Here is a 144,179-nt window from a genome sequence, read left to right as displayed (position 1 = left end):
TAGCTGTTATTTTGCCATCTTTGTACATGTTTGTCTGTGAATGTGCAAAAAATGTAAAGCTTTTTTTTAAAAATACAGTATATAAGCAGTCTTGTTTTAAAAATCATAAGAAGTGCTCTGTGAACTTGTTTTATCATTTATAAGTTTTTATCATTTATTATAGCTTGTATTCTCTGTATGAGTACTGTGCATTATAGGATTTTATTTAAAGCTTTAATGTTCAATATTTCTGTCTGCTGGAATTTCATTGTTTACTGTCATTATTGAAACTTATTACAAATAAAAAATATCAACATTATTGCAGTTAGTATTTCTCTCTATTGGATATTATGTTATTCTTCAAAATCTTTGTTTTAACTCCTCATCCTGTATTAAAAATTCAATTTTGTTGATTATGCATTGCAAATTGGTCAACAGTTTATCTAGTTTTGTCATTTATAACTCTCTTCCCAAGCATTAATGCAGTCTCTTAAATATACTCTGAATTTCCTCCAATATTTCTGCAAATACAAAAATGAAATATTATTTTCATCCTTACTGTAATGTGATAAGAGATAGGTGACTTTGGCAAGTAAAGATATGCTTCATCTTTGCTTTTTATACAATTTCACATAATAAAATTAGCTGTGGTTAAATTTATATTTCATTTTGTTAATTAGTTACTTAACACTTACTATGCTTTGTACTCTACATTTGGATAAATTATGACAGCATAACAACAAATTATGATAGTATTCAATATGTGTTTCTACTATTGTAGCAGAAATATAATCCAAAGGGGTGCAATATTGTTAAATATATTATTGCATCTTGTGCTACTTTGGCTTACTCTTAATTAGGAGAAGTATTCAGACTAAAAAAATAGAATAACTAGGTAAATTCATTATTAGTGAATAGCTGGCCATAACTACATAAATTCTTTATTACTGAGTAGTTAGCCCATAGCTGCACCAGGGACAGTGCTCAAGTAAGAAGGAGAGGTGGCGAAGACTTTTTTTTGCATTGGAGATTTAATTTTCAAAAAAGTTTAAAAATTAAATTTTGCTAATAGTATTAAGATTTATACATTTAAATCCTAGGAATTATTTATCTAAACTAGAATTAAAGTTAATTTCCAGTTAAATAAAAAGTTATATATGGGAGTCCATAGATGACTTATCGGAATACTAAACGTCAAATAGCTACGGATATCACATTCATTTTGACTTAGCAGAATTAAATAAAAAATAACATAAAAGCGCATCAATGAGACATTAATAAAAAAAAAGTATTCGATTGAAGGGTATAAAGCTACATAAATTATGAAAAAATTGAATTGACTTTAAATATATTATTAAATGTGTTATTACTCATTTTTTTTCGGAGGGAATTTTCAGAAAATTTCCTTCTGGGGAAAAAAAATTTCTATCTAAAAGTAACTGCTCTTAAAAATTGTGAAATTGTATCCAAAAATATAGAGACGTTTGAAAGAAAAATAACATGTTGAAAAAGATATAAAAAAATAAGAACTTTCAGTTTGTAAAACTCGTCTGTGCTTGAAGGGAGAAAAAAAATTTAATTTACAAGTACTTGTGTCCTTACCAGAATTGTGATCTGTTAGAAGAAAGTATAATTATATTGCTGCAGAAAATTTTTTAGGAAAATAGTAATACACCTATGTTACACAAAAAGTAGGATGGACCAAAATTTCTAGTCTTAGTCTAATTTAATTAATTCGAAGTCTGATTTTGCATATAAATACATAATTTTTAAATTAGATACGCGGGAAATAGCTGTTTGATACAAAAGTATATTATAAAGAGTGCAGTTTTCACACACATATCGATACAAATTAGAGAAATTTCGTTTTGTGTAATACTTTTATTTCACTGTCGATGTCATGTCCGATGAATTTTTCTGATGATTTAACTATAAATTAAAGGTTTTAATCTCTCGTATAGTTTCTTCATGACAAGCTACAACATATTTATTTCTTGTCTTGCTGCTGTAATGCATTTTCTATTTAAATCTGTTGTCACCAAATTTTTTCCTTTTCCAAGAGCACTGAGACTAGTCAAATTCGCAGTTATCATTTACTTTCCTGCTAGATCTGAATCTGTAGCATGAGCTTCTATTATAAAGATATGTACAAACGTGTGTAAACTCATCGATTGATAACTCATTGACATGCAAGTCTAATAGGTTATCAACTTCCAAATTCAATTGATCTGCCTTCAGTATGCTCCAATGACTGTTTAATTTGTAACAGTTTTTCGGAGTTACAGAATGTATGATATCTTTCACATGAGATTGCTAAATCTTATATATAATATTACCGATTCATTCAATAGGAACTGAGGTACGCCTGATTGATGTAGAACCTTCTTTGCCCGCCACCCGGGAACTATAAAAGACCTGTAGTCTCAGGCTGTTGTGAATCGTAGTTGAGAGAATAATGAAGCAACGTTGGAATAGTCCAGCGTTGTGTGGAGCTCAATCGATTGCTGAACTGAGCTGTGTGCGGAGTCCTGGTGTGTATTGTGAAAGCAGTATCAAGTCCTGTGAGGAGAAACCAGTCGTTTAGAAGTGTTTCGGCAGTTGAATACAGCTAAAGGAGACAGTGGAGAATTGCAGCCGTTAGCACAGACCGTAGGGTGAAGCTACTCTCTCCTCTTTTGCTGAATTCTGTCTGGCCGCTTCGTGTGCTGTGGTTTTTATTACTTCCGATTACTACTTGTAGGCTACTGTGTGTTGTAGTGTGGCGTGTGTCCGTCTCGGCTGTAAATATTTGTCGTCCTTGTGTTAGTGTCTTCGTGTTTAATAAACGTATCTTAATTTAACCACCCATATTAACTTAATTCTAAAATGTTCTCTTATTTCCCGATCCAGTTCAACCTTTTTTACTTAATTAATGCTATACGAGCTCTGTAAAACTACTGAAATCGGCAAGTTCCGGCACTCCGAGTGAAGGGATAAAAATCTGTCAAGGCACGCAAATTCTTTTTAAAAGATACCTATATTGGCACGCGTAAAGAAATCCATATCAGAATCTCATAGTATAAAACCACCGGGGAAAATATTTTGCTCTTGTATCGTGCTATAGATTGACGTATCTCGTCGCTTTTTGCAGTACTTAAATAATGCCTCCCGGGATGGATTAAAGCGAAGTTAAAAAAATTTTAAGTGTTTTCTCTCTTTTCTCGGTCACGAATCTGCTTAAAATTACATGTTTTACATTATATATATATATATATATATATATATATATATACTTAAGCTTATTTTTTCAAATTTATATATATTAATTTCTGAATATATTTTTTATTCGTTCTTTTTGGGGTAAAACGATCTTCAATAACTTGTTCTTAAAAATTTTGCGATTTTAATTCTCGTGCATTATTCCTTTATTTCCTATTAACCAATTCTTCATGAAAGTATTTTTCTTTATTCAAGGAAATTACTTTCGACTTGAAACTTCTGATTTATTCTGAATCATTCTTATGTATAATGTAGTATAAACTATTATATCAGTTCAGATAAGAAGATTTTGCTTTTTAGAATGGATGAATTTTCTGTTTTGCTTATTTGGAATAATACAGAATTTTCACTCCCAGGATATATTTAAGGTGCAATGCTTTGTCAATGGGAATCAGTACTGTTCCCATATAATATCACTAAATATCAGTACTGTTTGAAGGTATTTAAAGTAATTTAGGGTTTTTTAAAAAAAAATGTTATGATTTGAGAATATTTTGAAAGTATTGAATTTTTTTATATCTATTTCCGTAGCTTTCAATATTTATTTTAAGTAATTATTGAGTTTCAGTTAAAATCTTAACCAAACGATTAAACTGAGTAAAGTCGTTTCATTTGTAAACTTACAACTCTGATTATTATCATAAAAGCTTCTATAAGTTGAAGTTTAATCATTTTCGTTTCAAATTAAAGTTCAAATTTTAGGTGAGTGGACAGAAAATAAAGGAGATAAGACAGTGAACAGAGAATTTAAGGTTCCTAAAATAGTATGTATTACATAGCTATCGAAATTTGAAGTTTAAAAATATTTTGCTGATCAAAGCATTAAGAGTAAGTAACAAAAAAATCTTTAATTTGAAATTTCAGCAACCAGTAATCACAATGAACCAGCTGATTAGAAAAGACGGCTATTTAAACAATAAAAACGGTTTTAATTTCATAGTAATAATAAAATCCGTTATTGAAAATTGCGAAACAAATATTTTCAAAAATTCGCTTAAATTCAGAAAAAAATTGCATGAAAAATATATTGGTATTACAAAAAAGACAATTTTTTAAGTAATTAAAATGGTTAAAAAAAATCTGTTTTGTTCAAGATTATTTTCGAGTCTTATGGAAAAACGGCAATATTTTGGTTAATTTTGTATTAATCAAAATTCTAATTAAAATTAAAAAAATCGCTCCAGTGTGCATATTTCCATCCTCCAAAGTGTATTTGTGCCAAATTTAATAGTTCCAAATCGGATGGTATGTATTGTAAAAAGCCCACACATTCAGGTTTCTTTATTATTAATACAGATATAAAAGACGAGAAAATATTTTCTTCCCAAACATCATCGGATGTATCAGCTAGTAAGTAAAATGATAAATAAAAATTACTAAGGTGATATATTTTAGAAATATTCTAAAATTTTTTATGTGTATTATGTATATTACAGTATATACCTATTATACATATAATAGAAAGTAAGAAATGCCAATTACAATTTTTATAATCGAATCTTATATAAGTCTTTGATGGGTATATGGAATGCTGTCATTTCAAAATTTTTACCAAATTGAAAATAAAATAAATACTGTCTACGAATATCTTTATATTTTTTAAAGAATAGATCTTATTGTAAAAGAACAAAATTCAAAAGTGGAAAAGAGAATTACATGTAATCCTCTTCACATTGAAAACTAAAACTGAAAAGCATCAACTAACATAATTTGCAAATTACAAACGAACAACAACAAAATTACAATAAAAATGCAAATAACAATATTAGAAGAAAAATAATACGGAATTTAGGAGCTAAATCACCATACAACTACATAATAAAAATTTTTTAAGGAAAAATATAATTCAAATAACGATATCACTTTTCAAAAATAGATTTTCAAACTCTGAAAAAAAATATTATTATTTTTGTTTTCTCTATTAATAAAAGTCTTATTAAAATATGCCGAAACAGAAAAATAGAAATTTTGAGTAAAAGAACAAATGCAAGCATAATTGAATTATACAGAAATCGCCCCAAATATAATTAAGATTAATAATTAAATTAAATCTAATTAAATATGTAAGAATACAATATCATAGATAAAAAAATATTTGCGAATTATTAATCGGCTCTTTTATTCTTATTATTGTACAAATAATTCCTCACATGTTTGCCGGGAAAAGCATCATTCATTGAATTTCTGACGGATGCATTGCTTACAAATCCTTTCAATAAAAGAATAACAGATTGAAATTCTTAATACTTGATCACATTTGCTGACAATCTCATCGTAATAATTTATCAACTCATTCCCTAAGTTTTCAGAACGCACTTTGAATAAGTCGAAACTGACAAGATTTAGAACTTAAATATCGTATTTTTGACATCTGTATCCATTACAAATTTGGATTTGATTGTAACAATTTTTTAATATCCATATGGAAATCAAACTGTCTATGAAAAGGCTAATTTTGATCTCCATTCTCTAAGGTTCATTGTGCTGCAAAATTAATTTTTAATACTCTCACAGCATGGAGAACTTTTGAATCAAGACTCAAACCACTGCTTTGCTCTTTTTACAACGATGTAGACAGGATCAAATAAGCACTTCCACACACAAAAATCTACGAAGAGGCCTGGATATGCGAGTTATACTTTTCAAAGCCTTTGTTTTTGGTTTTCAAATAGCATGATTTTTGCCATCGGCTTATTATTTCCTTTATTTGAGAAAATGAGAGAGCTCACTTATTACGAGACTGGCTCTTAGTCATATGGCATCAAAATGTTGAGGCAAAAAGAAAATCAGTGGTCAGTTAAAAAGCCATCTTCCTGTGAAGAAGAATATCACACCTTATTCTGACTTGACGAAGCTTCTGAAAGCAATACAAAACCTGAGTGTTTGCACGAAAGAAATTGTATTTATAAAATAAAATCATTTGATATTTTGTTCATTTAGTTGTGAAAAGGTGCAAGAAAATTATTTAATTAGGTTCTTGCTTTTCTCTTTCTCATAAACAGATATCCTGGAACCTTCACATTATTTGTAAGGGGGCCATTTACCATCGGACAAGATGACAACCTGACCAATTCTTCCCTGTCAATGGAATTTTATACCCTTGCCTTTTTTCTAAATTTAATGAAAATAATATTTTTATTATTAGTAATTTCCTTAATAAGATTGCTCATAAAAGAAGAAGCATAAAAAAAGCCTTTTTCCTTAATTAAAAATTAAAATCATAACTATTCTTTAACTTCAAGTAATAATGTGATGGTATGCCGTGAATGTCCCGAAAAGAGTCTAAATATTGTTGGTCTTACATTGAATAAATATTCGTCAGAGTTTAACAAGGAAAACATTTGCGCTGTAATTTAGTATATTATTTGCATCTTAATCAAGACAAATCAGAAAAGTAATTATTTTTTCAGAAAAGAATTATCTTACTATTTAACGCATTCTTTAATGCTTTTACATATTAGAGGTTCGTAAACATCTACAAAAATATTTGTAATTATATATTTAACCTTTGAATTTTTAGGAGATAAATGTGCATGCAAGTACTCACTAGTTTTTGCGTTGGTATTCCTTTATATTTAGTTGTATTTCCATTTCAAAAAATTACGAAACACCTCTGTCAAATTCCTTTGTCATTAAAGCCAAAATTCCTATTTATGAATATAAAAAAAAATCCATGTCTTGCATTTTAACAATTGATTCAACATTTTGGCGGCGGGAAACGAATAAATTTATTCGTTTATCTGTTTGTGAGGCATGAGCGCTATACAATGCTGTGTTTAATGTGTTAAGCTATCTGCTAATGTGATTCCAGACGGTGTTCGATAGTAAACATCTTCAAAAGCTTTCTTCCTAAGCTCTGAGAAGTGAACACAGGCCTGATATTTTAAGCCTCATTCCAACGACCTATGCGTCTGCAGATATGGCACACTTTCCCCTGTTTCCCCTCTCTTGCGGTTTTCCGGGGTTCTTTGATGTCTGTCCAGTTTACCGACAATTTGCGGGAATCTGCGGATCACGCCCACAGACATCAAGAAGCCTCTGAAAACCGCAAGAAGAGGGGAAACAGGGGAAAGTGTGCCATATCCGCAGACGTACAGGTTGTTGGAACGCGGCTTTAAGCCTCGTTCCAACGACATGTGGCCTTTACGGATATGGTTGTAAAACTTCCTACTGACCCAATGTTGGACCAACCCCGCCTTTACACACGATCCGGAGTTTCCCCCAAATTGTCGGCAAACTGAACAGGCATAAAAGAACCCCAGATATCACAAGAGAAGGGAAAGAGGGAAAAGTGTGCTCTGCAGACAAGCACAATTCTTTGGAACGGGGCTTTACTCATATTACACTTCTTCTATCATGTCTAGCTTGGAGACTAGGACCAAATAAGTTTTCTTTAATTACCTCACTAGAGCCAAGCAGATAATTAACACCATTCATTCAAAGAAAAACCTCTTCCTAGCTTATCAATGTGAAAGCATTTAGCTAATCATGATATCCCGGATATAATGAACGAATCATCAAAGTAATATGGCCTTCTGTTTTTCTCGTTTTGCATAGAATACATACATATTTGCTGTTTGACCAACAGAATAGTTTATAAATAATGATGCACAAATATCACATAAGGGTTTATTTCGGACAATATTTATTTTGTCTCTTTCCTTCATTTGTATATATTTTTAAAGAAAAAGGTGGGGGGGGGATTTTCTACGAGGAGTGGATTACCTTGGAAGAAGGCTCCGATGTCTTAAATTCGATGTTGGCTTAGTATTGCAATGCACTTTGAATAGATTTTAATCCGCCTCACCCATCAGAGTCACTTGGCACGATGTGACCACCTCTAACGCCTGTGAGGGAAACCGGCACTGTGTCCAAATTTCATCACTGGTAATAATGCGTTTTAGAAGGGAATAATCTTGGGCAGACATATCTCGGGTTACTTGAGTGTGGTCTCTTTTTAGAACAAATAGAAAGTTCTTGGAATACTTTGAGAAGTCACGCGTCGGAACCCTAAATGATTTTTTAAAAATTGTTTGCTACGAATCAAATGTTCAGTTGATCTTATTGTCAAAATATGACCACAAAGCGCTAATTCTTTGACCGTATCAGTATCCTGATCATTAATTGAAGTAGATGGTCTACTAGATCGCTTATCATCTACGACGGATTCTCTACCATCTTTTAACTTCTTATACTAGTCAAGAACTATTATATCAATTAACGAGCGCTTATCAAATTGTTTTGATTCTTTCTTATTCTGCCATTTTTAATAATTTTTTTTAATCGATCTGATTGTGGCCTTCTTCAGTCCAGCAGTCCTAGGCAGCTGCATAGTCTGCTTAATAAGAAATTTGCCACTATTTGGGGTAGTTAATTATTGGTTTAATGAACATTTTGAGAAAAGGAAACACACAAGGGTATTTTGAATGTTTGAAATTCCATTTAGCAAGTTGAACTGTAAAGAAACTCTGTAAAGTAAATCTGTAAATCAAAATTTGTTTTAAAGAAAAAAAAAAAAAACTCCATAATAATTATTATTTTCTTTCATATGTTGCATCTTGATAGATAGAATTTTAATTTTTTTTATCATTCATTGATTAAATTTTTTATTTTTATTTTCACATTATTAATTTTACTGGATATTTTTCAAGCTTTTTATTACTTTCTAAGCTCTTTAATCATATATGATATAGCAATAGACTTTAAATGAAATATAATCTTTCAAATTTCAATTAAAAGTAAAGTCAATCGAAAACCTTATTACATCTCACAGTATGCCAGGACAGTTCTAAATTAGGCACTGAAAATATTTGTTTGTTTAGTCGGCATTTTTATTCTCTCAGAGTTTTTCAAAATATGATACTCGCTACTTCTCTGCTTATTCTAATAGGGGTAGGAAATGAACTGCAAAAATTTTTTAATCATCTGCTGTCTTCATTGTAGCATTTGACATCATATTTCAACAACTTCAAAATCTATATATAATGACTGCAACAAAATGTTGGTTTTAAGAGGAAGAGAACCCACGTATTTTTTTTTTTTTTTTTTTACATATAGTTTGGCTAACATTTAATATACGTATGAGCAATTATGCATATAAAAATAGCCAAAAAGTGCTTTTAATATAAATTATTGAATAAATCTTAAAAATTAGTAAAAGTTATTGTGTTTTATTTAATATTTTTATTTCCTTATTAATTATATTTTTTGATATTCTCATACAATATTGCTATAGAGAAAGATAAACCGTTGGAGCAGCTTTAATCGTGCAGCCATCTAGTGGCGGAAAACTCAATTATTATGCCTCAGGAGATCCCAAAGCCTTGGATTACACTGAACAAAGTTTTTTTTTTTTTTTTTAACCTTCCTTTTTTTTTTTTTTTTTGGCGATGATTTTGAAACAAAAAGAACAATAAATCAACGCTAGAAAAAAAAAAAAAAAGCTTCCAAAATATAATTATTAGCTAGATATTCAAACTGTAATCTTTCATGTAAGGGTAGACAATGATTTGCTATAACGTTCATGATGAAGCTTTTCTCTGGCAAGATATGAATGACCCTTGGCATTCGGGACCTCTTCCTGTGGTCACAAGTAGGCGCGACCCTGGAAATCCGGAATCTCTTCCCGTAGTCACAGATAGGGGCGGACTAAGACTTGCAGAAGCCCTGCTCACTTCAAATTTTGGAAGCCCTGCTTACTTTAAATTTTGGAAGCCCTGCTTACTTCAAATTTTGGAAGCCCCTTTCCAATTTCCAAACAGGCAATTTTTATCTACTTATACAGATATGAGTAAATAAATGATAATATTACATGATACGTTACGTATGATAAATATTATGATAAGTAAGGGGGAAAATAACGAAGGTTTTCTTTAAGACAGTTAGTTTTGTAATAAAAAGGGTTTGTTTCGGTATATCTCAAGTATAAAAAAATTCTTTCAAGTTAAAAAATTATTTTAAGTAATATAAATATTAAAAATTGCATCTTTTTTAACACAGTCTAAAGTTTTTTTAATAAAAGGTTTGCCCGATGAAAAGCTGATGTTTAAGATAATAGTATTGTTGACTGAAAAGTCAGTAAGCCAACTGCAAAAAATTTCGACTATACTGTTCCGCAAATGGATTTTAGAAAACGAAAAAAAAAAAAAAAAAAAAAAAAAAAAATCTTAAGAATAATGTTCTGCCATTTATACGATAGTTTATTATAAATTGAATTCAAATACATGACGTTTGAAGATCAAATAATAGATCACGATGTTTATTTATCTTGAAAATATTTGAAAAAAAAAATCGAGTCTTGGGAACTGTGGTATCCCTAAGCAGTTGCTTATGATACTCATTTGATAATCCGGCTCTGTTTTAGTGAACAAGAAAGGATATTCACTTATCGTTTGCTTAGAGCACGGAAATTGTCTGGAAATACGTTTGAAATTCTTGCTGCTTGATTTCAAATTTGTAAGCATAAAATTCTCACAAATTCGATGCATGGAACAAATATAGTGTCGGGCTATTGTGCTAAGAACATTTTTTACTGTGCAGCTATAATTCCGTCAATACCTCACTTTCTATATTGATGTAGAGGAAATAAATAACAGAGAGTTATGACCACAAAGGAGCAACCCCCGCTCTAGCTTAGTAATCGGGTTCCAAATGATAGGGTAGCTACGAAAATTAAAACGGGCACTGAGATGTTATCCGCCATCTAAAACGAATATAGCCTTCATTACAGCTCGGTGCAGGCATTCATTCCTCAAGCAGAAATATGACCCGCCATCGCAAGGAGGGTAATTCGACCCCACATCATTATCATACCTACAAGAGAACCAATTACCATACCGGATGTTTCTCACCTCTATAACTAAGGTGACTTCAGAAGTTTATATAATAAAGAAATGGCAGAGAAATAAGAACACACGGTTAAAGGAATTGCTTTCAAACGCCTTAGTTTCCTTAGCCTTTTAAGCCTCTTTATAAGCCTTTCAGTGCAATAACCGCATAGTTATGACACAAAGGAAGCATTTGGATGATATTTTACGTGGTAGAATTATCGGCCATCTGGAATGTGGGCGTACCCAGCTGGATGTATCCGAGGAACTTGGAATCGCCCAGAGTGTCATCTCCAGGCTTTGGCAACGATTCCAAGATGGTGGTAATGTTACAGCACAGGTCGCCCCCGAATTACAACGTCGAATAAGGACCGGTATTTGGCAGTTACTGCCAAAAGAAACAGACGGAACCCAACATCAGACCTGTCTCGTCAGCTATCTTCAGCCACTAGTACGGCAGTTTCAAGGCAGATCGTGTACAGACGCTAAGGGCAGATTGGTCTATATGTTCGTAGGCCTGTCAGATGTTCCAGGGAGCAAAAAATCGCAATTTTTATTAATGATATCAAACATATAGTAACTTTTTTTGCTCTTTACCTTTTGTTTTAAAAATAGGCTTTACAAATAAATCACATTTGTTTTGCTTCTGACTCTTTCTTTCCCTGAACTTGCATTATCCTTAATTTATGGACATGTGTATACAACCGTAGTTAAAGAGTTAATGTGATTTATTGTTTAATAAAATATCTTGTTTTGTATTTCCTTGTATTTTTTTTGTTTCTTTTACTACACTTAATCATTATATATCATAGTTAAATAATGAAAAGTTTTTCACATACTTTACTTCATTGATAAATTATCAAAATTAAATTAAACATCAAATTACATGATGTCTACAAATGATTTTCCGAAAAATACAAATGTAAACTGGTATTGCTCTGAACAATGTCACATGAATAAAAAGTAACTTTTAAAGTATTTAGCTATTTGTACAATTTTTGTTAGAGTTTTCATTTTGCAAAAAATATACAGCTGTAAAGCGATTAGCGTTTAAATTGTCATGCTTAGATGAAACATATTATATGTTCACAAATATCTAATTCTTTTGCTGTTGTCAGTAAACAGATTATTAAATGCAAACAAGATTCTAAAAAGCTTAACTGAACGGCAGATCAAGAAATGCTTTTTCAATTTTATATGATAAATTCTTATATAAAGGAAAAAAAAAAAGATTTATTTGCTGCTAATGCTTCCTTTGTAGAAAACTGATTATTATGAAATGATGCAGAATATAATTTTTGATTTGTTAATGGATATCTTTTTTATAATGTATTTTAATTCTATAAAATCTCTTATCATTATTGTCTCATGCTACGTTCATATTTGTTTTTAAGCAGCTGTATGCAGAGAAATATTATTAAATAGATAAAAATAGGCAACTAACAAGAGACCCCAGTAACTTTTTTTGCTGAATTTTCAAAGTAATTTAATTTGGTGCTTCTGTTTAAATTGCAAGGGCCGTGTATTCGAAATTATTCAAATTAAAATCGAGTTATCATTTGAAGTTTGGAATGCTCTTCCAACAACATTCCTAATTCATTATTCTTTACAGATTTCATATTATGTTGTTTTATTAATGTTACTTTAAAATTATATTAACGTCCCGTTTGAAGCAACACTAGGGCTATTTTGGGACGGACCTCGTAATTCTGAACCGCGGTCAGATGACGAGGACGACACCTGAGCTGGCACCCCCTCTCCACACCACACCACACCACACCAGCGGGAGGACATTTGGTCATGACGGATTTAACGTGCAACAGACTCCCTCACACGACGGTTCTTCGGTGGAATCGGGCCACGAACCTGAAACCCTCCGGTTCCGAAGCCGAGATCTTACCACCAGGCCACCGCGGCCCTTTAAAATTAAAAATGGGTAAGTCTAAATTAAAAATGTTATCATTAATTTTATTTTAATATTTTGTGCAAAATTTACTTAAAATCTACATGTTGAATTATTTTATTCGCAAGATGCTGAAACCAAATCTCCAGAAAGTAGCTCCTAATGAAAAGATTTATTACATTATATCAAAATTTGCTACTTGAAGCAACTTATATAGAGATTAAATTAAAATTAATAAAAATATCTAGTTTTTAAAATTAAAAGGGAAAAAGGAGCCCCCAAGATATGCATTGTTTAAAACATCCTAGAAAGCTTAATGATGCCTGGCTGTGAATGTGTAGAAAAAGAAGACAACTTAAACGTAGTAAGTTATTAACTATATGAATTAACACAGATGAATATTGCCAATTTTATTACATAAAAACACATTTCAGATAAAATTTAAGTAACATTTATGATGTAAATTTAATTTCGCAATATTTTTTCTCATATAAACCAGACAGATATTTGAGAATTCTTATATATTTATCCTTAGATGTTTATTGAGGATCTAAGTTCAGAATTTTTTTTAATGTAACATTTACACGAAGCCGTCTATTGCAATGTGTGCAACTGAAGGCTGTGTTTACTTCAGGAAGATGACGCGATTATGATGGGATAACCCTTTGTCATTGTCTCGACAATGCTGTCCCAAAGGTTTATATTAGCACATTAGAAAAGAGACAACCATTGCGCGCAAAAGTTGGTCTTCTGTAAACATCTCTTTTTCTCCGTTACTTCGTGCCAGTGTTAGCGTAATCCAACTCGCAAATGATTGGCCAGTTTTTGAGAAGCAAAATTATTGGCTAGTACTTTCTGACATACTTGAAAGTTCCCTCATCCATTTTGGAGGTCAAAAATCTGTTTTCGAAAAGCAAAACTTGAACTTGCCCTTGAGGCTCGAGGAAACTTCGCTAGTGTGCTACTTTAGTTAGCTACTTTAGTAATTTAGCAGTGCTAAATATTAAACTAATGTCTCGTTTTGAAGTTAGACGAGGACAATTTCGAAAAGGATCTCGTAATTTTGAATTTGGTCGATGATGAATACGATATCTGAGCTGTCTCCTTATTCTCCCAGTTCTGACTCCACATAAACGTGAGGACATTATTTCTATCATAAATAGATAATCGTTGTACTTTATATATTTGTAAATGTATTAATTTTGAAAATCAGAAAATTAAAAAAAAATGTTTTTGATCAGTCCAATTAAGGAAAGTTTAATTATTCGTTCTTACACTATTGTATTATGTTATATTAACTTCCCATTTTGAAGTCAGATGAGAATGATTTCGGGACGGACTTCCCAATTTTGAACGTTGATCAGATGACAAGGTCGATACGCGAGTCATAATTCTATTCCCTGAGTTTTCATTTCATACTAGAATGCAGGCTTCATTTATTGTCATAAATAGAAAACAAGACTGATAGTGTACATATTTACTAAATGTATGCTTGTGATATATTGTATATATTGTTTGATATTTATTAAGTTCTTTCTGGAACAGGTCCGAATTAAGACCTATAGGAACACTGAATCAATGCAAGCTTCGAGATTCCCTTTTCCCTATCCCGATCCCTATTTCCAAAACTAAATATTTTTCAAATAATATTAATTTAATCTCTAAATATGTTTTTAAATGACAAATTTTTTGAAATCTGAAGTAGCAAAACTTGTATTTGCAGACTGCCTACAAGAGGGTTGGTTTTAATGTCTCCCGTAAAAAAAAAGGAAAAAAAATCAGAATTTGAGTTCATAAACTATTTTAGTAGTTTAATTAGTTAAAAAATGCCAAGCTATTTTATTAAAATTTAAATATTTCAATTCAAAGTTACAGGAACTTTTGACTTATGAGTCAGTCAGCTATCTGCGAAAAAATCTTGAAAATTTGAGATTCTCCAAAGTTTAGAGGGCCCCTATGCAGTTTCCTACTTTGTATATTTGATAATATGGATCAATTCTGGTATTCTTCATAGTCTGGCTCGAAGTTATTCAGAAAGAATTTTCACCTTCACATTATTTCAGTCAGGACATGATGGCAGTTTCTAATTTTTTGAATCTCAAAAACGAGAATCCGGGTACCTTTTCCTTAAAAAATTTATTTTATGTTTGAACTTGTGTGTTTATTAGGACATCCTCAATAAAACAATCCATTTGGTATGATGGAAATGCTCGGTAAGAGCGGCATGGAATCAAGTCCCGTCCACATCATTTAATCATGATTCTAACATATAAGGTTATTTCCCTTAAGGTAGCTTTAATTTAATGAAATTTTGAATACAGTGATTTATCTTAATTTGAATCCTACAATTATGTGCACAGAAATTGTTTTTTTTTCTCTCGTTCCATGATCAAACTAGTGAGAGTGGATTCTTCGAAATTTTCTAGCATACTCTCTAATAAAGATGTCATTCCTCACTTGCATAAAATTGTGAGCCTTGGCCAAGATCGTGAATGAAGAATGCTCAGATTTTATTTCCAGAGTTCCACACATAAGACTTTTGTGCTCCATATATATATATTACTTTACTTTGGAGCACAAATCTCTCTCTTTCTCTCTCTCTCTCTCTTATATATATATATACATATTTGTGCTTCAAAGTACAGTAATATATATACACAATTTTTAAAACTTTTTTGACACAAAAAACAAAATTTGAACCAAAACCTCAATTTTAGAAGCAAGCATATATCGAACTTCATTCATTTAAATCATTACGTTTTTGAATTATCGCATTTATTGTGCGAGAGAATTAGTTCAAAATTTGATAAAGATTTACCCTTTAAATGCTAAGACTATGCATCGAATTTCACCCAACTAGCTCTTAACTTTTCGAAGTTACGATGCTCACTCGTACTCGGATAACCAGACAGATTTCCAGCGCAAAGATTTCGCTCAAAAATTTGAGAGAAATCCACACATTTGGTATAAAGATCGCATACGAAATTTCTCCCGTTTCTTCTTTTTAATTTCCTCCCACATGGGACAGTATTGCACTCGCCAAAAATACCGACCACTAGAATGCGAAACACGTGTTGTCCCGAGTAAAAAGATAGAGTTTATGGCTATATTTAGGAGCGTCTCATCGCATGTATACGAACCAAGTAACTCGACGGAGTGAGTTAGAAAGGTAAAATTTGTCATAGTGTTACTATACAAAAATTATATTCTTTATTAAATTGGGTTCAAAATATTTAAATTGTAAGAGATACTTTACGCTCACATATACTCAATTATTTTTTTCGACAGAATGAAGCTGAATGCAAATCGCACCCTCTTTACAAGCTTTCAAATATACGTATTGCATTGGCATGTCTAAGGAAAATATCAGACGGCCAACCCCTTGGCTGATTTGGTTCAAAATTTGATTAGGATTGATTTGATTGCTTGATTTAAGAATTTGATTGTGTATTACATTTTATCCATCTGCCCTTTAAGTTTTGTAGTTATCACATCAATATTTACTCTGATATCCAGACAGACAGACTTTTGTTGAGAGGATTTCATACAAAATTTGACAGAAATCTGCAAATCTGGTGTAAATACCACATGCCAAATTTCATCTGTCGAGATCAAAATGCTTTTGAGTTATCTTGTTCACAGACAGATAGATAAAATATCCGGACTCGGGGAAGTCTAAAATGTGAAGATTCGTTCAAATATCGTGTTCAATATATCGAATATCATTATCGAGTTTTTTGACGATTACATTATTTTTTCTATACTTCGTATTCGAGAATATAAAAAGTCGGCATCGAGGGGAAAAGCAAAGCTTTACATTCATAAATGAAACTTATGCGCAAGCACACCTTCGTTTTCAATACGAAATTCATATTTTTTTACAGCGTTTACAACAAACAGAAATTATTTCAGTCATTTATTTTTTAAAAATTGAAATTTCTCTTTAATATTTTTCGCTTCAAAACATTATTTTATGTCATTATAAGAACAATTGCGCAATTAATAAAATATTTAAGAACTGTACATCTCAGGTTCCATGCCAAATTTCTCTGCGTATTTTCTTTACGAAAACAATGTTCCCTATTAGCGAAGATACTGGAATGAGTATCCCTTAGACAACTACACTGGTATCCTTGGGGGGCCTTAGGAGGTGTGGGGTCCAGTTGGAAACAATTTTGGATAGCTTCTTTATATTTAAGTTTTAAGTAATAATAATAAATAAATGAAGAGAATGAAATTTTAATAAATTAAATAGTAATATTTAATATTAAGCTATTTAATAATTTTATTAAACTTACTTTGTATTTAAAACTTAATTTAAAAAATTCGACAAGTGAGATGTATTTGTTTTATCAGATACATTGTGCAGTGGTTACGCTTTCGAATGAATGAATGGCTTTAAAAGGTTATTACGCTGAGGACACAAAGTACGACTGCATTTATCCAAAGGAGACTGTTCATAAATAAATAAACAAATAAAACGAATTTTAGTCGTATTTCGAACTAAACAAAGTAATTTCGAATTACAAATGATATTTTAATAATGCATCAATAGAAAATTAAAAATAAAAGTAGGAAAATTCGAATTAAGGTCGAATTTGAGCTAAAAACGATCGAATTATCGTGCTAATAAATATTTACTCTTCTGCTTCAAAGTAGACTTAGTAAAGGAGCAACTAAATAGTCAAACCAGTTTTTATACGTTCCTTTTCAGCGAATTTTTTTTATTGTGTTATTTTTTTATGTGGTATTTAAAAAATGTTTTTCAAAATGCCTAACATGAATAAAAAGAATAAAAAAGTAATTTAAAAAGAAAGCAACAGGTAGTTTACCAGATATTACATTATCCCATTACAGTAAATATGCTCATATTGTATCATCAATTTTATTGCATACCAGCCGACTCTGACGAACAACTGGTTCACTGGGATTAATAGTCGTTAAAATTCTAAATTAAATATTTTATGTAGGTATTATTTTGGTCTTAATGGTTTCTAATCGCCTAAGATAGATGACAATTTGTATTGATCGATCTTTCATTGACTCATTTGATCACCCGTAGGTTAGCATCAGTATTAAACAAGGCTGGGGTATTACAACACAGAAAACGGATTTGCGTCTTTCAACTTGTTTTCTCTGGTTCATACTGTACTAAATACTTACGAAAATAAGCGACATTTAATTTATCTAATCGGTTTCTTTTCTGCAGTAAAACTTGCAAGATCAAAATTTTTTTTTTATATATATTCTAATTCACTATATAATTCCTTTACTGGTTAATAGCTAAAGACAATTTAGTAAAAACATAAGCAGCTGCTGTCACCTTGTTTTGCAATATAGTCTTGCTAAGAGTTGCTATATTGTAGCCAAATTGTATACTTTCAATAAAAACCAAAAGTGTTAATAAAATAAGTAAATGAAAATTATGTATTTTTTAATAAAATATCTGTTTTATTTGATTCATTAAGCTACAATTATTGAACTAATAAAATATTGTTGCCCGTAATTTAAAAACATGAAGTAAATTTATATGATATGGTATATTATTATCTAGATTTAAAGAATTCATCCAAGAACGCAGTAAGCTTTTTGAATGAGGTTAGATCTAAAGTATTCAGATTCCATATTCAATATTATAAGCAAGAAATCAAATGTGATTTTTTTTTCTGCCAATTACTTCATGAGTATAATTCCAAATGCTTCTTTTGATGGATTATGGATAAAGGTGTCTTCATGAAACGATGATTAATTAAAAAAAATATCAATAGATTATACATATTTACCATTTTGAAAAAAAAAACAAAAAAACAATTGAGTAAAAATGCTGATTTTTGAGTACGTTAAAGCTCTCAACAGTTCTAAAAAGAAAGTTTTTGAAAATAGGTTCGCATATTTAAATCAGGGAGAGTGATCTTTCCAAAACTTTCTCGCATATTCCCTAATAAAGGGATTATCCTCCCTATGAACTTTGGATTTGATCGCATGAATGTTTAGAGTTTTATTTTCGGATTCTCGCACATGAGCGCTTTATTCTTCTTAATATAATGAAGATAACCAACTGTAAATTCTGAATACATTTTTGCCAAACGATTGAAATTAAAATTTGATAATAAGCTGCAATTTAGCTACCATAATTTAAGCTGCAATTTAGCTACCATAATATCAAATTTCTTTTATCTAAGTCGTTGCATTCCATATTATCGCATTTACGTGCATGCGAATGTACATCCCAACAGATTATTAATCCACTGGTGGATTTGGTTCAAAATTCGATACACATCTGTCATTTAGAGGCTAAAATGTTTTTTCCATCTAACTTTTTATGTTTTGTATTATCGAGCTCACTCGCACTACAACAGACAGACAAACTTCCTGCGAACGAATTTCGCTCAATATTTGATAGAAATCTACAAATGTAATGTAAAAATATCATACCAAACTTCTTCTGTCTAGATGAAAGCATTTCTGAATTATCGTGTTCACAGACAGACATTATTCCAAAAATGTGTTTTTTTCGAATGCAAGGGTGTTCGAAACGAAGATATTCGTTAAAATTTCAAGATCAAATCTTTTAATGATTCCAACTTTGTATATTTAGTATACGAGAAAGTAAAAATGAAGAGCTGATTTCTTGTTTTTGATTAAATTGTACTCTTTTTTTTTCTTAATCCGAAATATGTTCATACAAGTAAAGTAATGTAAAAGTCTAATTTTTTAAATAGCTCATTTTCTTATGCGAATTTTTTCATGTTATTCTTTAGTAGGTGCCTTTAGCGGGAAATTTTCCAGCTAAAAAAATTATTTATAGATTTCTTTAACTTTTAAGTAAAATACTAAGACAAACACTTAGAAATTTTCCATTTTAGATTCGTTTAAAAAAGTAGAAGGTGTGTCAATTGGACAAGATATCAATAATTTTCTTTGTGCTTGGAGAGTTCTAGCTTTCTGATTTTTGTTACAACAAATGATAAAAAAAAAGTTATCATTGTGCAGTGCTTCAAACAAGTTCGAATGCTTCAGACACAAGTTACTCTTTTTATTTTCGGAGCGGAGACAAAACGAAGTGTGTGTCTCCCATTTGAAACCAAATTACAATTGATAGCATTATTCAATGCATTCCTTTTTTTCGAGATTATGGCATTCAGGGGGAATAACTTTTGTGGTGATCCACCGTTTCCATTGCCATCCTTTCTACAGGTTGAACTTGATCAATTCTGACAAACGAAAGAGGGCGACAGAAGAGCCCATAGGGATCATAAAACATTATAGCAACCCTGTCCCATCTCTAACCGTTTGCAAGATATGGCGAGTAAATTCAATTTGCTCAAAATCGTGAAAAAATTCAAATAAAAAAAAATGTGCACATCTTCTGGCAAAGTAAGCACATATTCTAAAATAATACTTAACATTCTTTAAGATGACACCCGTTTCATGAAAATACATGGATTTACAACCGAGTAATAAGCGCTGAAATGTTGACGAAATTCAAACTCGACATGTCACCAAAATGTTTGATTCTGAATTCCGAATAAACCGTACAAGCTACAATTTGTCAAATTCACCAAAAACTTGTCCATACCATCGGTTTCAAATTATACCGAAATTCAAAGATCCCTTTTTTCGTATGACGCAAAATATTCTTCGAATAATAAATTCGTATGCTGCCATCATGTCTGTGTGGAAATATAGAAAGGGTTGTGGATGGGAGACTATTATAATAAGATTTTTATAGGTAATTTTAAAGTTAGAGGACTAAGACTGTATAATTAAAGGTAATTCTTCTTTAACCTTCATATTTCAAAATTTTAACAGAAAATATTTTTGTATTTCATAATTTAACTTTAGCATTGTAATTTATGCTTTAAAGTTAAGAATGTTCTACTTTTACTTTTGACGCATGTCAAACTTATAAAAAAAACACCTAAGAAATTTTACAAAATAAGAATATGCATTCCATTAGAGGGATTATTGGTGTTCTATAGACAGTCTTGGAAAGCATTTTAATGAGAAATCCTTATTTAATGTGCTTAATATCATAAAGCAAAAATGTCTTCAAAAATATCTTTCTCATTTTCTTAAGAATAGCCGAGGTATTTTCAAATTACTATAAATTATTCTGTCATTTTATTTACAGCAATACTGAGCTAACTGGAAATTTTTTTTAATCAAATTGTCGACAATGCGATTTTTTTTCTCGGGTCGCATGAATTTCTAACAAAAATAAATATTAAAATATTTTTTATAAATTGAATGCATTTTGGTTAATTCAATATTTAAATTAAAATTTGCTCTAAATCCTTATTTGACTTCCGCGCCTTTCACAAATGTACTTATTGTTTTTAGTGAAATATTTGCTGTTTTTCCTTTTTTTTTGTTTACTTTATGTTAGCATGAGACGATTACGTTTCCGACGCTGCTTTGTTATATGAACGACTCTAAACCCACTCAGTATATATATTGAATATTAGACACTTCATTCATGCGTCAAGAATTTAAAGGAAAACAGGGAAGAAAAGGAAAGAAATATATTTTCTCGCAATTTAAATCATCATTTGAATCATTATCTTTAGAAAATTGTATCAAATTTTAAGAAAAAAAATTTTCATTTTATAAATTTAAAAAAATCATGGAATGCTTTAAAAGTTTTTGTTACAAAAATAACAAGGTACATAAAATAAATTTTGACTAGATTATCTTTGTAACACAAGGCATTTTGAACACACTTTTGATGTAAATGCGTATCTTATTTAAATTCATACCAATTTTCCAAAATAATAATAAAAGTAATTTTCAATATTTCTATTCGGTTTTTCACAGAGTGTTCGCTTTATCCATCTAATCGCTGCCTTATAACTAATTTCTATATGGAAGGAGATAGGTGTATATTTCAAATGGAAAAATATTTTAAATGATTTGAAGAATTATCTTTTATGTTGATTGGGTCAATAACTGTAGTTCTGAATTCAAGTAACTTTAAATTGCTCTTGCTTGAAGTTTCTTTTTCTGAGTTTATAGACAACGCCATATTTGAGCAAAAATAAAAAAGCAGCTAGAAATAAGACATGATACGCTGATTTTTAAAATGAGATTTCAAAGTAAGCTGAACAAATTCAGTTTGTACAGTAAGTAAAAGTCGCCCACCGAGGAAAATCTAATATGTGCAAGAAAGATTTTTTAAATTTGACATGATGTATAAAAGGATTATACATTTCTTGGCATTTCTATTCAGTTTCAAAATGTTTCATCCTATCGATTTCACAAAAGTTATTTCTTTATAAATAACATACAAATCAAAACTTTTTGGTATTTTAAAACATATTCGGTGTCTAAATGCTTTATAGATGACATTCAATGAATTTTGGCCCAATAACTAATTTATGAGCCGTCAGAGTTAGATATATCCACTTCCAATTGGAAATTTTTTTTCCAAATGACATAACAAATTATATTTTGTGTTTTAAATCAATAAACAAACTTTTGAAAAAAAAATGCGAAATTTAAATTTTTATCCTACCTATTAGTCATATCTAACAATGTATTTTCAAAGTTCTAGCATTCTGAAAAAAAAAGTAAAGATATAAAAAGTGAAGGCGCTCTTCTATGGATAAAACTGATCGAATTATAGGACGTTGAATCTCTTTACGTTAGGCCAATCAACAGCCGTATCCAGGAAGAGTCGTGAGTTGAACGATGAATCTTCCTTGAATGGCCATTGATACTGCCTAAAATCACCTCGATTAGAAATATCCAAAGCTTCATAACTTAGGCAGTTTTAGTTACAGAATTATGAAACTTTTTCTTTTTGTTTAATATGTAAATGTAAGAAAAATATTTTACTAGATATCACTATTAGTGCCAGCGGACTGTATAAAAATTCAGAACAGTAATTTTTTTAGAAATAAATTGATTGATTGATTAAAACATCGTGAAATCTAATTCGTATTTCGGATAAGCATTTTTCCAATTAGAAGAGATATGTCTATTTATAACGAGTCAAAAACTAGCTATTAGTACTCTAATTGTCTTATGCATAGTGGATACAATGAATAAGAGAATTTCACTCTCAATTTTTTTTGTTTTTTCAGATTTCTGTTTCAAATTATTTTATCCTATCAACTCCATAATGCTGCTTCCTTGTAAATAACAACTTAATTTAAACATCCCGATATCTTTAAATACCTTCGAAGTTTAAGTTCTTTAAATAAAATTTTTCTCTATATTATCAATCAAGGTACTATCATTCTACGTTTTTCATGTACGAATCTTAAAGTCTAAACATTATCTTTTTAAAGATTTTTCTGAATTTGTTGCAAAAATTTGTTATTTGATGTTTCTTGTAAAAGTTTCTGATTTATTTCGTCAGGAATTCCCATGATTCATTTTATTCAAGAGAAAACTTATTTCATGTGAACCAATAGCTATAAAATTATAAATCTTGGGAGAACGAAACAGAAAAAACACAAATATTTTTCGATAAAACAATAAACACTTTTTCAGCATTTCTAATGTTTGAATTTAGCTCTTGCACTTGGAGCTTCTCCAATTTAGAAATCTTCAATCTCCTCTTTTGGCAAGGTGATACTTTAAATGCGGAGAGTGTTAGAGAATGAAAAGCCACAAGTTACGGAATTTAAAATCTGAGTTGCCGAGTTGCTTTTATAGATAGGTGTTAAAATTTAGACAATTTTCACAACTTGTAGAATTTCTGAAATTTTTTTTTGCACATGTTAATGAAATTTACCATTGATAGTCGGTTATATGCATCTGAAAAAATTATACGACGGATTCTCTATTCTTTTATGATCATCTTATCAGCATAAGAATGCTAAAAATATCTGTTTAAAATTGAACATAAAATACTTTATCATGCATGGCAAATGCCTTCCATTCACTGTACAACTCGTAGCTTAATGTCATGCTGGGAAAAAGGCAGTTAATGATTTTCCCTGGCAGTATTTCATATTCCTACATTAATGCAGTTCTCATGAATTAGATAGAATATATTCAGTAGATTCAGGTCCGGTTATCAAGGTGTCCTAGCAATAAGGCGAATGTTCTTACTGTTCTTACAAATGTTAGAAGAATTCAACTTAAAAAACATTTTCGGTCATAAAATTGTTAAAATGGCCAAGAGCAACGAATATAAGACGAAAAAACAACGATAGAATTATGAGATGCAATTATTAACCTCTCTATAAACTGGGTGAATATAAAACAAACAAAATTATTCAAAATTGGGATCCCTAAACAAGAAAATTCTTTTAATTTCGTTGATGGCCTGAAAGAATATCAAGGGTCAAGTCTTTTAGCTACAGGTTGAGGAACGTTAGTCAAAAGCATGATTTTACTGAAACGCTACAGTGCATACGTATAAAAGTCAGGACAAAACTGTCATAGTGGACAGAAATAGTACCCGTTGGTGTGGAATGAAAGTTTGGAGAGGAATACTGGCTCAGGAATTACACTCGTTATTTGATCATATTTTAAAATTAAAGGTTAGTTCTCCATTACTTTTGAACATCTTCAAAAGAAAACAGTGCTCGGATAAATCGAATCAACATGGAATAAGTTTTAGTGTGTTTATGCTTTTCTGGATTTCTTTATATTTCGGGGTCAGTTTTTTAAATACGATTTTACTCTTAGGATCAAACGTAAGTAAACGTTAGTGAAATATTGGCAAATTACTGATAAATATTCATTCACAAAATAATTACTTTTAGTTATTATTATAATTACTTACAGCAACGTAATCACTGGTACAATATGTATCGTGTTTGGTAATTTTTTTTTTTATGAGGTTAGTATCAAAAAGTCGCGCTAATTCTGCTTCCATATAAAGGAATCATTTAATAGATTTGTACAACAATGTTACATGCTTTCAAAGATTCAACTTACTCAAACTGATTATATTGAGAAAAAAAAAAGATTTATTCAAGAAGATATAAAATATTGATCTTTCTGTAGTAATAGATTTATACTGTAAACTAAATGCTCCAAGAATGTTTAAAGCTTGGCTCTATTACAAATAAAAATATTACAAAAAATTTAAAATAACCATGCTATTATAAAATTTTCATGGAATAAATTATGAAGGAAATGGTTTTATGGAATAAATTTAGAGGAAGCTCGGTAAAAAAAAGAGGGGAAAAAATGTATAGATAAAGTGATTTTATAAAATCGAAAAAAAAACAGCACTCAATTCTACATTTTCGGATATTCTAAACCGATATTCAACAAGTGCTTTAGCTCATTCATATGATTCACTTGTTACTTACACTCTGAATCACTTATCTCTGTTAGCACTTATCAGGAATAGATTTCTTAAAACCATTTTTTTATTCTATAAGTTTATTTGTAGCAGCTGCAATAGGTTATTTTGTCCAGGTATTTATTTGTCATCAAGTATTTTCACACACTTCACTATTATTCGACATATTTTTAAAAAATGCTCTCGGAATCCCCATATTTTTAAGTCACTCTAAGCAAAGACTTTTAAAAAAATTAAAAAAGCAATCGATCCAAAATATTTGAAGAGATCGTAAACCTGGGGTTCTTCGATCTTTCCTGACCGTCTATTTCCTGGAACCACGCAACAGAATCCCGATCCTCCAGAATGGCACATGCGCAGTGCCCTACCTCAATCTCTTCCATCCTCTTTCCGAGTCAAACGACCCTCACATCTTCGCAACACATCCTTCCACCAAGAATTTACATGAATCCTCTGCTAAAAGCACTGGCAGTTCTAGCCAGTGCTTCGAGCCAGTTTTCTCCCTTGAGTGATTGAGCCAGACCACTCTCCGCCAGAGAGGTGAAGACAGCTCCCTCGAAATAGTTTCCCCTGATCTTTTCTATCGATTCGCTCGTCTCTGGAGCGGAGATGTCGATAAAAGCTTGTGAGGTATTTTAATCTTAAAATGGCGCCATAAGCAACGTGATTATTCATATTTACCTCTGCCGTCAAATGCTTTGCCAAAATTCCCGAATGGACGTTATTACACGATTCTTTCCGAGCAGAGATCACTTCTCACTCAATAAACAAGGCATAGTGGTAAGTGACATCTCTTCTCATGAATGAAATATTGTCTCTTAAATTTCCCCTAAAAAGGTGATCATTTTTTTAAACATTTTTACCATCATATATGTATTGCTTAGTGATTACTTTTATGCCCTGTCTAATGAAAAGACAGCTCTTAAATCCCATTAATTACCATTGACAACCTATTAATTTTTATAAAAAATGCCTTAATGAACTCTTATAGATGCATTTATCGTTTTATATCTTTTCCGCGCAAAACTTATTTCCAACTATCCAAGCTGGCTAATAAAGCTCACCTAATAAATTTCTTCACTGAAAAGTGAGTGTTTCAGGTGAATAGGCTTTTTGACAAGTAATCGAATTTTTGTTACTTGAAGAATAATTTACCTTTGTTGTTTTAAGTCTGACATACAATTAATGGTTATTAGTAAATACAATTTTAAGCTTATTAAATAAATATAAATATATATTTTTTGCTCAATAAAATATATATTTATATATTTTATTTTGATTATTTATATTATATAATAAATATTTATATATTTTGTATTTGCATCCATTAAACATTTAAAAATTTTTATACTTTTAGAAACATGTCCGATAAATTTTTCAAGATGCATGATTATTCTTCAATTTTATAATTTTAGGATAATAAATTGCATTTACTCATGCTAAAACCGTCAAATGATCTGTTAAAATAATTTTATAAGTTTACAGTTTCTTACAATTATATAAGAAAGACTTATATAAGTAAATAGACTTGGATTTCCTACTAATTGCACTTTTTTATAAATGTATTATTAGAATTTTGAAAATTTAATTTTTCGAATAAGAATTTTAAAAATTTAAAACGTTTTATTTAGAAAAAAAATATAAGTTTATTGTTCAGTTGTACAATACATGCTTAAGTATAAATTTGTTAGATATCTGTATATTTTAAACTTATTTTGTTGTCATTTTCACTCATTGCCATCCTATCGACATCATTTTAGAATAAATCCATAAGCATTCCAATAACTTAGTTTTTGAAAAGAAATGAGTCATGTATCGAAATGACATTTAACACTATTCATTTTGTTTCTGACTTTGATGTCATCCAGCAGTTTCAATATTTAATGAAAATATGAGAATGTAAACTAATACACATTAGGAAAATACGATAACTACATGGCATACACATCAACAGAAAGGTATCGAGAATAAATCCGGATACATCTTACAGTAATGAATCATTTCGGAATAAATTTTTAGAATTATTTCTTAGTAGTTCTCCTTTCCTTTTTTCTCTTATTTGTCATCATTTTTAAATGATTGTACGGTTTAAGGTGATTATTTGAAAGAATTCTTTCTTCATCATAACTGTTTACTCTTTGTTTTACAAATAATCCTTTATTTTTGTGAAACAACAGAGAGAGGAAAATAGTTTTCAAAACAGATTATTTAAAAAATACTTAATAAGGGATTGTTAATAATCATTCTAAGAAATTCCGGTCTGAAATTAGATACAATTATTAATAAATTCATTGGAAGACATTTCTAAATTTTACATGAATTAACTTTAAAAAAGCAAATCAAATTCTTAAAATGTGACAAAAAGTTTAATATTGATTACCAATGTTCACACATGCTGGTGCCAGGAGCAGGGTCAAAGGTGAGGGAAAGGCGCCAGTATTGATTACCAAATATAAATATTCACCAACCTCACGGAAAGAAATATGATTATTTTTTAAAACAGTAGCCATGTATCATTTTCTATTTGTTACACACAGTGTAATTTTGGATAAGTAGTAAATTATAGTAATTGTAATGTCCAACATTACAATTATTTCCATTGCACATAGTCCTGTATCAATAAGCCCATTCCTACAGTACACATAATCCTAACACACATACACATTTTTGCAGTACACATAATCCTAACACACATACACATTTTTGCAGTACACATAATCCTAACACACATACACATTTTTGCAGTACATATGATCCTAAACACATACATATTCCCCACAATACATACAATCTTAAACTCGTACATGTTTTCTACTTTATATACAATTGTTTTCTATATTAGTCTTTCTTTTACTGATTCATGTACTTTGAAATTCTAATGTTGCCTCCATACGCTTAATGTATAGAACCCGATAGTAGAAATACATTATAAAGACGTTTTTCATTTTCTAGATAGCACACAGTCCTCCATAAACTGAGACATTTTTTTCTACATTGCACACAATTCTAAATGCATGTACACGTTTCTAATATTACAAATAGTCATCATTCCATCATTCCTTTTTAAGTAGTTAGAAATATATTTAAGGAGCCGATAAAGGCTGAATGCTTTTAACTTAACAGTCATTTTACATTAAAATGACATTCTACATTTTCTGCATCACATAATAAAGATGTATTCTAACATTATACAAATTCCTAAACACATATACTTTTCTTACATCAAAAATAGGAAAATCTTTTCCAAAAATACCTTTTTGATTCTTTAGGTTTTCATGCAGTCAGATAGGTTAATATCCTACTTCAAACATGACGGTACATCTAGATTTCTTCTTCTATTCTCATTTTCCTGATGTTTTCAATCAGTTTCATTTCTGAAAAAAAAATTGTAAATGTTTGCGATTCATAAATAGTCAAAAGTCCTTGTAGGTAATATTTTTGATTTTTATTGATATGTTGGAATGAAAATGCTCTGAAGTTATAGTTGTGTTTCACCTTGACAGACGACAAAGAGAAATTATTATTTTAAAAACGATAAATTATTTTAAAACGATTCATAATATAAATTGTCAGAAAATTATCAATATCGTCTAAAAATACCTGTTTTGATTAAAAAGCATTATTCCTTTGATGCCTTTTTCTGCTCACAAAATTTTTTGTGACTCTAGTGCATACAGTGATAGGATTTATAAAATATGTCTTTAAGATATATTGGAAAATATATCTTAACAATAAAACCATTCATATTGTACATTATTTCTTGAATATGACACGTCATAAATAATAATAATAATAAAATAGGTTGGCCACAGATGTTTCTACCAAGAAAAACCCAAGTACTTTATTTAAATATTTTCTCACTTTTATATAACCCATATTATTGTATTTAAATATTTCTTTAAAAATTTCTTCAAAATTATTGATTTAAATGTATTTAAATAAGTGTTTTTTAGAGTTCTTTCTTCTTAATTTGATCAGAAGTTTGAAGCTTTAATTGAAAGAGTTGTTGATTATTTGTCTTTTTTCATGCGCACAAAAGGATCAATTATTCTTTATACTTTGCTTTTAGAGAAAAGATGTATAGATAATCATTTCTGTAAAGAACAACAGTCGTAACAACATTAATTATGTAATAAAAATAGTTGTAACAGTAAATAATAATTCTTAGAACGAGCTGAACAAACTAATTATTGTCGTTTATACTTTAAAGAAAAATGTTTGAATAATAATTTCTGTAATACATATCAATTGTGTGTCATTTTTTAATCGGCTAGCATGAAAAGTATATATATTCTGAAATATTAAATCCATTTATAAATATCTTCACATGTTAAAAATAAAATAATTTTTTTTTGAAAAAATTATTCAAAATTTTTTTATGAGAAATATTTATTTATTAAACAAATTTTTCCACGCTTCAATTACTTTAATTTAAATTTTAAATATTTAAAGAATTAGAAATATTTGTGGTGATTTCAGAACAGCAGAAAAAATAATTCATAAGCATTTGCAACTATTTAATTACGTCATACATAAAGTTTCCATTTACTGGAAAAAGCAAAATATTTGCACCTTACTAACTAAATAATGAAATATTTTCATGGCTCAAAACTTAGTTTAATTTTTAAACAAAATGTGTGAGGGAAACAATGTTTCAAAGATGATTCTTATGCGATTCCTTATATATTTGTTTACATTATTTCGGAAACTTGATAAAAAAAACAACAACTTATGTTTTCACTTTATTTTGAAAGCAACATTTCAGAAAGTTAAATTTCTCTTTAAGGAGTGATTATTTTGGTTAAGCATACATATATAGATGTGTAGGCATTTTATGAACGACCCTAAATTGCATGAAATTTTATTTTTCATCAACAATTTTCAAGCCTAAATGAATCAAAGAAAAATTGGAAAAATAGCTTTAAAAACTAATTTTGAATCTAACTTTGTGTTAAAAATAATTTAATAAATGTTTAATTACAATTTCTATATTAAATTTTGTTTCTGAAAATCAAACAATATAATAACTAAATTACTTTATTAACTTATCATTAACATATTTATAATTAATTCAGAAAAGGCTAAAATATTAATGATACACATATACACTACTACAGAATATATGGTTCTGTATAGAATGTATTTAAACAAAATATTAGTACTTAGAATTATTTTTAATATTAAAATTTGGGGAAATAATCCAAAAAATTATGTGATTTTCTTGATATTTCTTATTAAATTTTCAAGATCAAAGGCAACCAGTTTTCCAAAACTTGTGAAAAAATTATAATAAAAGTAAAAAAGGTATAACTCAAGGAAATAATAATAAAAAAAAACAGTGATTCATACAAAGAATACTGTAATTAAATACTATTCAGAATACACGCAGTAATTTCAGTTTCTTCAAAGTATGTAAACATGTTGCATTCATGGCATCTTCATATATTTTACTGTAACTTCAAAACATATTGCATTCTTAATTTTTTATCGTCGGTTACTCACCAAATAAAAATGTTTATTGAAAGAAAAAACTGTCAACAATCTTTATTAAATATCTTATTACAAACTATTTTCTTAAAATTTATCAAATCAATAATTCAAAGAGGGCTTCACACTAAAATTTACTAATTTCTAAGTCATTATTATTATGCCATTACTTGAAAAGATAAATGAGAAATACTTCTAAATTATTTTCATCAATTTTAAATCAAGAATTCTTACAATTTTTTTTTTTCATATTTAGTCTTATTATTTAGTTATATTTCGTATATTTTACTTTGCAAATGGAAAATGCACAAGACAGGGTAAAATGTATTTCACAGAAATTAGAAATTTTAAGATAGCTTAAATTTAGACTATTTCAGTTCGGTGAATTTTAAAATAAGTAAAAGGTTGAAAATAATTTTTTGACTTCATATTTTGGCAATTACATTCATTTCAACTTTTAAAATTATATAAAACAGTGAAATCATTACGAATTACAAATGAAACACACCTTTGAATCATATGAGAAATATTATTCTCTTCCTTTCATAATAAAATCAAGAATAGTACAACTAAACAAAATAAGATTTAAGTTTGAAGTACAAGTTAAACACTTGACCTTAGGGGAATAAAACAATAAATGCATCTAAATCATCCAAGCACGAATTAATAACATTAAATATGTGCCTACATATATTAATTCTGGTTTGAAAATGATACAGTGAAACTTGAATTTCTATTTTGTGTATAAAAAATATTTTCATATTCAGCTTTAAAGACACACATCTAACAAACTTGAAAGGTAAGTAATTACCACGTATTTATTTGTTTATTTCCATAATAAAGAAGACCAAACGGCTGGTATGTAGATATCGTATTGTCCAACATTTCATTGAAAAATGGAAATTCTATCAAGAGTGAAATCCAAAAAAGTCATTATAATATCTGTTCTCATTTCCACGTATTTGAGACACGAAGTTAATTAGAAAAGCTACAACGTTATAATACCAGTTATAATATAACATAAACCAGACACGCTTATAAATTAATATTAAAGTGAAGATTAAATATTATTAAAAGAGTTCAAGCATATTCTGTATATTCATAAGCTTTTGATTAAAACTGCAGTTTCAAGGTAAGAGCATTTAAATAGCGTAGCCAATCAGTCAGAACATTTCAGTAAACATTTAAATTAATGAACACTTAGCACGTGATCAGTTGCCCGCTTAGAATGACTTCTACTCCCATCATTTAAAATTTAATGAAAATTTATGTGTCTTTAGAATATTCAAATTCAGTGTATCGATTTCAGAGGCTTTAAATCCAATTACTGGCTCGTTCACTAAGCGACATATGAAGTTAAGAATAATGATGTCCATCATGTCTACGATTGGAAACTTATTAATGATCAATATTTCTTAGTGTTCTGCTTACAAACGGCATAATGAATTGAATTAAAGCAATAAACATACTCTAGAAAAGCATGTTTAAGTCTTGGGAAAATATTTAATATTAATGGAATACTGATGGATATAGGAATTATTAGTTTGATGTTTTATAGAACGTAAAAAAAAATTAAATGCAGATACACATCTGATTGAAAGGAAAAACGATTTATAATAAAACGTTATAACGATAAAGATTGAATGTGCTTACATGGAATATATATTAATATTTTCTTCATTAAATAAATTAAAATCTTATGATAAGTCATTTTATGAAAAGTGTTTTAATAAAGATTGGACTTAATGCAATTAGTTAGATCTTTTAAGCATGCTTATCTTTCATCTTTGGTTAAAAATTTCCTCTAAGTAAAATTAATAAGGACCGACAGGATGCCGACTCTGCACCACGATTTCATTATGTACAATTATGCTACATTGCTTCAAAACTGAATTCTTTAACATAAACGAAAAAAGTAATGTGCATTACCTAAAATTCAGTGATTAGTTTAGTTTAAAAGGTCGTTAAAAGTTTATTCTTATTCTTACGTAAAAAATATTTTGGAGAAAAGTCTTTTAACGTTAATAGTCTTTTCCTCTTAGATCATTTTGTGTTACTCTGTCACGCAAGAGAATAAATAGGATGTGCATGTAAGAAACCTCTTGCTGCTCGAAATAACATAAGGTATCTTCAATATCTTATCTAAGTATCTTATACTTAATTTTTCCTTTGTCCCTGAATTCTACTGAATTGCTTAAATGTCCTGTGATATATCTACGCAATATTTTCATGGTGTCATAATAATTATATTAATGCCTTAGCACTACTATTAATAATATTTTCGTATCATCAAGCTCAAAATTTTTCGTTCCCTCTTGATTTCCAACGTATCCCCTTCTTTCGTGATCAAACAATATTCAAATACTGGGGAAAATAAACAGTCGTATCGTTAAAAGAATTGGTACGATTTTACAAGAGCAATTCTTTCGACAATATATTTTAAAGATTGTAACAGTTCTACCATTAATTATCAAATATTTCATCGTACTAAATGTCCCTTATTCGAAAATTGAAAAAAAAATTCTTCAAGAGATTCCAAGGTTTAGATCACTGTGCGGGAAATTTTTAAACCTTTCTAAACAATCAATAGAGTTTCAGCTATATTTCATATTTCTGAATTTTTTGATACTGAATTATAAATTTTTTATTTCCACAAAATTTAACATTACTCAATTTTATTATTCAAAGATTCTTATAATTTTATATAATGCAGAACCATGATATAAAGTTGCAAAATCTTAGTTATTATCCTTTATATAATTAGTAATATTTATTATTTTGGCACTAGGAAACGAGATTTAAAAAAATATTAAGTAATTTATAATTCAGATTTTCTCATATTTTTGTAAAATTATGAAAACACACATCTAATTAAAAAAAAAAATCCAAATTAGTACTTTCTACTTTTCTAACACGTTTTTTTAGTTCTAATTCTATTTAAAAAGTTTTTTCTATAATGTCCTAATAATTCATTACAGTTGAGCCGAAAGCACACTATCACAATATCCAGTATCATGTATTTTACCCCATTCTTTTATAAGATATTTGCTTGCAGCTTGGCCAGTACTTACCCTCGTGCTATAAAAAGACAATTAATTAGATATTTGCAAGATCTCCCAATAAAAAAAATTAAATTATTATTAGTTAAATAAAACAAATGACAATCTAAAAATTATAGAATTTATATTATTTATTAACAACTAAATTTTTAAAAATGCTAAAATTCTTTGTATAATTTTGCTGCAAAAAAGAAATGCAAAACGATACATCTATACTACTAATAAATATATAATTAATAAGAAATGCATTGCTTTTTTATTTAAGAATTCTGTTAATAAACTGAAAGCTTGCACGATTACCATTAATTTTTGAGACTTTTCACCATTAAAAAAGCCGCAGTAACGTATTTATTCAATCCCTTAAAAAAGTCATCACATTTTTAGTAGTGTATAAAACACTGTCCACATTTTACAGTTAGGTAGTGAAAGATGTCCTTAGGAAAGCTATTGATATCGTTGACTTCTGTGAAATGTATCACTAATTTTATCAAACAAATTGAAAATAACCATGAGGTAAAACACCTCCCGCTTTCTGGGAGCGACGCCTTTTTCTATTTTATGTTTTTCTGTGATAATATTTTTTTTTTATTTTAGAGAAATTTGTTTAAAATGATAAAAACAATACTTTTTTTTTGAGATATCTTTTAATGCAGGGCACATATCAAGTATACTGATGAGTCTTTTTACTATTCTATTAAAAAAACAATGACAATGACTCCTTAACTCTGATCGTCAGTTAAATTTTAGCATTTAACTTTATCATCACTTTAGCATTTAAATTTATCATCACTTTTTGAGTAATATTTCATCTTAATTTAATGTTAGCCTCTTATATAAAGCCCATTTATGTTTAACACACTAAATAAATAACAATACAGCAGTTTCTGTAAATGTGGGGAATAAAAGCCTTATTTTATTTTAAAAAGATATTTATTGTGTAACATAATGTATTCTTTTAGTTATAGTAAGTTCTAAACTAATATTATCTAACATGTTTTCAAAGCATCAATAATGTTTTCATAGAATCGTCGTACTGCTTTTTTCAATCAGGACTTCTACAAATTCATTTTAGTTCTTCTTCAGCTTTGCGTTATAATAATGAATTTATCGCTTTAAAATATCCCAATTGCGTTTGATGTCTTTTTCATAAACAATTTTCAAGTTTTTGCCAAAAAATATTATTTAGAATGAATAATAAAGAAATGAATAGATTCCCTTCTTTGATTTGCCTTTAGTCACTAATATGTTTAGACATCGTTGATTATTCCATCAAATAACATAAAAATAAGTTAATATTTATATATGTATGCATTTTTTTTTTGTTTTGAATGTAATTGAAAATTGAATGGGGCTATGCAGATATTAAAAAACCTTCTGTATGTCCTCCATGTAAATATCCTCCATTTTAATATATCAATAAACAAAATACACAAGCTAATAAGAATCATATCGCTCATGACTATTTATAGATAGAGTTTGGAAACAACCGCAAAAAATGCTGCTCCAAAATACAACAAATAGATGAGTGTTCATCTTTTTTTCATAGAAATATTCCAATTGCCTAACAATATTTATTATTTTACAGTACATCAGCTCAGTTCTTGTTTCTACTTCGAAACATGCTAACATTTTGTATCAAATTAGAACATTTTAACAGATTGAAAAGAAAATAATGATACTTTAATTATTATATGTTTTATTAACAGTTCTCAAACTCTATGATTTTTTTTGTCTTTGACCTAATTCCAGAGTACTTTTATCTAAATTAATAAATACGCGCATGTGTTAATGTTCTCTTTAATACTATAAAAATCATCTACATGTTGCATTTTGATGTCTTCTGTGTTTTTGACACGGTTTTAGTGCTCGTATAATTATTCAAATTAGCCTACTTTCAACTTAATTTTCCTCTAGTATAACAGTTTCGGAAGTAGTAATTTTTCTTTCGTAAGGTATTTCCCAGTGGAATTAAGCATATTCAGGTTAAATTTTATCACGTCGTTACATCGTTTACTGTAAGAAATATAAATAGATCGTTCTTGGTTGGTTCACGTTTCATTATGAAGGTACGTTTGATTGTCTCTACATTGCTTACAAAATGTAATTATGTATTTGTTGCTATAATTAGTAAATATTTTTCAGTTAAAAAAATATTTACTTGCCAAAAAATTATAGGTTACTTTACCGATATAATCTAGTCTTCACTCTGATTTAATATCTTTTTTTTTAAATTTATTTTCCTCAGAGAATTCTTCCCAAAATGGTAAGATTTTGAAAAAATAAATAATTGGTTTTTAATATATTGAATTATTTTACTTAGTTTTTCTGTACTAATATTTTATGGCAGAAAAGTTGCATTAATATCATATAGAAGGAATTATTCAATCTTGGATCTGGGAGTCAACATTTTCAGCATAAGTGGGGTTGAAAACGGCGGGAATGTGCCGAAGTGTCTGATCGCGGCATAATCTAGCCTTTTTCAGCTCCCCCTTATACATATCAGCTAACAAGATTCGAGCTATTATTAAATGGATTGCATAATTTATGTAAAAGCTATATTGTCCTGTCTTTTATTGCATTATTTTATGATTCTACAGTGCTTGTCCTATGGGAGACGTTGATGTGAGCATTTTTAGTATAAGTGGTGCCGAAACAGGCATGAATTCTGGACGAAATCGCCAACAGTGTCCACCAGCGGTGGTCATCACCCACGATTCAGACAACTATTCACCATCCTCCATCAACCCATCTTCTGGTGAAGGTCTTCTCAATTATAAAACTGGAGGACTTGGAGCCAGCACATTGTCTCTTGCCACCGAAAGTCGGAACGGAGTTTTTACTGGAGGACCACCATCAAGAACAGGCTCTCCAAGACACAGCAAAATACATCCCAGTGAAGGCAGCAGTTTGCCCAAATCAGGATCTTCGATGGCCGTTTTCTCAACAGATGGGCAATTGCTTGGAAGTAAGTTGATATATTTTTTCATCTATCTTCAGCTTTGCAGTTTCATATAAATTTTCAAATGTTATGGAATGAATTTCCAATAAAGTCTTAATTCTACCAAGATAGTTGCTGCTCAAACATATCATGGAGTGGTGTTTCCAAAAGTTAAGGATTTCGAGATTTATATTTAATGACTTGGTTGCATGATAATAAGATAACTGCATGACTGATACGTTTTTCCAAAGGACTGGTTATACCTCAAGGGGATACTTGAAGCGGAAAATATAGCTATGTGCAAAGATTGTAAATAGAAATAAACTGTTACGTGAATAAAATTTTGAGTTTCGGTAAGTATCATTTTCAAGAAATATTTACTAGAAATTCAAACAAAGCGCATGGAATGTGGTGCTAGTAGAAAGTCGGAACCATAAAATCGCGGACTTGTTTAATTAATCGAACATTAATCCTTTAAAATACATGACAATTTTTTAACAAATTTTTTTGTATTAACTTAAAGGGGCATTTATTAAGTATCTACATCCCAGCAACGTTATAATATCAAATTCAACAGTTTGTGGAAGAAGTTCATTCAAGGCCGAAGATTTTAACGAATTTTATTGACATATTGGCTAAAATTTATTTCTTTGAACATCTTTATTACGATTCGAAAAAGAAAGCAAAAAATGTTTAAACAGTCTTAGAATTTCATTTTACATATTACCTTCCCATCGACTTTCTTTTCATTAATGAATTTTATAATATCATACAAAAATTCATGTTTTTTTCTTTCGGTCTCATTGTAGCTTTCTTTTGCCTTTTTTCAGTCACTCTTCATTATCAACATCACCACCAGAATTTTACTTTACATATTACCTTTCTACTGACTTTCTCTTCATTAATATATCAAATTTGTAATATTATACAAAAATTCATTTTTTTCCCTTTTGATCTCATGGTGGCCTTATTTTGAATTTTTTTGTCCATTTTTCATTATCAGCATCACAAATAGACATAATCATATCCCTTAAAATACTGAAGGAGTTCTTGTGAAAAGATTCAAAAATAGAAAGTAGAAAATAATAAAGAATAACCATTTCTTCCTGTTATTTAAATTCCTATTATTCAAAAAATAATTTACCTGTAACTTAATTATACATTCATACTGTACATGACATCAAATATTCATCTATGGCAGTAACAAGAATTTAAGGCAAAATATTTAATGCAAGGGACGCATACTTCATTTTGGAATTTATTACAAATCTCGCAGGATAAAAAGATTAAAACGAGCAGTTCAACTTAAGATAAATTGCGATTCGATTTTAGTTGACATACGAAATTACTTTTTGTGTGACTATGATGCCATGCGAATTTACAAAACTGGCTGAAAGAAGGATTTTATTTTACAGGGAGATATTGTATATAAGAAAAGCGAAAATCACTTCAAGCATTCTATTAAGCATCGTACTCCTAATGTATATAAAGCTGTCGTATGAATTTTTAAAATAATTGTCTGTATACTGATATTAGCATATTAAAAGTTAGCAAATTTAAATGCTTCTTTGTTAAATATTTGCTTAGGTTTGAAGAGCAAATGTAATACCAGTTCTTTAATATGTATTTAAGAATGAGTTTTAATCACGATATATTAGTCACGCATTGCTGGAAGTTAAATGAATTAAATATAAACATTTGACAGATCTAGGTCAATCAGAATAAAAAGCTCCAGCTTGTTCGCATGCAATCTCAGGAAATTGGGATTTTTGAATTTGAAGAAGAAAGTTTTTATTCAAAGAATACCGCAGTAAAGATTATTGTAAACTAGAAAGAAAATGTTTTTTAAACAGAGTGAAATTGGAAACTCTTTTTGTTCATGCCACCTATTGATATGGAAATAAGATTAAGTACACTGTATGGCATAAATGTTTTATATTCAGAAAGTTCTTATTTCTGTCATAAAAAGGCAAAATCTGATAAAGAAATCACATTATTCGTCTCTAGAGTCAGTACGCGCATTGATTACTGTTGTATACATATCAGTGGAATACTATTAACTGAGTTTTTATGAGAGAACACAAACTTTGTTCTGTTTTGCAAAAATGGAAAGAAAAGAAGCTACATTTCAATATTTGAATATGATTGCAATTTACACACGAATTTGTAATCAACTTCGAAATATTCATTGATCCATACAGTAGATAGAAATAAATACAATACAGCATGAGTAATTCAAAAATTCGAGTAAAGAAAACTAAAACTTATAAGCGTACACAGTAAGAGGAAACATCGAGTTTTAAATTAAAGATTGCAATAAAAATTATTTTTAATGTTTAACAGTTTTGATAAATAATACATGGTTACTAAAAAAAGAGTAAGTAAATAACTTTAAAAAATAAAATAATAACAGTAATTTAAAAAAATTGCATGATTTTACATTTTACATTACCTACAAAGCATGATTTTACATATTTTTTTACAAAAAATATATGTGTTTTGCATTACTGATGTAATTCAAGAAAGTTATGAAAAAAAATTTTAATTATTTTTTTCTGAAATTTAAAAAAAATTAAATTGCGGGGAATAGCTACATTATGAATTAAACAATATCTCAGTGACACAAATTATTTTATAACAATTCTGCAATAAAAATAAAAGCTTTTTTTTACCAATATATATAAATAAATATATTGCAAAGATAAGAATATATATTTTAATATTTTTAATGGTAAAATTATTCATGCAACAGCCGTCTTAGTATTCTTCTATGTTTCCAGATTAAATCTAGTTCTAGCACCGTTATTGTCATATGTAGGTCTTTGCTACAAATGTTTATCAAAAAACATTTAAAAAAGGATTTCCAAACACTCATTGTTGCCCTTTTGAACAGTCATGTGAAATTATAAATAATAATAATAATAATAAACTTATAGCCAAATGGCTGCATGCTGCACTGTAAGGTTAAACGATTTACAAAAATTACAGTTTCAATAAAAAAAAATGTAATTTTAAGAAAAAAGTAGTTTAAAGCACTTTCAAAGCAATATTTAAATAATAAAATTTCAAAATAAATTTTTTTAATTACAATTTCTCCAATTGCTGTTTTGCTTAAATTCATTGCAAAGCAGTAATTCTTCGAATGAATTAAGGGCCATGAAAGGACCATGAAAAATTCAAGTATAATATTTTTTTATAATCTTTAGTTTTTTTTATACATTTAATTAACCAAAATGAATTCGAATTCTGTACAGTATTATTAATAATTATAATTAATAGAAAATCCAAGAGGTCAAAAAAAATTTCCATTAGTTACGCAATCGAATTAGCTAAATTCTAACATACATAATAAGTATCAGGATAATGAAAAGAAATAAGTTTTATTAGTCTGATGAAAGAAAACTTTAGGTTTGTCACTTGAGAACAGATATTCTGCTTATAAAAAATATTTCTGAAAGCCATCATGGTAAGCATCTTGAAAATTGTTGAGATCTGTTGAAAATGTAACAAACAGATTCACAATAATAAAGTGACCCAACAAATCATATCTACGCTATTATCATATGTGAACTACGCAAGTTTCTTTTCCTGTCCATAAAAAACAAACGTAACTGAATTTGGGCAACGAGCTTCGTATTTTTGTAACTGGCAAGTTCGATAGTCCTATTTCAAGGCAATAGTATTGCAGCCAATTACAGTTGACTTTTTAAAATTTTATTAGGACTTGCTGGAGTTAAAACTACATTTTACAGCTGACACTCCCCGAGAAAACTAATTATGCGCCAGATTTTCTCGTTCTTTGTAAATATTTTCTCTGGAGTCTTTTCTATAGGCACTTAATAAGGATATGCATACTTAAAAAAGACTAATAAATTGTGTTCGTAATGGTTATAATAACTAGCAATACTTACATTGCTTGTACTGATGAGGTTCATGCGTCAATTAAATCAAGAGAATCTGCTCAATTCCTATCCGAAACCACACTCTATTTTTCGAATCGAATGAAAAAGAAAACAGAATGTATTAAACAAGCCAAACAACGGATTAACATTATTGTCATTTAAAAGCGTAAAAATAATTTAGTTTTTAAAAATTATTAATTAATAATTTACAAGCCATTCTGAACAAAGAACTAAATACAGATTTGCTATTACGTTAAAAGCCTTTAAATTAAACATTCAGTATAATATAGTCAATCTATGTTATAAAGCAATCACATTACAATCGTCACTGTGCAAGTAATCTTTAACTGCAATTTGTCTTACGCTGTGCAGTAACTTTGACGTCAGATATTTCTTCCTTCAAAATGCGCAAAACATATCAAAATTCAAGAATACTAAGTGAACATGAATCGATTCAATTGAATCCGAACTGCTTCCTCTCGATTTGAGTCGATAGTGAGTGTACTAAGAAGGAGCTCTGCACGTAATATTAAACAATGTAATTTAACTGATAAAATAATTGGTTTTCATCGATCATACATTGCGCTAATTTTTTCAAGTGGGTTCAAATGATCTAATATCAAAATATTTTAAAGTAATTATTTACAGACATTATAATGAATTTGGAGTTCATAAGATGAAATTACAATTGGATAGTTACCAAAATGTTCACTAATCCCACTCTTTCTTCTTTCTTTATTATAACTCTTAATATAAACACGCCAAATTCATTATAACGTCAATCTTTATGATGTTTTATACCAACTGTATTCAATAATCACAGAAAGTCATTAATTCGTCTTGGCTTAAAAATGGCTTTTTTTCTCAACGAATTATTAAATTTTTGGAAGTGTGGCAGAAATGCACTTTTGCTTGAAATTATAGCTCATCTACATACAGAAATTAGAAAATGCACTTGTAGTTTGTGTCAAGAAACCAAGCCCACGATCAATATTCTCCAGGCAGTTCCAGCCCTATAGGAGGTGAGAATAACTACTTCTGGCTTAAATCATTTGGTGGATACGGAAACACAACAGAGAAATTTCCGGCGTACATGGATAATTTGACATGATCTAAATTGTTATCTAGCGTGAGTTGTGTTTCAGGTTCACTTCGTTATTCCAAGACCTTGTGTGATGCCCTAGATATATCCATACCACTTTTCAAATTTCTAATCGCCTTATTGCATTCATTTGTTCATAGAATTCTGTTTGGATAGGAGTTTCGGAAATATGTGTTATATTTATTACAAATAGAAGTTATTTTAAACTTTTGTATGGGAAAGGAAATTAATTTTTTAAGAAACTAGTTTAAACTAGAAGTTCATAATTTTTAATTATTTTCTTTATTTCTTTCGGAAATTTGTTTAAAATTTCCCATTAAATTAAAACACTAAGGCTTTGAGAGGAACTAATACAGCATAGTGATTGGTTTAACCATTTAATTAATGTACGATTCGTTATTTTTAAAAAACAGTTGTGGGAATCTATATATAGGAATTTAAGGAATGCAAGAAAAACAGTTACAAATCTTTTTAATTAAGTTAAACAATTAAACAGACATTTCTCGTTTAGTTAAAATATCTTTGTTAAATTCAGAATTTTTTTTTCACCTTAAAAATGTTCTAAATAAATAATTTTATAAGTCAGTTGAGAAATTATTCAAAATTTATAGCAAAAAAGGTAATTTTGGCAGTAATACAAATATTAATCATCTTACAATGCAAGGTTAAAAATCTATAAAATAGAAAGCAGCCCTGACAGAAATCAGAAACCTCTAATACAGTTATTATAATTTTCGGTTTCACCAAGAAATTACATCAAAAGAAGTTTCATTAATAAATAAATAACATCACGAATTCAAAGGGACTTACAGTTCATGGACTAGTATCAGATGCATAATTGACATTTTGCTTGCAAAGAAGAAGAAAAAAAGTTAAGTTTCAATAACACGTTATTTAATATTCCGTATGTGTAAGAATTGAGATAAGATTTGGCGCTAACTAAAATCACTTTTGAAGAGAGAAAATGTGGAATCTATTAAAAAAAAGTTTCATTTTTTAAGTCTTGAAAATTTCAAATAAAGAGAATGAAATTGTATAAAAATGCTATATTGCCAAAATATAGTTCGTTATAATGTACTCTGAAAAATTTATGTTGGATTTTATTAAAACAATGAATGTTAGTACCATTTTAAAATAACACGAGGGCTATTTCTCAGTTAAGTCTTACTAAATCAAATTTCGATTTCATGTCCGTGGCACCACCTGGGGATGAATTTGAGAAGAAATGAACTCAAGATCAAACAATAGAAAATAAATGAACTAAAAAAATCCTCTGTTCAATACATTAATAAAACGGGCTTTAAAGAGTTTGGAAAATTAAATTTTATTTTAAATTAATTTCTGTTTTATTCTATCAGAACATTTCTAAGACTACTGTATATTTTTAAATGTCACATTCATACCGCTTAATTCGTTAAAGATGAATTACAAGGATTTCAATTAGCATGTTTGGAAGCATAATTGAAAGCTGAATCTACAAGAAACATTTAGAGCCTGAGATAATTTTTTAAGGTTTCTTCTGATGTCTAAGGTTTTTTTTTCCACTTACCCTTAATGGAAAAATATAATTACATTTCCTGTTGAATGACTGTTGAGAATTTTTTTTATAGAAATGGAAATATTTAGTTTAATACAAATTCCAAAATCTGCGATTGTAGGTCAAGTACAGTTTAGAAATTTCATTCCCATAAAAAAAAAAACATAGATCCATCCTGAAAGAAAGTGGAAAAATTATAGAAAAACATTTAAACTACACTTTATAACTCTGTATTCAATCTTTTAGTAAACATTCTACTCGTATTTTATTGCAAGAATGATTACAGGGATATTACGGAAATACAGATAAACTCTTTACCTCTACTTTATACCAAAAATGAATGTAATTTCAACAAAAAAACGACTTTGAAAGAAAAAAATATTTAATTTACATTAATTCAAAATATCAATATGATGTACATATTGACATACATATATATTTTCTAGCATTTTCTTTTGCGATTCAAAGTATATATTTTCTGAATTTATTAAAATGTAGTTAGCTTACTATTTTATTACTTTACAAAGCTAGTTCCTTTTTCCAATCTCTCGGCAATTTAAAAATTAATCTCTGACCATACTATGTTCAGTTGACTTGGGATTTATATTCTTTACTATAAGTGCAACATTATTGCATATTAGATAGATAATTAAATTAATAATAATTAGATACATAATTCTAAAAGTGCATATTAGATACATAATTAAAGAATTATTTTAACAGGAATTAGGAACGATGCATAAAGGTATGATATATAAGCACGCAGACAAAGAATTGGAAGAATATAAGCAATTTTGTAAAGCTGTTGAAATATTCAATAAATTTTCCCTAAAAATTTTACTAAACGGGTACCTAGAAAGAGTTTCTAATCTAATGCTTTACATGCATTATTTAGATGCGAATAAATGATATTCCACAATCTACACACTATATACTCTAAAGAATATTTGGCGTTCTCATACATCATTCACATAATTAATCTATGAATAATATGCTTGTTCTAATTGAAAAAGGTATTGAGACTACACATCACAAAGCAGGAAATTCGGGATCTGACCAAGAAAAAATTGGGAATTCTGACTATATTCAAACTACTCTCATCCCAATTTATTATTTTCCTTACCAAACCCACATTTTACCTTATTTTTCTAAAAGTCTTAAGTTCTTAAAAAGCAAATTCAAATGTAACGCAAAAATAATAAATTAATCTATTAAGTATTTCATTTTATCATTTACTTACATTAATGAACTACAATGCCTATAAATAATGCAACCTAGGACAATATATCATCGAGAAAGAAATAAGAACTGAGGTTTTCTTTTTTTTATTATTATTCTGTACATAAAAGGAATGCGCTCTCAGGGAAAACAATAAGGATTTATTAGGAGGATTCTGAAATGATGTTCTTGGTGAGGCAGTTTTATTAGCAGCAGAAATAAATAGATTTGAGCATAAAGTGAGATTCGGGCATTTTTTTTATCGATTCTTGATTGGATTGTATTATTGATGTCGTAAAATCCCTATCTGACCTTTCTACGCAACACATACAGTTCAAAAAGTGAAACGTTGATAAAACGTTGATCAATATTTAAACCAGGGGGAGTATTCTGACTCTCATATAACTTTCACAATATAGTTTGTTTTGTGTTTTGTTTCGTAACGTAGTGGAGAAAATTAGAGCATGCATTTCCAACATCTTTCAACCGGACCTAAAATTTGACACAAATCCACAATTGATGCCAGAATCATATGCTAAATTTCATTTATTTATTTTATAGTATCAGATTTATCGTTTTTATATATATGGTGTAAAATGCATATAAACCATTCCTTTCAGGTAAGATGTGCAGCATGTTAGAAGACTCAGTTCAAAATTTGAAATAGGTCTGTAGTTCTGGTGATAAAACCATATGCCTTATTTCATACATCTAGCTAGCACTGATTTAAGTGTACACATGCCCACGAACAGAAAGATATACAGATTTTGTCTAAAATGCTGTAAAAATCTATATTTGGATGCAAAAACCATTTGGTAAAATTCATTCATCCATTGTCTTTTTTCAATTAGAATGTTCGCAGAGAGACAGAATTCAAAAAATGGTTTATTCAAAGGCTTCGAGATCTAAAACAGGAAGATTTATCAAAATTTTGAGATCGACTTTTTTGATGATTAAAATATTTTCTCTTTGTATATTTCATATTCGAAAAGTAAAAAGTGAATAAATTAAAAAAAAAAATTAGTAACCTTCACATGGGATGAAGAGCTGAATCAATCAATAAGATTACACTGTCATTAAATAGTCGAAACAAAATCCTTATTTTTTTATAAAATAATTAAGAATATGAAAAATAATCGTGTTTAGTCGATTGGGTCTCCCATCAGGGCTCGTAAAGTTATTAAGAGTGGTTTAAATAAACGATGTTGATTTAAAGTGAGGGAATCTATAAAAACATGAGAAAAATTTATATAAGCATGTGAAGCAGGACAAATGAGAGTCATCTAAATAAAAAAAATCATACACAAAACGAAAACTTTTAATGAGGAAGCAGGTTTATCAGTTCTTAAAATTTGCAGGCTTATCGATTTTTGAAACTCCTAAAAAACTCATTGTTTTTATGAGCGCAGGAAAGCAAATCTTATATAATTTTCTCACTTCTTCTGCAAGTAAAATAATAACAAAAACATTAGCTTTTATTTCAAAAATCTTTACTTCCTTTTCTAAATGTCGTATGCCAAGTTTGACAAAACATTTTATTGATGTAAAATGCTTGTAGCTATATCTGCTGTCAAACTCTTACATGTGATACAGGGTCATCGTTTGTTGTCGCAAAATGTCATATGTCGTTAGTGGTTCCAGCTGTTGCATCAAAATTTCGCGTGTTTTGCTATATGTGATTTTTGAACTACGACATTTTAATACTACGCCGAAAGTAAAATTACCACTTGAAACAAGATGAGACGAAATATTTTTCAAAAACAGTGTTTGATGCATATCTCAAGGGAGTTTATATTTTTAAATTTATTTTAATACTATGATTGTTTGACAAGGAAGATTAATGAAAATTCTTTAGATTTTGAAGATCAAAGAAGATTTATAGAAGATTCATGTTCTTCCATGCATGATAAAAAAGCTGATTTAATATATTATTTATTACATTTGCAATTAACTGCAAACAGTAGAATTTTAATTTCCTTTAGCAAATTCATATATTGCATTTTTAAAGCTATCAGCATTGTAACTGCATTATGAATATAAGTTCTTTAAGAAAATTAAACAAAAAATTCTTATTTAAAATATATAAATATTTACTAAAGTGCATTTAAAATCAAACCGTTTTACTTACGATACTCACAAAGAACAATAAAACAGATATCTAAAGAAATACCGATGCATTTATTTTATAAAGGAAAAAAGTTCAGTAATAACTGATTTCTGACTTGAAATGGTGCCAACTAGTACTTTTTATGATCAACAATCCAATCAAGATTTGTCAAAATAACAATGCTTTAAAATTTATTAGTTAGAGTACGTTTTCTTATATATTTCTATAGAAACTAGACATTCAATAATTAAATAAATAAATATAAGTTAAAAATTGTAATGGCTTTTAATCATTACAGTTTTTTCTGTTGAATTTCAATTCTAAATTTTATGTACCCTAATTATTGACCAGTTTTATTGCATTTTTTATATCTTCGACAATAAATATAATATTTGAAATTTATTAGAATCGTTATATACACAGTTCCCTATATATCGATGTATATAAAATAATATTGAGAAAATGAAAGAGCAAATCAAAGGGGAAAATACAAATCAAATAGGATCGGGATTGTAAGACACTAAATATGCATTTCTGCAATATCTAAAGCATCGCCTTTATTTTGTTGACCTTATTTTAAATATGTAATTAGATTCATGAATTGATCTATCAAATAATTGAAAAGCATTTTCAAACAAAGATTTTTAAGATAAGACAATTACTTCAATAAGCAAACTTAATTCTCATATTTACGATATACTGCGATGAACTGACGGGATAGTTTTCCCTTCGGGATGGGCAGGTTTTCGTCGTAGATCCGAATACTGAAACGGCCTGTTTATATAAAATTTATTGAGGCGCAATATAAATTTGTATGTGATGGAGACCAATGTGTTAATTTAATTTATTTTCATACAGGTGATTATCTAGTAGTTACTCCGAGTAAGATTTATTTTAAATTTGCATAATATTTAGAATAGCGAATTACGAATTGAAGAGTAAAAATAAGGAAATAATTAAAATAAAAATAATTAATTTCAGTGCACTTATGAAGGTGTGTTTTCAAAAACTGTTTCTATAAATCTATTCCTGGTGCATCGAAAATTGTTGAAACTATACAAAGCTTTATGAGTAGGATCTTTTCTCTCTGACAAAGAAATCTGCTCCCTCCTTTACATAGAGCGGATATATATTGCTAATAAAATTTAATTTGTATAACGATTTTTGGTTCAATTACTTTTTAACATTTAGAAACATTCATTAAATAGCTTCAAAATTATTTTTAAAAGACCCCATAAATTTGTTTTCTTTTATTTTGTAGAATTGATAATTTATGAAAAAAATAGTTATTTACTAAGTTTTTGATTACTTATTTAAATATTCAAAATCATTTTAGACATAATAATAAATTTCTTCTACTACCCAGAATATTGATCAGATTTGAAAAGAATATTAATGTGAGTAATTAATTATCTTAATTTGAAGTTATTTTGTGGAAATAACTTATAGCGATGTATGCAGGGTCATCAAATGGCCCCGGGGCAACGTATTTGCAGGCGGCCATCTCCAACACTCCTCAATAATACTCCTTATCCGGCGTTCTTTTCTCGTTTTGATTGGTCTGGATATTTAAATTTTTTTATGTAAATAAATAAACGCAATCTGAATTCTAAACAAAATAATACTTCTAATATTTAATAAAAATTCCTGTTACATTAATATGAAATTTCAAACGGAAATTTTTCCCGATCTTTAGCACTTTTTATAAGAGGAAAAATTATTTCATCGATAATAATCGATTTTGAATTTAAAAAAGGGGTATAGTTAATCCAGAACAAATATTTCTGCAAAATTATAAGATAAAATATAAAGTAAAACTAAAACGCATACTTAAATTATTTTAGTTTGGTGGCATTCATTTTTAAAAATTTAATTACTGTATCAGCTTTTGAAATTAGAATAAATATCTCAGATTTTTCACTCATTCATAAATTTTCATCTATGCAGATCATCAGCATCAAAACAAAACAGAGAATACACTTATATTTTTACACAGCAAAACGAAGCTCGAACGAAAAAAAGAATTTGTTGAAGCAATATCTACTTACGGAAAAGAGGCCATACTTTTTAATCCGAGATTAAATGGTTATCGGTTGTGTGGAGGATTATTTTATGCTAAATCAGTGGATTATTTCTGGAACTAACTGCTTACAGTCAAAGTTTTAAAAGATGAAACATTCCATTTCCAAATACGATTTCAGCCATCAATATCTATAAAGCATATCGTTATGAAAAGCAATATCCTTCTTTTCCAAGTGAATGACTAGTAAAATGATTCTTTCTGATTATTTATATTTACTTTTCTTCAGTTGCCATCGGGCTCACTACACCGATCAATTAAATGTTCTAGTTAGCTATGATATATTAACACGTGTGCTGCCGGCTGATTCGCCTTTGATTCACGCCTATCTAATTAAATGAGTTCTCTGCTATAGTCAAGAAAGGAACTTCTAATTAGAATAGATAATCTGAGCCATAGATCTAAATCAGTTTGAAGAAACAAGAAACGTTTTAGAACGGACTTCATAATTTGAACTGTTCAGATGACGAGGATGGCATCTGACATTTTTTTTTCTGAATTTCTGAGCCACATCAGCTGGAGGACATTTGATTCTTATTGTCGTATTTAACATGCGTTTCTTACTCAGTGGATCTTCGATAGAATTACAATTTTAATCTGGAACCTTCTGGTGTCGTATCCGAGACTATACCATTAGGGTATCGAGGTTCATCAACCAGATAAATCTTCCTTGAGAAATAGAAGAATGATTTCATATGTTAGCCTTCCTCTTGGATGGTTCTGTTTATGAATGTAATGATATTTTTATGAAATTGATTGAAAAAAGAATATTAAAAAAAAAGAAAATTTGTATCAACAGTTTTTAAATACACATTTTTAATTAGTGTACTTAAAGGTAATTTTATAAAAAAATTAATTAGTTATTACATTTTAGTCTTTAATTAATTTCATTATTATAAATATTATTAAATCTTGAAATCAATTTTTCTCAAATTCCCTACCAGGTGGCAGCATTCATGTATAATCAAAATTTGATTAAATTAATAAATTAACTGTTAATTAATTTCTGAAAATAATAAAATAATGTAAAAACATAAAAATGTAGAAAATTTTAAAATTCTGGAAAATTAGGGAATAAATGAAAGAAAGTCGATAAGAAAATTCTCTGTTTACAAACATGACAATTCAAGTTAAATAAACGCGTGTAAAAACGGAATATGTACATACAAAAAAAAAAATTATTATGAACATGATACAAACATTATGACCTTTAGACACGAGGACAAGTCTGATTGTTATAAAAATGTATCATAAGATATTTTAATAACCTAAAAGTTTCTACCATAATGAAATTTTTTTTTCTTATGAAACTGACATCTCTCCTTTTAACATTTCAAAATACGTTTGGTTATATGACTTTAACCTAATACATCCTTCCATGTAAAAGAAAACAAACAAACAAACAAAAAAAAAAAACAGGAAATTAAATACAATTTTCCCAGAACGGTCATAAAATATTGTGAGTTAACAGCCTGTAAATAACTATAATATTAGTATTGTATTGCGTTTCCCTGAGTCTTAATGGAATTTTGCTGGCAGAGATCCAGTTTACTAACAGATAAATAGGAAATTCACAAAGTTTATTCTTCAAATAAATTGTCATTAGTTGAGAAATAACTCTTATCTCAAAATACTTGCTGTGAAAGAATGGGGACTTTTGTTTCTTACATTCAACAAAGCCATTTTTAGTTTATCTTTTAGTAAAAAACAAATGCCATGTGAATGAATGAAAATATGAAAGTAAAGATTTCGATAACAAAATTTGAAAGATGAAAAAAAAAAAAAAAGATTTAAATAACAAAATGAAATTAAAAACGGTATATAAGTAGAATTTCTTTAAATAAACTTTTGTTTAAAATGATGAATGATGATGAAAAGGAAGAATTTTTTCCATTCCTCCATTATCTATTTTCCTTATAAAAGAAATTAGACACAAAAGAGCATTAAATTTGAAACGAGTGTAAAAAAAGCATTTTTATTTCAGGTTTCTATTTTAGAGCTGTCGAATTCGGAGTTTTTTACTAAAATATTTCATTTTAATGAGAATTGTTATTACAACAAAAAAAAAAAAATGTTGAATTATGTAACTACCAGATCTTTTTTTTTCCTTCTTAAATAAAAAGTATTGAAGTGTAGTAAAAAAATATATATATAGTGGGTCTGAAAATTGAGTATACACAAATCACGCTCTTCCTTAAAGGTGTAAAAATGTAACACAAATTTACCATTTAGGTTTTATCTTCAAAGAAATGTTATAGTATATATTAAGTAGTGTATTGGGCTAAAAAATAAGTATGACGTCAGCAGATTATTTTAATTATATAATTTTCATGTGGTAAGCAAAAAATTTGAAGTCACAAAATCGAGTATACACTTAATGAATTTGTGAGTTAATAACCACTTTTATTTGGTGAAAACTTTCCTTAAAACATTCTACAGTTGCACTCAAAGCATATAAACATAGTAATAATTTTTTTTACAAATGCAATTGTTTTCTTCACCATGAAAAACTCTGTAATGAATTCTAAATGGGAAAGTTCTGAGAATAAACGTTTTTTATTCATCAACTGGGCGAAAGATGGGAAATCTCTTCGAAAAATTGTTTCATTGATTGGAAAAAGTCATGGTTGTATAAAAAAAATAACATACAGACCAATATTCCAATAAGAGGACTTAAAGAAATTTTGAGTATCACTGCAAAGAGGAAGACTATATGTTCAGTAAAGAAAAATTCAATTTTAGCGTCGCATAGCTTGTATCATCGATGTCCTCAGCAACTGGAAAAAAGCTGTCAGCTGAAACTATTAGACGTGATCTTCATAATTCAAGATTTCATGGCCGTACTTCAAAACGCCCCCCCCCCCCCCAATTAGTTGCGTCAACAGAAAAAAGAGACTATCTTTTTGCAAGAGAACATATTTCGAAGTCGGTGTCATTCTGGAACAATGTTATTTTCTCTGATAAAAGTAAATTCAATCTAAATGGGAATGATGGACAATATAAAATGTGGAGGGAAATTAGAAAAGAACTGGATCCTAAGAACGCAATAAAGACCTTTAAGTATGGGGATAAATTCATTGTTGTTTGGCGTTGTATGGCAGCAAATGGAGTAAGATAATTTCATTTCATTAACGACATTATGGACAGACTGGTATATCTTGACATTTTAAAGAATAACTTATACTTACAAAAAGTTCCAATAAATTAGGACAAGGTTAAACATAATCGTTCAGCAAGACAATGATATGAAATATATTGCGAGGATTGTTGTACCATTGTAAATAACAGCTACACATTCCACCCAAATCTCCAGACTTAAATGTTATAGATAAGTTATGGTCTCAGTTGAAGAAATCCGTCCATGAACATGACGTAATGAGTAAAGAAGATCACAAATAAGTCTTACGGAGAGAGTCATCCAAAATTTCAGTTGAAAAAAAACAAACTGATAGAATCAAAACTGTAGAACTGTAGCAAGTTCTTCTAATTGTGAAAGTTTAGTTTTAGATTGTTTTACAATATAATAATGACTATAATCCACAATGGAGATGATAAAAAAGAAAACTATTATAAAAATACTCAGTTTCTATAATTCACAACTATGCTATCTAACATGAAAATTCTGAAACCAATTTATCGTGACCTACAACAATCCTTTCTTTTTATTGCTGTTGTTTCTTATGGCACTTGCCATGGATAAGCCCGCTGTTCAAAGCCAGCCGATTTAAGCCTAAGGGGGAGCGCCTCTTGTTTTTAACGTAGAGCCAACTTGGGCCAAGAGTACGACTTGACTTTCATGCATCACTCATTCGCTTGCACAACCCCTTTTTACAGGAAGGAACATTCACACATCTCACAGATAGAACAGGAAGAACAACCATGCCCAAACCGGGACTCGAACCCGGGACGCCCCAGATCACGGGGAAGATGCGCTACCCCTATGCCAGGACGCCGGCTCTTTTTATTGCTTTTCAATTTGATTGAAAATTTTATTTCTTTAACCCTTCAATTTGACGAAAATATTTAATTCTTTAACCCTTTAATTTGACGAAATTATTTAATTCTTTAACAACAAACTATCTTTCTTTGCTGATTAACATCCCAAACTTTCAATAAAGAGATAAATGTCTAATTAGATAATATAACCCATATCGAACATTATTTATTATTTCAATTCATTTAAGATTGCGAAGAACATCGGTGATACTTAAATGCCCTAATTTGTGTCTTTTATATGAATTACAGTTTTGATTTCTTTGCTTCATCAAATATACTGTAATTTGTGTCCCTTCACCTTTATGCCCATCCCTCCACACCCTTTGTATTAATTACATAACTTTCCAGTCTGTATGATGTATAATTTTTGCATTTTTGATGGATTTCATAGTTAAAAAAGCTATTGAATGTCAAAGAGTACTAGATTAATTTTTAAGAATCACATTAATCATGATTTCTTTGCTTCATCAAATATACTGTAATTTGTGTCCCTTCACCTTATCACATCCCTCCACACCCTTTGTATTAATTACATAACTTTCCAGTCTGCATTTTTGATGGATTTCATAGTTAAAAAAGCCATTGAAGAGTACTAGATTCATTTTTAAGAATCACATTAATCAACAATTATATGAACATTAATTAGAATTCTGACTGTTATTTAATGGATTCAACAACTTATTTTATTTATTTGGAACTAAATTTTAGTTGTATTTTTTTAATTCTGAAATATCGTAAAAAGATCCATAATATATTTGAATGCAATTACTTCTTTCTCAAGAAATGAAATCCAAGTCCAATGTCAATTTTCATTATTCAATCTGATTAAAGGTCAATGAATAGATTCAATGAATAAAAATTATCAATGAATAAAGTTTTTGATTCAATGAATAAAAACTATCAATGAATAAAGTTTTTGATTCAATGAATAAAAATTGTCAATGAATAAAGGTTTTGATATTAGGGCAATACTTCGAATAATGTATAAATTTGAAATACCGTTTCTTTATACTGTTTAATGGATAATTTTTTTCAAAATGAAACAAAAAACTTTTGTCATAATAAAGGGAAAATGATAACAATAGGTTGTGTTACTACTGAAAACACAGTATCGTTTAAGTCAGATTCTGCGCATTGATTGCGACCTACGGTATTAGAGTGAATAAGTGATTTTATCAACACAGGATCAACGATATGATCTCCTAAATTAACAATTCATACAAATGTAACAGAACAGTGATCATTATAAACAATTTATATAGCGTGATACAAAAGTAATGCCTTGATTTCAAAACTTTAATGCATAACAGGATATATAAGAGATATCAAATTTCAAATCTAAGTATCACTGATGTTCAGACTGTGCTTCTGTTATATTATGTAATTTCTACCAAACCTTAGTAAATGCTAGCGATAAGTGGAGATGGAAGCTCTTACCAACAAATCCACCAATGTGGTTTTATATTATTGAGGTAGTGTCAACATGCTTAACAAACATCGATTTGACAGCCTGTATTTCAAATGCTATTGACAAAGGCATGCAACAAAAGGTTTGGTAAGAATTGCATCGCATACTTGATGTGTGCCATATAACAAAAGATGCTTGTATTTAAATGTTGAGTGCAAGTTCTTGAAGCAAAATCTTTTTAATAAATACAACCTGTTGCAGCTTCGAAATCAGGGCATTCATTCTGACACATTATGAACATCATAAAAGAAGAAAATGAGAATTTATTTTTATTAAAACCGTATATTAATGTCAAATTTTTTTCGAAATTTGTTTAAATTCAGATTTATGACGAAGATTGGATTATCTGTTAGACTGATCATGACCTACTTGCTAAAGAGAAGAAAGGCTCATCTTGAAATTCAATAATTCGTAAAAACGGTTTAAAATCTTTGGTAATTTCTTCCAACTGATATGAATTTGTATTGCTTGCATCATTTTAATATTTTTTTTACTGTTAAACGACTGACTTAGTTTCAAATATGACATAGTTGTGATAACTCATGATCAGTCTAACAGAAAGATTAAGAAAATTACAAAACAAAGATTCGTGTTTTGTCGAGATTCGAAATCGCTTCAATCTTTTGGAAATTGTTTCTGTAATTTGGTTATCATTGGTTAGGAATAACTTTCCAAGAAAAGAAAAGAATAGTATAGCAATATACATTTCCATTTTGAAAAAAAAATGGATTCTAAAGAAACTATTTATACTGTCAATAAATTATGGATTAAAGATATAGTACTTGCTCAGACATTAAAGAATACTTCCGAATATCAGTAAAAAAAGGTCACTACGCGCAGTGATACTTCTTTAAGTGATTCTATCTTTTCAAAATTGAAATTTCCATATGATGGCAAAGTTAAGAAGCTATTGCGATTTTAAGAATTAAATAAGCCATTACATTAAAGCACCTGAATTTCGTATAATTTGATACGCTTGATCTTATATAAGTTTTCAGATTTTTCTTACAAATGTTTCGGATTATCTTTTACCTATTTAAGAAGTTCCGCCAATAAATCAAACTAAAAACCGGGGAAAATCGAATGCATCTATTTTGTCAATTCTTACTTTTTTCTTTATAATTCAAAGCATTTGATGACATATTTATAAAGTTTTTGTAATAATTTAAAAATATTTATTAAAATATTTGACTTTTATTGCTTTAAATTTGATAAAAAAAATCAATTTGGAAACAGATTTAAAATCACATTTCTCTTAATTAGGTATTAGCACAAATAATAAAAGTACATAAAAGTTAAAAAGGTTTATTAATTTTCATTTAAGAAAGTAATCATGCAAATATATATTTGATAGCATCGGCTTTTAAGATCTTTATGTTTGAGAGATAACCTGCAAATGAAACACATCTTTTATTTTTCAAGTCGTAAGACAAAATGTGTATGAACATAAAATAAAAACTTAGTTTTGCTGCCTTTAAATAACATCAAGATTCATGTTTTGATGCAATTACAGTAGTCTTTTTAAGACTTCAGGTAGATTTTTCATAAAATTTCCTGATTGATGAATTCCTATCTTGTCATTGATTCAATCCTTATTATTCCATTAATGTTGTATAAATGTGGAATTGTAGATCTTCGCGCACTTGTTTTATTTTTCACTTTCGGTAACTTGAACATTGTTTTCAGGTTTCCAATCAATCTGAAAGAAAAAAGAAATACAAGAAAGCACCAAGTTGCACTCGAGTTAACTCGCACTAACATAAATGAGTTACGTTCAGCTTTATAATAATTTTTCCTGTTTCTCTTTAGCCGAAGAAGAAATGCCCGAAAACATTGAACTGCAGTGTTTACCTCGAATAAATGTTGATGATTTATGTTCAATCGATATTTTGATCAATGCTGATTTAACTGAAGATTTTCCTTGCATCTGTTCACTATTAGGTCAAGATCTTCAACGGCGATTAAGTACCATTGACGAAATTATTGAGGCTATTCAACTGAAAATTAAACCACACGCTGAGGTTATTAAACAGCACTATCAATACTCTGAAACCGTAAATATTAAAGATGATATTTATAGAAATGCTTGGCTCAATTGCATAAAATGGCACGATAAAATTGAAAAACTATTAAAAATAAAGCAAAAACTCCAAGAACTTGCTGAAGATCCTATTAGATTAGAAAATATTTCGCCAAATGGTGGTAAGTAAATTAATTTTTACCTGTTTAATGCTCCGACTGAGTATTCTGATAATAAGTCTACTTTCTGTTGCATCCCACGTTTTCCGTATACCATATCGATGAATTACATTGTATGTTATAGCTTTGCATATAAATTGCAATTCGCTTCGTTTCAAAAGTATTTGGACATATTGGTAACCATTGCATCTAAATAGCGATTTAAAAATTCTGTGGTTGGAGATGTTTATTTTATTATATTAACGCCCTGGTTTAAAGCAACACTAGGGATATTTTGGGACGGATCTCGTAATTTTGAATCCCGATCAGACGACGAAAGTAAATAACTTGATTTGTACACAGAAGTTGCTATTTTTTATTAGAATGCATTGAAATAATTTTACACAAAAATATTTTCAATATGCACTAAATTATTTATTAGTTAAATATAAAAAATATCATATTTACTGAAAGAAGGTATAAAATTAAAAAATTAATGTAAAAATTAAGTTGGTTAATCAGTTTTAAAAACATAGGATATCTACGGCAAGTTAGAGAACATTCCACAATCCTTTGATAATGTAACAAATGCAATCAAATAAAAATCACTAACAAGCAACATTTTGAAAGTTCCATTGATTATCACTAACAAGCAACATTTTGAAAGTTCCATTGATTATCACTAACAAGCAAAAGATATCACTGATAGCAGAGAATTAGAATTGCTGATATCAACATTGTTTGATATCAGCAAGTTCTGAATTTAAATGAAGTTCGCAAATTTCAGAGCATGATTTCTCACTATCGAGTATAGATTGAGACTTTTCCCTCCACTTTCAAGCTGTGGAAAAATTAAGTATGAAATGATAAGTACCTTCTCCCTCTATTATTGAAATATTTTTGTCCGTTTCGCCATATATATATCTGCAGTGAACACTGTTGAATAAAATTTAATCCCTGTCATCCTTAATTGGTATTAGTTAAGTTACAGAAAAGTGTTAAAATTTTTTATATTTCTTACTTTCCTACACTTTGTTGTTCTTTTCTTTTTATCGTTACTATTTCTTCCATCATAATTTTTTCCATTTGCGCAATATTTTAATTCTCCAGCTCTGGGGTAATTTTTGCCATTTACCTTCGTTTTTCAGCTTAATTTATTTTGTATCCTTAATTTAAACAATTTTAAAAGTTTGGCTACAATGGATTTTAAGTTAACGCACTTTAACTGCTTAAATTTTAAGCACTTTTAACTACGCGCAGTCTCAATTTGACAGAAAAATAACTATAGTGCAATAATAGTAACAATAAAATAAGAAAATAAGTAAAAGACGAAATAAATTTAAAAAACAGTTTACCAACCAGCCCGCAATTTTCGCAGGACAATGTCTCTTGCTTTCATAGAACTGAATTATATACCACAATAACGCTGCATGCAAATAATTAGACAACTTATGAGAAAAAAATGATTTCTTTACAGATTTTTAAATTAGTTTGTACGGAAAAATTGCACAAAAGCACATAATGCTTTATCTCATTAAGTCAAGAATACTTATTCTTAGTTTCAAATGCTTATTTTCCCATTATATTAGAAAATCTTTTTCACTTTAAAAGCTTAGAAAAATGTAGACGAAGAATGAAGGTTGAAAAGAATACTTCTGATAAGTTCGCTATTTACCTCTTCATGAGACACAATCATGGATTAGGTTTAAGGTTATGGAATGGTCTTCTCACCAAGAACGCGAAATTACCGCAATCGTTAAAATGCTCGTCAAATGACCGCTATCTTGAATGGTGGTAAAAAACGAAGTTTCACTTAAGAGGCATTCATTTGTCATTTGTAGAGCTACAATTGAAATTTTATGGGTTGCTACATGTGGCAAGTTATCTCTTGAGAAAATCATAGTGTACTTTAGTGTATATCCTTTTAGATACTGCAATTAACGGAAGTTAAAATGTACAATAAATGTGAATCTTATGTACATTTGTGTGAACCAAATGTACATACGATTCACATTTCCCACAGTTTTTATCATGAGGGTAAAAATAGTTAATTGATTTGAAACATCTAGCATAGAACATTGTGAATTAAAGCAAATATTATATTGCGTAAATTAAAAGTTTTAAATTAAACTTTCCGAAAGTTTCCGGTCTGTGAGTCAGTGGTGCGCAGACAGGTAACTGTGTGAGGAATCAGACGTATTTCAAAATGACAAATGCATAATTTCTATGAGGAATTTTCACTCTGCGTGTATAAATGAATCGCAGTAGCCTAATGTCGCAGCAAATTCCGAAGTACCAGTACCGTTTCCACAGCAGATTCCAAAGCACCAGTACCGTTCCCACAGCAGATTTCGAAACAGCAGAGTATCGATTTCGGAATCTGCTACATGTTTAGTACTGGTGTTTATTAAATCTAAGGAGGATCGAACGTACTGACCTGATGTGGAAGTCATGAAAAGGGTGTATCAATCCAATGGTCCCTCTTGACATCTGACAACTATTCAAAATTACGAGATCAAGCTCAAAATATATCTTGTGTTTCTTTAAAACGGGACGTTGATATATCTAACTAAATCATACGGTCAATTATTGCCATTGCCTAACTACAACGGAGCCAATGACATCTGAGTGATGGGAAATATAAACATTGGACTGTCAGAAAGAATCTTATTACGGACACATTCACTTCAAAACAAGGCTCTAACTAAACTACTATAAATGCACGTAGAAAATTATCTATATATATATAATTCATTCTAAAATATAAAACTATTTGCTATCCAACAAGTACAAGAATTATATAACAGAACACTCTTACTGTATATTATTGAGTACTGACTGAAATTTTACTTTTCTCAGAATTCTTGCTGAATTTATTTGATTTTGATCCGTTACTTATCCTTACTTAATGAATCAGATTTTTATTGAACTTCATTGCAATGAACATATAAGGATCTTAGAATGAGATTTTTGCGCATGTATTTCCTTTCCACTCACTATCAGTCTAGGACGTCCAGAATCTTGAATGTTGGATACCAAGTATGGGATATATAGCAGCAAAACTGCCATCCCAAATTTGGTTAAGTTTATTTGTCAGCATGATTCACTTTCTGGATATAAAGAATAACTGGAGCGTATTTCAAGTGTAAATACACATTTGTGAGCCCTTTTGAAGAGACCTAACTCATGAGTTCTCTTACAACAAAACTGCAGCTACATGGAAAAAATAAATTACCCCTAGCTCATTAAATAGTGTATTTTTTTCGGTTTGTTAGTTATTCTTAGTTAATTGGAATACTGTGAAATAAAGTGAACCAACAGTAGTTTCCCTTGTCTTAACTCCTAGACAAATATATATAGGCAAAATCAGAGTGGTTAAATAGTTTGAAGAGGTCACAAGTATATATCAGAGCATGCGACTGTCTTATACAAGGAATGTCTCAGTTGAAGAGCTAAGGATATAGAAAATCATGACTGTAATGTTGTCTTACGTTGTGATTCCTTTCATTGTGCCGAAAACATAGGTTGATAAGCGCCGAATACACAGTATAAGGGCAGGCGCATACATGCGAATTTTCGGTAACCAACTGTTCAGCAGCATGTCGAAAGTCGATGAGATGAAGGTGGAGAGAGCATACATCCAAATGAATAGTTCTCCGACTTAACAGTCATAAAATTGCACTGATGGCCATTTTATTAATGATGTTAATAAGAAATTCATAGACCAAAGAAAAATCTGAATTAAAACCATTCCAAATAACCAAATTCTACTGCTTATGAAGACATTTTAAATTTTTTTAAAAATTAATAAGATTTTTTCTCTGATCAGAAGTTTAATAATTTTGTTATTGTAAGTAAGTTATAGAATGAAATACTTTCTCTCAAATATTGTATAACAATCAAATGATATAAATAAAATTTATCTAATTGGTTATAAAAATCTTTAAATGAATCACACTTTTGAATGAGGTTACATCTATTCTCCTACAAAGACTATTAAATATGGAAGAATTGTCTTTTTGAGTGATGCGCTATAATTTATGTTTAAATATATTTAAACCTTTATATTCAATTTATGTACTAAATGTATAATTATTATTCAACCTAATGACCTAAATGGTTTGAGAACAGCGATGATAAATGATCTCAAATGGTAATTAATAAAGTAAACAGATGTATCAGAGATAAAAATGACTGGATATTGAAAATTATTTATACTCATTTTCAAGCACGACTATAGTCTAAATAATTCAATTAATACAGGAAATAGACTCGATTTTTATTCTTAACTGTATCTTAAAAAGCAAACTCATTACTTATTTTAATAATTAAAATGCTATATTCTCAAGAACGTGTCGGCAAAAAAAAAGTTCAAGAAATTTGAAGAACTTAATTGTATCGCTGTAAAATAATAATTCCTGGCACGTTCCTAGTGCGTTAGCAGAGAGCTAGTACATTCCCCTGCATAATAGTCGAATAATTTAAAATCCCATGTGCCAACTAGACAACTTAGTCGGTGTGAATTCGCGAGGTGCACACAATTCGATTAAACAGTTTAGTTGGAGAAGAAATTGAATGTAAGCGCGCTAGCCTAAGAATAAAATATCATCGATCAATTCTCCTGTTTAACACTTTCAATGTTACCGACGAGATACATACCGATAAAAAAATTTTATACAAAAAAAATGAATGAAAAAAGTAAAGGTATTCTTCAGATATGTATTAGAAAGTTCAACCTATAAGTCTATATATGCTGTCAACTGGCATAAGAGACAAATTTTAGTCCACAGAAACCTGTAATTGGAAGTATCTGAAAGACGAGATATCTCGTTGGTAGCGTTGAAATTGTTAATTTAATGAATGTCAAAAATATTAAAGAATCCCGAACATTAAAGTTGTTTAGCATTTTTCTCTGTGTAAATACCCTTCCATGGTTGAAATCTTTGCACTTCAAGCTTATACTGTGAGCGAAGCTTGAAAGCAAAAATTCGTAAATATTTCAGAAGTTTACGAAGAAATATATAAATTTTAAAATGTTTTTAAATTATAGAACTTTTGAAAGGAAAACAAGTCAAAAGATTCTAAGCTGAGTGATAAAGCTATTTTCCATAGAGCGGATTGCTGAAATGCCATTCTTATCCGTAAAAATCAGTTGCATACAACTGTCATGAGCAGATGTTATGAGAAACCTCTCATGATTTGCAGTAACCACAACCTAAAAAAATAAAATAAATAGATTTATAAAAAGCAGAAACAAGTTTACAGAAACAATGGGTAAAATCTAAAAAAAGTTATAAAATACAATAATTAATTAGCCTTTCACTCTAAAAGGTGGCAGGCAAAACATTCAAGGGAAAGATTAGAAAGTGCTATAAATGTACATTTCCTAATCAAAAACTGACCTACAGTCTTCAAATTTTTTTCTTTTTATGTCAGTTTGTTTGTTGTGAAAACTGTAGGATCTTCGAAAGGTTTCAAAAAATCTTTAAGCTCTTACAATTTTCTTCGCACCTTTGTAAACGTAACTTAAATCTACGGTTAGAAAAAAAGTAGCTTTTCTATATTTTCAATAATAGAAAGAAAATTATTTGTAAAGGATCAAAGCTAGTAATATTTTAAAATAAATAAATTTAAAAAATATTTAAATGGCAAATGCAGATAGTAACCAATAATTTTAAAACTTTCATAACAAATGTAATTTTCTTGCCCTACTATGGAGATAATCTTAACAATTTGCTGATAAATTTAGCAAGCAGAATGCATTGTCATCTAAGAAATTATTTTTTAAACATTCTATACATAATGCATCGAAAGTTTGCATTTTTTCACAGAAAAAGAAAATGCTTGATCTTGGGGTCACTACTATATAAACTTTTTTTTCAAGATCTTTTAAAATTTTCCTATTCTGGTAGAAATTCTACCTCATTACATTATTCCAAATCACTGCCAAATTCTTTATTCTACTAAATATCCTGCAGTAAATTTTAGTATTGAATTACGTTCATCTCTCTTTTAAAATATCTTGAAATGTTTTGCAGTTTAGCTATCTTATAGCACTTGTGTTCATGCAATAATGGCTAAAATAATCCACGCTTTAGAAAATTTCATGTTTGACGACTTTATATCAAGGTATTTTAAAATTTTACTTTCAAATAATTCAAATAAAAATTATTATCCATTTAAATATGATAGTTGAAAATATGGTAAATATTTTCAACTATTAGTAATATTTAATAGAGTCGGCTATAATTCTAACACGGTAGCACATCTACGTCGTTTTTAATCAACAGTTATTTAATTTCTGCTACAGAATCAAAGTCTACAACGGTATATGCAGGAAAAAATATAGAAATTGTGTAAGTGTCGATACTTTTGGAAATTTTTCTTAGCTTCCAATCTATTTCTAAATCCAATTGCTTATATTAGAATGGATTATCTATAATTAAATGCGAACAACTGTAGATAGAGATGCATCTTTAAAACCACATGATTTTTAAGATAATTTTATTTTGAATTCAAAATGAATTGTTATCGCCAAATAACAGGATTTCGGCTTTACAATAGAATAAATGTTTGCTAGAGAATCGATACAGCGATGATCCGTAGAATACGCGAACCTGCTGGGAGACAAATGCTCTCATGTTGGTGTCATGTTGTTTTAGATGTACCTTCAGTTATCTGAATGCTGATAAAAATTACAAAGTCATTTCCCGATTTTTCTCGCACAAACTCAAAACTGGATATAAAATAAAGCCAAATGCTGAGTTCGATGCAAACATACTATAAAAATATCCGCAATCTAAGAAATATTTGCCAATATTAAGGTTGTTAGGAAAATCTATTTGCGAATTAGTTCAAAATATTGAACAAATGTGTTAGAATCTTCAAACCAAGTAAATTATCTGGTTTCATAAAATATGCTAAAATAATAATGTAAAATTAATAACCTGTTAACGCCCAATTTGGTTTAAAGCATCGATCTCAGTAAATTTCTTTTAAACTCCGTTGAAAACTTCAAAAATAACAACTGAGGAAAAAAATTATATTAAATATATACTAAATGTTTTTTTATTTTTAGAAAAGATTATCAAAAAAAATGTTAAAAACTATTTTAAAACGCTTTTTTTTGTTGGTAAATACTATAATTTTTTAAATATAGAAAAATTTCAGAAAAAAATTATTTTCGAATTCTTTGTGTTACCTCCAAAATCAATAAAAGCGGGGGGAAAAACCCCGGAACTTGGAATTCAAAATCTGGCTAATGGGTGGTATATGTCGGCTTAAAACTGTTTAAGGTTTTGAGAAAACATATGAATTTCTTACAGAAAAAAGAAATAAAGAAAAATTGAATGCGTTCTGTTCAGACATTGAAGTAACTTGTAACTGATATATTAATAGGAAGCTGGGCATTAATGGGATACAAGCTCTTTAACAATAGACAATAAGCAAAATTTAAAGCTATTTTAAATTTCAGTATATATCCTTTCTTCTGTTGTGGAATCTTTCTGCTTTCATACTAAATTCAGCACAAAATATATTTAAAAGGATTTTCAAAAATTTGTTTTTACAGTAATATTCAATAAAACTGTATAACAAAATTAGCTAGAATTCTCCTAACTAGTGTAGTTTTATAAATTTTATGTATTCTCAGGTTGATTCCATAATTTTTCTTGGATGTAATATATTTAACTTTGTAATCCCATTTTACTCAATCTTCAAACAATTTTATATGATTTAGTTAAGCATAGTTTCTAGAAGAAGAGTCCAATGTCATGATATCATTAGTTAATAATTGTTTTTACCGTCTCTCTTCTGGCACACCACAAATAATCATGGGTGGTGTTGGATGAATCATAAATGAATGAGTTGGAGTCAAGGACACTTGAGAAAAGAGAATAAAGATACAAGAAATCAATACTCAGTTTTTTGGAAGAGCTCGCAAGATTTATAGGAATAAAGACACAGTCTTTTCATTCAAGATATAATTAATGAAAGCTACTAAAGAAACTTATCTATCTAAACGAAGAACTTGATATTCTGTAAGACTGACCCTGCACTTAGTGACTTTTTTTCGCAATCATTTGTATGCTTTGGTAATCCTGTTTAGTTTTTGTGAAAATTTCTAAGTATGTATAAATAAGTATAATAGCTTCTTATCAGAGGAATTCAAAGTTTAAAAAATATTTTGTTTCCCCCAATCAAATCTATTCAAGAGTTGTTATATTATAAACAAATTTCAGTAAATTTTTTCTTCCCTTCAAGCGGACAGCGGGGGACCTTTGGTGAAACTTCGGCTTCGAAGGGAAAGGCTTTCCGATTAGAAACCCAATTCCACAGACGAAACTCCGTGTAAATGGGTCGTCTGAGTACGTTAATTCCATCGGAGCTAAATGCCCTCACGTTAGTGAGGAGCGGAAGTTTGATGAGAGGTTAATCGTTCTAGATATCATTCTCATCATTTGACCATAGTACCAAATTAAAAGGCTCGCCCCAAAATAGCCTTCATGTTGCTTCTAAACGTCACGTAAAAATTACTAAATTAAAGTTCTGACTTCACATTATTTTTTAAATCAATTCAAAAGATGAAAAATGTCTTCGTTCTTGATTTTTTTCTATTAGAAATAAGATAAGGCTCATTAGATTAAATAAGCTAAAGTTTTTTTCCCATTATTTTCCTGGTACGTCCTGCCGATGATATGAGTGTGATGCGCATTAAATATCAGTCTTCATTATCATAATGAGGAAATGAAGTCTGAGATGTGGGTTTCCGATTCAGGTGTCGTCCTCGTTATCTGACCAGAATTCAAAATTATGAGATCTGGCATTAATAATTCCATGTAGCATAAAAATTGTGCATAAATCTCATAAGGGTAATCAAATCATTGGTCATCATCGACATCACACAAACAAGGCAGATTACTATTCAGAAATATTTCACGTATTATCAAATTCATTATAAAGTACGCGAAAAATTGCTGGTTGATTTTTCGTTATAAAGAGTTTAAATTTTCAAAATTTCTAAATTTCTGCACAATTAGAAATCATCATGCATAATTTTTAAGATAATAATAAGTAATTTCAGCAAAACCGGATGTATACTTTTTAGGCGATTGTGATTATATATATAACATTTTTCGAAAATGCCCCAAAATGTTAAATGTTTTATGAGAGAAAATGAAAATTACTTTTAAAAAATGAAAAGAGGCTTCATGGTCGAAAAGCGATTATTTATATAATGAATAACATTTATGTAATTCCTTATACATGGTACTCAATCGTGCCTCAAATAATTAATTTATAAACCCTTATAGATAAGCAAACACTTCTAATTGGAAAAGTGCATTAAATGAAGTAAACAATTGTGTTTTATGTTGTTTGAGTCAATATACGCATTGATTATAAAGTCACAAATTCTAAATTTTTTTACCGATTTCCAATCCTATCAATCAAATTAAAAATTTTTGACATTAATATTTTAAACAAAAAGGATCCACTCTTCTGCGGTCAAATATGATCACTTTAACCCTCCTTTAGTTGCAATATTTAATAGATATGCTCTATAGTACAGACGCCAAATAAAATACTTTCTTTTTTCGAGGATAATTCTCTGAATGAGGCAATTCACAGAATTTCTGTTGCAATCCTGCAAAATAAGAGTGAATATTTTTCAAAAGAAATTTCATTTTCAGCCGGTATATCCATTAGTAAGCATTCCAACGGTTAGCGAATGTTTCGCGAGTTTAGCGATAAAACTATATTTTAATTTTAAAGCTGACTTATAGTTGTGATTAACTGAAGGTAAAAATGAGATTTTTTCCCCTTCAAAAAATAGTCATTAGTAAGAACAAGGCAATCAAAGAGATGTCAGAGAATGATCATAGGAGTAACAGGAACAGAAGAAAAGTTAGAGCTGTGGTGCAGGATACGATTTAAGTACTACTCTTTAAATTTCGACAGCAGGATCAATAAGGAAGCGAATGGGCTTGCGATAGAAGTTTATGTTGCATTAATAATATAGGCCAGGTGCATTTTTTTTCTTATTTTTTAGTTTAATAGATTTTATTATTATTTTTATTATTACAAGCAAATTAACAATCATTGTAAGGGCGGCAAAAAAATTATAATAATTAAGCATTGGGTAAAATAAAATAATTACTGTTCAAATAATGGTTACGAAACTAACAATTCAGTTTCGACTTGAAGCGTCAGATAGAAGATCACTGAATCCAAGCGTTGCCAAAATTGTTTATTTTCCGTTGCGAACTCTTAAAAATATATATTATATCCGCAAAATTATTTTATATATAAAATTCTGACTAAATATCACCTTATCCATTTTTTTTTCATTTTATGTCAACTACGTTCCTCTCTGCAAACTCGGATAGGCATTTTTGAAGATTAAAAATGAAGGGGAAAAAATTAGAAAATTAAGATTTTTTTTTTTCGATTAGTATAATTTCCGTAATTTCCAATTAGAGATTTAAAAATCTGAAAATGTTAAATAATCTTATAAGCTTCTGCTTCTAGCTAAGCAAATTCAGGGAAAAAAAAGTTTTTCCTTTAATTAAGTCTGGTAACTTATCTGCAAGTCTTTTTCTTTCTCCAATGGCATTGGGCCAGTGTATTACGTCAGTGGAGTTTTTTTGGTATTTTTACACCTACGACTGTTTGGTTAAACAAGCTTATTACGAAAATATTTCCATTTATCACATTTCCTACAGTTAATTAAAATACCGCAATGATGGATTAACGGCAAAGATCATTTAGAACTTACAAGATATGAGCTTGAGATCATTAGATCCACGATTCGAGGTCATTTATAGTGGAATCTCATTTTTTCCCCTTTTTTTTATAATTTTGACATTTTACTGAGATTCCACTCTAATATTCATGTTAGCGTCAAATGCTAAATATATTTTCACCCTGCAAAAAGAAATTCTTTAAAGAAATTTAAATAGCAACTAGTTGTTTATTCAGAATGTTTCTTCATACTGTGGCTTTTGATTTGTAATAACAGTAAATCGCTGTTTATGTACTTGCTTTCTTTAAATCTTATTTGATATATATTATATTCTCCCTCAAGGTATCTGTCTATGTTTAAAAGGCAGTTTTTTGGATAACATTCAAACATTTTTTTATTGTTTTATTTTAAAACCCATTTATTTGAGTTTTTAAATCTGTGTTTTTTTTTTTAAATTCTGGGATAAATAGAAACCGGGATATGTGATTTTTTTTATAAACCACTATAACTGAAAACGAAGCTGAAAGTACCAACCAGAAGTTGATTTTTTTTCAACATTTTATCAAATACAACCCTCTCTGAATTATAATTTACTTTATAATATGTTCTGTTAGCGTGTATTAGAATACGTTTAGATTAGTTTTTATGCCGAAAGGATTGGCTATTACATCTGCTTTTGAACATTGTTTAGTTTACAAAGCAATTTTAGTACAAGACAAATGAAAAATTTAAATGAATTTTTTGAAAAACTTGAATTTTGTAAAGAATTTCATACGCGAAACATGATATCTTAAAAACTTATTAATATGTTACCCTGAAATTTTGCATATATGTTACCTTAAGTGTTCCAAGGGCAATGAACTAGGGATATAACTTTGAACTGATTAGCTTTGGTTTTAGAGCTGCCTAATGTAATACAGAAATACTCGATTAGTTATAACTTTTTTGAAAATGCATATATTTCTTATATTCTAGTTCATTCCCTTCACCACAACTGTAAGTATGTTGTGTATAAAAATAATTGGAATATGGGTAATAAAATGTTTTGTAGAATGTTTTTTTGTTGTTGTTGTTGCAATTTTTACTATTTTTTACCCAAATTGACAAATTTTGCAGAATCTCAATTGGCACAGAATTTCTTGATAAATATTTTTCATTATTTGAAATCTCTTTGTTCCAGAAAATGAACTGAAATAGCTCATTAGAAGGATTTTTCAAAAATTTGTCTCCGAAGGTAGAGAAATACCTTAACATTTTAAAATTTATTCTTACTGTCATAGTGTATTGCCGAATACTACAGTATAATATCCGACACTTCCGAGATTGCTTTGGTAGTTCTTCAATTGATAACAGAGTAAAATCTCACACTAAGTCACAGGAGGCACCGGTATACATTAAGGCAGTCTACCAAGAGTCATTACACTATGTGTATAGAAAGCTGAGTACCTAGTTTGTTTTGGGAACAACTATGTTACCGTTTTTACGATCCCAACTTGAACAAAGAACTAACGGGTAATTTATGTGAAATTCATCAATTCTGATACAAGGATGTAGAAAATTTCCAGCAATATTGCCATATCATGCAACGGTGTTTTGAGTGGTAAGTATGCTTCTAGAGTTGAATTTTATTTGAAGATAGGTCGAGAAATCCATCGTTGAAATGAATCTAAATCGAAGAAGGTGCTTTGTATTTTTCAAGAACTTGACTTTTCGGCTACATTTCGAATGTTGCTAGAATGCCGAGAACACCGCATTGCAGTGCTTAGAGATTATTTTTAAAGTGATAGAGTGACCATGAAGATAAATATTTTGTGATAACAGAGCTAGTCTAGAAACATTTTATTTCCTCTAGCTTCATGTAAAGGCAATTTTCACTGAGATATTAAAGAACTAAGATTAAATATCACAATATTAAAAGCAATTGCCAATGAATCTAAACAAATTTACTGGAACCATCATAAAGTCAGCATCATTTTCATGAAGGTACTTTAATTTTTACAAAACGTGAAACAAACAAATAGGAAAAAAAGCAACTGCAGAAAATCGTGTTTCCATGTACCTGTAAATTTCAAAGTGTTAGGAAATGCTTTTAATCTCATTTTTTAACGTTAAAAAGATAAGTAAGCTATATTCAACTTGTTTTGCATTGAAATATTTAGTCATACCTGTTTAATAATTTAACTAATATAATTATCGAGTCTCAATTATTCCAAGTTTTTTGTAGTTAACATTATTACAGATGAATTTAAATGAATTATATTACTTTACTACTGAAATACATTATACTGTATGATAACATTTCATATAAATAATTATTCCCAGTGTTACAAAATTATATGAACTCACTGAAAAGAGTTTCATCTAAATGCTGGTTCAAAAAAAAGTCGGTTGGAGAATTAATTCTACTTTATAATATTTTCAATTAAGTACTTTTTCTCTACCGTTAGTTATTCGTACATTTATTGTGAATAGCAAACCATGAAATGTTTGGATAAATCTACTCATCTACGTAGCTCAATTTTGTAAATAAATTTGCTCTTTTTTTTATCGATTTTCTAATTAATTTGGATTAGTCTATTAAAAATATTCTCAGTATAATATTTAATGAATATTCGATGAACAGAGGAAATTAAAAATATATAATGTGCCATGAAATTACAAGAAAAGTATTTTTAAACTTTGGCTATTGTTTCTCCAGTGGTAGATTTTCTGGAAAAAGTTAAAGTGGAAAGTGATGGTTAAACTCTGAATTATAATCTGACGTGCAATCTAATTAAGAGTAGACACGTTAAAAAATATTTGCTAAAATGTCCTATACAAGGTACTTTCTTATAAATTTGTATCTGAAAGCATATCCTGTATATCTATTGTTTTCATGTAATTTTCAAAACTAATTATCATTTTATTTTCTTTAATAAAGACTTTAAATCACAATAATATAAAATAATTATTTATCTAAATTTTTCAAGAAATTCTCTTCTTTATTTTATATTTGTGTAATTTAAAAATGTTTTTAAAACTTTCATACTCAAACGTTCAAATTTATAAGAGTCCATCTTATTCTCAAAATATTATATAAATCACAGCCTAAAAAATATTATGACATATTTCTGCTTTAATCGGAAAAATACAGAATTTGATTAAAAAAATGAATAAAGTTTTCCTTTCATTTTCGAAGCAAGTTATCATTTCCCTTATTAAATTCCTCAAACCATGACAATGAAGAAAAATATTTTTAATTAAATTCTTCAAGAAATTCTCTTTTTAATTTTACTATTGTTTAAGTTAAAAAGGTTTTTCAATCTTTATATTCAAATTTATAAGAGTACATCTTATTTTCAAAATATGACATAAATCATATCAGCCTAGAAAAATATTATAACAGATTCAGCCTTAATCGGAAAAAATTCAAGAATTTGATGGAAGAACGAATTCTCTACGTAATGTCTCTGAAACTTAATGGAACCTCAGGAACTCTTTCATGCTGCAAATCAATCAAATCCCTCTATCGATTTTTAAAAAAAAATATTCTGGCTACTGGAAATGAGAAATTCGCATGAGCTGTAGAATAAAGTGCTATTTTTTTTTTAAATCATTGAGAATATTCTATTCAATATAACCTTCAATATATCTGTCAAGAGAAAGTCATTCATCATTCGAAGAAATGAAATAAATGGAATCCACATTCATTTCCCGCTTTAGCAGAGCTGAATCATTTAACACAGCTAAAAATAATGTACAGATTTCAAAAATAGCAGTATTTTTATGTGATGAATGACTAAAGCATTTTTATATGAGCTTAACAAATCTTAGTGCTGCCAAATGTGCAGGCAATATTTTTTAAATATTATTATAACAAATTTTTTTGTCAATTTTAAAGACTATTACATGGAATTCAAAGGTAAGAGTCTTAGAAATGTTGACGTAACGGTTAATTCTAATAAAAGCGTAAATTTTTGTAAATAAAAGCAGCTACATTGAATTTCATAATTTTAAATGTTTATTTTTGCTTAATATTAAATCATGCACTTATGTCCAATGTACCTGCAATATTTTAAAATATTATTATCACATATTTCCTAAATTTAATAAAGCATTGTAAAGAATGCAAAAATAAGAGTCTCAATGATGTTGTAAAAAGGATCAATTGTAGCAAATGTATACATTTTTATAAATTAATATTGTTCTGCTGAATAATGAAGCAGCTGTTTTAGTGGGAATCTATTCGAGTGACGTCACAGTCACATGACAAAAGTAACTTTCCTGGTATCCCCTGTAATAAAACCCGGTGGACACATACCGATTTTTTTTGTCGCTAAAAACTTGTCTGACATCTTTCTGAAAATGCTTTGTCCGGAGTATGTAAGCTCTACCTTCCAATGGAGCAAAAAGATTACTTTACAGCACTGAAAGTGGAATTGGTTCTGTTCCGATTCCGTTCCTACTTCGAGAGAAAATTCTAAAAAATGATCGCTAATGACTTATCCCACACTGCTGCGTAGCGGGACCTATGTGTTTGCTCTTCAGTGCTATCAATAAATATACTTTATGACGCAAATTGCTTGATCGACAAAAATCTGATATGTACATTACTATAAGACTTCTTCTTTTTCTCCGGCAAGATGTGCGATTGAATTTTAAAACTAAATTTGCACGACGTATTACTTGTGCATTATACCATCATGGGCTCACTTTTATAAATTATATCAATTAAACTGCAATTTATTAAATCAATATTCTAAATTTTTTTTTTACTTTTTATATATTATTATTCGCAAAATGTAGATTATCCATTCCTACTGGTAACAATCTTATAATTATAATAAAGTAAATTTTAAGATTTTATAATATTTTTATCATCAGCTTTTTCAATTAGCATGCAAATTAAATATGCTGCATGTTGAAATTAATGAAAGCTGATTTAAGAAATAAGAGAGTAAAAATTTCAATTATATATTTTTTATTTACCTATAAAGGTAAAATATTAAGCACTTTCTTTGCTTACTTTGTGATAGTTAAATATATATTTGTAATTTGAAAATTTTTTCTGTGTATAAAAATTTACATTTTTGCAGGAAAACTCTTAACAATACCAAAAATCTGTATTTCCTTCTATCGTTTCATATTTACTTTCATAGGTACTTTAAAATACTTTAAAAATAATACTTAAAAAAATATTTACATAATACTTTAAAAAATATTTAAGGAGCTATTTCTGAAAAGAAACTATTTAATTTTTTATTTGTTTTTGAGGGTTTTTAATTCTAAAATTTCAATTGAAATTGATGTTTCAAGTAAAATTATAATTTTTAAAACTGTGTAATGGTATGTCGAAATTTAAATAGAAATTGGACCATAATGACATAACAGAATTTGTGCTCCGAGATCGAGATCCAATTCTCCCTTTTCGAAAATTAAATAAATAAATAGCTCTAATATTACTCAGTTGTATGTTTGAATATTAATTTAAAAACACAAAAATCCTGCTGTCGTTCGAACAAAGATCTTATTTTCTTTTTAACGAGTATCTAATAGATAACGTGTGGATGATTTAGGCACACTGCAGATTAAGTAATGTGAGAAATGAAATAAATTTTCTCCGTCTTAAAATATTGATCTCCTATATCTGTAGATAATCTAGATAATCTTCACATTGTCTCACTGCAGCACTTAAACAATTGCACATAAATATAAAGAACCTACATATGGTTCAAAAGCGCAACTTGTCGTCCTCTGGCGTATGTCATCAAATAGACAAACTAATGCACAATCATATTTTTTTCTTTTCAGATGATGCGCAAATGGAACACACTGACTTGAATCAACTAAAATCAAACCATTGCTGCACCGGCCGGGCAAGAAAGACAGCTATAGGTTTCTTACTGACACTTATTATGTGTGGTACATGGATTGGTATGACCCACTTGCTCAAATGGGCCTATATCATTCATTTGAAACTGCCATCCAACTGCAACTGCACATCACTGAATGATAGCCGTTCTTTCATTACACCTTCCACCACAGTCTTGGACATGAGCTCCAACAGATCCACATCAAAACAAGTCACGACACTTCCTGTCGAAAAGGAAGAGACTCTGGAACCATTTAAGGCACCTTTTCTATTGACATGGTTTTGCACGGCTTGCAATTCCCTGTTCTTTCCAGTTTATTTGTGTACCAGATTTTGCTCTCGAAGAACAAGGATAACAGCTAGAAGATCCATTTTGTAAGTAATCTATCTTGATTTTCTTTTTTTTTTGGGGGGGGGAGGGGTTCTTTGCTCGGAGATATTTATCTTAAAAGTAGATGAATTTGGAGTGCTAGCAATTTCTCTATTTATTATTTCATTAATATAATTTAGAATAACATTAAAGTCAGTTAATATTTTGCCGATAAACTATATTTGAAAATTTAAGTAATTCTTTATCGAAATTTAAGAATTTTGACCACAGACCATTTGTCAGATTAACTTCCCGTTTACACTCTCTTCAAAACTCTACAAAAGACTGTTTAAGGATGGATCTAGAACTAGAATTGGAATATTGTCTCTACCCCCAAATCTATTACCATCATGGCTACTGAACGATTGACTGTGAAACTGAATGTGAAAACATCACTAAAAAGAAGAAAAGAGAGAGAGAGAGAAAGAAAGAAAGAATAAAACTTTATAGATCAGCTTGTTACAGTGCGTATGAAATAGAGATGTAAAAAATATATATTAAGCTTGCTACTATTGATAAAATGTGGTCTTGTATAGACATTTACTATAGATAATTGTAAAAATCATTAAAAAAACATATAATAATATTAGTTGAATACTGAGAATGGGAAACGAAAAATGATAGCAATACTAATAAAAGTATGATCAATAATAAACAAATTTCGGTATAAGCGACATCGTAAGACGATACTTGGGAAGACGTAACATTACTGATAGTCTCTTTCGATGAAAAGGAATTCATAGACTTTGAAAGAAACAAAATCATTGCACATAACTAAGAGTCACTTTATCATATAATCACAACACAAAGTTACGATTTTAGATAGCCATTATGCATGACAAACAATCACTTAAGGAGGGTCAATGCTTGGTGTTTAATATTGTCTATTGCTATTGAGGATTCAGACTGCGGAAGTAATGATCTTAGGAGGTTTTGCTTTCTTCAGAGGGAAAGAACATGTTGCAAGGCTTTCTTTATATCAAGATTTCGTTTGTCTGCCTGGAATCTCATAACGGTTTTTATGGCATATATTACATGGTATGGAATGACATTATTGTCAACAGAGTTCAGAAAAAAAGAGAAAACTAAGTTAAAGCTGAACCACAGTTCAAAAGTACTAGGTCTATCTTAATATAGATCACAAAGATTCAAAAAAAGATATCTATATAATTGAAGAAATGCTGAAATATATATCGCACAAAAAATGTAGCACAGAAATACACTTTTTTTTTTTTTTTTTTTTTTTTTTTGCTTAGAGTTCCAAAAGGAGAATAAAGAAACCGGTATGAAACTAGAATCCCAAGATTCTTTAAAAATTTTCTTAAGAATCTATTTTATCCAAAACATACAAATGGCTAATTAATAAGAATGAGATTTGTACTACATAATTTTGAAATTTGTTGTATAGCTTAGAAAGAAAACAGCCTTCCCTTCATTATTTCATCATCGTTTATCGCACAATCAATAGAAATAGGTCGTTGAAAATTTCATATTTTGTTTTCAATATTTTCGCAAGAAATTTTCATAGATTTGAAAACTTTTTGTATATAAATAATTTAAAAATATCATATATTCACTCCCTTTTCAATTATTAAATATGAAAATGTATCAAAAATTCATTCCTAAAAATCAAATTTTATAATTTAATATTCAGCTGTTCTAGTCATGTATTATTAGGAATTATTATAAAACATGTGAATGTTTTAAACATTATGCAGTTATAATTACGTAATGTGCTAAATACGTAATCTATACGCATGTAAATACTTCAATCCCTAAAATGAAATTATTTTAAACTGTTAAACATATATTTGTAAGTAATATTCCTTCACATGTTTCATAATCATTCATAATAATACATGACTAGAACGGCTGAATATTGAATTGTAAAAATTTGATTTTCTGGAAAATAATCTTATTTTATTCTTTTAAAATTAAAAAAAAGTTATAACTCCTGCAACGGTCTTGTTTTTTAAACGGTTGTAAGTATGTAATATAACTTATCAATATTATTGTTAAAAAAATTTGAACATCAGTATTTATGGAATTGAAATCACTTTAAACAGTATTTCTTTATAACTCATTTTCCTGTTCTCTTCTTTCTGATAAAAAATTTTTTTTCTCAAGGTTTTTATGAATATCTTCGTATTGTGCACCCAGATGTAAAAAAAAAAAAAAAAAAAAAAAAAGAATGGGAGGATTAAGATTGTCTCTCTGGGAACGCAATAAATCAAAAGTGAAATGAGTTAACTCTACAAATGAAATTCGATATGTGATTTGATGAAATTCGATGCGATACACAAAATTATAAACCTATACCAAATTTTGAACATCTATCGAATGAAGACTATCTGCTTATTCAGAAGTATGTGAACATGATAGCTCAGAAACGAAATGAGCTTGAGAAATGAAATTTTTCATGTTATCTTTGCACTAAAATTGTTGATCGTAGTCAAATTTTTTATTGAATCTACGAGCGGAAATATCTACTTTTTCAATGTACAATCTTCGTCGTTGTGATGTTAAAATAGACCGAACATTTCATATTTGCAAATATTATTTTTGTTTGCCTATTTATTTGGAAGTATAGAAAAAAGTCAAGCAGAGAACCATTTTGCCACACACTGCTGGTTTCTTGTTTCTCAGTTCTATTTTTTTTTTTTTTTAATTACGCTGCACTCTTTATTGATTCAAAAGTCCCGAGAGAACTATTGAATTGTTATTACTGTCAAAATTACTTCAACTGATGACAGTTTTTCAGATAAATTCAAGTATAATTTCCTTTGAAATACTTCAAAAATAGCTCCATATAAACCTTAATCTTAGATGAAAATATTTCTGATTTTCATTTTATTCTGAAAAGCTTTTAAGAAATTAAATAATAAAAAAATAACTGTGTACGAAATATATTCGAGTCTTCTTCAAAAAATTGATTTGTAATAGATTATTATGTCATTTGAAGATAATGAACATTTGTATGAGAATTTTGTATTTTTTCCGAAATTTATAGAAAGCTATATTAAGTATAGAACTCAAATTGGGCTGAAACTGTGCAATGTTACTTAAACAATAATCATATTATCAATAACAACTAATAATTGCCTTCGCAAATGAGGTATTATTAGGAACACTTTTAACTTCGCATAAAATGACCTAGTAAATTTATGCAAAAATTAAAATGAAAAAAAAATTATGTAAAAGCATCTAATTTATATAATATATGACAAATATTTATAAGTACTACAGATTTTGTTGTTGCGGAGCTGAAGAAGTATTTTTTTTCTCATGTACATGTTTCATTGCTTCGTATATAAATAGCATTCGTTTCATAGCAAAAGTATTTCAATTATTTACAAGTGTTGCATATAAATAGTGAACAACTATAGGAGGTAATTTTAAGAAAAATTAGTGGAAATAGCTTTCCCTAAGCTATCTTGCATACTTCTTAATAAAGCTGCTATCACCCGCTCCCCGCTTAAAAATTGTGGACTTTCGTCAAGGCCGTGACTATCACGAGTACTCAGAATTTAATTTTCCGAGTCCTACAAATGAACATTCTATCCTTCGTAATATGGGGAGAAAAATCGATTAAGCATTTCGGACTCCTTTTTTTAAACAGAATTTGATACAGAACTATAATTTTAGTAATTAGATCACATATCAAATTTGATTTTCCTAAGTTGTTGCATTTATGAATTACCACGCTTACATGCAGCAGAATGTATAATCTGACAATCGGCCAATCTATTAATGGATTTTATTCAAAATTTGATACATATGAAAATTTCAGATGCTGAAAATGTGTACCAAATTTTATTCATTAAGCTTTTTAAACTTTGTATTTATCGTGTTCACTTGAATTCGATTCCCTGAACAAGCTTTCTCTCAGCGGATTTCGTTCAAAATTTGATAAAAATTTATAAATTTGGTGTTAAGATCACATAACAAATTATATCCCTCTAGCCTAGTTCATAGACAGACAAACATAATTTCTAAAATTCGTTTGTTCGGACTCAGTGAGATCTGAAGCGTGGAGATTCGTCAAAATTTCGATGTCGAGTTTTTAAATGAAAAGATACTTTCTCTTTGTGTCCTTCTTAAACGTGAAAATAAAAATGTTATCAGATAATAATAACATTTTTTATCAGAGTTATCAGATAATGATGATAAATTTAATGTAAAAAATAAAGAGATACTGCTATCAACTGGCTTGCATGATTCTACTTGTAAAAGCTGCTAGCAACGTGTAGAAAAATGATTATTATATTGTAATGTTGAAGGCTCTCTTCAGCAGCCTAAATAAGTTTATAAAAATTAACAATAAGAGCTATTTTTACGAGAAAGTAAAAAGAGAACATGAATCAAACAGCAAGTCAAATTTCATTTTGAGTAATTTTATTAATAATAAATAACCAATTTAATTTAATATAATCGGGATTTATTAATAGCTTCAATGATATGACACATACTTCCAAAACAACAGGCTTTCTTATTTGCTGAATTTTCAGATATTCACACAATTGTATTATGAGAGCATTTGACACATAACTGTATTTAACTTTTTTGGATTCAGATCTTTTAACCAAAAACCACGAGGCAATATTTTTGACTGTTACACAGTTGTCTCACACTCTTTAATATCGATATAAGATCTTAGGGTAGAGTTATTTGTTTATACTAATTATTAAGGAAATTGTCCGGTGGATGTACGGTAAAAAAGGTCTAATACTCTGAATAATGGAAGATTAACTTTATTCTCTGAATATTCCTGAAAACACGGCGCACATATGACAAAAGACGTACACAAAGAACAGCACTAACAACAGACTATTATTCTGAGTGATGACGAGAGGGCAATAAATTTTTCCTTTACCAAATAGATCAACGATTATCTCATTCTACAACTTTGTAAATGAATTGTTAGTTATATGCATTATACGGCCCTGCGATTAATTAGTTATGATTAATAATAATTCAAAGTAATAAATCTATTAATCACTTTTATCAGTTATTATTAATAATAAACCATTAGTCACATTGATCGCGATAGATATATTGTACTTTTAAGATGTAAGCAATATATTCCGAAGCTACTTTCCTTCGGAATATATTGATTGCTACGGGACATTGTAAGATAACCTGTTTGTTGCGCCTACCAATTTTATTCAACCTAGATATTATGTAAATTCTGCGTTCATTCAATTCAGGAGTTTGACTCTAAACAGACCGGTATTTAGCTTGCTTTTACTGAAAATAAAGGAAAGTTTAGTCATTAATTATTATTAATTTAAGAAAAAGTATATTTATCTGCAAGAATCCATATTTTGATTTCCCAAATAACCGTAGAATCTACAACAGATAATCGTTACCTAATAACCCAGCGAAACAACAAATAAAATACTCATTGATTTTTCACAGTCTGAAATTTGACATCATGAAATGTTTGTAGAAGAATATTAATCATACATTTTAAAAAGTTAGTAAATCCAGTATTCTTACTCATTTGTAAAAATTATTAAACGCAGATAAATTGATAAAAAATGATTCAAAGGGAAAGATGATCATTTTCAAAAATGCTGATAAGTATGAAACATGAAATTTTGACTTTTAACATCATTTATTTTAAGAATAAATTAAAAAAGCAAAGCTTAATAGCACTTTTATGTAAAAATTAATGAGATGCTAACATTTCTGATCATTGGGACTCATCATAATTTCTCTATACTTATTTAGTTTAGTTTTCTGAAAATAAAATAAAGGATTAAAACTCCTTTAATCTTTTCTAAAATCCTATTTTATGCACCTTTTTATTTATAACTGTCTACAGGATATTTATAAATGTTCTTTTAATTATTATGTTTTTCTTTATTTAGGGAAGCAATGCGTCGATTTCGTGAAAGGGGTCTTTCAGCTATACATTTTTTAACTCGATCGATGTTCTTTTGTGTTCTGTGGGTGGGAACGAATTACATGCTGATATACACCATTGATAAATTGGACGCTACTGTTGTCATGGCTTTGCAAACTTCCAAGGCTTCCTTCGTTTATCTCCTGTCTTGGGTCATTCTCCACGAGCAGTTTGTCGGAATTAGAGTATGTAAAAATTTTATTAATCCTTATTTGTCATTATTGAGAAATTTAGACATTGGGTTTATTATATTTTCTAAATCATTGCTTTGTATTGTTTGCTTTTGTGAGAAAATAATAGAATTCCCAATCATTGTGCGTATTAATATCTAAATAATTCTGAAATCCTTTCATAATTTCATTCCGCTAATATCAGATTATTTAAATTAAAATATTCAGAATATGGGAATTAGTTCAAATGCGAGTATGAAAGGTCAAGTTGTTTAATGCTTGAAATATCAATCGGCTGCCGGGACCTAGGTATGCCGATGGTTGATCTTTTCTCATTTACGAAAGTTTTCTTTTTTCTCTGGCTATGCCACGAATGGATATTTTGCAGAAAGGTCATTGTTAGATTCATTCTCATATTTTTACAATCCAGTTTCATTTTTTCCTCCAGCCTTGTTCCTCGGTAAATGTTTATTTAAGAGCTCAAACTTAAAAACATAGTTATCAATATGAAAAGATGCCTATATGCAATTTTTTCACGTATATTATCATCATTAAGAAACCTATGTCTTTATTTTGAAATCCGCCATCAAGATCAACTTCGTAAGAAATTTTTAGAGAAATTCATAACGAATCTTTAAAGAAATATCTGACGATTAAGGGTTTTCAGATATGAAAGATGTTTTTCAAGATATAATAATTTAAAAAACTCCAATTAATATTACCTGTATTGCAACTTGCACCCTCAATCAAATTATTGCATATAGTGGCTCATTCATTCTTGGCCACAAACATGATAATTTAAGAATACCAGTATTTCTTTAGTGCAACTTTACTTGTTGAATTATTTCTCCATAGATTAGTACAATTTTATGTAATACTGATATAAATAGCATGGGCACAGCCATACATTACTATTGGTTGTATTAAACTGGTATTTAATTTTCACTTACTTTTTGAATTATCTTTACAGATAGTTGCTGTTATTTTATGCAATACTGGCATAGCTCTTCTGGCTTACATGGATGGGGTAGCCAGGACATCAACTCTGGGGGGTGTAGTTTTAGCAGCTGCCACAGCAGCCGGATTATCTGTACATAAAGTAAGTTTCTTTCAGAAAAAAATTATTTAAAATTATATAAATAAATTTATTTAATGTAAAAAGTAAGAAAAACTTAAATTGATCTTTAATTAAATATTATTATAAATTTGATATGAATTGCAGAAAATATCATAAAATAAATCAGTATTAGCATTCTGCAATTTAAAAAGCACCAATACAGGTTTTTAGTATCAGTATAAGAAAGAAAATCTTTTCTCGCATAAAAAGGAAGAATATTCCTAATTCGGATTTAAAATTTTCTCTTTTGACTGATTTGTGGTTAAACATGATTATATTTTTTTGAATCAGCATTTCTTTAGAAAATTTCGTACAGGATGCTGAAAATATTTAAAATAAAGTCACACACACTCTCAAAAAATAAATAAATAAACCAATATATATATATATAGGAGGGTAAACTTTATAAAAATCCAAAAGCACCCAAAACTTGCTGTATTCGGTTCTGTAATCAAAAGAAAACTTTGCACTAAGAAAACATATATTTCTGTTTACGTTGGTTTATCGTTTGACTTTCATCGCGGCTATTACGCTATTTATAAACTTCTAAAATTATTCTCAAATTTAAGACCTCAAACAGGAGACGAAAGCCATCTGCTTTCTTTATTTTTGATTTTCATTTTTTAAATGTCGGTTAGTTGATGTCTTTTTACAAAATACTTTCATCTTTATTGAAGAAAGTTTTCATCTGAATTGTTTACGGCCATTAATATGCATTGCAAGAAATTTGGTTTAATTACTCATTCATAGCTGCGAACGAAATAACTCGTTAACGATAAATATTCTTGTAATTCTATCTGTTAATTATATCCCCCATTTAGCTTGGGACACTTTGATTATCCATATTACTATTTTTAGTGTTCGGAGAAGTCAACAAGAAGTCAAGTTATCTACAGCCGCGATAAATTTGTTTGTAAACCAGCTGGTATGGTTAAGTAAACACGGCAGTATGTACTTTTATTTCAAGAAAAGAAGCAAAAACTAAGGTGGTGTATCTTTTGAAGAAGTTCAGAATAGTTTTTCCAGAATCCAGAACATATTTTGGAAGAATATTTTTGCATTCAGATTGTCTGGGCTTCTTATAACGTATTTTTTAAAAAAGATTTAAAAGCATTAGATAGATACTGGTTGGACATTTTAGATGAAAGAGTGACAATATTTATTTATCACACTAAAGTTTAAATTTCTGCCCCATCTGGTAAAAAATTATTCGTCATAACAAAGATAATGATCGAAACACTTAATATTACCGTTTTTCAGTAAATTTATATATCTAGTCGATATTTTTAAAAAATTTATAATTGTAATAATAGTGTCTACTTTTTGTTCAGCATTTTTTCCCCCATTACACTAAATTACAGTGAATGTTGTATACAGAAATGCACTATAGGTTGAAGTTTATTGAGGACACAAAGTATCTGAATATCTATAGGATAGCTATATTTCATGCGAAAAATAAAAAGATGCATTTTCGTTTATTGGAATATTTTATTTTATTTTTAGGTGTTATTCAAGAAGCTTATTGGACGAGTGACTATAGGTCAGCTTAGTATTTTTCTTACGCTGGTCGGTTTGCTCAATATACTATTGCTTTGGCCAATAGGTCTAACTCTGTACTTAGTGGAATCTGAAAAAGTAATGTGGACTCAGCTACCATATGTACAACTGGCAGGTGCAGCTGTTTTCTTCATAAGTAAGTAAAAATGCTGCTTAAGTTGATATTTTATTAGAAGACAGATATATTAAAATGTGCAGAAAATGCATTTAATCTTAGCTTTTGTGATGAATTTAACGTTTCTACAATTTTAATAATCTAATCTTTTAATGTCTCAATTGAAAAAAAAAAACCCGCCTTTTGTTATTTGCAGTTGGTAATGTTCTAGGAAACTTCGATGTTGCTCATAATTATGATACGTATCTCAAAATAGGAATGCTTGCGGCTGTTCCAGTGTCTGCAGGTAAGTTAGACAGTATATCTTACTTTAACACTATTTTACACCATCATTATTAAACATATAAAATTGGCAATTATTTAGGGTGTTCTAACGCCTCGACATTTTGTACGATATTTTTAAAGTTATTTAATTTTGTGCTTTCATTTAATTAAGGCCGTGTATTTGAACTTATTCAAATTAAAATCGAGTACTGTATAAATTAATTTCGGAACATAATAATGTATTGAATTAATTATCATTTGCAAGTTTTATATTATTTTATTTTGCAATTCCAAAAATGTGGGACTTTATAATACAAAATACTGTCCGATTTTATTATTAAATATTATTTAGAATGTGTTAAGAAAAGATTTTGCCACTTTTTTATTATTTTGTTTAAAACTACTTATAAATTTCATTTGCGCATTTTTTTACGTGATATGCTGAAACCAACCTTTTAAAAAGTGATCCGTATTAAGTGTTTCTCAATTTCAATCTGTCAAAACTTATTTTAAGGAGAATTTTTTCAAAATTTTAATTTATATAATTAATAAGTTAAACTAGACAAAATAATATATTTGGTTTTGAAAATTTGGAAAGGGAAAGAGGCCCCAAGATTTAAATCGTCTGAGGTCTCCTAGAAGTTTTACTGCCCTGTTTAATACATTAAAATAAGATGAAAGTTCCTAAGAATAAAGAAAAAGTTCAGCACCACCTGAAAACTTGAAAACTATATAACAGCAAAAATAAAAATAATAATAATAATAATTTTTTCATTTCAAATTTTTGCACATTTTTATTTTATTGGAAGAATTTCCTACGCATTTTTTGTAAAGAATATCCTGAGCAAAAGCACTCGTTCTTTGTTGAATGTATTAAAGAAAATCTAAATTTTTATTTCCGAAAATGTTCAGGCCTGTCTAATGTATAGTTTGTTATTCCTAATTGGCATACTGGTCTTCCGAATTTTCAGAAAATAGAAAATTATTCTTTCTTGAAGTGCTACGATTTTACCATTGAAATTTTAAAAAATGGATTAATTCAAAAATCGCTATCAGAATAAGGTAAGTAACAGAACATAAAAAAATCACTGACCGATCGAAACATAATCATTTGCGTAGTTTCGAATTCAAAGAATCTTATGAAGGGAAAAAATCAATTCAAATTTTATTAAATCTATGATTTTAAATAGCTTTTTTTACAAACTGTGCTGATTCTTTTTCTCTCTAAAAAAAGCAAAATATGCTTGAAAAAAAAAAGGGTTATATGGTTTGAAATCAGATCCTTTTTCTGAATAAAAGTATTTCAGTTTTGACAATCTGTCAGAATCCATCATTGATCGTCTGTAACAATCGGTTTGATCTCTGCTTTATACTTGTCACTTCTGATAGAACTGCCTGAAAGCGAATAATTTCTGTATAAATTTTGAATCTAGTGATGATTTAATAACGACGTAGACTGTTTTATAGTTAAAAGAAACTGATGTCTGTTTTTATTAATTTCGAAGCTAATTCTGAGCTCTGGTGATATTTGTTGGCCAAACTTCTTTTATCAAATATATTGCTAACTAAATTTTCTGCTTAATCCCCAAAAATATCATTTTAGTACATCTTCCAGATGTCAATAAAATCTAAATGCTGCCAAAAGTAGTTGGATCTCCGCAACTTATCTTCACATATGAAAATTGGGCCGCGTTAAAACAAAAATATCTGTGCGAAAATATCAGCCAAAAACGGACACAAATTTTTCAGAGTTAGAAAATGAGGGATGGATGAATAATTCAGTTTTTTTTTAAAATTTTAATGTTTTTTCCAGATTTTTGTTCTTGCAAACTTTTCAAATCAAGCTAAGCAAATATGTCTCTCTGAGGAGTGTTGTAGTTATTGTGCTTAGTGTTTTTTAAAATAGAATTTCTCATCTCATCAGAATCTTGACTTAATAAATTACATCATTAATTCATCTTAATGCACTTCGAACTTGGCCTGATACTAAAGTTTTTATCGCCACATTACTTAAGTAAGTTATAAACAACAATAATTTAAAGTTTAACATAATTTTTCGTCTAATCTCCTTAAAAGTACTAAATATAAATTAAATATGTTACAAACTTTCTCCCATAACATAGGAGAAAATTGGTCTTTTTTTTCTGGTAATAATGTTAACTTTTTACTATGTATAATATTTCATTACCATTTATTCCTCAACAACTATTGTTCTAAATACAATAAAAAAAACATTTTTTTTCTGGATTCGAGAGAATATATAATTTTGTTCCCCGTGCCCCCCCCCAATTAGTGAAAAAGAACAAAATAAAAATGTCTGCAACTCCAATAAATTTTGCAATCCAAAGGATTATATTGTATTTACTTGATTTAATAAATAATAAATATTTATTTAATGATTTAAAAATACATTTTTAAGGCTATAATTTAAATAAATACATAAGAATTAAAATGCAAGCTCGCATTTGCTGTTCACTTCTCTCTCCTTGTGAGTAAACGAGGTTAAAACAATTCTTCTAAAATTAAAATAATAATAAAGTCTAATTTTTGATGTTAAGAATATTTGCTAAAAGCTAATAACGATCATAATCTGATTTATTTTACAAAGACTATTCATCTTCTTTCGAGCTTCAAAACAAATCCAATTGTAAATAATTGCCGATGTTTTTGAAGACGCACAAAGTTCTTATAATCCCTCAATTTGGCATAGCAGAAAAAGCAGCATGCAGCGTATACAAATAGAGTAAAATGAAATGTTTGGATTATTCCGAAAATTAATAACTTGATATATTAAGAACAAGCAGCATCTTCGTGTTAAGTCCAAACATGTTATACGGTGAAATTATCAATACGAGATATTTAAAGGTTTCAGTTGTCGTTATTGCTGTTTATTAGCTCAAGAGCCATATTTGGGTATGCAGCGTCAAACAAATGGTAAAATTTAAGACCGGAAGATACATATTTTAATAAAATATAAAAGCACAAGAACAGGGATAAAAACAAAACGCATTAAGTATCATAAAGCAAAAAAAAAAAAAAAAAGTGATAAAGTATAAAACTTTTAACACCAATGTGAAATGTGCTAAATCCGATTATAAAAACAAATAGATTTTAATTTAAAGGTCTCAGAGAAACTAGGATGATATGCATAATAGAGAGATAAGAAGTAAAAAGACAATTAAAATATAGGAAGCAATGAAAAGATAAGAAGAACCTTGAGAAAAACAATTAAAATATAGGAACATGGTAATTAAGTTACATCCATTTAAATCTCTGCTCTATCAGCTCGCAATTTAATTTTATATTTGAGATAATTTGCATATGATCTGCTTCTTCAAAATTCATAAAATATTACTGTTAAAGTTTTAAAAAATTGTGTGTGCTCTCAACCCCCCATTCAACTGTTTATAACATTTTCTCCCTTCTAATTTAAGCATTCCGTGTTCACAAAGAGAGAGGATGAGGGATTTTATCTTTTATTACAAAAACAATAAATATTGTATTTCAAGAATGGGTGTTTCAAAAAAGGACACAATGACTAAGATTACGGCCTCCCCCTTGCTGTTGCTTTATTTTAATAATTTACATTCTAAACAAAATCTTTAATTCTTCTATTATTTGTTAATTGCTTTTCATATATTAAAAACCTTTTTGTAAAGCGAAGCATATTTCTTATAATTTTTTTAAATATTTTTTCCACAGTTCTTGATGTCAATATATACAACGTGGTATTTGAAGGAATGAAGTTGGCAGGCATTCTCTTAATATGTATAGGATTCATGCTCGTTCTTTTACCAGACAACTGGCCTGATTATATAACAAGATTACTAAGATGGCGTTGCAGAAGATGTCCTAAGTCGAACAAGCCCACAGAAACTTCACAGCCAAGAACACGACACATATTTGCGCGACCATCATAAAATACACAATATTTGCAAAAGCTTAAAAAATTTTAAATTACATTTTCAATTTGATATGTTACTAGATTATGCAATTCAGTCCTTTTAACATAAAAGTGTTTTTTAATATTTCTTCAGTAATTAATGTATTCATATTTGGTAGGTTCCCATTGTCCCCTTTCCACGGGCAGAGAAACTTTTCATTGTATACCGAAATTCAACATAATCTGCTATTTATACGTTAATAGAAATAAGAATAGTTTGAAGTAAAGTGAATGGTATTATATATTTTTTTTTCAGGGACAAAGAATTAAATTATGATAGTTGTTTGAGCACTCAAAAATTTCAGTATCGCTTCTCATTGTATATATTTTAATTAAATGCACATTCTATTAAATGCTTAATTGGTGCTTCAATGCAAAATTGCTCATAAAAATAATTCGAATCTATTTTTGAGTAGAGAGAGTAATATCAAACATATGCATCTATTACATGACGGATTCAATAAAATGAAGATACATATCAGGAAAAATTGTCTTCACTCTTTAAAAGTACCATATTTTATAATAAAATTACGAAATAAATCGCTATTTATATTCTAGGTTTTTCATTCAACCGGTTAAATTATGTAAGTAAATGTTTGATTATCAGTAGTTTATATTTTTTGAAATTCGTTAGCTATACATGTTAAACCTCCTGTTTACAATTTAGATTCCCCAAAATATATCCGGCCGTGTGATAGCACTTTTTTATTGTATAGCAATTGAATGGAACTCAATTTATTTGTCATATTTGACAATAAGTAGAATACTTATGTCATTTGAAAGACATATTTGTGAAACTAAATCAAAATTGAAAAGTTATTTGTAATTTAAAAAAAAAAATATTTTTATAAAAGTTAATACTCAGTTAAGAAAAAAGAAAGAAAAGAAAAAGAAAAAATATCAAGCTTGAGTTGCTTGAAACTTCTTTTTATATTTCGGTCAGTAATGTGGGGTTCAGGTAACAGAAAATATATTGCATGTATGCAATTATACGTTGCAATTTAAAATATGTATTGCAATTCAAAACATATGCTAATCTTAGCCAATGACAAACATTTGTATAAGCGTTGTGTTTGATTTCATATTGGCTGAAACTTTCAATAGACCCTAAGTGAAAAAAGTCATCACCTAAATATTTAAGCTAAATAAATTAATCAGATTAGGGAAGAATATGATAGAATATTTTCAACTCATTTTCTAATTGAATAGCATCATCCAATTCAGAGCATCTCAAATAAAGAATCATGAAGTCCTCACAGGGCTTTCTGGCTTCAGGTATTTCCATATTTGAAGAAAAAGAAATTGCTAAGAAAATCATCTTGACTTAAAAGTTTTTATTACAATTCATTTAATAATTGAACGTTTTAATAGTTGTTATGAATGAATGCTTCATTTTATGAAATTTCTTTTTGGAAGTCACCACAGAAATTTTCTTTAAAAAATGAGTCCAAGAAAATTCTTTCACTTGAAAAAAATTAAAGAAAGTTTTATTTCATCAACCGGAGACGATTCTCTATTCATTCGTGTCTATATGCAACAATCATGCATGTTTTCAATATCAACTTTTAAATGAAATTTTTAAAGAAGCATTTTTTCTTCGATCACAGGTTTGATTATCAGCGCAAATAAAGAATCCTTTAGAAAATTCATTTTGTAATGAGAAGTTTTAGTCATTTCGTTAGAATTATTATAAAATGCTTTTCCTTGAAAAGAATTACAGCTCCAGCAAAACACATACAAAAAAAATTAAAAATTTAAACAAATAATCATGAGGATTTTTTTAATGAAGTTTCAATAATTTTCAAGACATTTGGTAAAATTGTAGGTTTGAAATACCTTTAGTAATCTTATTTGATCGTGAACTGATGATTTAAAGAGCAGTTATAGTTTTCTATTAAAAAATTGATGAAGAGAATCAAACGATATATATTTTAAAAGATATTATAAAACACAACACAGTAATTATGGTTTAAAATGTCATTATTCTTCCTTTAAATATTCCCTATTTTCTTTTTCTAAATATATTTTATAACTTTGACAAGGAGAAAATCTCTGAAAAACAATAAATAGATTTCGAAAAAGTGAATACATAATAATCAATTTCTCTTCATATTACCCAGAAAAACGTTTTTAAAATAAAATGACTATGTAGCAAAATAGAGGAGCTATTTCACTCCAAATCAAAGTAATGTAGTACATCTACAATTAAATATGATTGCAAATACACAGGTACAGTCGCGGGAAAAGAAAAGGAGCATTCCAGATTTATTTTGCAATCGATTATCCAATGTGAAAACTAAAAGCACCATTTTGAAGGTAGTAATGAATACTAAAATATACTGTGCCTAAAATTTTCGTAGGGGAAGGGATTGTCTACATACTTAAAACTGTACAAACTTTGAAATTTCATATGGCAACACCCTTTTCCTAATGCCATGAATAGATTTCCCATAGAAAAAATATCCGCAGTACAACTTTTATCTAATATACTATAATTACATCGGGAGATATTTTACTTTTTCTGTTACAGGGTTGTTTCCATATTTCGATATGTAAGATTTTGATATTCTCTGTACTTCGGTAATAGCAATTTTATTCTTGTAAACTTTAAAAGCATTTGTAAAGCTCGAATCTACATGATAAAAACGTTTGTTATTTCATTCATGACAAAATTTTCATAGTAAAATTTTTAGAAGAACTGTGATTATTTTCTGTAAAGAAATATTCAAGAGCATTGGAAGTTTTGTTTAAATTGCACGTGAGCCTGTAACAGAAAAAGTTACAGGCTCACGTGCAATACGTAGAATATAATAATAATATTATTATATTCTACGTAACGCTGAAAGCACCAAAATGGAAAGTTCTGTTATATGAATAAAAGATATAAAAGTAAATATATTTTTATTATTTAAAATATATGTCAATTTTAGAATTAAAATTAATAACTTGCCGATTCGGGGAGAAAAAAAAATAAACCTATTTTTTATTCTTTTGCTCTTTATTCCTGTATTTCTTTACTATCTATCATCACTGCTTACTACTCATTAATAGACATGAAATGATACATCGCTTTATTTTACAAACATACAAAAAAGTAGTGCATTTCTTCCCTGATAAATGTAATTCAGTTTTTTCCATGCTTTACTCAACTTAGTATTCATTGAAAATACTTTTTGTTTGCCAAAGATTTCATTGTATGAAGTCATGCAGACAGTATATATGTGTGTTACAGATGTTAAAAGCAAGTTGTAGGACATCACTCTAAATGTTCATTCATATCTTTAATTTCCATTATTGTAAAACTTTATAAAGCTATAATTCATCACATATCTTGCTGCTTCTTATATGAATAGAAATTTGAAAAGCGGTATAGTAATAAGAATTTTATATAATTCTAAGAATAGTTATATATAACTATAAGAATAATTATTATATATAAATAATTATAAGAATAATTATTCCTTCAGATGTCTTTAAGAAGTTACCAGCTTAATTATCGAGAATTTATATTCGAACATATTTGATTAAACAGAACAAAGTTAATTCAATAAAACTGGCATTGAAAAATTTAGTATTTATCAATCAACTGTATAAAATGAATTAATAAAATCAATAAAAAGAATGTCAAATTGTAATAATATTATTATAATTATATATATAAATACAAAATATCAATATTAAAAGCTTAATAAATAATGTTTTGATGCCTGAATTTTTTTTATTCCATTTGTGATTATATAAAATAATACAATAATTATAATTAGGGCAGATTAATCTTATGAAATACAAGACTTGTGTAAGAATTATTGTGCACTTAAACAAACATCATTAAATTTAAACAAACACAAATGGCCCTTTTCTTGTTAGAAAATGTGGAGTTTGTTATACATAAATTATAAGAGAAGTAATTTGTTAAAATGTTTGTAAAATTAAATAGTTAAATCCTACAGAGTATTTATTACGAAAAAAAACTCCCTTTTCACTGTAATTTGTTATATTCTGTCAGGGAAATTATATAAGCCGACGAATAAAAATTATAGTTTATTACAAGAATAGAGACTATCCTGCACATTTAAAAGTAACGACTGTTAATAAAATATTATGGCAATGAAAAACTTATTTTTTACTTTGATTTCATATATTTTGACCTTGACGAATTTTTTAAATATATTTTTATATTACAATAATGCAGAAAACCATATTTGTTTCAAGGAAGATATGAGCAACAGCATTACAATGTCAAATAAAAGCTGTGGATATTTTGAATTTTGTGGATGCACTCCTAAATGCATCGTTTTAGGAGCAATACAGAAAACTTAATATAACGGTAAAACTACTTATAGGAATGAACTAAAATTTTGTATGTTCCCATAAAATGGTCTTTGACAAAATTTAAGCATATTGCAATTAACAAATTTTAAAACTCTAATTTTGTAATTTTTTTTTCACGTATTAAAAAATTACTTTTTTATGTTAAACTAGCTGGTATTCGGCACGTTGCTCCTGAAGAAGAAATAATTTTGGAAATATCGTTTGAAATTTGGAATAACTATCTTGTTGTTCATTTTCTTGCCAACAATGAATATATTCATTGAAATTGAATAAAATATAAAAGGAGAATTATAAATAATATTTATTCTATATTTTTTTTACTTTATTATTCAGGTGCTTTAGGGTAAGACTATATTTTTTGTTTTTTCGTCTTCAGCAAAAACAAATAAATTTCTTGGCTGTCCGACTCATACGCATCCAACATACAACTGGCCATGTTAAAAACATGGATTTTCTAGGTTCAATCCGCCCACTTGAAGTGATTGACCTTGTGGCTTCGAGAATGCAAGTCGAATGGGGAACTGCAGTCGTTTGAAATAAAAAGGCATGTCTGTGGGAATAATGGAAATGCGTGGAATGAGCACATCTTCTCTCCATTCGACTTTCCGCTTAGAATAGTTGCCTCAATTCTTTCCGCATGTCGATCTTTTGATTCTGATGCGTGATCGGTTAGTACATAAACGTTGTCTTTCGATTCTTGCCGCATGTTGATCTTGAAATTCTGAAGCACTTGAAGTTGCAATTCGTAAACGATCTGTTCATTACTCGCTTGTTGTTCCTCGTTTGTATGAGAAGTTTGAACTCGCTTATTTCTACGTACTGCGCTGGTAGATCTACTAAGTGACGAACATTTGCAATGCATATTTTTTGACGAAGTAATTAATGCGATATACGCTTATATAACCGAAATATCATTTGTCGATTCACTGAATATACAGAAAAATTAATGTTTGCACTGAAAAATTTCCACTATGTATAACTTATATTCATCGGCATCAATGATAATAATTTTGTTTTGTATGTGTGAGATAAATTCTGAATAATATGGGCGGTACCCCGCAGCCAAACTATTGAGCATATTGAATGACAATTTCTTGTGTAGATGATTATTAATTAACGAACAAAAAAATTAGCGCTTGCACTAAATATTTTCAATCTTATTTCACTCACATTGATTGGCATTGATGATAATAATTTTATATTGTTTGATATATGTGCGATTAACTCCGAATGATATGTTTTACTGTTTGTCTTTTGTCGATTGTCAATTTTAAAATAATATTGAATTCTAAAAACGTATAAAACGATTTGTTTGTAAATACTTTGTTGCGTTCAAAATAAGTGCTTATAATTGCAGTATGCCTATAACCTTTGCGAAGTGCAGGCAATAAGTTGGTAAAGTTTTATCGCAATCGGATGAACGGCAAGGAAGCGCATACAATTAGAACAAAAATTCATTTTTATATATTAGATATGAATATAAAATGTGTAGCATGCCTTATATTTTCATAAAGAAAAGAGTTTAGGTCAATAACTTTATAGATTTTTAAGATATGAATAGAATTTAATTTTATCATTAGAGAATCAAAATTTTGTTTAAATCATAATTTCGAAACAAATAGACCTAAATTACTGAAATTTGGTTTCAGGAAATAACTTTTGATGTAGTTGATGAGAAAAATGAGTGTTACCATTGGAAATTTTGAAGTTTGCTCTTATTTCAATACATAGCCAGTTTCTTGCGAAATTTTTAATTTAAAAATATTTAAGAGTACATTAAGTCCTTTCAAATAACACCTTTTTTTATGATTGTCTGATGAACGATGCCAGAATAAAGTTGGGGGATCCTTTTTTTTTTCTGCGACTGTACTTAGACTATAATTAATGTAAAATAGACTATAAAGCATACAATCATTTAAATATCATGCTTATACCAATTCGGTGTCAAAAGTATTTTCTAAAATAAAAATCTTTTAAAATTCAAACAGAATTTTAAAAAATACTGAAATGTTGATTGCACTTGCCATTTACTTTACTGACAATCAGATTTGTTAATCAAATTCAAACCAGCTATACTTAGAAAAGAATCAGTTTACATGAACCGTAATCGAAGTCATAAAAATTAAGGAAACTTCTTCAGAATTTTAACAAAATATCAAAATTTAATTGTAAAACAAAATACCCAATTGTTAATATTACTCAATAAATTTTATTGTAAACTTTTATAATGCCATACGGTGTATAATCGTTATTAATTTTAAAACTTAGCATTGTTTGTTTATGTATTTGTGCTTTATATGTATATGCCGTAAACAGAGACTATTGTTACCATCTCTTATTGTATCCATGTACTTCATATTTTGATGTTTGTTACAAATGCGAATTTTTAATAAAAGAGTATTATTGTCTCATTCATTTCCTATCAATGCAAAACAAAACTGCTTAAACATGAAATAATTGAAATATTTTTCTTTAATATCACAAATAACATGGATAAATTTTTGAAATAACAACATTTCCAGCAATATTTCTTAAACGAAATTCATATCTAATATCTATAAAAAAAAGATTAAACGTTTGTCCAGTTTAAATTCATGAGTGAGTTTGAGGGCTGAAACCATACACCATGTATAAATGATGAAATGAAACAGCATTCAACTTGTAGGAAACAAGTTATTACTTCTCTTAATTGTTATTAGTGAGCCTTATTTCTGATTAACTATATTATAACAAAAACTTGCCGGAATATTAATAGAAAAAATTTATGCATAAATTAATACATGTTTCAAAATATCAACAACATATTATGACCATAAAAATAAACCTAATGAAATACTTTCAGCAAATATTGTACGAAACATGATATAAATTAGATGCAAGTTTAAGAGCCGTCTTTGGTCATAAAATTCAAATAGTTAAATAACAAATCAAAAATTGTATGAATTTAAAAGTACAAATATATCACACGATAATGAAAAAGCACTAAATCTCGACTATAATTAAAAATGTTGTTTTACTATAGTAGTATAAATAAAAAGTTACACAGGTGGTTATCAAAATAATCGAAACATCACAAACGAATACAAGAATCTCTATTAATAAGACATAGGGCCGGCCACCTTTGGCACGTAATATAGCTTGGATTTCTGAGAATCGAAACATACAAGTCCTGAATATTGTTTAGAAGAATAATGTTAACATCAATCAGAGATATTGTGAAATTTCCGGAGGAGATTCTGGTGAAGAATATCGATTCCGGATTGAACGTTTTAAAATAGATCATAACAGCTGAATTTTATTGAGATCGGGAGACTGTGTGGAGCAAGGTAGATGTTTCATTTCATCTTCGGGTCCATCAAACCTCGACTGGTCAAGCCCCGCTGCATGAATAGAAGCATTATTATTCTGGAAAATTCCATTTCCTGCAGGAAACAAAGTTTGCATCATAGTATGAACCTGGTCAGCTAAAATTTCTCTATACTTCTCCCCAGTAGTCCTTTTCAAAATTACGATTCGGCCAGCAGTAAACCACGATACAGCAGCACATTCCATAACAGATCTACCTTTATGCCTGACAGTTAGAAGAAGATAATCACGATCATACGCTTGTGCAAGTGTCCTCAAAACGTATAAACATCCCTTTATGGGGAAAAGTGTGAAAGATGATTCGACTGATCACGTAACTGTCTTCCGCTTATCTATCGACCAGATTTTATGGTTATGGCACCACTGTAGACGACGTTTAGCATTAACATCTGTGACAAATGGTTTGGGGAATTGCTGTTCTGCCATAAATGCTCTTTTTATGAAGGTGACTCCTAACTGTAATTATTGACAATGGAGAATCCAGATGCTAATTGAGGCTTACTTTGACTGCCGTTGTTTTCTTTTTAGATATTACAATCTGTTTCAATATCTGTCTGTATCTTTCACTCAGCTTCTCCTTCCGTACACTATTTTGTTTTGTCGAACTTGTCTTGAAGCTTTGTATGTATGCTGTCATGACTTTAGACACCGTATCTATATAAACGCTTAAAAGCTGGGATGTTTCGATTACAGTTGCTCCAGCTAGTTGGGCTTTTGCAGTTTGTTCTCTTTAAAAGTTTGTAAGTTTTGACATTTTATGCTTTTGACAAAAATCCAAGACCTATACAACTTCTCTAAAGGTACCTCATATTACCATGATATACACTTTTTATATTGAAAAAAAAAACTGGTAGGTAGGATTATATTTTAATGCTTACGAAGCGAGTTCTTAAATGTCACTTTTATTCACAGCCATTTACATTCTTTTGATAACTATCTGTATGTTAGAGATATTTGAATATTTTTTTTCGTTTGTTTAAAGTATTAATACAAAATGTTTTTCTTAAAACCTTCAAAGCTGAAGTTACTTTTTCACTAATTACAAAACTATTAATTAAATTAATGCTTTCCTTCAGCATTTTATATCGCTAATAAGAAAATTCAGCTTTGATTTTTTAATTGCACATATACCGATGTTCAAAAGTTAAGCATAATTGTAATTATATAAATAATGAAAGAAAGCTAAGCCGGACTGACGAGAAATGAGGTATGCGAGTTTAAAACGGTTATAAAATAAGAAAGCAATGCAACGCAACGACAATAATCACTTTCATTATCCAAATGAATAGTTTGAAAGAAAACTGATCATAAGAAATGTAACACTAAAGAGAGAATCAAAAGAAAAAAAAAGTGATGTTGCAGTTTAATAAGGGGTGTGATCATTCTGACAGCCAGGCACGCTACACTACTATGTCCAACACTTATTATGACAGCGATTCTCAACCTGTGGGGAGCGCCCCCCTAAGGGGGCGCGAGCATACTAGAGGGGGGAGCGAGAATATTCAAGAGAATATATTATTTAAAAAAATTGATTAACTGACTGAAAGGAAAGCACACATACACATAGAAAACAAAATCCATTTCGACATATTTAATAACTTATTAAAGTAAAACAACTTATTAAAGTAAAACAACTTATTAAATCAAAACTTACTTAATCAAAACATACTAAATTAAAATAAATTTAATAATTATTAGTTACTCCCTGGGGCTTGTCTCGCTGAGCAAAGTTTTTCGAAGGAAGGCTTAATATTAGAAATAGCCACTCTCAGTTCTGCCGAGATCTATATTTTGTCTTCAAAGTAGCAACAGCAGAAAATCCAGTTTCACAAAGGTAGGATATTGAAAATGGTAATAAAATGCGAAATGCCCCTGTTTATAGTGCAATTAAAATCATCCTCTACCCCTGCCCAAAATTCAGATAGTGATTTATTACTAAATTGTCTTCTAGTTTCGCCAATTGTCGTGAAGTCTATGAATTCTTCTTCCTCATCAAATTGAGAGTCCTTCAGGAGTCTTATGAAATGGATCCATAATTTACTGGTAACTTTCTATCAATTTGTCGTCATCAAGAAAATACTTTTTAAAATTCTTTACCAGCATGGTAAATGATTTTCAATGGTTACAAAAACAACTTTTACATGTTCTTCGTCAGCCTTGTAAGTTTTAGTACAATCATCCACATTTGCAAATATTGTCACATTTCTTTGCTTTAAATCTCTGCTTCACAATTCCAATTTTCCAAAAAAAGCATTAACTTTATCACTCGTATCCAACATAAGTGTATTTGCTCTTGGAGTTGAAGATTCAAGTTATTTAACTTCTCGAATATGTCCACCAAGTACCTCGATTTCATCAGAAATAAACCATCGCAAAAATTATCGGTCTCCGGTCTGTTTTCTTCTAGGAAAATGGAGATTTCTTCTCTTAATTCATAAATACGTTGCAAGAATTTCCCGAATGTACTGAACCCATGTCTTTACAAAGTGCGGAAAAGATTCTCAATTTCAGGGGGTCTCATTTTTATATAATTTACTACGATTACAACCATAGTTAACACAATATTCAGACCAGACCTCATTTCTTTCGAAGCCAAAGCTTCTCTGTGCATCATGCAATGTGTCCAGACGCACTGAGGCGAATTTTGTTTTACAAGTATTTGTATACCTTGGAATCTTCCGGACATTGAACGAACACCATCGGTGCATATTCCGACGCAATTTTTCCATTCTATGTTTGCCTAGTTCATAAAATCATTTAAAATAGCAAATAATGCGAGGGCCGTTGCTTTGAGTTCTATTGGTTTGCAGAAAAGTAGTTCTTCTACTGACATATTATCACAAAATCGAACATAGGCAATTAAATGAGCATCTTTATTACTATCTGTTGCTTCATCAAGCTGTACTGAAAACAATTTGTCACGCAACTTCGAGAAAAGCTGACACTGTACATCTTCAGCTATATCACCAATTCGACGAGCAACAGTAGAGCATTTGAAAGAGGTATGGACTGCAATTGTTTTGAAAAATTATCTCCAAACATAGTTTCTACAATCTCAATTGCTGCTGGTAAAATAAGCTTTTCACCAATGGTGTGAGGTTTTTTACATCTGGCTATTTTATATGAAACTTTGTGAGATGCAATTAAAGCTTTTTTATTCACAGACAAAATTTCTTTAAAAAATGATTTTTGCTTTTTATATGATTTTAATTTTAATTCGAAGAATTCTCTGGGTTTGTTGACGTGCTCACTATGAAGCGTTTCCAAATGTCGTTTAAGTTTATTAGGTTTCATGCTGCCTACGGCCAACATTTTTGAGCAAATGATACACAGGGGCCTTTCTTTTTCATTTACTTCAGTACTGGTAAATCCAAAATTTAAGCATTCTTGAGAATATTTTCTTGATTTTATTTTCGGAACCACGCTCGTCTGTGTACTTTTTGATGCTTGATTGTCGTCTTATACTCGCTTACTTCCGCTTAAAAATTTATCCATGAGTCTGTATAAATATGTTGCCGTAAATATTTAATATGGTGAATTGCAATTAACACGAAAACATATATAACATACACATTCACGATATATTCGATCGCGATCTACTCCAATGAGACTGGCTGGAATTGAAACTTGCGTAATCAATCCTTTTCCTTCTTCCTATGAGAAAACATCTGCGCATGCTCGAGACGGCATCGGTCGTGTGGATTCTCTTCCACAAACATTAATTATTTTTTTCTGTTTTGTTTAGTCATGCTTCTGTTTTATTTCTTTTATTATTCGAAAAAATGTATTCCCAGTTTCTAAATTTATCTCGCCCCTTCTAGGTTAACTTTCGTTAACGAATTTTTCTACTTTCATATTCTTTTAACGTTATCTCCCTGTTTGGCTTTCATTTCAAATATAATATTTAAATCTTCCCCGCTTTCATTCGCTTCATCTGTTCACTGCCCGCTTTGCAAAATGCCAGATATGGTTTCTCGCCAATGTTGGCTCTTCACTTTTACTCTTTTTTTTTTTTTTTTTTTTTTGGCAGTTCGTTAAAAATAATTTTAAAACAGAATACAAAATACTCAATATACATTATTGTTGTATACTTTTTATTGTAAGCGGGGGGGGGGGGGCGAGATAAAAATTATGATTGAAAACTGGGGCAAGAAATCTGAAAGGTTGAGAAACGCTGTATTATGATATTGTGAATGAATCATGAGGTCACAGAGTTCCAAACATCAAAACGAGCTCTTTTCATTTCTGAAACAGATCTTGGTAGGTATGTATTTATGTAAGGTGTCTCTCAAGAATATCCAGCACATTTTCGATAGGTTTCTCATCAACTGAGTGACTTGGCCATAGCAGGCGTTTGGTATTTTTTTTTTTTTTTTTTTGTTTCATAATGACAATAAGGATTATCATTCATATATATGAAGACCAACAGCAACTCAAAACAGGCGAATATAAGGTTCAAGAACTTCGTGTCTGTATCTTTTAGAAATCACAAACCTCTTCCAAAGATGAGGAGGTCTATTCGGCCGTTCAGCATGATGCTTGCCTACACCTAACTCTCTTGACGGAAAACTGTTTCTTCTCAAGTGAAAGCAAGTTCTCCGCTTTCGCCATATCGTTAGCCGGTGAGAATCAATGTTCTCTTGAAGCAAAATTCGTCACTGAATATCACATTGGCCCACTGTCCCAATCTTCAGTACTGATGCTCCAAACTCCAGTTTATATGAGCGCGTTAAAATGTAAATGTGAAGGGAATATAAACTGGTGATCGGCAGGCATAGAGATCAACATGACTGAGTTTGCTGTAAACGTCCAGAAACTCATACTCCTATGGCAGCTGTCAGCTTTGAACCCAGTTTTGACACAACTGACCTTCTGTCGTCGTGAAGTTATTCCCAGATACTTGTCTTAGCGAACAGTTGTGACTTTTCACTGACCCCATACCAGTCGTCAATTAACATTTCCCGCACTTTGAAACCTATGCTACAGTCTTGAGATCACACTCTGAGGCACATGCGGAGTTCAAGACAGTTTGGTTTGTGATCATCCGGATTCGAGCATTCCAACGATTCTTTCTTTCGCAAACATGTCCAGTTACCGTCTTTGTGCCATTATTTGTTCTGTTTAATAGCAACTTTTTTTCGCACATCATTTGTACATATTTTCTGAACTGCTCATACCGAGTAAGCGGGTTTATCCGTATTTTTCAACGTACCCAGTTATTTTGTACAAGAAGAGGACGACTGAAATGTTTTTGCATTAAGACAAAATTTCACCCTCAATAAATGATTCTCCACAAGTTGTTTTCAATTTCCCAATATTTACTCACATTTTTTCACTTTCACATTTTATGAACTATGCTTAACTTTTGGACACTACAATGTGTTTGAAGGGAAAAGCAACCAGCAGGAGTGATCTCTCCAAATATTTCTCTCATACTGTCCAATAAAGATCTTATCCCCCTGCTTCAGTATAAAATTGTGGACCTTAGTCGAAGCTCCGAATGCCTTGCATAGCATTGACAATCAATAGTTAAGAAATATAGATTTTTGGCTTGAATTTCTTATTTTTATTGAATATATCGTGCAAATATGTATTTTGGATGCTTTTTTCAGACTGAAGGAAACCAAAATTTAACACGGAACTACAGCTGTAGTTACAAGATCACACACCGAATTTCATTGATTTAAGACTTTGCGTTTATGAGTTAACAGCATTTACATATACGAGAAATTATAGACCGACAGATGATTTACCCCATGATAGATTTCATTCAAAATTTGATAAGAACCTATATTTTATATATTAAACCTGGTAACAAATTTTATCTATCTATTTCTGTTTCGAGTTTACTTGCTGTCGAATAATCAGACTGCCTCTGAATGGATTTTGTTCAAAATTGTTACAAAAAACTGTCCACAGAATTCCGTACCCCATTTCTGACATCCAAATTGTTATGGAAATATTCTCCACACAAAAATACTTAAAATCAAAGTATTTGCTGTAGTGTTTGTATGGTGAAACAGTCAACAGGCCAAATAACGATGTTTATCAAAACGAAGGCATGAATACACAGCCGAGATGTACACAAGCACAGTACTAATGATAAACAGCAGTACACAAGTAACTAATCGGTACATACAATCTCAACAACACACAAAGTGGACAGACAGAACTCAGCAGAAAGAGAGAGACTTCACGCAACTTTTCACGATGGTCCTCCCTAAATGCCTGCTTTTCACCACTGTCTCTTCGCTTTAGCTGTACTCAACTCTGACTCACTGCTATATGACATACTCAGCACATGACTCGATGTTGTTTCAATACTTAACTCCAAGATTCGGCACATGGCTAAATTCTCTAACCGCTTAAGCTCCACTCAACGTTTGGGTTTCGATGTGCTGATTCAACACTGCCCGACTTTACAACTGACTTCGACTTGAACAACCGGCAGAAAATTATCAAATGATCGGCCTAACTCACCTCTTATTGGTCCAATCATCAAAATTCCTGAAGATTCTAGAATCCTCCCTTTTGTTGCCAAATTCCTCACCAAGTCGCTAAATGGTCGCCAAGCCCGGGGATCATTGACTCAACATCCATTCAGCATCCAACGGAGCGGACTAAAACTGTCTGGTGGAATTAACTGTGCTGGGGGACAACATTACAGATTAGGAATATACTAAATTTCATCCGTCTAGCTCAAAGCGTGTTTCAGTTATCGTGTTCACAGATAGACATATTGCCAAAAATGTGCTTTGGGGATACAGGAAGGTCTGAAGCATGGAGATTTGTCAAAATATCGAGTTCGAATTTTTTGACGATTATCATATATTTTTTTTTTTCTTTTTATGAATATTTCGCATACAAGATTGTAAAAAGTTCAAATTTTTTTTCTCTTGGTTTTTTTTATCTACACGGTGGTTATAATTAAACTTCCCCTATATATAGCATCCTACAACACAAACGGGTGATCGGATTTCAACGAAAGTTGGTATATAGACTATACACGAGATGCGCTCACGGAATTGCGAAAAAATTTTTTAGTTCTAAAATATCCACCAGAGGGCGGCTTTTCCGGAAAAACATTAATTTTAACACAATAGACGACCAAAACACAATACAGAAATAATATTAACATTTATTGACTAGTTTCTGATCACCTTGTCATCGAACTACATTGAGTAAAAGTAAGGAAAAAATAACAGTACTTCGTTTGAAAAGAGAGAGAGAGAGAAAAAAGTTCAGTTTACAGAAACAAGAACAGATTAGGATGAAATTGCACAAGAGGAGCAGTTGTTAATCATGTCCAGGATGATGTAGGTGAAGGTGCTCCATGTGACCACCCTCATTCACCTGCAAAATTTCAAGTCGATGGACAATATAATCAACAGCAGATCGTAACTGACCAGTTGTGATGCTTCACACATGAAGCGTCATGGAGTTCTTTAAGTCATTCAACGTCGCAACAAGATACCGTCATCATTACAGCCGGAAATACCGACATAAAATATGACAACGACTGTAAAAGTTTTTTACCCTAACCTGTTTTGCATAAAGCTTCCTCTTCGCAAGCATGCAAATCTCGACATTTTTTCCCCTAGAATTGACAGCTTTTCCCGGTTTCACATTTTATAACTCATAATTCTTGTTCTGAATTGTTAATATTATTTCTGAATTCCATATGGGTCGTTTATTTTGTTAAATTTAATGTTTTTCCGGAAAAGGCGTCCTCTGGTGAACATTTTGGAAGCAAAATTATTTTTTCGAAATTCCGTGGGCGCATCTCGTATATAGTCTATACACCGAATTTCGCTGCAATACGTTCATCCGTTTGCATTGTATGATGCTGTTTATAGCTGAAGTTAATTATAACCACCCTGTATCTACAGTGTAATAATATCAAACATTAGTACAATCTTTAATATATTCAGAAATTGCGTCTGTGTACAAAACTTAAACTTTGGGGGGGGGGGGGGGTTGTAGTAATTCTGCAAATGTAAATTGAAAGACATGAAATTCGTACTACAGAGACTAATGCAGTACTCAAAGAATGAATACAAATTATTAAGGGGGGAAATGAATAGGATGCATACATTAGGGAATAAATGGTGGTTAAACAAAATATGTCTAGACGGGAAAAAAACAGATGTCCCTGTGTAAGAGATAAGAACATCCCTAATTACAATGGTTGCTTGACATTGTTTGTTCTAATGCAAGACAAAATTATCCAGCAATTCTTGAGGTAGGATTGTCCATTTCTTAATAAGCACCGGCGTCAATTGTCTGTGGCCTTTGTAGGATATGATCGTTTTGTCAAATGTATTCTCAAAACATTACAAACAAGTTCGATTGAATTTAAATCAGGGTAGAAGGCCAGTCAATCTATTCAGTCTAATTTCGGTCTTTTTTCGCAAGTACGGCAATATGACAGTCAGCCATTGTTGTTGCTTTCTTTGATCGCTCACCGGCAATCTTTCTTACATCTGTACTTGCACTTTAAAATGCTTTCCAAGAGCGTGGAAGAACTCTATTACCAATTCCAAACTCTTCAGCAATGCTTATAAAATTACGCCCTTCTTCCAAATTTTCAATGATTCGATCTCATGTCAAGGTATATCGATGGTTTCTCGTAGGCATTTTGAACGTATCACTTACTTGCAGTGAATGTCTGAAAATGCTTTTTTCTTCCTTTTTAAGTTGCCTTATAAAGCAAGTGCCGAGACTCTACGTGTTTTCTATCCTCGTATCACTTGTATCTTCACGATCCTAATATTTGCATAAACATAATTTTTCTGCTGAGTTGTCTTTTCATTTTCATAATTACCGTTACAGTTTCATAGCTATATAATGAAACATTTTGCAGTGTATTTAGGTTCCTGCCTTTTCGATTGAAAATATTGAGATAAATCTGAAGTCTAAATAGCCATTCACTTGTAATCAATCTTTAAATACATATCAAATTGTGCAGAATTTTCGCACATTTGAAACTGAATATAAAAATTGTTTATTTTCTATAATAAGAAATAAATTATATGAAGTTTTAACCATGTTTAAACTTTTATAACGTTTTTGTTTAGAGTTAAAGGCATAACTAATTTGGCACAGTTTCAAAACAAAAGCAAGATATTTTCTAACCAAAACTTAATTGAATACAGGCAGCCATTACTGTAAAAGAGCACACTTATTTTACACGAGTAACTATAATAAGCTACCTAATTTTAATTAAATGTACACTAACTATTTACAAATGCTTTGTCTCAAAAATTAGAAAATTTCATCTAAATGTATTTTATATGTCAGGAAATAATGATTTCTGAGGTGATAAGCATAATAAATCAACATGAAAATCTTCAAAAATAATTTAACTAGAAAACATTTATTTACAAGTTTTAAAGTACAAAAATATTTAATACATTTTGATTTATAATCATCAGCTAGCTTAGATCTCAGCATTGAAATATAGTTTTACATTAGAAGCCACTTAAAAATATTATCACATTCATCAGAATTTTTAGCAGTTCATGGATTACTGTTGAGTTTGGCAATATCTAACACCATTAACCTAAAAACATAAAAATGAAAATTAATACTATCAATGGAATACAAAGTGATTATTTTCAGTATTTTTTGTTAAAATATGAAAATTCAAGATACACATGGATGGAAAAAGTCCATAAACAATGGTTTTCTGAATGAAATTGAAAAGTACATAGTCTTTATCAAACTATACTGATAATTCAATAATTTTATAAAGGTTTTTTATTGTTAAAAACACAAATACATATTTGCATCACTTCTATTTCTCCAATTTCACAATTAGTTTTCATTCATTTAGTAATTCATTAACACTGTAATTTTCACATTACTTAAAAATGAAATTTTTAATCCAGTAAATTTAATTCAACAATCGTTAAACAAAAGTTTAAACTCAATAATTTTAATTACTTTCATTTAAAAAAAACTGAAAAAATCGTGAAGTATGAAATTAACAACGCACCTTGTAATCATAATCAAGGATGAAAGAAGGTATTTCAAGCTGATCAGGTGGAATAAGATAGTACAGATATTCTATCCCTCCAAGAAGTTGAACTTTATTTTTGATTGAAGAGGCAGTGAAAGTAGTAAACCACCAGCACACCAACTAGAAAAACAAAATTTAAAGCATTACAAGAAATCAAGGTCTTATGTTAATATATTTAGATGAAAACTTTAAAGGTCAAACATAAATGATTGAAAGGAAAATAAAACAACAGCATCAGTACCAGACAAATAAGAAGAGGTGTGAAATTTTATTCAAAATTTTTACATGCTTCAAGTTTCAGATTCATAAATAATAAATTTTAAAATGCAAAAATTTTTTATTCATTACTCATAATTCAATTTATACTAGGTTAACATGCATTAGTTAAAATACATATCAAATGCTATTATTGCAAATACTACACATCCTAATCTAAAAGAATGCAACAAGTTTAAATGTAATAAGATAAACTATATATGGTTTATGCCAGAAAAAACTTTTGTTAATTAGAGTAACCAATGCATAACATTACACTATACAGACCTATTTTAGAATTAAAAAAAAATCTAATCAATGTCTGAAAAATGTATTTATAAAATTTTCTTGAACTTTCGCTATGTTATTTCCATCTATATAACAAGATTTATTATCTATATTTACAGAAATATGGACACCTAGATGTAAAGAGACCTTTTCCCCCAAAAAAGTATCTTTAAAACAAAATTTAAAAAAAAAACAAAGATGTCACAACAATATAAGCACATACATTCAGCAATAAGATATATCTAAGTAATCTTTCAATGTTGTTTCATTTTTAGTCTTCAAGGCATTTAATGAACCATAAGTGTTGTCGAAACGAATTTAAAGTCTATATATTTTTAAGATTTCTTTTTAAAGCGAAAAAATAGGAGTAACTATCATTAAGTGGCTAGAGCAGATTCTGACTGATAAGAAATGAAAGAAAATTATCGTTCAGAAAAGTTAAATGATACATGCAATATAACACTCATTAAAAAAAAAAAAAAGCACAAATAAAACTTACTCGACTCCAAAATGTTGGATGAACAATATAAAACGTTCTCAAATTTTTCTTATATTTATATTCCAGGATACTATAAACATCTTTTAAAAATTGTAGTGATGGAATATTTTCATTGGTGGTAAGTGTATGAAAATAAACAATAATGTAATCCTTTTGAACAATAGAATCTAGAGTAAGAATCATATACATCACAGCCTGTAATAAAAACATAAATGTTTAATGCAAGGAAATAAAGTTAAATACAATAAAACTTTTTACTTAGGTGTAACTTCTTAAACTGATTATATGATTGCATATTTTTGAACAAAATTTTAAAAATAGGAGTAATTATTTAAACTCTAAAAATCTAAATCCCATAATTCCTTTGTTATGTGAAAAATAATCATTATGAATAAAAGAGATTTAACAGTAAAGTAATAATTTTATTATTTTATTGTCAACTCCAAACAGAAGCCAAGCATTCATTAAAAAACACATCATAAGTCACATATGAATCTGAAATATTACAAAATATGAATGCCCTCATTTCGTTTTGATGCTGTGCATTTTCAACAATTAATTACCCTAATTTTAAGAACACTTTTCAGCAAGAAGCTTTAAAATAATACGAAATCAAATAGCTATGGAAAAATTAATCATCTAAAAGAATTTGAATTTTAAAATATTTTGTGTCGCAAATGTTAACAATACAAAAGTTAAGCGAATATGAGCTAAACAAACACTGGTGACAAAAATCTAAATTATATGTTTGCATTACTACTGAATGTTAAAGAAAACATTTAAAACAGTTTTCTGAAATTTAGTATTATATTATATATATAACATGATTTTGTTTGCAGCAGAAGGCAGGTTTGAAGACAGACGAGACGTTGTATTTTTAATTTCGTTTTATTCTCTTCCGGGTGGCAGGCATGATTATTTTACAAGAAGATGCAGTGCGGCACAAAAGGAGAAGTAAAAAGGAACGAAACAAATGATCACTTGTCTTATATAACATGGGATTTCCGGCTACGTGGCGACTGAATACATGCGTTGACGTTTGTCAAGGGCAACGAAGGGATCACTTTCATTTGATACGTAGTACTGATGGCGCATTATTTTTACAAAGAAATTAATTAAACCAAAAGTGAAATTAGATCAGGAAATAAGAGAATATTTTACTATGGGCTAAATTAAGATAAAGTTTTGGAAATTAATTTGGATTAAATTAAGAGTTTAAAATATCATTGCATATATACATGAACCATCAGTATACAAACCACTAAAGCTAATAAAATAATTAGTTTTTAAAAATTGGGTCAAAATAACAAAAAAAAAAATTTGCAAATGTTTACATAATGATAGGATAATATGTATGAAAAATTCTAATATTAAAAAAATAATTAAAAATTGGCACACCCTACCTTGTTTAAGTCAATTTGATTTACTTTGAATCGTTGCCCAATAAATACAATTACAGGTCTTCCATATCGATCTTCACCACTGCGATACAAACACCCTAAATTGGCAATAGAGCGCAAGTCTTCATTTCTTGCTTTACGAAGCAATCTCTCGTACCTAATAATAAATATTAAGAACAATATTACTTAAATAACTAACATGTTGCAGGCACAAAATATTAGTATAGCCAAGTCTCGCTTAACAAATACCTCTCATAAGTGAATCTTATAATGAGAGCAAAGGAAAACGTTAAAAAAATTCTTTCAAAACCGAAGTTTCTCAAAACGAGTGACGAGGAGACATCATGACTTCAAATACCTGTAGTTTTTTGCTACCAGTTTGCATGGAGCACTTGTCTATTGATATTTTTATTTATTTATTTATTTTTCAAATTAGAAACAAAACTTAAAATATAAATTTAATTGAATATAAAAAAATGAAGAATTTTTGTTAAATGTCATGGTTTCACATTGCGATAAGACAGAGAAGTATTTAATAGCATGTGAATAAAAATACAATCATAGACAGAAGCTGTATTCTGTATCACAGCAAGAAATTGTAGAGAGATTTCGTCAGAAGAGGAGAAAACCGCCTCAATATAGCATCAAGTGAAATAAGGAAAATGAAAGCATGGGAAACTTCTGCATTGTATGTCGAGAAGCATTCCCCAAATAAGGCAACAGCCATGCACATAGTATATTGTTAAACAAATTTATATTATGTCCCATTTTTGCCTAACTTTAAATCGTAAACAAATGCAAATGTTTTTAATCAACTTTCCTTTCAAAATGTATGAATGAAAACAAATTACATTATAAATTTGTTTTTTTAATGGAATGTTATTATCTTATTTTACATTGGTTTTATGCAGAAAATTTATTTCATTTAACGAGTGCTTCACAGTACAAGTAAGATTCGGGAACAAATTATGCTTGTTAAGCAGATTTAGAAATGAATACAAATTCCAACACTTCCAAGAAAGCAGACAATATAAAAATTTATTAAATATTCTTAAATGTAACTTCTTAGATAGCTGGTAGCAAAAAACTAAGAAACAAGTCTATTCTTAAACTAGTACTTAACATAAAAAAGATATAAAAGTAAATATTTCAATAATAAAACTCTGCTTATTCAATCTCATAAATTAAGAACCATGTATTATAAAAATAAAAAATGCTATCTGATATTACAATAAAATTTATGGACAGCAAATAGGTATTTCACTCGATTACGATCTTACCATAAATTTGGTTATAAAACCTTTACTGGATTTCTGCATATTACATGTTTAAGCAATAACATGCAAAATACCCACTCATGCTTGTCACAAGCATCATAATTTTCCCAAAACAAACTTAAATGATGTTTTATAAATGCTTTTATTATAGACTTCGCCCATGTAAGTAATGGAGTTGAAAACCTTAACTTTATAGCAAAACAAATTTTAAAATTAAAAATGTGTCAGATTAAGCAGATGCTTTAATTATCATAAAAATATCAGATAAAGGCAAACATTTTAATGAAAGATGTACATATATATTTATTACAAAAATTTTTAAGATTCAAAGCAATAATTCTAAAACGTAAGGGAAAAAAATGTACACATAAAAACTATTTTTCAGTTTGAAATGCACAAAAATTACAGCCAAAAATAAAAATTGAAAGGTACTAACTTTGTTTTTCGTTGTACTTCTGAAGACAAAACATCAGTTGAATAACTGTGCTTATTTGAAATACTACGGTGCCTGTCCAAATCCCCATGCATTTTGGCAAAAGGTGTTTTACCTATGGCAATTGATGATTGCAGCTGAGCAGCCAGATCAACACTCTCTTCTACTTCTAAAATTAAAAATAATTTTACGAAGTACACCAAAAAAAAAAAAAAAAAAGCAGTATTTAAGAAGTTAAATGTTCCGAATAAAAATACAGAAACCTGTGGAGTTAGTAGAAAAAGCAAATCGCACTGAAACTTCAAATCAAAATTTCAAGTTTTATTATTTTAGGATCATAAATTTTATTACTGACAGTTAATCTCAACACATTAGAAATTTAGCTCATCAGCTAATGTTAACATAAAAATCTAATAATATTTAAAAATCTACAGTCAAGGTGCATAAAACTTATTTATAAGTGCAACATGAAGAATTATTCTTAAAGTAGTCTTTGATCATTATACAATGCAATAAAGAGTTTAAACTTGAATTTATAGAAGCTTATCTATATCATAGATTATTACTCTAAAGACAAATTCAATGCATTTTAAAAGGTATCCAAGTTATTTAAGTGAAATCAAAATAATTTTTTTCAACTACTGAAATATCAAATCACTAGTCTCATATGGTTGAAAAAAAGGAATGAGTTTCGAATTAGCCTAGATTAGACTTAAAAAAAAAAAAAAAATTAGGACATTTTGCTTTTGATCAGTAAAATATATAGTTTGTATAAAAGAAACTTTTTTAAAGGTAATAAACTTAAAAATTTGAAACCTTTATAATGAATATGTATAAGAGATTGATTTATTATTAACTCATTTTGCATATACAACACTATATAGGGTGTTCATTAATTATTGTCGGGGTTTCCGTACCTCATAACTTTCGAATAAAAAATATTACGCAAAAACCAACAAATTTTGACTTTTGATAATCGTGCGGGTTCTCCGAGCCCCATATTCTACAGTTATGTTTATTCACTTTTTCTGACACATGAAAAGTGGATTCGTCACTGAAGAACCATTTCCGAAGGTAATTTTCATCATCCTCAATTCGAGTCAAAATTTGTTCAGCGAATTTACGAATACATAATCGCCTTCAGCTGAATGCCTACAAAGGGCAAATTGTGCAAGCCTTACACTTTAATATCATTAATAAAATTTTTTGAGTTGCAATTTACGAATACGTAATCGGTTTTTGCGTAATATTTTTTATTTGAAAGTTATGAGGTACGGAAACCCCGACAATAATTAATTAACACCCTATATAATTCTTACTGCTAAAGTATAACAATTTCAGTCAGCATTATCCAAAATGGTTGATTCATTTTTATAAATGTTGAGAATGAAAATTACTAACGCATTAAATAAGAAATCCATTTAAATGACAATGCAATTACAAAGAATAGGCACTGAAAAAGTAAACACATTCAAACCTTCTACAGCTTGAAAAGGTCTTTCAACTATTCTCATCTGACGCTCGGGAATGTATGCTTCTCCATTTTCACCACCAATATCTTTAGGGAGATAATATAAGGCATATTCTTCTTCTTCTTTAGAACGTGGATAATATAATGGCATCAAAAGTTCATAAATACCAATATCAACATCTTCAACAGCAAAGACAATCAAGTCAAATGCTGCTCCATATTTTTCTAAAAATCTTCTCACAGTACCTACAAATACAAGATTAATCAGATATATAAATGTCAAAAACATTTACTATTTCACGCTTTAAAAGAAAATTCATGTGCTTACTACAAAAACTTTCCTTAACATTACTGTCCTATAATATTTGTTTTAGAACAGAATAACAACAAAATTTGCAGAGGGTTGAGATCTAATATGCACATAATCTAAAATTTATTCCAAAGTACTTCACTGGCATACTAGTTTTTTTTCCCCCCCAATACACTAGTTTGAAACTGAGTTACTAATAAAAAAAAATATATATTTCAATTATTTTATTTTCAAAATATATTTATTATATTTAGCACAAATTTAGGTTCAAATGCTAGTCATATATATCTATAAGTTAATTTTTCTCGTGACAAAATAAAGAAAATAGTTTATAATTTTCAAAATAGCAACAATAAAAGTATTTTAATATTCGAGCATCAGTCATGAATAATAATATTTATCCAACAAGCAACCAGTAAGATGTTCCTAAAATTATGCAACAATTCTGATATAAATGAATGTAGATGAACATATTTTAAATTACTAAAATGACTGTTAAGGTTATTTAATGCCATTTCATTCAATAATCAAGGTTGTTAATCCAATGCAAGCAGTTCTACAGTGAGATCAAATAAATACCATGCAATTGAAAAATAATATTCATATTCAGAGATTGGCTAATAACTTCAATAAACAAACCAGATGAATAAATAAATTAGAAAGAAAGGACAAGTATGCTAAATTCATATAAAAACCATTTTTACAATGCAAATTGGGGGGAAAAAATCAGTACTTGAAATTTTCAAATATATATATAAAATTACCAAATATTATGCTGAAATAGATTATGCATAAAACAAACATCATTTTCACAATTTCGCTTCAATTGAATTGTGGAAATAATACACTAAAAAAAGGGGACCAATTTAGATTGATTTCAATCTAGATTAAATTAATTCATTAAAATTTCTTATAAAGTTTTAATTGAACAAAATACTATGCTTCAAAAATTAGCAAACAGTAAAAAGTTTTAAAAATTTGAAATACCTTTAAGTAAATGCAGTACAATTAAGCAAAAATTATGAAGATTACATAAAAATTAATAAAAACATTGGTAACACTTACGAAGTGCAATATGTGCTCCATCATGAGGTGGATAGTTTCTTCTTAAGGAATTGATAACACACAACCCAACTTCTCCCAGATTATGTTCCCTAGAAATCAATGTGTTTAGCCTATTAATTACTTTCAAATAATTATAATGTTCAAATGGATATCAACTTAAAATTACAGGTAAAAATTATTTGAAGGAAATTAATGCTTAAAAGCTTCCAATGGGTACAAATAAAAAAGCTTAAACATATTTACAAATTACATCTGAATTGGATAAAATGCAAGCATTTCCAATAATTCTTAATAAATACGAGTAGTTCTGCTGATATAAATTGATTTCATTCAAAATATATAATGTAATAAGCCTTTTTTTAATACATCATATTAATTCTTTAATTATGGTGTCCGAATGCAATTTGTGCATTGAATAACTACATTTTGATAAAAAATAAACTTAAATTACATTTACAAAAATTTTAATTTGAAATATAATAATACATAAATACTAAGTATTCCCATTAACTAGATCAATTCAAAAATATTTTTCCAAAACATAAATGATGCCATCTAATTACATAGAAAATTATGCATTTGAGGGGTTCGGAATCACTAAAGAAACGAGGAAATAAAAACAACTTACTTCACAAGCTGCAAAACTTTAAAATAACAGGAAAAGAGGGCACTTTCAGCAGCAGTCTGATATTTTATATTGAATTTTGGGCCAACAGTGTGTATTACATAACGAGCTGGTAAATTGTAACCTTTAGTCATCTTTGCTTCTCCTGTTCGACATGCTGAAAAGATGTACACAAAACTAATGAGCTAATTTCCTTTAGTGATTTTATAATGAATAAGACACTTTCAAATTTAAGCAAGTGAATCAACACAAAAATATTTAACAAGCTGTGTTCATGCTAACACTATAAAGCAAAGTAAAATTATTCTTATGATAAATTAAAAAATTATCTTTGAAAAAAAATTAAGAGGGGAGGGATTATGTGGACTAAAAGGAATCATCACATACCTTTCACATTTAACACTAAATCTTCTTTAAGCAATGGACCAGCTCTATTCAATAACCGATCATTTAAAGGACTTCTGTCAGTTAAAGCTTCATTTGTAGAGTGGACAATTACCTGAATTCGTAATGAGCAGATATCTCCAGCCCTAAAAAATATTGACATTTTTTTTTTTTTCTGTTAAGAAAGCAAAAGATAAATATAAACTAAACTGACATCATAGACATGAAACTATCTAGCTTTTACTGGATTCATTATTTAAAATACATGTTTATTGTTTAATACCTGTTAACATTCAAAATGCTAACTAAAAATGTAAAACAGCTTATCAGTAAATAACATATATTAAGGAGCAAGGATTCTAAAACCAAATGCCATACATACAGCTCTCCATTGGAAAAAATATACCTGAAAAGGATAAACTTGATAATCTTTTTCAAATGAGTTAGAATATTTTGTTTGAAATAAAAACCTTATATTATGCATCTTTCATAATAATATTAATTCTAATGACATATCTTAATAGAATAATTTCATTTTAGATGCATTCATAGCTGCTTTACTTCTACCACTTCTGAATCCATAACAAAATCAGTTCTACTAATTCGTTAATTAAGAAAAAAGGAGAACAATGAATTTAAAAACACTTATTCTAAATAATTGTAATATAAATCTTGATAATTAAACATATAACAAAGTAACTAAAAAATATTTGCTGATATATTTAAGATCTCTTCATGAAATCAATGTATACTTTAAACATTAAATTATTTTTTACTTTAAAACGTTAACTTTTCAGATTATAGAGTAAAATATTTTGCATATTCAATACATACCATAAAAATCAAATGATAGTATTAAATGCAAAAGCAATAAAATAAAAACATGAAGAATAGCAAAACTAAAATTAACAGAAATCAATTTTTCATTTAAAATATTTTCATAAGTTCTAGAAAGAAATAATAATTAAATATAGTTAAAATATTGCTAAATTTAATATAATTATATTATTATTAAAGTTACATTTAAAACAACTATTTATTTTAAATATAACAATCAGATAAATGTTTCAAACTAATAATCTGAACTGAATTGTAAAAATAATTTACCATAAAGCTATTTTGCTGTTAATAGTCTGATCAAAAGGAAAAGGACTTGTTTCATGAACTTTTTCTTGATTTCCAAAATTACTAGCATCTGGTAAATCTCTTGGATTTATTTCACTCCATCTTTTTATAGAAGAAGCATCAACAATTTCTGAGGCTACACCCAATGGATCCATTCTGGAAATAAAAAAAAAAAAAAAAAAAAAAAAGACAAAACTAAGCTTAAAATTTATAGATAAACTTTTCCAAATACGAATAATATACATGAAATTTTACAAAAAGTATATTAACCTCTTAATTGCTGAGAAAATCTTAAGCAGTTCATAATCAAGTACCACCTACCTATCAATGATGCATCTATACTGTCATCCTAACAATCTCAATCTCCCCTTCCCATTTTAAGACATGGCATATACTAGGTGAACATTTGTTCAAGATAACTTTGTTACATTCTAAAACAGTAGGCACAGCTATATGGCTAGTAATAAATTACATTTTTTTATAATCTTCTAAGGATATATAAATGTCCCATGGAGGTTAAGCAGAATGAAATACTTCAGTAACAAAACAAAAATTAAGCCTATAAACTCTAAAAAGAAACTAATTTATAGCTTTACAGTTACATATTTTATGTATTTGTATGGGAAATTTTAAACATGCATTTCTACATTCAAAATTTCCAAATTTAAATTCAAAATATCTATATGTAAATTACAAAGCACGAGTAGCTCTCAATAAACAAAACTACTCGTGTTGAAAAGATCAAAGCCATACAGGAAAATAGGGTACATGGTGGCGAATGTTGCTAAGCCATAACTTTTAAGACAGTAAATAGTCAAATGTATTAATATTTTTAAAATTCTTATTACATTAATTAGTTTATTGAACTTTGATAGGTTTCGCTAGAATTTTTTTCACCTAGGCGAGTACCTGGTACCTGATTCTCGGGTTTTACCAAGACCAAAACTATAAGAAGTTGAATATTTTACCTTAATTATCTTTTAAGAAAATGGAATATTTCAAGAATATACAATTTAAAAAATCTCCATTTAACCACACAGTGCCACTTGTTTAGGTTACAAACAACAAAAATGAAATATATGAATTCACCTTAAAATTTAAAATGAAATTTTGTTATTTAATATAAATTTTTTAAAAATACGAGAAAAATGCAAAAAATTTTTTTTGAATGTTTATGCTTAAAACTATTCATTAAATTGGATACTATAAATACCAACAACCATCCTAAACACAATGTAACTAAATTCCTCTATTTTAAAATACAAATACAAGAAATTTCAAAACAAAATACCAAATTGTGAAGAGTTTTCAAAAATTTAACAAAAACACTTGCACAAAAGATCTTATACATCAATTACTGCATAATAGATATTTAAAAAACACTTGACTTAAATATATAGTTAATTAAAGGAATTAATAAACTAAACTTTTAAGATAGCTTATATATATATATATATATATATATACACACACATACAGTGGTGGCCAAAATTGTGTTCACTTTTGAAAATCTTATGTTTTTTTAACTTTGTATGCTTATTGAAACTGTTACATTTTACAAAATGCCAACTCTTATATATAATTTTAAAGAGAATTTAATGCTGCTTTCAATACAAAAAGCAGAATTCAAATATTTACAATACAAAAGTTATTCTTACTTTAATCTGAATAACAAACACAGTGATGAAATGGATTGTAATTTCTAAATTTCCTGACAAATCAGTGTTCTTGTTCCGGGAACCAATCAAATGTTAATAACTGCTGGCAGAAATTGACATGATGTTTAAAGTTGGAACAAGTCATTATTGTACTTTTTTCTGTAGAAGGAAGGCAAATTTTTATGTAATCAATTGCAAGTTAGAAATTTTGTTAAACTTTTTAACATATAGTTTGAATTTTTGTAAATATTTCTAATATTTAGGTAAGAAGCAATGACATCAAATAAAAGAATATATTGGACACCTAGAAAGAGAACTAGGATTATTGTGTTACAAGGAAGTGGTCTTTCTTATGCTGAAATTGCAAGACAGGAGGGTGGATCAGTGAATATCTGGAGTCCGAAAGTTTTGTTTACGATATCAGGAGACAAATTCAATAAAAAACAAAGCAGGAAATGGCTGAAAAAGGTTCAATGCATCTGCTGATGATAGAAGAATAAAATGACTATGTCTAAGAATGTCATCAGCGGCCATCAGAAGTCAATTGACTGATGCTGGCATTTATGTCAGTTCAGGAACAATCAGAATATTATTAGATGTTGGACTAAGAGGTAGAATTCAACGAAAAAATCCTTATCTCAATTTACAGCAGCGTATAAAAAGATTACAGTGGGCAAAGGAACACATTAATTAGACCAATAATCAGTGATCTCAAGTTATAATGGAGTGATGAAACAAAGATATTGTTATTCGGTAGTGATGGCGAAAATATGTAGGACATAGAATAGACGAAGAGCTACATCCCGACTGCAATCAGGCAACTATGAAGAACTCTATTAATGTTATAACTTGGTCATGTTTGTCAGCAGACAGTACTGGTCTCCTTCACGTTATCTATGGAACATTAAATGCAATAAAATAAAAATACATTGACATTATTCTACAGCTAAAACTTACACCTTCTGTCAGTGATCTCTTTCCCAACAACATTTATTTTTCAGCAGGATTCAACTCCTTGCCACATAGCAAAAATATTAAAAGAGTGGGTTTAGTACAAAGAGCATCGAATTATCATGGCCAGGAAACCGTCCTGACCTCAAAATTATTCAGAAATTATGGCACCGTTTGAAAATTTATACATATGAAGCATTCATCAAATAAAAGAGAATTAATTGAGTCTATAATTGTTTCCTGGCATCATGCAATAATGAAGGAAGAGCTTAAACCTCTTGTCGGCTCAATAAAACATCAGTGTGAAGCTGAATAAATAAAGACTACCCTACTAAGTACTGATAACTCACTGCAGTCATCAACTTCTAATGCATCTCGATAATTATTGCCGCTCAACTTTTTTTGTATTGTAAATATTTGAATTTTGCTTTTTGTATTGAAATCAGCATTGAAGTCTTTTTAAAATGATATATAAGAGTTTGCATTTTGTGAAACATTACATTTTACATAAGCCTACAAAGTTAGAAAACTTTAAAATTTTCAAAAGTGTCCACAATTTTGATCACCATATATATAAGCAGTGAAAAAGGCACATCAAAAAATATTTACTCCCACTTGAATAATAAATTTGTCAGTGAAATTAGCAGCTTCAAAGATGAACAAAAGTTACATGCTATTAATACAATTGTTTTCTTTTCCAAAAAACCGTTAAAGAAGACATTAATTTTATTGTTTAAGAACATTAAACTTCATTAATATCAGATCATTTGTCTTTCTACTTCATTTTTGTTTTTGATTTGAAAAATATAAATTCTTAATTGTCTACAGTTAGAATATGTACTAACATACTTTTTCCATACAAAAACAAAAAATTAAACAGATTGATTCTTTCAAACTTTTTTATATATTAACAGAAAAAAAAAATGTTTTAGATTAATTTATTTAAAAAAAAAAAAACAGATAATAGATTCAGAAAACTATAGCCATAAATGACTCATAATATATTGATGAACAAAATATCAGTATATAAATCCTATCTAGTATATAAACTAAGATTATTTGAGAAGTCAAGAGTCTTTCAATAATTTATGCAGTTCCAGAAAACTTTGTAATATTACATAAGAAAAATCCAATATTTTCAAATTAGGAGAACAATCAAATTTAAGCAGTCTTTCAAAATAAGGAATTTGATTCTATTCTACATGTCAACCAAAAACTTTTGGTCTACGATTTTTAAAAAGTTTATTATATTTATTTATATGTTATTTACAAAGCATACAGTTGATATTTTTTAAAACACTGAGAACTGTTATAAACTGTAAAAATTTTTTAGTTTTATTTTAACAAATATTAGAAGATTTTGAAACTACCTTTCACATTTTAGAACAAATCATTTTCAGTTTCACATAAATAATAATAAAAAAAAAAACATTTTTAGATGATGGGCAAAATTTTTTATGATGAATTCTTTTAATCTGTAATTGACTAGATAAATCTATATTTGTTACTAAATATCAATTAAAGAAAATTTAAACTTTGAAACATGCCGATTCACAATATATATATATATATAAAACAGACAAGGAAAAATTAAGAAAGCCCAGCTTTATTTATAAAGTATTAAGCTTAAAGCGAAAATAATAGACGATTAAAATTAGTAGTAAGGATCTACATATATGTAAAAGTCTTTATACATATATAAAAAAAAATCATTTTGAAAATCGGACATGTCAATAGCTTCGAAATGAGTACATTTCAGAATAAATTTTTTACAAGAATACGCAACTTTACACCTTGAACTAAGTTTAAGAACGGCATCAAGCAGCATATGTGTATTGACATTAAGCGTAGGAAAAGCATGAATCATATTTTATATAAAAGGTAAACACAGAAAACGCCCCTTTTAATTCAGAGCAAGAATCAATTCAGATTAAAAATGAAAGAAACAGTAAAGGCATTATTTCTAATAACTAAAAATAAAGGATTACCTGAAAGAATTAGAAAAAATATTTTTCTTTAAAAATAGCTTTCAAAAACCTGTTTTTTGACAACTGAAAATAGAGAATCTATTTCCATACAAAAAAAAGTTTTCGGCAGAGCAAAAATTTTCAAAAATAAACTATTAACATATATAAAACAAAACCAGCTTGTCGTAAACCTTTCAAGTAATAATCATGTTCAACAGTTTCACAATAAATTAAAAAAAGTTTACGATTACATATCGTAACAGTTTATAGTCACATGATTGTTTAGAAAAATAAGTTCTAATTTCAGTTCAACTCTCAAATCCAATAGGTTCATTCACTGTGATGTTTGTGAAAAAATACCATGTGACTTCTCATTTCGCCTGTCAATCACAGATTTCAAGAAAATAGATAAAAATCAACTTACACTAAGATATTTCAAGCATTATTTGGGCATTAAAACGTTATTATATCCGGAGACGAATTTGAAAAAATTAATACCTAACTTATCTTCCAAACAATATCCTAGAGGAAAGTATAGCCCATTTGAATTTCTTGTTTGATATTATTATACTAATACTAAGACTGGGCTCATTCTGAACTGTCGTGATTCAAGAAAGTGTTGTTCTTGAATGAAATTAAAGTGAAATAACTTTTTATCATTTCTATTTCTGAATTATAAGAAAAGAGAGAAAAAAATTCAGTACATGTTGTGCTGTTTTCAGATCCTTCTTGCGAACTCAATCCCAAAATGTGATTCGTTGAGAACTCTTGTCAGTATGTAGTGCAATATATTGGTTGTTCATTTCACATGTAAAAATGTTTCAATAAGTGTTAGAAAATGACTTCAGAAGAAATACAGTAAAAATCTTTGCATACTTTTTCAACCAAAATTTAGGAGAAACTTTCTGCTTGCAATGCGAGGTTTTTATTTATTTATTTTAGTCTTGTAAAAAAAGAAAGACAGAAAAGAAGGCTCTAGAATATTACAAACTGAAAAGGTGTCAATATTTTCTGTGCCCCAAGAGTTTTTTTGTTTGTTTTGTTTTTCCTCCTGATATAGAACTGTTTAGAAATATAAACATTACAATGGTGATGAAAGATTATTCGTATATTGTTTTTTTTTTTATCTGCAGTATCAAAGTACGCTAGTGTATACAATATATAAATGTAAGGGAAAACCAATTTTCTTGAAATGTATCTCGGAATTTCCAAGATTATGAAATTCAAATTATTATTAAGACGACGAAACAAGGACAGTAACAGATCTCTATAACGGGCAAGAAAAAAATGTATGAAAATAGTTAGAAAAATTTAATATGCAAACATTTTATATGAATGTCTGAGGCAATATGAAAGTCTGTTAGATCCATAGAGTAAACAATCTTTTAATTACTACGGGATTTTTCCCCCTTGCTGTAATATATACAAAAAAAAAAACAGCAACCACTTTTGACATCGCTTCGGTATGCACAGTGAACACACATGCACTAAATTTATGTCGATAGCTATCACATTATTAAAAAATCACAACACAAGAATAATTTTGGACTCTTTTTTTTTTTTCTTTATTCTGGTCATCATTGCCTAGCAGGCGCTGCCTTGCTACCGCACACACACTCGCTGACGCTACACGATACACTGAAGTGTTTTTCCCTTTGCCGCAAGAGGGCAGCACAGTGGCAAGTCGGAACATACCGCCCGCCTTGACATAATGTTGTCAACACACACACACAAGGAAAAACTATGGAATATCACAATTCAATGCACAATGCTGAATAAAAACACACAAATTCAGATTTTAAACACTACACATTACAAGGTAATAACATTAATCACACAATAATGAACACTAATATAAGATTACACATCAATAGGTAAAATACAAATTTTTGAAATGGCTCTTTTATAAACTCCAGATTGAGTTTTAACTTTTACAACTCTGACCCTTTTATCTTCACCCAGATAACACTCAATTATTCTACCTAATGCCCAATTTTGAGGGGGTAGGTTTTTATCTTTAAGAAGCACTAACTCATTGATTTTTACATTATCTTTTTCTACCTTCCACTTGGACCTCTGTTGGAAATTATTAAGATACTGTATATGCCATTTTCTCCAAAACATTTGAATTAATTTTGTCAGTTTTTTCCAATTGGATAATCGATTGTCTTTAACTTCGATTAAATTTGGCTCTACAACAGTATTTAAGGATCTGCCAATTAAGAAATGAGCAGGGGTTAACACGTCATACATATCGGTATCGGACGACAGAGGTGCAAGTGGTCTAGAATTTAGAATTCCTTCTATTTGCGTAATAACTGTTAGGAATTCTTCATAGCTCAATTTGGAATTACCTAAAATGCGTTTGAAATGATATTTAAATGCTTTAACTCCACTTTCCCAGAGGCCACCAAAGTTAGGTGCTCTAGGTGGAATGAAGTTCCAATCAATTCCCTCTGTTGACAAATAACTAGCAAGACTATCGTCGGGTTTTACAACTAAATTGTATAACTTAGAAAGTTCCTTATTTGCTCCTATGAAGTTTGTGCCGTTATCTGAAAATAATTTCGAACATAAACCTCTTCGAGCCACAAATCTCTTTAAACACGCTATGAAGGCATCTGATGTTAAATCAGTGACCATCTCGAGGTGCATTGCCTTAGTAACTAAGCATATAAATAAACAGACATACATATTATGATAAGTGCCCTTTCTTTGATGTTTATATTTCACAAGAAATGGGCCACAAAAATCTACTCCAGAGCAATTAAATGGGAAGTCAGGAGTCACTCTCTTTCGGTAAATCGCCCATCAATTGTTTAACTCCTATGGGTTTAACTCTGAAACACTTAATACAATCATGCACTACTTTCCTACACGTTGCCTTACCTTGAACTGGCCAGAAACTTTGTCTGACATAATGTAGTAAAGCAGTAGGGCCTAAATGAAAATATCTATTATGAAAGAATTCTATAATACGCTTAGTTAATTTATGACCTTTAGACAAAATAATTGGGAACTTACAGTTAAAATTTACATTACTATGTCTTATTCTGCCATTGACTCTTAGTACACCAACCTCATCTAAAAAGGGGTTTAAACATTTGATCTTATTTTTGTCAAGAACAGGTTTATTTTTATTTAAACACCTTAACTCTTCTGAAAATTCCCTACTCTGGATTTCCTTTATTATGAAGGTTTCAGCCTTCCTAATTTCCTCTGTTGTCAAGGGACTCAGTCTCCTTTCAGTTGGAGTCCTCAAGTTGTGGAGAAATCTGAAAACATAACTTATTACATGCAATATTTTAGTATAACTATTACTACAATTAAGAATATCAGTAACACATGAATTGTTCAATGTAGTAACTAAAACACTTTCACAGTCAACTTTTTTGAGTTCACAGTCTACATCGTCCTTTATCACAGAGTCAGAGATTTCTCTGCACTGTTTTTTAGAAAGGCAGGGCCTTCCCACCACAAGTGACTCTCGAGCATTTTGGACGGATTTACACCACGACTGATAAGATCAGCTGGATTATCTCCTGATGAAATATGTCTCCTCTGCTCCTGACACGAAAGGTCTTGAAGTGTGGCTACACGGTTTGCCACGAAGGTTTTAAACTGGGACGTCTCTTTTTTAATCCATGACAGCACAATCATGCTATCACTCCAGTAATAGGTATTGGACACTTTCAATCGAAGAGCCGACTGGATACGCTGCATCAATTTCACCAGCAGCACAGCAGCGCAGAGCTCCAATCTCGGGATTGTGAGCTTCTTCAGTGGAGCCACTCTGGATTTACTGGCCACCATCTTGACAACAACCTCACCAGCAGGTGTTTGGGATTTGCAGTACACAACAGTTCCAAAGGCAGCTTCTGAAGAGTCGCTGAACCCATGAAGCTCTATAGCTTCGACGTCGGAAAATGGAAGAATACATCTGCTCACCTTGATGTTGTTAATGCACTGTAACTCGTTTGAAAACTTCTCCCATTCACGATGATTTTCAGGAGGAAGCTGATCATCCCATTGAAGATTCAGAAGCCACAATTTTTGTAGAAAGATTTTCGCTAGTGAAATCACAGGACCAAGGATTCCCAGAGGGTGAAACAACTTGGCTATTGTGGATAGAACTGTTCGTTTAGTATGAACATCCGTTGAAGTTATGGACACCTTAAAACAAAAACACTCATTAGTATGGTCCCACGTGACACCTAAAGTTTTGTTATCACAGTCTGCAAAGTCGTAGTTGCATCCAGAAGTGGTAGACAACTGAGGATGATTGCCTCGCCATTTATGCAAGTTCATGCCAGCTCGTTTTAACATGGAAGTGAGCTGCTGTTGCATCTCTATGCATACGGGTAAAGTCTTAGCACCAGATAGCACATCGTCCACATAAAAATCTTTCTCAACAACGGGTGCTGCAAGGGGAAAATTGTGTCCCTCATCCCTTGCAATTTGAATTAGCGTTCGAGAAGCTAAAAATGGGGCACTAGTAGTACCGTAAGTAATTGTCGACAGTTCAAACGTTTTCACTGAACCAAACTCACTGTCCTTCCAAAGTATTCTTTGTAGGTTTCGCTGACTGGGATGAATGTAAATCATCCTACACATTTTTTCAATGTCCGCAATTAATGCATATGGATGTTTGCGGAATCGCATCATAATTGAAATTAAATCCTCCTGCACAATTCCCCCATTAATTTGCAAGCTATTGAATGAAGTACCACTTGTGGTTTCACTAGAGGCATTAAATACTACACGAAGCTTAGTGGTCATTTTCTCTGGTCTATATACTCCATGATGGGGCATGTAATACACTGTCTCTGGTTCCGTCTCATGCGTCACGTCTCTCATATGTCCCAACTTTTCATACTCACTAATAAATTCTTCATACAATTTTAAATAAGTTTTATCACGAGATAGTTTACTCCAAAGTGAATTTAATCTTTTTAATGCTATACTTTTAGACTCGCCTAAACAACTAGGTTCCTCTTTAAGTGGGATTGTGACTATTAAGTGGGATTGTGATATTTTCCACTAGGCTCTCTATAATGAGTGTTAACAAAATGTTCCTCGGCGATTTTTGCCTCATGGGATTTAGGGGTGTCTAACTAAACAGTTTCTAGTTCCCAGAATTTTTTCATGGTATTGTTTAAATCTTCATCAATAATTAACCCACAATGAATTTTTGGGGAATCAAATTCCATTACACTACCGCAAGCCAAAAATCCAAAAACACTATTTTGAAAAAACAACTCTGCATTTGATGAGTAGATCTTTTCTGGCTTCAACAAATGATAGAACGATTTAGCACCTAGGAGACAATCAACTTTTTGGGGAACCATAAAATTATCAGCCAAATTAATATTAGAAGGAATTTGTTCTTTAACACTTAAATATTTAATTGGGGTTAACTCAGTGATTTTATCTACAACAAGAAACTCAAAATTTTGCTTAAAGCTCTTATCAGCATTTGAAATTTCAGCTTTAATAAATTTGGTAACAGTCATTGAGGAATTATTTAAACATGAAATTGTTACATTTATTTTTCCTTGTTTTAACCCAAATCTGTTTGCACACTCCGAAGTCATAATATCTGACTGACTTCCTACATCCAGCAACACTCTAACACATTGCAGATTCCCAAATTTATCTCGAATATAAAATTTAGCCGTGCTTAACAATACAGTTCTCATTTGTTTATTTTCAACCGTACTCGTAGCTGAAAATGTCGATTGCACATTTTCATTAGTTGCGCAAGAAGTTGGATAAAAGGAATTAACTTCCGGGTTTAAAGTTGAACTTTCCCCTTTATTAACTATGGTACTAGTTTCGCTTTTACCACTCCCACTGAAATGATCAAACTCTCTGGGATAATGAAGTAACCTATTATGAGGTTTATTACAAAAGCAATTTCTCGCAGAACACTTTTTCACATTGCATATTGGTGAGAGGCATTTAAAACATAAGTTTTGGGATTTCACAAATGCAACTCTATCACTAACAGAAAGTTTTTGAAATTCCTGACATTTAAATATTGAGTGGTTGTTCTGGCACATAACGCATTTAGAATTAGTATTCGATAAGAACACTTTAGAAACATTTCTATTACGATTCTCAAAATTTCCTTTACCGAAATTCCTTTGCTCATTTTTATTCGTAACGATTGCGCGGGAAAACTCAGTTTTGGTTCCGGTTTTAGAAGCCACAAATAAATCACATTCTCTACTTAATTCCTGCACATTAAAAACAGATTCTCCTTGTTTAATACTGATATGACTTTTTAAATCTTGAGGAAGAGTGCTAAAAATCTGATCAGAAACCATTAACTCACACAATTTAGAAAAATCATTCACATTACGAAGTTGAATGTAATACTCAAAAACAGATCTAACTCTTGAAGTAAATTGCGCATAATTTTCTGTTGGCAATTTTACTGCACTTTTAAATTGTTTTAGACATTCTTGATAAGTTGGTTGAAATTGTTTTAAGACAATAGATTTAATTTTTTCATAGTCATTCAACTCTTCTTCTTTGATATAAACCATTAAATTGCCAATTCTATCCCCTAATAGATTTAATAGAATTTCCGCTTTAAATTTATCACTAACTGCTTTTGTTTTGAAAGCGTTTTCGAGCGAATTGAAAAAGAGATTAAAACATTCAGCATTTTTGGGAACAGGAATCGTCAAAAATTTGATACTCTTAATTAAATTCTCTAAACTAAAACTCTGTTCATTATTGCTAAGCTCACACGATGAGGATTTGAGCTTTAAAAGCTCTATTTCTTTCTCTACACGCAAAAGCGAAAGCCTTTCAATCTCCAATTTTTGTTCTAATGAACGCCTTTCGTTTTCGGCTTGATCCGAATTTTTACTTCTTTCGTCTGAAATCTCTTTAATTAAATTTTTCACAACCTCAATTTTATGCTTATAAATGTCACTATTCTCAATTATACTTATCAAATCTACAACTTTAGCGGAAGATGCAAATTGAATATCTAGTTCTGTACACAAACTCTTTAATTCGTCTTTCTTCAAACTAGACAAAGACATAATGAAAATTTAAGTAATTGAACACTTACCCACAATAATTATCCTTGAGAATTGGGACGAGAGAATACGCGAAAACACAGAGAACAGATACAGAAAACACCACTCAAGCTACAAGTTTCGGTTCGCAATCCACTTCGCATATTTTCACACACACAAAAAAAAACGTAATCCATCGCTGATCGCTATTTCACCTCCTCCGAGACGGACCATATGAACACACATGCACTAAATTTATGTCGATAGCTATCACATTATTAAAAAATCACAACACAAGAATAATTTTGGACTCTTTTTTTTTTTCTTTATTCTGGTCATCATTGCTTAGCAGGCGCTGCCTTGCTACCGCACACACACTCACTAACGCTACACGATACACTGAAGTGTTTTTCCCTTTGCCCCAAGAGGGCAGCACAGTGGCAGGTCGGAACACACAGCACTCTTATATTTGTACCAATTTTGATAGCTTAAATCTAATAGCATGACTTGTAGAGCCCCAATACACACATATTCTCCTTTATTATCAGTAAAAATAAAATTCAACATTTGTACTAATCACAGATACAGTGTCTCACAAAAGTGATGAGACACTTGTGCTTTACAAAAGGAAACTGTAATAAAATAAATTAAAAAAACATGTGCAAATTTTTTGTGGGTGTTTCATACTTAAATTTAGTAACAATTATTACATAACATACATTTTGTCAAAATATTAAAATATTAATTTAATAAAAATACAATTGTTTAGAACGGAGCAAAAAATAACTCACATAAGTGATGGGACACCATTAGATATGCAACAAAAATTGTCTGAAATAAGCAATAAAAATATTTTTGGTGGTTTTATTTTTACTCAAAAGCAATTGGCAATAAATTATAAAATCTTCTGCAGTATTTCTCTCCAGTTTGTTTTGGAATTTTTGTGTTTTTTAGCTCTGTGCAGCCATGAATGCTAAACGGAAAGAAACTTCACCTGACATTCGAAAATTAGTTATTAATTTGCATATTGAACGTGGAAAACCTATTAGAAAAACTGCTGAAACAGTTAATTTGAGTCATTCAGCAGTTTCCAATATCATTAAACGATATAAAAAGAATCATATTATTCAGGATAAAAGAAGACCTGGCCGACCATCAAAGCTATCCAATGGAATAAAGCGAATTATCGTTCGAAATATTAAAAAAGATCCAAGAAAGAGTGCTCCTAAAGTTGCTGCTGATTTACAAGCATTATATGGAATAATTGTTAATCCTGAGACTATTAGAAGGGTAATTCGATCTGCTGGATATCACGGTAGACTAGCCAGGAAAAAATTCTTCGTAAGTGAAAAGAATAGAAAACTCGGACTAGCTTTCGCAAAATCCAACATAAATAAGAATTCTGATTACTGGAATAAGGTTATATTTGCTGATGAGAATAAATTTAATATATTTGGTTCTGACGGTAGAATCTTGGTGTGGAGAAAACCCAGGGAAGAATTTCACAAACAGAACTTGGTGCCAACAGTAAAACATGGTGGTGTAGGAGTCATGGCATGGGGGGTGTATGTCGTCCGCTGGAGTTGGTAATCTTGTTTTTATTGACAGTATAATGGACCAGTACAAGTATATTGACATCTTAAAGCAAAATTTGAAATCTTCAGCACGAAAATTGAACCTTCATAACGATTTTAAATTCTACCAGGACAATGAACCCAAGCACACTGCTTTGAACGTTAGACTCTGGATGCTGTATAACTGTCCTGAAATAATAAAAACACCACCACAATCTCCAGATTTAAATCCCATAGAGAATATTTGGCAAGAATTGGAATCAAGAATTCGCAAACACACCATTTCTTCAAAACAACAATTGAAATTGGTGCTTCAAGAAGAATGTGGTAAAATCACTCCAGAAATCACAAAAAAATTAGTCGAATCCATCCCGAGAAGATTAAATCATGTTTTAGAAGTAAAATGAAATCCAAAAAAATATTAAAACCTTTTAAAAAGTAAAATTTTTGGATAAATATTTGATGGAAAAGTAAGTGTCCCGTCACTATGTGAGCCATTTTTTGCTCCGTTCTAAACAATTGTATTTTTATTAAATTAATATTTTAATATTTTGACAAAATGTATGTTATGTAATAATTGTTACTAACTTTAAATATGAAACACACCCAAAAAATTTTTCTACATGTTTATTTATTTATTTTATTACAGTTTCCTTTTGTAAAGCACAAGTGTCCCATCACTTTTGTGAGACACTGTATATCTTTTGGCACAGGCATATCTACCACAGTTTTCTATTTCGTACAGTCAATCATATTGTCTCCAACTCTCAAATTTCACAAAACAACCGCTTTTCTTTCTTTCATTCATTAATTCTTTTGTGTGTGTGTATGTGCTTCTTTGCATTGCTTTTGTAACTGAACCCCTCCTTTAATTTGCTGAATTTTCCATTACCGTTTTATGCGAACTGGGTGTCATTTCTGTGGATGAAGTTGCATCATTGTGAATTTATTGGATGGTATTTATCAAATTAGGGTGGACGGTCCATTAAAAAAAATACATGATATTGTTACGATATCTTCAAGATACTGTATGGCATTCAAAATATTGAACAATAACGTGGATATATCATACAATATCCTCTGCTTATAGGGCAATAACGAATGTAGCTCCATCCTCATGTCCTAAGGATTCGATTATGAGGTTGTTGCTACAGAAGTGCTGTCTACCACACTGTCCAGATATCCTTTGGGTATTTTAGGATCTAGGAATGTAGTCTCTGCAACAAAATTTTCTTTCAAGAGATTATCCACAGAGAAAATTTCAATTTCTGCCATCATTGTTCCAAGGATATATATATATCAACATAATAATTTTTAAAAGCAGAAGGCAGGTTCGGCGATAGAGAAGAGACTTTGCATTTTTAAATTCGCTTTAATCTATCCCGGGAAGGCATAACTTATTTACAAGAGGAGAAGCGGACAAGCACACGCACAACATACAGCGAAAAAAAACTGATGAAAAGCTAATGAACATTTTATACCTGGTCTTATATAACATGAGATTTCTGACACGTGTCGTTTCTAATTGGCATTTCTTACACGTGTCAACCTTGGAAAGATAAACAGGGGCATCCTTTAGAAGAATCTGTTTACATCGGCGATTCTCTATCCCTTCACTCGGCACGTGGGAACCGCTGACACGATCATTTTTACAAAGCTTCAGTTGAATTAATTAGAATTGAAATTGGAGTTTAAAATATCACTACAATTTTCTCCCCACCGCAAGATGTGAAAGTGCACCGAGGCCCTTTGACACACAACCATACCTTATAGAGGTGACCAGTAATAGGTTAAATTTAAAAGTATAGTCAAAGTGACACCTAAGTTTCCCTTACCTTCACATTAATACGGAAATCTCTTTCATCATTTTATATTAGAAGTACAAAAATATTAAGAATTATATTTATGAAAATATTATATGTCTTAATAATCCTCAATAATAACAACAAAATATTAGAATTTAAATGATATTATGAGTTTAAGCTAAGTTTCCCTTACCTTCACATTAACACGGAAATCTGTTTCATCATTTTATAATAGAAGTACAAAAATATTAAGAATTATATTTATGAAAATATTATATATCTTAATAATCCTCAATAATAACAATAAAATATTAGAATTTAAATGATATTATACACAGAGTTATTTTAACTATTTTTCTGTAGAAACTCAACAGATGAACTTAATTTGGCTTGGAAGATCAATGGTATATTGATGGCCTATATTATTCTTAAATTCTAGGTAGTCTTACTGAACAAGATTATTAAATTAGAAATTAAAATATTAAATAAAATATCAATATTGTTATGATTTCACCCAAATGAAATATCAATATAGTTAGGATTTCATATAATGTATTTGAACTGAAAATAATAAACATAAGACTAAAAACTTCATATAAATCATTTGAAATAAAAATAATAAATGCAAGATCTCATAAATATCAAATGCAAAACTTGGAAATAATTGTAAAATTGAAAGGTTTCATAGCAGACACTTGTAAATGAATGTAACAAACACAAGATACTCTTATAGTAAATATTTGTGAAATAAAATATATAATATAAAAAATATTTGGGTAATTAAAAAAAATTGTATTTGGAAACAAGTATTTTGACACAAATAATAATAGAGGGTAGCCTAATGACTCTTAGAGGTATAACAATTTCCTCTGAGGCATTTACTACATTATTATAATCATCACGTGCAATTATGTAGTATATAAAAACCTTGGTATGCTACTTTTTTTCATTCACAAGATCTGTATGCATATTAAATAAAAGCATTCTGACACAATAAATAGAAGATTATAGTTTAATTACAATCAGAAGTGTAACAAATTTCCTCTGAAGTACTCACTAAATTTCTCTGATATCATGTGTCATATCTTCTATTTATTCTTTAAAAACCTTGGAGTTAGATAAATTTAATTAAATTAAATTTATTTGGGGAAATCATCTTTTTTGGTTTTAATAGCATATAAATAGCTTTCAAATTCAACACATCTTAATATTATGCATAAATTTTAAATAATAGATTTAAAAAAATTTCAAAAACTCCATATTTTAAATTAAAACTCATGATATTTTGAAAAATAATATAAAAAGATTATTTGCAATTATATTGTAATGGAAAAATACAATTCAAAATAAAATAAAAAGTACAAAATATAAATCTTGACTTTCACCAGTTGAGTTAGGAAGATTTTTCACCCGTTGAGTCAGGAAGATTTTTTTTTAACACTAATCACTTTTTGATGATTCACAAAAGCCAATTTTGAGCACTGAACTTGAGAGTAAAGCAGACGATTTTCATTTTTTGATGATAATGTAGCACACAAATCACATCTTCGAAACTGGATGAATCAATTTTGCACAGGAGAAGTGCAGGAGGAAGGCATAGCAATGAGCAGCAGGGTTATTCAACAGGAGCTGGACCGGAACCTGGAATATGGACGGCATAGGATATTCCATCGGCTGGCATGAAACGACGTAGCCGGAGAAGGAAGGTGACGAAGGAGTTCCACCACGGAAACAGCATAGCTGGACGAAAAGTATCAGCGTCGAAAGGAGTTGTTGCGTGATTCAATTTTCTTGCCTCTACCGCGGATTTAATTTTAATTCTTTTAATTAATTTAACAATTTTGCACAGAATACTGTCCTGTCGACTAATTATAATGTAAATATAATAAATTTTAAAAGCAGAAGGCAGGTTCGATGATAGAGAAGAGACTTTTAATTTTTAAATTCGCTTTAATCCATCCCGGGAAGGCATAACTTATTTATAAGCAGAGACGCAGACAAGCACACACACAACATAGAGCGAAAAGAAGAATTGATGGAAAACTGATGAACATTTTATACCTGGTCTTATACAACATGAGATTTCTGACACTTGTCGTTTCTAATTGGAATTTCTTACACGTGCCGACCTTAACAAGAGAAACAGAGGGATTCTTTAGAAGAAACGGTTTACATCAGCGATTCTCTTTCCCTTCACTCGGCACGTGGGAACCGCTGACACAATAATTTTTACAAAGCTTCAGAATTGAAGTTAGAGATTAAAATATCATTACATATATATATATATATATATATATATATATATATATATATATATATATATATATATATATATATATATATATATATATTGTACGGATAAAAGAATAGTAAAAGAAATACGGCAATAAAAGAATTAAGTAAATTGGTTTATTTAAATAATCAGTCATTTTGTGCCTTTGTGGATTTAGCATTTAAAAAAAATGCTTTGAGATGATGTTTTTAAGAAGGAAATAGGTGCTTTTGTTCAAAGTATTTGCGATACCCGCTGGATCTAGAAACATAACTGAGACCTTCAGTTCCAAGGAGTGCCGATTACTAAGATTCACAACACTCTTGCTGAAATTTCTACATGGCAGTAAAGAAAGACGTCATGTCCTGCCTTTTCCCTTATGCCTCCTTATCTTTTCCCTTATTCGAAGGCCAGACTTTCCCTTCTCAGTTGTATGCTCTGTGACACTTTTAGGAATAATCGTGTCATTTACTAACATTTTATTTAAGAGAGCAATACAAGATAGCCTAGTGCACTTGAAAAAAAAATCCCCTCTCCCCCCAAAAAACAAAACAACTAAATCTGTCTTTAGTAGGCTATATTTAGAAGTTCCTGAAGTAACTATAAAATTAGATATTTATTCAAAGATAGCTGTTCGTGTCTTCACAAGAAGCTGTCAAAATCATCCTTATGTGTCTTCTGAGGAATATTTTAAGAGATCCGCTTACGCTCTTGAATCGCTTCATCAAAGATCTAAAAAAGAGAATTTCTTTAAAGTTTATGAATCCATCTGAACTTCGAGTTGTCGTGTCCAAAACAGACATAAGCACAGAAGATGAAGCTGCTATGATGAAACAGCAAATACTTACCATGACCTCATTCGATATTCTGTCACATTTGATGCACAAAAGTTTATATTATGGGCTCAAAAATGCAAGCGATTCATTGTCAACAGGAAAAACAACAACTTTCATTTTAGTTTTGAAAACCTTCGAAAATGGTGATATTATTTTGTACTCCACCATCCACAAAATTCTGGGTTTCTTGTTGCTCTTCCAGTCACTGTGGCGACCGCAGAGCGCAACTTTTTCACCCCTCATCGGCTGAATACTTAGTTTTGAGCTAATATCCATTAGAGAAACTCATTGAATTTGCTTTCATGAATTCCATTGAGAAATTCTACTTGACCCAGGAGCCATTACTCATAGATTCTCAAAAACGAAAAGGTCTTAAAAATTTATATTCTCAACTGGAATAGATTCATACTTTTGTTTACTTCGTTATATTAAATGCTTTTTAGATTGGAAACATGCTCATACAAATTAAATCAATATTAAAAATATCAATAATTGAATTATATATATATGTATAATTAATTAATAACATTGATAGTTAAATATCAATAATTGACTATTATTATCATTGTCTTATAAAAATTTTATATCCCAAATATAAATAAAGACAAGTTTATTCGCGTTTTTTATTCGAGATCTTAAATAACATTTCAGTCGCATTAAAAAATATATTGAGCTCAATTACTTTATGAATAATTTAATTTAAGAAATTGCAACAATTTCTTAAAATCTTTTAAAACATTTCCTCAATAAATACTTTAAGTAATGATTTGCACTAATACTCCTTTTTGTTTCTTACGAAATCAATTCAATAAATTTTGAAAATATAAGCTCTAATTTTGCATTTGAAATAAACCCATACGGACAGCGTATAATAATATAGCGGCACAGTTTAGTCCCAAACTCTTTTTTCCTTGTCTGGTGCTTTTTATTGACCCCAAAATCCCGCCTGAAAATTTCCATACCAGGACTATGCTCTTGAGTCTGACCCCCTAAAATGCTAGTTTGTACCCATCCCGTCCTTGTCACAGTTTGTTTTGGTTCTGCAAAGACTTCAAATTTTGATATAACAGCAGAATAATCTTCATCTTTGAATACGAATCTATTGCAAAGTCGAATGCCAGAAGTGAAAACTATTCAAAGCAATATCCACCGGGATCGATTTTGGATACGCAATACCCAGTAATTAAAAAATATTGGTCTGATTGATCATGTTACCAGAATTTATTCATAACTATGTAGGTGACGTTTCTTTATAACTGGGGAATTAAAAAAGATTTTTACAAAGACTAAAAACGATGTGTCATGTGAACAGGGAATAACAGCCTCATTATGCCATAATATTGGGCTGATTGTATTGCACCAATATTTTCTGTGTGGGTAGTGTGACAATCCATAAGAATTACTCTTTTTTCTAATATATTTTACGTGATAAAATGCATCAACCATTGAATAAAAACTTTTGCAGTTATTCATTCATTTTCTGAACATCCATATATAGACCACAAGTGTTTCTGCTTCCAAACCATCATACGAATTATCTCTATATCAGTTAATAATAAAGACGAATGTATTTGAATATTGGTGTTCTGCAGAACAGACCATTTGGCCTAAAGAAACCAAATATAGCATAGGAATATTTTGAAAAGTGGAGATGTGCACCTCGGAGAGATTTTATTTGATATTTCAAAATTTTAATTACTTAAAAATTAAATGAAATTTTGGCTTTTTTCTGTGATAATTCTGAAAATATTAGAACACAAAAATGAGTTTTGCACCTTTTTAACATTCAAAAAATTTTCTTTTTAGTACCAATACGATTCCAGCAAAACATTTGGTCTATTTAAAATTACTTTTAAAAATATTTTTAAGCTTATTTTATAATATACTTTACTGCTGTAAAGAATCTGGAATCATTTTCATTGTTGATACAAATATTTCATTCTAGATTTTTCTTCTATTGTTGATGATGAAGGTACGAAATCAAGGTGCATTTTTCCATAATGAGTAGATTTCTATTTAAAGTATGCTTTTAATATACTTTTTGCAGTTTGTTGTTCCTAAAATTAAGGTTTTACGTCACAAATAAGCAATAATAAAAACTTTTCAATTGTTTCCATTTTTAAATGCTAATGTAATGTAATTGGATGTTAAAAATATAATTCTTATGGCTTGAAAATTGCTCTCTCATTGTAGTGCACTGAAATTTGAATAGAATCAAGAGAAATTTTTATTGAATAATTCTCCGAGTTATAATAAGAATTATGAAAAATATTCTCTGTTACTCATAAAAGTTGAACGTTTCTACTTCCTGTTCTCATATTTTAAATAAAAATGTTTAGTTTAGGGAAGAATGTTTCTGTATTAGTTGAAGTTTCATTACTTCTGTTTTTCATAGTTGAAATTTTAGATGAAATATCAGAAAATTAGAGCGATGAATTGTATAGAATATTGAAGGCTTTTAAAAAGGCACATGTATACCAAAGTTTGAATCGCTAAAATACTTGATGAGGAAGCCATCAAGAACAAGCTATATAAAATATTTAATTGAAAATTTTAGCAACCATTAATATTGACGAACCAGCTAGTAACAAACAGTGGCTAGTTAAAAATGAAAATATAAATCCACCTGTAGCATTCTTGTAATATATACGTTACTGTTAATCTTTTTTTCCCATCAGAATAACATTTAATTGATGTTTCTCTTTTTTCATAATATTTTTGTATGTTTTTGAACTGTTGCTAAATTAAATTCATATACATTATAAAAGGTGGTTATAACTAAAGTGATTCTTCTCAGTCTTAAGTAGAGACCGACCTAACTGATGCATTTTTGTTGAAATTTGGTATATATGTTATATGTGCAATGGGGAAAAGAAAGCTGCAGAAGAATCAATCAGTCAAATTTCGACCTCCAGATGAGACGGGGACGTATAGGGAACAAAACACACAAATTTGAAACACAAAACTTTATTGAATCACTTCATTTGCTTAATATGTTCCATTTGCGCTTATCGCATATTCAAATGTTCAACTGCAATGCACAATGCTTCTTCAGTAATTGCAGCATTATTGTGTGTTATTTTTGCTTTCAGTTCGGACAGAAATCGTATGTTTTTCCACAGACACTATCTTTTAGGAATACCCCCAAAAGTAAATCATAGGTATTCAAGTCTGGAGAACGAGAAGGCCAGGCAGCCAGAAAATATCTTGAAATTACCCGATAATCTCCAAAGTGGGAACTAAGAAGTTTATTCACTTATCAGGTAATATAGGGTATGGCATCATCTTGCATAAAGACATAACATAGCCCTATGTCCCTCGTCTATAAGCATTACAGTTTACTAAACTGTTTGTCGGACACAAGACCAACTTGCATGAAGGCAATTAGTCACTAAATCTTCGCGATATTGCAGCGTAGGAATTATTTATTTCCGTAGAAGTACTTAATACTGGATATTCATGACCGAACATCTTTTAGACGCATGAAGAGATCTTTTAGAGACAATGTTACCTTTAAAGAAAAAAAGACAAAGAATGAAATCAGTAGTAACATCACACCATAAAATAATGCAATCAGGGTGAAGGGGCTATTTATGCACAATATTAAGACTTGCAGTACCCCATATGTAACAGTTTTGAGCATTCATTGCTCCATCTAGAGTAAACTGCTCCTCATCTGACCACAAAATATTCCAAGGCCATGCACTGTCAACATCTATTCTGTTCAGAAATCACTAAGTAAGATTAATGTGTTGTTTCGGGTCTTAAGGGCACAGCTTTTGTATCACTTGGACCTTGTATGGATCCACTTTAAAATGGGTCGCAAAACTTTTCGTACCATAGATCAAGGCCGAGACAAATCACGAAGACCACTCGAGAAACTGTCTAAGAATAGCGGGAACTGCACACTCAATTATAGCAATAGCGATTTCTTCCTCACTTTCATTTGAAATCCGTTTCTGTCCTCTTCCTGGTAACACGCTCAACTCCCAAGTCTCCTTAAATTTATTAATAATCTTTTTCACTCCATTCTTCTACTAGGAGATTTTTGCAAGCTTTTCAAACATCGATATTCTCACAATGCAGCTAAACCATTACTGCAGTTAGATAAAATATTTTGACAGGTAAAATTCAATTTGTCTTCTCTAAAGGCGTGATGAAGAATGATGTTACGACACTGGCTATTGGCTCAGGGGCACATTTCCTTCAGATGTGACGGGTTTCACGACTCAGATGTCCCCTAGTGATCTGTTCTGCCTTCTATATCCCCCTCCTCTTAGCCTGCTATCTTTCTTCTTTTCCTCCGTGGCAAGCAAAGGATCTTTCTACGAGAAGCTGACTCTAATTTGTTTGCTTTTTGCTTCTCGTGGACAACCAAGAATCCCTCGTGTTGATCACGCCTGGCGACCCATTAGACGGGAGGTACACTGTAGTCCCCGGTGTATCAATCGGCCGGTAGCTAGCCAGCTGAGTGGATAGTCTGATAGGGTTCAAGCGAAGGGTTCATTTCATGGGTTTCGCATTCAGAATAGTTACTGTCCCCGGGATGACTCCAAATGTATAGGTTCCGGCTTGCATTATGGTGAGCACAGAGGTTGGGGATGCCCAGAGACGGTGACTGTCATCTCTTGTTTAGATCCATGATAGGCGGTGCCGTCGAGACTGAACACCATTCGATATCATTCCTATATATGTCACAGCTCATTGCACTCTAAAGGTTGTTGTGTCTTATGGAGAGCTATTATATACACCAGCTGAGGAAATTAAAAAGAATTTGGGGAATCAAGGAGTGTCAAATGTACTTCGTATTAGAATATAACGAGATGGAAAGCTCCTTGACACTAAACATCTAATAATCTCATTTCATTTGCCGAAACTAACGGAATGTATTAAAGTTTCGTACACTTCCATTCACTTAACTGTCAGGCCTTATATTCCTTATCCCCTAAGGGACTTCAAATACCGGCCTTTTGGTCATTCCAAAGTTTCTTGCAGCGGGACTATCATTCGCGCTCGTTGTAAGGGAAGCTGGTCACGAAAGCTCTGAATGTACAAAAAAAAAAAAAAAAAAAAAGGGCACAAACTGTAAAGGCTGCCAAATTTGCTTTCCACGATTATGCGCTTTCTGGCAATTTAAAAACGAAATTTTGAAGAAAAAGTGATCAAAGTGGTATCGTGTATTGAAGCTAAGCAAGCAGTCAAAACTCATTTGTCAAATGGTGGATTGACATATACAACAGCAATTAAAAGTATTGTAGAAACCAAACGTACCCAACTCATTCCCATAATCTTAGCTTTTTATTTTGGACCAAAATTTCACACGTTTTCTGAAATTTGTTCCAAATTAGCTGAATCGTTTATAATAATTGTTATAATTATCGTCGCAATATAAATTAGAGAAAAAGTTTTACTTCTTCATGTTTCAAAATATGAAATTGCTTCTACTTCACAATTCCTATCTGACTTCCAACTTGCTCAAAATAGGAAAAATTTAAAAAGAACTCTAAATTTAAGAATAAAAAACATCCGGAAAAATATTCCAGATTTATAAAACTTCATCCCGACAAAAAACTAATTTTGCTACAAAGCATGGTAGCAAAACTTCTGATATAAAAACAGCAAAAATGAAAAACGCAAATACCTGGAAATTATAACAATTCTGCCTCTTTAGTTTCTGCTAATTCTGATGTTACTTCATTAGGAAGCATCTCAATATTACAAGTTGAGCCTGAAACAAATGTGTGTACTTCAAGCGCGTCAGAGGACGTACTGGAGTATGATGGGTGTAAAGACCTAGAAAACACGTTTGAAGAAGATCATGCTCCTCCTCCATCTTCTAGGGATTGAAGAAAGCCAAAGAAAAGGCCATTGAAATATATAAATTCGACAAAGTATAAAAACAAGTTGCATTAATATCTCTTCTTTTATTGATTTTTCATTTTTTTAAGATATTGACTTTCTTAATTAAGAACGCTTTCCATACAAGTTACTTTTCCTAGTTCTTGCACAGTGCTTTATATTCCCTATAATGCAGTTTTATCTATTTTATTCTTTATGCAACATTTAACTTGAAATCTTAGATTATATTTGAAATTTTATCATCGTTGCCCAATTTAACTCGTACGCTTGGTGCATCATAGTCTAAACAGGTTTTTGCGCCATTAAACCTAATCAACCAACCATTTAGTTAAACAATGGTCATTACGACGTTGTTACATCTCCAAAAGAATTCTATGGATCAAACTATTATTGCGAAGAATGCTACAAGCCTTACGACCATATTGAAAATCATAATTGCTCTTCGATTTGTGATATTTGTCGAAGATCTTCATATAAAAATGGGGACTAAATACGTTGTGACAAGTGTGGCAGATACACGCGTTCTCTACAGTTTTTTGAGACTCACAAAAATAAAGGAATGTGAGATGATGCAAGATTTCTTTAAAACATTTTTTTTATTTCAGTTAAAAAAATAGTTTATTTCTATGTTATCTAAAAAAAATGTATTATTATTATTATGGAATATCTGAAAACCGATCTCCGCTCAGCATTTTTTTTTTTTTTTTTTTTTTTTGTAAAATCTTGTTTTTTTTGGAGAAAATATTTAGATCCGAATCCCATATTGATAACAAATGAATTTTTTTCAATCTTACCTACATATGAACTGATTATTTAAATAAAAAAGTCATGAATGCACTTAATTTAACATGTTATTCGAAATAATCTGCTGTGTTACAGTATTAATTTTACAGTTTTTCAAAGTTATAAGATTAGCTATTTTATTTTATTTGTTCACAGCTGTACCAACATCTTAAAATACTAGAAAAAATATTCACTTTATTGTGAAACAATTATGTTATCATTATTTTAAATAACTGTATCAATGTTTTAAACTGTTAGAAATTTTTTTATATTATTTGAATTAATTATTTCATTTCTTGTATATAGCTATACCAATGTCTTACAATGCTAGGAAAAATATTTAGGTTATTATAAAATAATTCTGTTATTTATTTATTATTTTGTTTATAGCTGTATCAATACCCAAAATGCTGAATAATTATAAAAAGAAAAATCTGTGACAAGAGCAGAGAAAAAAAAGATTTCGAAGTTGCAAGAAATTTGTGCTGGACGATCATCGGCGTTTCTTAAGGAAAGTCGAGGCAAAATGAAGTAGTGAAAAACTAATATTCTTTGATTTTGAAACAGACCAACCTTTAAAAGAATACATAGTAAATTTCGGTGTCGCACATTATTCCGAAGGGACGGAATTTATCTTTGATGAATATAATGCCTTGCCTGAATTCTGATGCTTCCTTTTTTGTGCAAAACACCAAGTTTTATAGTTATTGCCCATAACACGGTGGGTTTCGCTGTCTATTTGTTCATCGATCGATATTAGAAAATGGTCAGTGCCCAAAAGTTATACTAAATGGAAAAAATTAATGTCCATTCAACTTGCAGCATTAAACATAACATTGACATACTTTTACAATTTTCTTCCGATGCTTATTTCTAAACTCTACAAAACTTTCAGTATAGAAGACCTAAAAAAAAAGTTATTTCCCACATTTGTTCAATACACTAGATAATCAGGATTATATTTGTCATGTTCCTCTGTCAACATTTTATTCACCAATAGCAAAGTCTTATGATGATAGAAAAGCATTTTTACTGTGGTATGACGAAAGGAAAACAGAATCATTTGACTTCAGAGAAGAAATGCTTTTGTATTCTCGGTGAATGCAATATTTTTTCTAAAAATGTACTACTTTTATTTGTCTTACAATGTTTAAAAAAATACTTCTTTTATTTGTCTTCTAAAATTTTTTTTAAAATTAACTAATTTTATTCTTTTTCTAATATTGTATTTAAATTTTTATAACAATGCCTTTTTCTCTAGATCTGATATAGATATTTTGAGAAGGTGCTGCATGTTATTCAGGCAACAATTTCTGTCCATAACAAGAGGTCATCCTTTCACGCATGCTACTATTACTTCTGCATACATGGCAGCCTTCAGATCAAGTCATATTGGAGAAAACACAATCGCTATGGTTCCTGTTGGGAAGAAAAAAGAATTCAAAAGAAAGCAATTTCAGTCGAGATGGCATCTGTTAGTTGGATTTTATTGCGAAGTCTAAAGGACTCAGAATCTACCATACCCTTAATTCATCTGGAGAACAAAAAACTGGACGCTTTTGTGCTGATGGCTTTTGAGCAGAAACCTATACAATACAATATATATATATATATATATATATATATATATATTTCTTTGTTTGAGGTTTTTTGAATTGTTTCTGTGTACTCTTTATTATATAAATTTACTAATACAATATTTTTAAAAATTAACTTTAGGATTTAATGAGCAGTTTGCCAGTATAAAATTATAATTTTTGACTCAAATCCATTGATATTTTGGCAGGAAGTTTGAGAAGAAAATAAATAAATCGTAAGATTAAACGGAGAGAATTTTTCTTAAAAATAAAACCTGTTTGGTACACTGATAAATTGTTTTTTTTAATAAATATTTAAAATTGAATTTATGTTTTTATGATTAATTTATTCTCTAGGGATGTTTTTACCACTGATGTAACATCTATTACGATGCAGGTATGGTCAATCCAGTGAGGGAGTAAGCTATGGACACTTCGTTTCAAAAAATAAAGAGAGTGACAGATACGTTGAGACCGCTATAATGTTATCTAAATGTGATAACACGATTTTATTGAACAGAATAATTAAAAATTAAAAATTTTTATCTCCGATCGTGGAATCTAAGATAAATTAAATCCTAAAGGTCTATTTTTGGTGGGCGCACTAGCGCAATTCAATTTACTTCGAGAGTCAGGCCAAGCCATCGATTTTATAAGCCTCTACCCTTGGGTCAATTAGTATTGTGTTTATCTTGTAGCTCATTCTCAAGTTATTATCGAAAACATTTTTTAATGTGGAGGAATATTTAGACATCATAAAATGTAAAGTTTTGCCATCAACAGGATTATTTCACTCTGGTTTGCCCTATAGGTGTAAAGGAAAATTAATGTTTCCTTTCTCTCGCACATGAACTAAAACACTTCAAAAATCTTCATGCCATCATAACGCTTCAAAATCTTCATGCTATCATCCAAATATTTATTTAAATCATACATCGATTTATTTTTACAAATAAAACAAGAGGTGTCTGGCTGCCTGTAGAATACGATGAAAAAGAAAAATATATCGCTGATTATTCGTTGAAAGAAGGAGTCCAATTCAATAAAAACAGTATTGAAATTAATCTTAGAAAGCGAAACGTTTCAAAACTAGCAATCATCAGTTTTTTTTTTGGGGGGGGAGGGGCTATATTAACAACTCTTATAGCAATATATATATATATATATATATATATATATATATATATATATATATATATATACTATTTATACATATATATATATATATTGTTACATACCTGCAATGTTGCTTCCCAGCACAGCTACTTCAATTACTGAAAAGACCGTTTTACGATCAGCTCTGTGGATGCTGATCGGGTGCTGCGTCAGTGATCTCATAGCTTGGCGATAAACTTGGCGACGAATTTGGTGACAAAATAGATATTACTGAAAACTTCGAGAATTTTATGAATTCCGCTAATAGGAATCGAAATACACTTGATTGGTCCAGAACCTTCTCGGCTCGCCTACCGGGAACTATAAAAGGCCGGCAGTCTCAAGCTGCAATGAATCGTGTATGGAGTTGAGCCGAAGACAAGTAACGAGTCGTCGAGAGGATAACGAAGCAACGGCGGAATAGTCCAGCGTTATGTGGAGCTCAAGCGATTGCTGAACTGAGCTGTGTGCTGAGTCCTGGAGTTTATTATGGGAGCAGCATCGTGTCGTGTGTGGAGCAGCCAGTCGTGTAGTTGTGTGTCCGCATCGAAAGCGAGAGACAGTGGAGAATTTCAGCCGTTTGGAGATACCTAGAGTGAAGCTACGAGGATTCCTTCTCCTGCTTAATTCTGTCTGGCTGCTTTGTGTGCTATGTTTGTTATTGCTACCTATTACTACTTGTGGGCTACTGTGTGTTGTAGTGTGTTGCTGTGTGTTCGTCTCGGCTGTACATATTTGTCATCTTTGTGTTAGTGTCTTCGTGTTTAATAAACGTTGTCGTTGTTTTTACTGATTGATTTCACACTGATTATTTTCCTGATTGGTTTCACAACATACGCCCACTACAAGCGAACTCAGTGATTTTACGGACTTAGTAAGTGGAATTGTAGTATTACGTAGCAAAATTATTTATACATATTATCATTTTTTCTTATTCAGATTCGGAATGAATTGCAAGAAAAGTCTGATCAGATTTGCAAAAAGCTTAGCAGATTTCAACAAGATACTGGCAGGTAAAACAAAAAAATGTATCTTTTTTCCTCCTTCCTTATATTTTTTTGTCATAAACATACTTTAAAGCTTTTCAAAAAAAAAATGAATGTTGACAATTGATTTGTTTTTTACAAATTCTTATTGATTTAACATTTATGCTGTGTATTTAGGTAAAGAACGTATTTCTTCTCTTTCCTGAAATAGTAGCCATTCATTTCTGCAAAAAATGACCATTTTTGTGACAAGATACTATCAGAAATTTATTCATTACAATATTTACTACCTTTCACGCTCGCCTGAAACTCTACGAAGTAATCGAAAAGGTAGGAAAGTCTGTGCTTTATTTCGACACTGATTCCAATATTTACAAAACGGATGGAATAAATGATTCTTCTCTTGGCAACTTTTGGTGAGATTTCATCGTATGATGATGGAATCGTTTGCAAAATCCACGGATTTACTCTGAACTTTAAAACAGTTTAATCTTATATTATGAAGCCATGAAAGAAATGATTTTGTTAATTCAGCAAAAATCTGTGCTTGGGAAAAAAAAAAAAAAAAAAAGAAAGAAAGAAAGGTCGGAAAATATCTGAAAAATAAAAATATCGATTGATCTATACGAAACACGTTATCTAAGAAGATTTCTCAGCTTTACCTTACGGCTATTAAATAATGATAAGAAAGGCAGTATAAAAACAGTTTAAATCGAAATTTTGTGACTATAAAAAAATCTGTTTGCCAATAATATTTGTTAAAATATACTTTTAGTGGACAAAAAAATTTCATAAATGATAATGATCATATAAGAGATGAGAAAAGTAAAAGCTGAATATTCCGTGTTGAAAATTGGGTCTTTTCATTTTTTGAAAAAAAAAAAAAAAAAAAAGTCCCTTTCTTGAGAATATTAATGCAAATATTTTTTTTATTCACCAAAAAAATTGAGAATAATTCTCATGTCATTAAATCTGATAAATCAATTGTGGTCTGTAGCTCATATTACAGTTTTTTTTTTATGATTTTTTTTAAAATATGAAATTGACTTTTAAAAAAAAGTGTTTGGTGAGAAAAAGAAGTGAGTTTTTCTTTTTTACCGTATGTTGTATTAAGAATAAAAGTAGCAATAAATATATGACAAATAATTACTTAGATAAAAAGAAAAAGGTTTTTATTTGATAAAAATCTAAACTTTTCTTTTAGCGTACAATCGTTTTGGAGACATTCGTTTTGATGCAATACTGCTACAGCTTTGAAACGTCTTTTTATTGATTGTGTAACTTGATGAGATCTTGATTTATTTTAAGATTTCGTGAAAAATCATGTAGGATAAATTTTTCTGTTCCTAAGTAAATCTGGTATCAAATAAATAATATTTGTTCGAGACAGGCGCTGCCTTTTGAATATAACTTCTCCTTCTGTCCAAGTTAGGAATAAATTATTAGCTTTCAAGAAATCCATTTAAAAAAACTTTATCTTGGTATAGAACTGGGGAGACTTTCAAAATTTTTTCTGTAATAACATCTTTTCTGAATCTTGTAGAACAGTTTCAAGTTTCAAAATGTCATTTCCTGCTTTATTTTGTTCAGGGTGTTTAATTTTAACATACTTTCAGAGCACCTGTAGATATACAAGGTAATCAAAATTAAAACACCTCTACTCTGAACTCTCTATGCAGCGAACTATTCAGTGTAAAGACTCCAAAATTCTTGAGGATAGTATTCAAGACATGGGGAGACGGTTTACTCAATAAATAAATAAATAATAATAATAAAAAAAAGATTAGTTCCAAAAAATCAGTTTACTACAACAGAAAATATGCTGAAAAGACACAAAAAAACACATGCGGTAAATCTGACTCTCCGACCCGCCACGAAGGCACACGAATTTAAACCATAAAACTGAATGACTGGACCGCCTCAACAGCAACACTGGCGGGAACTGTGGTTGAGTCCTAAGGACCATCACAGGCAGCTGTACAACCCACCCTGAAGGAAGTACGTCCAGCCATCGATGGGAGGAGTCAGATCCCCCACCTATTTCTGTACCCTCCAGGTTGGCGAGATCCAACTACCATAACTGTCGCGACACGGAAAACCCGTACCATCCAAGAGATTCCACTTCACTCACCGAAAGTTACAGTCTGGTTCAGAAGAGGCTACACGCAACTTTCTTGCGACATGCACCGTCACGGCCAGTAGGTACCGAAACATGCTCGAAAATTTTGTTGTACCCTAAATGCAACAGCACCAATGTCTTGATTCAATTGCATTTATGCAAGATGGAGCGCCTCCACATATTGGACTCTGTGTACAGCAGTTTCTTCAACAACATTTTGCTAATGACAAAGTAATTAGTCGTACGTTCCCGACAACTTGGCCGTCTCGTTATCCAGATCTTAATCCCTGGGATTTTTGGCTATGGGGAAGTTTAAAAAATCTTGTTTATCGAGGACGTCTGGTAACCTTAGAAGATTTGAAAGACAGTGCACTCTGCATGTGAGAAGCATCACAATCGATCAATTACGA

At 29.7% G+C, this 144,179-nt stretch overlaps 3 protein-coding genes across 4 annotated transcripts; 1 reads left to right on the top strand and 2 right to left on the bottom strand.

The window, feature by feature from the left end:
- Positions 1–25,633: 25,633 nt before the first annotated feature.
- Positions 25,634–89,094, top strand: LOC129960959 (solute carrier family 35 member F3-like). 2 transcript variants are annotated; one of them, XM_056074735.1, is made up of 8 exons: positions 25,634–26,014; positions 36,378–36,745; positions 72,838–73,273; positions 79,142–79,361; positions 80,317–80,445; positions 81,967–82,156; positions 82,332–82,421; positions 86,102–89,094. In XM_056074735.1, the coding sequence occupies exons 2-8, from the start codon at positions 36,388–36,390 to the stop codon at positions 86,317–86,319; spliced, it is 1,641 nt and encodes a 546-aa protein (XP_055930710.1). In that variant the 5' UTR covers positions 25,634–26,014; positions 36,378–36,387; the 3' UTR covers positions 86,320–89,094. The 2 variants fall into 2 exon arrangements, with proteins under 2 accessions (XP_055930710.1, XP_055930711.1); XM_056074736.1 differs by lacking the exons at positions 25,634–26,014; positions 36,378–36,745 and adding an exon at positions 70,807–70,948.
- A 14,301-nt stretch (positions 89,095–103,395) lies between these two features.
- On the bottom strand, positions 103,396–118,032 carry LOC129960830 (protein GDAP2 homolog). The gene is made up of 11 exons (XM_056074492.1): positions 117,791–118,032; positions 113,176–113,349; positions 112,072–112,214; positions 111,688–111,841; positions 111,060–111,148; positions 109,691–109,930; positions 108,217–108,382; positions 106,507–106,660; positions 105,104–105,298; positions 104,038–104,181; positions 103,396–103,602 (listed from the first exon to the last, which is right to left on the bottom strand). The coding sequence occupies exons 2-11, from the start codon at positions 113,346–113,348 to the stop codon at positions 103,567–103,569; spliced, it is 1,494 nt and encodes a 497-aa protein (XP_055930467.1). The 5' UTR covers position 113,349; positions 117,791–118,032; the 3' UTR covers positions 103,396–103,566.
- A 971-nt stretch (positions 118,033–119,003) lies between these two features.
- Positions 119,004–143,864, bottom strand: LOC129959847 (uncharacterized). Its single transcript, XM_056072741.1, has 3 exons — positions 143,782–143,864; positions 121,280–121,709; positions 119,004–119,036 (listed from the first exon to the last, which is right to left on the bottom strand). The coding sequence occupies exons 1-3, from the start codon at positions 143,862–143,864 to the stop codon at positions 119,004–119,006; spliced, it is 546 nt and encodes a 181-aa protein (XP_055928716.1).
- Positions 143,865–144,179: the final 315 nt, after the last annotated feature.

Source organism: Argiope bruennichi, chromosome X2 (genome assembly GCF_947563725.1).
Source record: "Argiope bruennichi chromosome X2, qqArgBrue1.1, whole genome shotgun sequence".
Lineage (NCBI taxonomy): Eukaryota > Metazoa > Arthropoda > Arachnida > Araneae > Araneidae > Argiope > Argiope bruennichi.
Note: the sequence above shows the minus strand (reverse complement) of the source record. Positions and strands in the feature narration are given on the sequence as shown.

What these genes read in the sequence shown, in the direction of transcription:
- LOC129959847 (XM_056072741.1), bottom strand. Translation starts at nt 143,864, where the DNA reads ATGTTTCGGTACCTACTGGCCGTGACGGTGCATGTCGCAAGAAAGTTG. An exon ending in GAACCAGACTGTAACTTTCG is followed by an intron (nt 121,710 to 143,781) that starts GTGAGTGAAGTG and finishes CAAGGTGAGCAG; the next exon opens with ATGTATTCTTCCATTTTCCG. An exon ending in CTGATCTTATCAGTCGTGGT is followed by an intron (nt 119,037 to 121,279) that starts GTAAATCCGTCC and finishes TGCCCGTTATAG; the next exon opens with AGATCTGTTACTGTCCTTGT.
- LOC129960959 (XM_056074735.1), top strand. Translation starts at nt 36,388, where the DNA reads ATGGGAGACGTTGATGTGAGCATTTTTAGTATAAGTGGTGCCGAAACA. An exon ending in AGCAGTTTGTCGGAATTAGA is followed by an intron (nt 79,362 to 80,316) that starts GTATGTAAAAAT and finishes TTATCTTTACAG; the next exon opens with ATAGTTGCTGTTATTTTATG. An exon ending in CCGGATTATCTGTACATAAA is followed by an intron (nt 80,446 to 81,966) that starts GTAAGTTTCTTT and finishes TTTTATTTTTAG; the next exon opens with GTGTTATTCAAGAAGCTTAT.
- LOC129960830 (XM_056074492.1), bottom strand. Translation starts at nt 113,348, where the DNA reads ATGGATCCATTGGGTGTAGCCTCAGAAATTGTTGATGCTTCTTCTATA. An exon ending in AAAGTTTTGCAGCTTGTGAA is followed by an intron (nt 111,149 to 111,687) that starts GTAAGTTGTTTT and finishes ATTGATTTCTAG; the next exon opens with GGAACATAATCTGGGAGAAG. An exon ending in ACCTTTTCAAGCTGTAGAAG is followed by an intron (nt 108,383 to 109,690) that starts GTTTGAATGTGT and finishes TTTTAATTTTAG; the next exon opens with AAGTAGAAGAGAGTGTTGAT.